At 46.0% G+C, this 144,179-nt stretch overlaps 2 protein-coding genes across 7 annotated transcripts; one reads left to right on the top strand and one right to left on the bottom strand.

Annotated features, from left to right (window-relative positions):
- Positions 1-48,397: 48,397 nt before the first annotated feature.
- LOC141783050 (uncharacterized) lies at positions 48,398-82,190 on the bottom strand. Of its 3 annotated transcripts, none has more exons than XM_074659979.1 (3): positions 80,496-82,190; positions 79,581-80,336; positions 48,398-50,506 (listed from the first exon to the last, which is right to left on the bottom strand). In XM_074659979.1, exon 3 carries the CDS (start codon positions 50,215-50,217, stop codon positions 49,330-49,332), a length of 888 nt encoding a protein of 295 aa, XP_074516080.1. In that variant the 5' UTR covers positions 50,218-50,506; positions 79,581-80,336; positions 80,496-82,190; the 3' UTR covers positions 48,398-49,329. The 3 variants fall into 3 exon arrangements, with proteins under 3 accessions (XP_074516080.1, XP_074516081.1, XP_074516079.1); XM_074659980.1 differs by having other exon boundaries at positions 79,581-80,791; positions 80,951-82,190; XM_074659978.1 differs by having other exon boundaries at positions 79,581-82,190.
- Positions 82,191-86,075: 3,885 nt separating this feature from the next.
- Positions 86,076-143,730, top strand: rragd (ras-related GTP binding D). 4 transcript variants are annotated; one of them, XM_074659971.1, is made up of 7 exons: positions 86,076-87,343; positions 92,692-92,987; positions 95,366-95,565; positions 96,976-97,090; positions 98,862-99,004; positions 128,570-128,718; positions 141,537-143,730. In XM_074659971.1, exons 1-7 carry the CDS (start codon positions 87,214-87,216, stop codon positions 141,686-141,688), a joined length of 1,185 nt encoding a protein of 394 aa, XP_074516072.1. In that variant the 5' UTR covers positions 86,076-87,213; the 3' UTR covers positions 141,689-143,730. The 4 variants fall into 4 exon arrangements, with proteins under 4 accessions (XP_074516072.1, XP_074516075.1, XP_074516073.1 ...); XM_074659974.1 differs by lacking the exon at positions 141,537-143,730 and adding an exon at positions 136,579-136,875; XM_074659972.1 differs by lacking the exon at positions 141,537-143,730 and adding an exon at positions 136,576-136,875.
- The last annotated feature ends 449 nt before the right edge of the window (positions 143,731-144,179 follow it).

Below are 144,179 nucleotides of genomic sequence, written 5' to 3'. Positions count from 1 at the left end.
TCGCTCCTCCATATCGCTCCTCCATGTCGCTCCTCCATGTCAAACCTCCATGTCAATCCTCCATGTCACTACTCCATGTCACTCCTTCATGTCGATCCTCCATGTCACTCCTAAATGTCACTCCTCCATGTCACTCCTCCATGAAGCACTCCATGTCACTCCTCTATGTCACTCTTCCTTGATCATCAATGTCACTCCTCCATGTCACTCCTCTATGTCACTCCTCCATGTCACTCCTCCTCTATGTCACTCCTCCTTGTCGCTCCTCCACATCACTCCTCTATGTCACTCCTCCATGTCGATCCTCCTTCATGTCACTCCTCCGGGTCACTCCTCCATTTCGCTCCTCCATATCGCTCCTCCATGTCGCTCCTCCACATCACTCCTCTATGTATCTCCTCCATGTCACTCCTCCTTCATGTCACTCCTCCATGAAGGTCCTCCATGTCACTCCTCCATGTCACTCTTCCTTGCTCCTCAATGTAACTCCTACATGTCACTCCTCCATTTCACTCCTCCATGAAGCTCCTACATTTCACTCCTCCATGTCACTCTTCCTTGCTCCTCAATGTCACTCCTCCATGTCACTCCTCTATGTCACTCCTCCATGTCACTCCTCCATGTCACTCCTCCTTCTCACTCCTCCATATTACTACTCAATGTCACTCCTCCATGTCGATCCTCCATGTCACTTCTAAATGTCACTCCTCCATGTCACTCCTCCATGAAGCTCCTACATGTCACTCCTCTATGTCACTCTTCCTTGCTCCTCAATGTCGATCCTCAATGTCACTCCGCCATGTCACTCCTCTATGTCACTCCTCCATATCACTCCTCCATGTCACTCCTCCATGAAGCTCCTCCATGTCACTCCTCCATGTCACTCCTCCATGAAGTTCCTCAATGTCACTCCTCCATGTCACTCCTCCTTGTCGCTCCTCCATGTCACTCTTCCTTGCTCCTCAATGTCACTCCTCCATGTCACTCCTCCTTGTAACTCCTCCATGTCGCTCCTCCACATCAATCCTCTATGTCACTCCTCCATGTCACTCCTCCTTCATGTCACTCCTCCATGTCACTCCTCCATTTCGCTCCTCCATATCGCTCCTCCATGTCACACCTTCATGTCACTCCTCTATGTCGATCATCCATGTCACTCCTCTATGTCGATCCTCTATATCACTCCTACAAGTCACTCCTCCATGTCACTCCTCCATGAAGCTCCTCCACGTCACTACTCCATGTCACTCTTCCTTGCTCCTCAATGTCACTCCTCCATTTCACTCCTCTATGTCACTCCTCCATATCACTCCTCCATGTCTATCCTACATGTCGATCCTCCATATCGCTCCTCCATGTCGCTCCTCCATGTCACTCCTCCATGTCAATCCTCCATGTCACACTACTCCATGTCACTCCTCCATGTCGATCCTCCATGTCATTCCTAAATGTCACTCCTCCATGTCACTCCTCTATGTCACTCTTCCTTGCTCATCAATGTCACTCCTCCATGTCACTCCTCTATGTCACTCCTCCTTGTCGCTCCTCCACATCACTCCTCTATGTCACTCCTCCATGTCGCTCCTCCTTCATGTCACTCCTCCGGGTCACTCCTCCATTTCGCTCCTCCATATCGCTCCTCCATGTCGCTCCTCCACATCACTCCTCTATGTATCTCCTCCATGTCACTCCTCCTTCATGTCACTCCTCCATGAAGGTCCTCCATGTCGCTCCTCCATGTCACTCCTCCATGTCAATCCTCCATGTCACACTACTCCATGTCACTCCTCCATGTCGATCCTCCATGTCATTCCTAAATGTCACTCCTCCATGTCACTCCTCTATGTTACTCTTCCTTGCTCATCAATGTCACTCCTCCATGTCACTCCTCTATGTCACACTACTCCATGTCACTCCTCCATGTCGATCCTCCATGTCACTCCTAAATGTCAATCCTCCATGTCACTCCTATGTCACTCCTCAATGTCACTCCTCTATCTTACTCCTCCATGTCGCTCCTCCATGTCACTCCTCCATGTCGCTCCTCCACATCACTCCTCTATGTCACTCCTCCATGTCGCTCCTCCTTCATGTCACTCCTCCGGGTCACTCCTCCATTTCGCTCCTCCATATCGCTCCTCCATGTCGCTCCTCCACATCACTCCTCTATGTATCTCCTCCATGTCACTCCTCCTTCATGTCACTCCTCCATGAAGGTCCTCCATGTCACTCCTACATGTCACTCTTCCTTGCTCCTCAATGTCACTCCTCCATGTCACTCCTCTATGTCACTCCTCCATGTCACTCCTCCATGTCACTCCTCCTTCTCACTCCTCCATATTACTACTCAATGTCACTCCTCCATGTCGATCCTCCATGTCACTTCTAAATGTCACTCCTCCATGTCACTCCTCCATGAAGCTCCTACATGTCACTCCTCTATGTCACTCTTCCTTGCTCCTCAATGTCACTCCTCAATGTCACTCTTCTATGTCACTCCTCCTTGTCGCTCCTCCATGTCACTCCTCTATGTCGATCTTCCATGTCACTACTCCATGTCATTCCTACATGGCACTCATCCATGTCACTCCTCCATGAAACTCCTCCATGTCACTCCTCCATGTCACTCCTCTATGTCAATTCTCCATGTTACAACTCCATATCACTCCAACTTCTCACTCCTCCATGTCACCCCTCCATGTCACTCCTCAATGAAACTCCTCCATGTCACTCCTCCATGTCGCTCCTACTCGTCAATTCTCGATTTCGCTCCTCCACATCACTCCTCTATATGTCACTCCTACATATCACTCCAACATGTCACTCCTCCATGTCAATCCTCCATGTTACTCTTCCTTGCTCCTCAATGTCACTCCTCCATGTCACTCCTCTATGTCACTCTTCCATGTCGCTCCTCCATGTCACTCCATGTCGCTCCTCCACATCACTCCTCTATGTCACTCCTCCATGTTAAGCCTCCATGTCGCACTTCAATGATACTCCTCCATGTCACTCCTCCATGAACGTCCTCCATGTCACTCCTCCATGTCACTCTTCCTTGCTCCTCAATGTCACTCCTCCATGTCACTCCTCCTTCTCACTCCTCCATATTAGTACTACATGTCACTCCTCCATGTCGATCCTCCATGTCACTCCTAAATGTCACTCCTCCATGTCACTCCTCCATGAAGCTCCTCCATGTCACTCCTCTATGTCACTCTTCCTTGCTCCTCAATGTCACTCCTCCATGTCACTCCTCTATGTCACTCCTCCATATCGCTCCTCCATGTCGCTCCTCCATGTCACTCCTCCATGTCAATCCTCCATGTCACACTACTCCATGTCACTCCTCCATGTCGATCCTCCATGTCATTCCTAAATGTCACTCCTCCATGTCACTCCTCTATGTCACTCTTCCTTGCTCATCAATGTCACTCCTCCATGTCACTCCTCTATGTCACTCCTCCTTGTCGCTCCTCCACATCACTCCTCTATGTCACTCCTCCATGTCGCTCCTCCTTCATGTCACTCCTCCGGGTCACTCCTCCATTTCGCTCCTCCATATCGCTCCTCCATGTCGCTCCTCCACATCACTCCTCTATGTATCTCCTCCATGTCACTCCTCCTTCATGTCACTCCTCCATGAAGGTCCTCCATGTCGCTCCTCCATGTCACTCCTCCATGTCAATCCTCCATGTCACACTACTCCATGTCACTCCTCCATGTCGATCCTCCATGTCATTCCTAAATGTCACTCCTCCATGTCACTCCTCTATGTTACTCTTCCTTGCTCATCAATGTCACTCCTCCATGTCACTCCTCTATGTCACACTACTCCATGTCACTCCTCCATGTCGATCCTCCATGTCACTCCTAAATGTCAATCCTCCATGTCACTCCTATGTCACTCCTCAATGTCACTCCTCTATCTTACTCCTCCATGTCGCTCCTCCATGTCACTCCTCCATGTCGCTCCTCCACATCACTCCTCTATGTCACTCCTCCATGTCGCTCCTCCTTCATGTCACTCCTCCGGGTCACTCCTCCATTTCGCTCCTCCATATCGCTCCTCCATGTCGCTCCTCCACATCACTCCTCTATGTATCTCCTCCATGTCACTCCTCCTTCATGTCACTCCTCCATGAAGGTCCTCCATGTCACTCCTCCATGTCACTCTTCCTTGCTCCTCAATGTCACTCCTCCATGTCACTCCTCTATGTCACTCCTCCATGTCACTCCTCCATGTCACTCCTCCTTCTCACTCCTCCATATTACTACTCAATGTCACTCCTCCATGTCGATCCTCCATGTCACTTCTAAATGTCACTCCTCCATGTCACTCCTCCATGAAGCTCCTACATGTCACTCCTCTATGTCACTCTTCCTTGCTCCTCAATGTCACTCCTCAATGTCACTCTTCTATGTCACTCCTCCTTGTCGCTCCTCCATGTCACTCCTCTATGTCGATCTTCCATGTCACTACTCCATGTCATTCCTACATGGCACTCATCCATGTCACTCCTCCATGAAACTCCTCCATGTCACTCCTCCATGTCACTCCTCTATGTCAATTCTCCATGTTACAACTCCATATCACTCCAACTTCTCACTCCTCCATGTCACCCCTCCATGTCACTCCTCAATGAAACTCCTCCATGTCACTCCTCCATGTCGCTCCTACTCGTCAATTCTCGATTTCGCTCCTCCACATCACTCCTCTATATGTCACTCCTACATATCACTCCAACATGTCACTCCTCCATGTCAATCCTCCATGTTACTCTTCCTTGCTCCTCAATGTCACTCCTCCATGTCACTCCTCTATGTCACTCTTCCATGTCGCTCCTCCATGTCACTCCATGTCGCTCCTCCACATCACTCCTCTATGTCACTCCTCCATGTTAAGCCTCCATGTCGCACTTCAATGATACTCCTCCATGTCACTCCTCCATGAACGTCCTCCATGTCACTCCTCCATGTCACTCTTCCTTGCTCCTCAATGTCACTCCTCCATGTCACTCCTCCTTCTCACTCCTCCATATTAGTACTACATGTCACTCCTCCATGTCGATCCTCCATGTCACTCCTAAATGTCACTCCTCCATGTCACTCCTCCATGAAGCTCCTCCATGTCACTCCTCTATGTCACTCTTCCTTGCTCCTCAATGTCACTCCTCCATGTCACTCCTCTATGTCACTCCTCCTTGTCGCTCCTCCATGTCACTCCTCTATGTCGATCCTCCATGTCACTAATCCATGTCATTCCTACATGTCACTCCTACATGTCACTCCTCCATATCACTACTCCATGTCACTCCTCCATGTCACTCCTCCATGTCACTCTTCATTGCTCCTCAATGTCACTCCACCATGTCACTCCTCTATGTCACTCCTACATGTCACTCCTCCTTCTCACTCCTCCATATCACTACTCCATGTCACTCCTCCATGTCGATCCTCCATGTCACTCCTAAATGTCAATCCTCCATGTCACTCCTATGTCACTCCTCAATGTCACTCCTCTATCTTACTCCTCCATGTCGCTCCTCCATGTCGCTCCTCCATGTCACTCCTCCATGTCGCTCCTCCACATCACTCCTCAATGTCACTCCTCTATCTTACTCCTCCATTTCGCTCCTCCATATCGCTCCTCCATGTCACACCTTCATGTCACTCCTCCATGTCGATCATCCATGTCACTCCTCTATGTCAATCCTCTATATCACTCCTACAAGTAACTCTTCCATGTCACTACTCCATGAAGCTCCTCCATGTCACTACTCCATGTCACTCTTCCTTGCTCCTCAATGTCACTCCTCCATGTCACTCCTCTATGTCACTCCTCCATGTCACTCCTCCATGTCTATCCTCCATGTCGATCCTCAATGTCACTCCGCCATGTCACTCCTCTATGTCACTCCTCCATATCACTCCTCCATGTCACTCCTCCATGAAGCTCCTCCATGTCACTCCTCCATGTCACTCCTCCATGAAGTTCCTCAATGTCACTCCTCCATGTCACTCCTCCTTGTCGCTCCTCCATGTCACTCCTCCATGTCGCTCCTCCACATCAATCCTCTATGTCACTCCTCCATGTCACTCCTCCTTCATGTCACTCCTCCATGTCACTCCTCCATTTCGCTCCTCCATAGCGCTCCTCCATGTCACACCTTCATGTCACTCCTCTATGTCGATCATCCATGTCACTCCTCTATGTCGATCCTCTATATCACTCCTACAAGTCACTCCTCCATGTCACTCCTCCATGAAGCTCCTCCACGTCACTACTCCATGTCACTCTTCCTTGCTCCTCAATGTCACTCCTCCATTTCACTCCTCTATGTCACTCCTCCATATCACTCCTCCATGTCTATCCTACATGTCGATCCTCCATATCGCTCCTCCATGTCGCTCCTCCATGTCACTCCTCCATGTCAATCCTCCATGTCACACTACGCCATGTCACTCCTCCATGTCGATCCTCCATGTCATTCCTAAATGTCACTCCTCCATGTCACTCCTCTATGTCACTCTTCCTTGCTCATCAATGTCACTCCTCCATGTCACTCCTCTATGTCACTCCTCCTTGTCGCTCCTCCACATCACTCCTCTATGTCACTCCTCCATGTCGCTCCTCCTTCATGTCACTCCTCCGGGTCACTCCTCCATTTCGCTCCTCCATATCGCTCCTCCATGTCGCTCCTCCACATCACTCCTCTATGTATCTCCTCCATGTCACTCCTCCTTCATGTCACTCCTCCATGAAGGTCCTCCATGTCACTCCTCCATGTCACTCTTCCTTGCTCCTCAATGTAACTCCTACATGTCACTCCTCCATTTCACTCCTCCATGAAGCTCCTACATTTCACTCCTCCATGTCACTCTTCCTTGCTCCTCAATGTCACTCCTCCATGTCACTCCTCTATGTCACTCCTCCATGTCACTCCTCCATGTCACTCCTCCTTCTCACTCCTCCATATTACTACTCAATGTCACTCCTCCATGTCGATCCTCCATGTCACTTCTAAATGTCACTCCTCCATGTCACTCCTCCATGAAGCTCCTACATGTCACTCCTCTATGTCACTCTTCCTTGCTCCTCAATGTCACTCCTCAATGTCACTCCTCTATGTCACTCCTCCTTGTCGCTCCTCCATGTCACTCCTCTATGTCGATCTTCCATGTCACTACTCCATGTCATTCCTACATGGCACTCATCCATGTCACTCCTCCATGAAACTCCTCCATGTCACTCCTCCATGTCACTCCTCTATGTCAATTCTCCATGTTACAACTCCATATCACTCCAACTTCTCACTCCTCCATGTCACCCCTCCATGTCACTCCTCAATGAAACTCCTCCATGTCACTCCTCCATGTCGCTCCTACTCGTCAATTCTCGATTTCGCTCCTCCACATCACTCCTCTATATGTCACTCCTACATATCACTCCAACATGTCACTCCTCAATGTCAATCCTCCATGTTACTCTTCCTTGCTCCTCAATGTCACTCCTCCATGTGACTCCTCTATGTCACTCTTCCATGTCGCTCCTCCATGTCACTCCATGTCGCTCCTCCACATCACTCCTCTATGTCACTCCTCCATGTTAAGCCTCCATGTCGCACTTCAATGATACTCCTCCATGTCAATCCTCCATGTCGCTCCTCCATGTCGCTACTCCACATCACTCCTCAATGTCACTCCTCCATGTCGCACTTCAATGATACTCCTCCATGTCACTCCTCCATGTCGCTCCTCCATGTCACTCCTCCATGTCGCTACTCCACATCATTCCTCTATGTCACTCCTCCATGTCACTCCTCCTTCATGTCACTCCTCCATGTCACTCCTCCATGAACGTCCTCCATGTCACTCCTCCATGTCACTCTTCCTTGCTCCTCAATGTCACTCCTCCATGTCACTCCTCCTTCTCACTCCTCCATATTAGTACTACATGTCACTCCTCCATGTCGATCCTCCATGTCACTCCTAAATGTCACTCCTCCATGTCACTCCTCCATGAAGCTCCTCCATGTCACTCCTCTATGTCACTCTTCCTTGCTCCTCAATGTCACTCCTCCATGTCACTCCTCTATGTCACTCCTCCTTGTCGCTCCTCCATGTCACTCCTCTATGTCGATCCTCCATGTCACTAATCCATGTCATTCCTACATGTCACTCCTCCATGTCACTCCTCTATGTCAATCCTCCATGTTGAGCCTCCATGTCGCCCTTCAATATCACTCCACAATATCACTCCTATATGTTGAGCCTCCGTGTTGCTTCTCCATGTCAATCCTCCATGTCACTCCTCTATGTCAATCCTCCATGTTACAACTCCATATCACTCCAACTTCTCACTCCTCCATGTCACCCCTCCATGTCACTCCTCAATGAAACTCCTCCATGTCACTCCTCCATGTCGCTCCTCCTCGTCAATTCTCGATTTCGCTCCTCCACATCACTCCTCTATGTCACTCCGCCATGTCAATCCTCCATGTCACTCCTCCATGTCAATTCTCCATGTCACTCCTACATATCACTCCAACATGTCACTCCTCCATGTCACTCCATTTCGATCGTCCATGTCGCTCATCCTTACTCCTCCATGTTACTCTTCCATATCGCTCCTCCATGTCACACCAGAATGTAACTCCAGAATGTCACTCCTCCATCTCGCTTCACAATGTCGCTCCTCCATGTCGATCCTCCATGTCGCTCATCCTTGCTCCTCCATGTCACTCCTCCATGTTGAGCCTCCATGTCGCACTTCAATGATACACCACCATGTCACTCCTCCATGTCACTCCTCTATGTCACTCCTCCATGTTGAGCCTGCATGTCGCCCTTCAATGTCACTCCTCCATGTCACTCCTCTGTGTAACTCCTCCATATCACTCCTCCATGTCTATCCTCCATGTCGATCCTCCATGTCACTCCTACATGTTACTCCTCCATGTCACTTCTCCATGAAGGTCCTACATGTCACTTCTCTATGTCACTCTTCCTTCCTCCTCAATGTCACTCCTCCATGTCACTCCTCTATGTCACTCCTCCATGTCACTCCTCCATGTCATTACTCCTTCTCACTCCTCCATATCAATACTCCATGTCACTCCTCCATGTCGATCCTCCATGTCACTCCTAAATGTCACTCCTCCATGTCACTCCTCTATGTCACTCCTCCTTGTCGCTCCTCCATGTCACTCCTCCATGTCGCTCCTCCACATCACTCCTCTATGTCACTCCTCCATGTCACTCCTCCTTCATGTCACTCCTCCATGTCACTCCTCCATTTCGCTCCTCCATATAGCTCCTCCATGTCGCTACTCCATATCACTCCTCCATGTCAATCCTCCATGTCACACCACTCCATGTCACTCCTCCATGTCGATCCTCCATGTAACTCCTAAATGTCACTCCTCCATGTCACTCCTCCATGAAGCTCCTCCATGTCACTCCTCTATTTCACTCTTCCTTGCTCATCAATGTCACTCCTCCATTTCACTCCTCTATGTCACTCCTCCTTGTTGATCCTCCATGTCACTCCTCCATGTCACTCCTCCATGTCACTCCTCCATTTCGCTCCTCCATATCGCTCCTCCATGTCGCTCCTCCATGTCAAACCTCCATGTCAATCCTCCATGTCACTACTCCATGTCACTCCTTCATGTCGATCCACCATGTCACTCCTAAATGTCACTCCTCCATGTCACTCCTCCATGAAGCTCCTCCATGTCACTCCTCTATGTCACTCTTCCATGATCATCAATGTCACTCCTCCATGTCACTCCTCCATGTCACTCCTCCTTCATGTCACTCCTCCATGTCACTCCTCCATGTCGCTCCTCCTCGTCACTCCTCCATGTCACTCCTCCACATCACTCCTCTATGTCACTCCTCCATGTCACTCCTCATTCATGTCACTCCTCCATGTCACTCCTCCATTTCGCTCCTCCATATCACTCCTCCATGTCGCTCCTCCTCGTCACTCCTCCATGTCACTCCTCCACATCACTCCTCTATGTCACTCCTAAATGTCACTCCTCCATGTCACTCCTCCATGAAGCTCCTCCATGTCACTCCTATGTCACTCTTCCTTGCTCATCAATGTCACTCCTCCATTTCACTCCTCTATGTCACTCCTCCTTGTTGCTCCTCCATGTCACTCCTCTATGTCATTCCTCCATGTCACTCCTAAATGTCACTCCTCCATGTCACTCCTCCATGTCACTCCTCCATTTCGCTCCTCCATATCGCTCCTCCATGTCGCTCCTCCATGTCAAACCTCCATGTCAATCCTCCATGTCACTACTCCATGTCACTCCTTCATGTCGATCCTCCATGTCACTCCTAAATGTCACTCCTCCATGTCACTCCTCCATGAAGCTCCTCCATGTCACTCCTCTATGTCACTCTTCCTTGATCATCAATGTCACTTCTCCATGTCACTCCTCTATGTCACTCCTCCATGTCAGTCCTCCTTCATGTCACTCCTCCATGTCACTCCTCCATGTCGCTCCTCCTCGTCACTCCTCCATGTCACTCCTCCACATCAATCCTCTATGTCACTCCTCCATGTCACTCCTCATTCATGTCACTCCTCCATGTCACTCCTCCATTTCGCTCCTCCATTTCGCTCCTCCATGTCGCTCCTCCTCGTCACTCCTCCATGTCACTCCTCCACATCACTCCTCTATGTCACTCCTCCATGTCGATCCTCCATGTCACTCCTCCATGTCAATCCTGCATGTCACTCCTACATATCACTCCGACATGTCACTCATCCATGTCACTCCTCCATGTCACTCTTCCTTGCTCCTCAATGTCACTCCTCCATGTCACTCCTCTATGTCACTCCTCCATGTCGCTCCTCCATGTCAATCCTCCATGTCGCTCCTCCACATCACTCCTCTATGTCACTCCTCCATGTTGAGCCTCCATGTCGCCCTTCAATGATAGTCCACCATGTCACTCCTCCATGTCACTCCTCAATATAAGTCCTATATGTTGAGCCTCCGTGTTGCTTCTCCATGTATCTCCTCCATGACGATCCTTAAATTCACTCCTCCATGTCCGTCTTCCATGTCACTCCTCCATGTCACTCCTCCATGTCGATCCTCTATGTCACTCCTACAAGTCACTCCTCCATGTCACTCCTCCATGAAGCTCATCCACGTCACTCCTCCATATCACTCCTCCATGTCTATCCTCCATGTCGATCCTCAATGTCACTCCTCCATGTCACTCCTCTATGTCACTCCTCCATATCACTCCTCCATGTCACTCCTCCATGAAGCTCCTCCATGTCACTCCTCCATGTCACTCCTCCATGAAGTTCCTCAATGTCACTCCTCCATGTCACTCCTCCTTGTCGCTCCTCCATGTCACTCCTCCATGTCGCTCCTCCACATCAATCCTCTATGTCACTCCGCCATGTCACTCCTCCTTCATGTCACTCCTCCATGTCACTCCTCCATGTCGCTCCTCCTCGTCACTCCTCCATGTCACTCCTCCACATCACTCCTCTATGTCACTCCTCCATGTCACTCCTCATTCATGTCACTCCTCCATGTCACTCCTCCATTTTGCTCCTCCATATCGCTCCTCCATGTCGCTCCTCCTCGTCACTCCTCCATGTCACTCCTCCACATCACTCCTCAATGTCACTCCTCCATGTCGATCCTCCATGTCACTCCTCCATGTCAATCCTGCATGTCACTCCTACATATCACTCCGACATGTCACTCATCCATGTCACTCCTCCATGTCAGTCTTCCTTGATCCTCAATGTCACTCCTCCATGTCACTCCTCTATGTCACTCCTCCATGTCGCTCCTCCATGTCAATCCTCTATGTCGCTCCTCCACATCACTCCTCTATGTCACTCCTCCATGTTGAGCCTCCATGTCGCCCTTCAATGATAGTCCTCCATGTCACTCTTCCATGTCACTCCTCTATGTCACTCCTCCATGTTGAGCCTCCATGTCGCCCTTCAATGTCATTCCTCAATATAACTCCTATATGTTGAGCCTCCGTGTTGCTTCTCCATGTATCTCCTCCATGACGATCCTTAAATTCACTCCTCCATGTCCGTCTTCCATGTCGCAACTCCTTGTCACTCCTCCATGTCACTCCTCCATGTCGATCCTCTATGTCACTCCTACAAGTCACTCCTCCATGTCACTCCTCCATGAAGCTCATCCATGTCACTCCTCCATATCACTCCTCCTTGTCTATCCTCCATGTCGATCCTCAATGTCACTCCTCCATGTCACTCCTCTATGTCACTCCTCCATATCACTCCTCCATGTCACTCCTCCATGAAGCTCCTCCATGTCACTCCTCCATGTCACTCCTCCATGAAGTTCCTCAATGTCACTCCTCCATGTCACTCCTCCTCGTCGCTCCTCCATGTCACTCCTCCATGTCGCTCCTCCACATCAATCCTCTATGTCACTCCTCCATGTTACTCCTCCTTCATGTCACTCCTCTATGTCACTCCTCCATTTCGCTCCTCCATATCGCTCCTACATGTCACACCTTCATGTCACTCCTCTATGTCGATCATCCATGTCACTCCTCTATGTCGATCCTCTATATCACTCCTACAAGTCACTCCTCCATGTCACTCCTCCATGAAGCTCCTCCACGTCACTACTCCATGTCACTCTTCCTTGCTCCTCAATGTCACTCCTCCATTTCACTCCTCTATGTAACTCCACCATATCACTCCTCCATGTCTATCCTACATGTCGATCCTCCATGTCACTCCTACATGTCACTCCTCCATATCACTACTCCATGTCACTCCTCCATGTCACTCCTCCATGTCACTCTTCATTGCTCCTCAATGTCACTCCTCCATGTCACTCCTCTATGTCACTCCTACATGTCACTCCTCCTTCTCACTCCTCCATATCACTACTCCATGTCACTCCTCCATGTCGATCCTCCATGTCACTCCTAAATGTCAATCCTCCATGTCACTCCTATGTCACTCCTCAATGTCACTCCTCTATCTTACTCCTCCATGTCGCTCCTCCATGTCACTCCTCCATGTCGCTCCTCCACATCACTCCTCTATGTCACTCCTCCATGTCACTCCTCCTTCATGTCACTCCTCCATGTCAGTCCTCCTTCTCACTCCTCCATATCACTACTCCATGTCACTCCTCCATGTCGATCCTCCATGTCACTCCTAAATGTCACTCCTCCATGTCACTCCTCTATGTCACTCCTCCTTGTCGCTCCTCCATGTCACTCCTCCATGTCGCTCCTCCACATCACTCCTCTATGTCACTCCTCCATGTCACTCCTCCTTCATGTCACTCCTCCATGTCACTCCTCCATTTCGCTCCTCCATATAGCTCCTCCATGTCGCTACTCCATATCACTCCTCCATGTCAATCCTCCATGTCACACCACTCCATGTCACTCCTCCATGTCGATCCTCCATGTAACTCCTAAATGTCACTCCTCCATGTCACTCCTCCATGAAGCTCCTCCATGTCACTCCTCTATTTCACTCTTCCTTGCTCATCAATGTCACTCCTCCATTTCACTCCTCTATGTCACTCCTCCTTGTTGCTCCTCCATGTCACTCCTCCATGTCACTCCTCCATTTCGCTCCTCCATATCGCTCCTCCATGTCGCTCCTCCATGTCAAACCTCCATGTCAATCCTCCATGTCACTACTCCATGTCACTCCTTCATGTCGATCCTCCATGTCACTCCTAAATGTCACTCCTCCATGTCACTCCTCCATGAAGCACTCCATGTCACTCCTCTATGTCACTCTTCCTTGATCATCAATGTCACTCCTCCATGTCACTCCTCTATGTCACTCCGCCATGTCACTCCTCCTTCATGTCACTCCTCCATGTCACTCCTCCATGTCGCTCCTCCTCGTCACTCCTCCATGTCACTCCTCCACATCACTCCTCTATGTCACTCCTCCATGTCACTCCTCATTCATGTCACTCCTCCATGTCACTCCTCCATTTCGCTCCTCCATATCACTCCTCCATGTCGCTCCTCCTCGTCACTCCTCCATGTCACTCCTCCACATCACTCCTCTATGTCACTCCTAAATTTCACTCCTCCATGTCACTCCTCCATGAAGCTCCTCCATGTCACTCCTCTATGTCACTCTTCCTTGCTCATCAATGTCACTCCTCCATTTCACTCCTCTATGTCACTCCTCCTTGTTGCTCCTCCATGTCACTCCTCTATGTCACTCCTCCATGTCACTCCTCCATGAAGCTCCTCCATGTCACTCCTCTATGTCACTCTTCCTTGATCATCAATATCACTCCTCCATGTCAATCCTCTATGTCACTCCTCCATGTCACTCCTCCATGTCACTCCTCCATTTCGCTCCTCCATATCGCTCCTCCATATCGCTCCTCCATGTCAAACCTCCATGTCAATCCTCCATGTCACTACTCCATGTCACTCCTTCATGTCGATCCTCCATGTCACTCCTAAATGTCACTCCTCCATGTCACTCCTCCATGAAGCTCCTCCATGTCACTCCTCTATGTCACTCTTCCTTGATCATCAATGTCACTTCTCCATGTCACTCCTCTATGTCACTCCTCCATGTCAGTCCTCCTTCATGTCACTCCTCCATGTCACTCCTCCATGTCGCTCCTCCTCGTCACTCCTCCATGTCACTCCTCCACATCACTCCTCTATGTCACTCCGCCATGTCACTCCTCATTCATGTCACTCCTCCATGTTACTCCTCCATTTCGCTCCTCCATTTCGCTCCTCCATGTCGCTCCTCCTCGTCACTCCTCCATGTCACTCCTCCACATCACTCCTCTATGTCACTCCTCCATGTCGATCCTCCATGTCACTCCTCCATGTCAATCCTGCATGTCACTCCTACATATCACTCCGACATGTCACTCATCCATGTCACTCCTCCATGTCACTCTTCCTTGCTCCTCAATGTCACTCCTCCATGTCACTCCTCTATGTCACTCCTCCATGTTGCTCCTCCATGTCAATCCTCCATGTCGCTCCTCCACATCACTCCTCTATGTCACTCCTCCATGTTGAGCCTCCATGTCGCCCTTCAATGATAGTCCACCATGTCACTCCTCCATGTCACTCCTCAATATAACTCCTATATGTTGAGCCTCCGTGTTGCTTCTCCATGTATCTCCTCCATGACGATCCTTAAATTCACTCCTCCATGTCCGTCTTCCATGTCACTCCTCCATGTCACTCCTCCATGTCGATCCTCTATGTCACTCCTACAAGGCACTCCTCCATGTCACTCCTCCATGAAGCTCATCCATGTCACTCCTCCATATCACTCCTCCTTGTCTATCCTCCATGTCGATCCTCAATGTCACTCCTCCATGTCACTCCTCTATGTCACTCCTCCATATCACTCCTCCATGTCACTCCTCCATGAAGCTCCTCCATGTCACTCCTCCATGTCACTCCTCATTCATGTCACTCCTCCATGTCACTCCTCCATTTCGCTCCTCCATATCACTCCTCCATGTCGCTCCTCCTCGTCACTCCTCCATGTCACTCCTCCACATCACTCCTCTATGTCACTCCTAAATTTCACTCCTCCATGTCACTCCTCCATGAAGCTCCTCCATGTCACTCCTCTATGTCACTCTTCCTTGCTCATCAATGTCACTCCTCCATTTCACTCCTCTATGTCACTCCTCCTTGTTGCTCCTCCATGTCACTCCTCTATGTCACTCCTCCATGTCACTCCTCCATGAAGCTCCTCCATGTCACTCCTCTATGTCACTCTTCCTTGATCATCAATATCACTCCTCCATGTCAATCCTCTATGTCACTCCTCCATGTCACTCCTCCATGTCACTCCTCCATTTCGCTCCTCCATATCGCTCCTCCATATCGCTCCTCCATGTCAAACCTCCATGTCAATCCTCCATGTCACTACTCCATGTCACTCCTTCATGTCGATCCTCCATGTCACTCCTAAATGTCACTCCTCCATGTCACTCCTCCATGAAGCTCCTCCATGTCACTCCTCTATGTCACTCTTCCTTGATCATCAATGTCACTTCTCCATGTCACTCCTCTATGTCACTCCTCCATGTCAGTCCTCCTTCATGTCACTCCTCCATGTCACTCCTCCATGTCGCTCCTCCTCGTCACTCCTCCATGTCACTCCTCCACATCACTCCTCTATGTCACTCCGCCATGTCACTCCTCATTCATGTCACTCCTCCATGTTACTCCTCCATTTCGCTCCTCCATTTCGCTCCTCCATGTCGCTCCTCCTCGTCACTCCTCCATGTCACTCCTCCACATCACTCCTCTATGTCACTCCTCCATGTCGATCCTCCATGTCACTCCTCCATGTCAATCCTGCATGTCACTCCTACATATCACTCCGACATGTCACTCATCCATGTCACTCCTCCATGTCACTCTTCCTTGCTCCTCAATGTCACTCCTCCATGTCACTCCTCTATGTCACTCCTCCATGTTGCTCCTCCATGTCAATCCTCCATGTCGCTCCTCCACATCACTCCTCTATGTCACTCCTCCATGTTGAGCCTCCATGTCGCCCTTCAATGATAGTCCACCATGTCACTCCTCCATGTCACTCCTCAATATAACTCCTATATGTTGAGCCTCCGTGTTGCTTCTCCATGTATCTCCTCCATGACGATCCTTAAATTCACTCCTCCATGTCCGTCTTCCATGTCACTCCTCCATGTCACTCCTCCATGTCGATCCTCTATGTCACTCCTACAAGGCACTCCTCCATGTCACTCCTCCATGAAGCTCATCCATGTCACTCCTCCATATCACTCCTCCTTGTCTATCCTCCATGTCGATCCTCAATGTCACTCCTCCATGTCACTCCTCTATGTCACTCCTCCATATCACTCCTCCATGTCACTCCTCCATGAAGCTCCTCCATGTCACTCCTCCATGTCACTCCTCCATGAAGTTCCTCAATGTCACTCCTCCATGTCACTCTTCCTTGTCGCTCCTCCATGTCACTCCTCCATGTCGCTCCTCCACATCAATCCTCTATGTCACTCCTCCATGTCACTCCTCCTTCATGTCACTCCTACATGTCACTCCTCCATGTCGCTCCTCCTCGTCACTCCTCCATGTCACTCCTCCACATCACTCCTCTATGTCACTCCTCCATGTCACTCCTCATTCATGTCACTCCTCCATGTCACTCCTCCATTTCGCTCCTCCATATCGCTCCTCCATGTCGCTCCTCCTCGTCACTCCTCCATGTCACTCCTCCACATCACTCCTCAATGTCACTCCTCCATGTCGATCCTCCATGACACTCCTCCATGTCAATCCTGCATGTCACTCCTACATATCACTCCGACATGTCACTCATCCATGTCACTCCTCCATGTCACTCTTCCTTGATCCTCAATGTCACTCCTCCATGTCACTCCTCTATGTCAATCCTCCATGTTACAACTCCATATCACTCCAACTTCTCACTCCTCCATGTCACCCCTCCATGTCACTCCTCAATGAAACTCCTCCATGTCACTCCTCCATGTCACTCCTCCTCGTCAATTCTCGATTTCGCTCCTCCACATCACTCCTCTATGTCACTCCGCCATGTCAATCCTCCATGTGACTCCTCCATGTCAATCCTCCATGTCACTCCTACATATCACTCCAACATGTCACTCCTCCATGTCACTCCTCCATGTTACTCTTCCTTGCTCCTCAATGTCACTCCTCCATGTCACTCCTCTGTGTCACTCCTTCATGTCGCTCCTCCATGTCACTCCATGTCGCTCCTCCACATCACTCCTCTATGTCACTCCTCCATGTTGAGCCTCCATGTCCCACTTCAATGATACTCCTCCATGTCAATCCTCCATGTCGCTCCTCCATTTCACTCCTCCATGTCGCTACTCCACATCACTCCTCTATGTCGATCCTCTATATCACTCCTACAAGTCACTCCTCCATGTCACTCCTCCATGAAGGTCATCCTCGTCACTACGCCATGTCACTCTTCCTTGCTCCTCAATGTCACTCCTCCATTTCACTCCTCTATGTCACTCCTCCATATAACTCCTCCATGTCTATCCTACATGTCGATCCTCCATGTCACTCCTACATGTCACTCCTCCATATCACTACTCCATGTCACTCCTCCATGTCACTCCTCCATGTCACTCTTCATTGCTCCTCAATGTCACTCCTCCATGTCACTCCTCTATATCACTCCTACATGTCACTCCTCCTTCTCACTCCTCCATATCACTACTCCATGTCACTCCTCCATGTCGATCCTCCATGTCACTCCTAAATGTCAATCCTCCATGTCACTCCTATGTCACTCCTCAATGTCACTCCTCTATCTTACTCCTCCATGTCGCTCCTCCATGTCACTCCTCCATGTCGCTCCTCCACATCACTCCTCTATGTCACTCCTCCATGTCACTCCTCCTTCATGTCACTCCTCCATGTCACTCCTCCTTCTCACTCCTCCATATCACTACTCCATGTCACTCCTCCATGTCGATCCTCCATGTCACTCCTAAATGTCAATCCTCCATGTCACTCCTATGTCACTCCTCAATGTCACTCCTCTATCTTACTCCTCCATCTCGCTCCTCCATGTCACTCCTCCATGTCGCTCCTCCACATCACTCCTCTATGTCACTCCTCCATGTCACTCCTCCTTCATGTCACTCCTCCATGTCACTCCTCCATGAAGCTCCTCCATGTCACTCCTCTATGTCACTCTTCCTTGCTCCTCAATGTCACTCCTCCATGTCACTCCTCCTTGTAGCTCCACCATGTCACTCCTCCATGTCGCTCCTCCACATCAATCCTCTATGTCACTCCTCCATGTCACTCCTCCTTCATGTCACTCCCCCATGCCACTCCTCCATTTCGCTCCTCCATATCACTCCTCCATGTCACACCTTCATGTCACTCCTCCATGTCGATCATCCATGTCACTCCTCTATGTCGATCCTCTATATCACTCCTACAAGTCACTCTTCCATGTCACTCCTCCATGAAGCTCCTCCATGTCACTACTCCATGTCACTCTTCCTTGCTCCTCAATGTCACTCCTCCATGTCACTCCTCTATGTCACTCCTCCATGTCACTCCTCCATGTCGATCCTCCATGTTACTCCTAAATGTCACTCCCCCATGTCACTCCTATGTCACTCCTCCATGTCACTCCTCTATGTCACTCCTCCATGTCGCTCCTCCATGTCACTCCTCCATGTCGCTCCTCCACATCACTCCTCTATGTCACTCCTCCATGTTGAGCCTCCATGTCGCACTTCAATGATACTCCTCCATGTCACTCCTCCATGTCGCTCCTCTATGTCACTCCTCCATGTCACTCCTCCTTCATGTCACTCCTCCATGTCACTCCTCCATTTCGCTCCTCCATATCGCTCCTCCATGTCGCTCCTACATGTCACTCCTCCATGTCAATCCTCCATGTCACACTACTCCATGTCACTCATCCATGTCACTCCTCTATGTCACTCTTCCTTGCTCCTCAATGTCACTCCTCCATGTCGCTCCTCCATGTCACTCCATGTCGCTCCTTCATATCACTCCTCCATGTCTATCCTCCATGTCGATCCTCAATGTCACTCCGCCATGTCACTCCTCTATGTCACTCCTCCATATCACTCCTCCATGTCACTCCTCCATGAAGCTCCTCCATGTCACTCCTCCATGTCACTCCTCCATGAAGTTCCTCAATGTCACTCCTCCATGTCACTCCTCCTTGTCGCTCCTCCATGTCACTCCTCCATGTCGCTCCTCCACATCAATCCTCTATGTCACTCCTCCATGTCACTCCTCCTTCATGTCACTCCTCCATGTCACTCCTCCATTTCGCTCCTCCATATCGCTCCTCCATGTCACACCTTCATGTCACTCCTCTATGTCGATCATCCATGTCACTCCTCTATGTCGATCCTCTATATCACTCCTACAAGTCACTCCTCCATGTCACTCCTCCATGAAGCTCCTCCACGTCACTACTCCATGTCACTCTTCCTTGCTCCTCAATGTCACTCCTCCATTTCACTCCTCTATGTCACTCCTCCATATCACTCCTCCATGTCTATCCTACATGTCGATCCTCCATATCGCTCCTCCATGTCGCTCCTCCATGTCACTCCTCCATGTCAATCCTCCATGTCACACTACTCCATGTCACTCCTCCATGTCGATCCTCCATGTCATTCCTAAATGTCACTCCTCCATGTCACTCCTCTATGTCACTCTTCCTTGCTCATCAATGTCACTCCTCCATGTCACTCCTCTATGTCACTCCTCCTTGTCGCTCCTCCACATCACTCCTCTATGTCACTCCTCCATGTCGCTCCTCCTTCATGTCACTCCTCCGGGTCACTCCTCCATTTCGCTCCTCCATATCGCTCCTCCATGTCGCTCCTCCACATCACTCCTCTATGTATCTCCTCCATGTCACTCCTCCTTCATGTCACTCCTCCATGAAGGTCCTCCATGTCACTCCTCCATGTCACTCTTCCTTGCTCCTCAATGTCACTCCTACATGTCACTCCTCCATTTCACTCCTCCATGAAGCTCCTACATTTCACTCCTCCATGTCACTCTTCCTTGCTCCTCAATGTCACTCCTCCATGTCACTCCTCTATGTCACTCCTCCATGTCACTCCTCCATGTCACTCCTCCTTCTCACTCCTCCATATTACTACTCAATGTCACTCCTCCATGTCGATCCTCCATGTCACTTCTAAATGTCACTCCTCCATGTCACTCCTCCATGAAGCTCCTACATGTCACTCCTCTATGTCACTCTTCCTTGCTCCTCAATGTCACTCCTCAATGTCACTCCTCTATGTCACTCCTCCTTGTCGCTCCTCCATGTCACTCCTCTATGTCGATCTTCCATGTCACTGCTCCATGTCATTCCTACATGGCACTCATCCATGTCACTCCTCCATGAAACTCCTCCATGTCACTCCTCCATGTCACTCCTCTATGTCAATTCTCCATGTTACAACTCCATATCACTCCAACTTCTCACTCCTCCATGTCACCCCTCCATGTCACTCCTCAATGAAACTCCTCCATGTCACTCCTCCATGTCGCTCCTACTCGTCAATTCTCGATTTCGCTCCTCCACATCACTCCTCTATATGTCACTCCTACATATCACTCCAACATGTCACTCCTCCATGTCAATCCTCCATGTTACTCTTCCTTGCTCCTCAATGTCACTCCTCCATGTCACTCCTCTATGTCACTCTTCCATGTCGCTCCTCCATGTCACTCCATGTCGCTCCTCCACATCACTCCTCTATGTCACTCCTCCATGTTAAGCCTCCATGTCGCACTTCAATGATACTCCTCCATGTCAATCCTCCATGTCGCTCCTCCATGTCGCTACTCCACATCACTCCTCAATGTCACTCCTCCATGTCGCACTTCAATGATACTCCTCCATGTCACTCCTCCATGTCGCTCCTCCATGTCACTCCTCCATGTCGCTACTCCACATCATTCCTCTATGTCACTCCTCCATGTCACTCCTCCTTCATGTCACTCCTCCATGTCACTCCTCCATGAACGTCCTCCATGTCACTCCTCCATGTCACTCCTCCTTCATGTCACTCCTCCATGTCACTCCTCCATGAACGTCCTCCATGTCACTCCTCCATGTCACTCTTCCTTGCTCCTCAATGTCACTCCTCCATGTCACTCCTCCTTCTCACTCCTCCATATTAGTACTACATGTCACTCCTCCATGTCGATCCTCCATGTCACTCCTAAATGTCACTCCTCCATGTCACTCCTCCATGAAGCTCCTCCATGTCACTCCTCTATGTCGCTCTTCCTTGCTCCTCAATGTCACTCCTCCATGTCACTCCTCTATGTCACTCCTCCTTGTCGCTCCTCCATGTCACTCCTCTATGTCGATCCTCCATGTCACTAATCCATGTCATTCCTACATGTCACTCCTCCATGTCACTCCTCTATGTCAATCCTCCATGTTGATCCTCCATGTCGCCCTTCAATGTCACTCCACAATATCACTCCTATATGTTGAGCCTCCGTGTTGCTTCTCCATGTCAATCCTCCATGTTACAACTCCATATCACTCCAACTTCTCACTCCTCCATGTCACCCCTCCATGTCACTCCTCAATGAAACTCCTCCATGTCACTCCTCCATGTCGCTCCTCCTCGTCAATTCTCGATTTCGCTCCTCCACATCACTCCTCTATGTCACTCCGCCATGTCAATCCTCCATGTCACTCCTCCATGTCAAACCTCCATGTCACTCCTACATATCACTCCAACATGTCACTCCTCCATGTCACTCCATTTCGATCGTCCATGTCGCTCATCCTTACTCCTCCATGTTACTCTTCCATATCGCTCCTCCATGTCACACCAGAATGTAACTCCAGAATGTCACTCCTCCATCTCGCTTCACAATGTCGCTCCTCCATGTCGATCCTCCATGTCGCTCATCCTTGCTCCTCCATGTCACTCCTCCATGTTGAGCCTCCATGTCGCACTTCAATGATACACCACCATGTCACTCCTCCATGTCACTCCTCTATGTCACTCCTCCATGTTGAGCCTGCATGTCGCCCTTCAATGTCACTCCTCCATGTCACTCCTCTATGTAACTCCTCCATATCACTCCTCCATGTCTATCCTCCATGTCGATCCTCCATGTCACTCCTACATGTCACTCCTCCATGTCACTTCTCCATGAAGGTCCTACATGTCACTTCACTATGTCACTCTTCCTTCCTCCTCAATGTCACTCCTCCATGTCACTCCTCTATGTCACTCCTCCATGTCACTCCTCCATGTCATTACTCCTTCTCACTCCTCCATATCAATACTCCATGTCACTCCTCCATGTCGATCATCCATGTCACTCCTAAATGTCACTCCTCCATGTCACTCCTCTATGTCACTCCTCCTTGTCGCTCCTCCATGTCACTCCTCCATGTCGCTCCTCCACATCACTCCTCTATGTCACTCCTCCATGTCACTCCTCCTTCATGTCACTCCTCCATGTAACTCCTCCATTTCACTCCTCCATATAGCTCCTCCATGTCGCTACTCCATATCACTCCTCCATGTCAATCCTCCATGTCACACCACTCCATGTCACTCCTCCATGTCGATCCTCCATGTAACTCCTAAATGTAACTCCTCCATGTCACTCCTCCATGAAGCTCCTCCATGTCACTCCTCTATTTCACTCTTCCTTGCTCATCAATGTCACTCCTCCATTTCACTCCTCTATGTCACTCCTCCTTGTTGCTCCTCCATGTCACTCCTCCATGTCACTCCTCCATGTCACTCCTCCATGTCACTCCTCCATGTCACTCCTCCATGTCGCTCCTCCTCGTCACTCCTCCATGTCACTCCTCCACATCACTCCTCTATGTCACTCCTCCATGTCACTCCTCATTCATGTCACTCCTCCATGTCACTCCTCCATTTCGCTCCTCCATATCACTCCTCCATGTCGCTCCTCCTCGTCACTCCTCCATGTCACTCCTCCACATCACTCCTCTATGTCACTCCTAAATGTCACTACTCCATGTCACTCCTCCATGAAGCTCCTCCATGTCACTCCTCTATGTCACTCTTCCTTGCTCATCAATGTCACTCCTCCATTTCACTCCTCTATGTCACTCCTCCTTGTTGCTCCTCAATGTCACTCCTCCATGTCACTCCTCTATGTCACTCCTCCTTGTCGCTCCTCCATGTCACTCCTCTATGTCGATCCTCCATGTCACTAATCCATGTCATTCCTACATGTCACTCCTCCATGTCACTCCTCTATGTCAATCCTCCATGTTGATCCTCCATGTCGCCCTTCAATGTCACTCCACAATATCACTCCTATATGTTGAGCCTCCGTGTTGCTTCTCCATGTCAATCCTCCATGTTACAACTCCATATCACTCCAACTTCTCACTCCTCCATGTCACCCCTCCATGTCACTCCTCAATGAAACTCCTCCATGTCACTCCTCCATGTCGCTCCTCCTCGTCAATTCTCGATTTCGCTCCTCCACATCACTCCTCTATGTCACTCCGCCATGTCAATCCTCCATGTCACTCCTCCATGTCAAACCTCCATGTCACTCCTACATATCACTCCAACATGTCACTCCTCCATGTCACTCCATTTCGATCGTCCATGTCGCTCATCCTTACTCCTCCATGTTACTCTTCCATATCGCTCCTCCATGTCACACCAGAATGTAACTCCAGAATGTCACTCCTCCATCTCGCTTCACAATGTCGCTCCTCCATGTCGATCCTCCATGTCGCTCATCCTTGCTCCTCCATGTCACTCCTCCATGTTGAGCCTCCATGTCGCACTTCAATGATACACCACCATGTCACTCCTCCATGTCACTCCTCTATGTCACTCCTCCATGTTGAGCCTGCATGTCGCCCTTCAATGTCACTCCTCCATGTCACTCCTCTATGTAACTCCTCCATATCACTCCTCCATGTCTATCCTCCATGTCGATCCTCCATGTCACTCCTACATGTCACTCCTCCATGTCACTTCTCCATGAAGGTCCTACATGTCACTTCACTATGTCACTCTTCCTTCCTCCTCAATGTCACTCCTCCATGTCACTCCTCTATGTCACTCCTCCATGTCACTCCTCCATGTCATTACTCCTTCTCACTCCTCCATATCAATACTCCATGTCACTCCTCCATGTCGATCATCCATGTCACTCCTAAATGTCACTCCTCCATGTCACTCCTCTATGTCACTCCTCCTTGTCGCTCCTCCATGTCACTCCTCCATGTCGCTCCTCCACATCACTCCTCTATGTCACTCCTCCATGTCACTCCTCCTTCATGTCACTCCTCCATGTAACTCCTCCATTTCACTCCTCCATATAGCTCCTCCATGTCGCTACTCCATATCACTCCTCCATGTCAATCCTCCATGTCACACCACTCCATGTCACTCCTCCATGTCGATCCTCCATGTAACTCCTAAATGTAACTCCTCCATGTCACTCCTCCATGAAGCTCCTCCATGTCACTCCTCTATTTCACTCTTCCTTGCTCATCAATGTCACTCCTCCATTTCACTCCTCTATGTCACTCCTCCTTGTTGCTCCTCCATGTCACTCCTCCATGTCACTCCTCCATGTCACTCCTCCATGTCACTCCTCCATGTCACTCCTCCATGTCGCTCCTCCTCGTCACTCCTCCATGTCACTCCTCCACATCACTCCTCTATGTCACTCCTCCATGTCACTCCTCATTCATGTCACTCCTCCATGTCACTCCTCCATTTCGCTCCTCCATATCACTCCTCCATGTCGCTCCTCCTCGTCACTCCTCCATGTCACTCCTCCACATCACTCCTCTATGTCACTCCTAAATGTCACTACTCCATGTCACTCCTCCATGAAGCTCCTCCATGTCACTCCTCTATGTCACTCTTCCTTGCTCATCAATGTCACTCCTCCATTTCACTCCTCTATGTCACTCCTCCTTGTTGCTCCTCCATGTCACTCCTAAATGTCACTCCACCATGTCACTCCTCCATGAAGCTCCTCCATGTCACTCCTCTATGTCACTCTTCCTTGATCATCAATATCACTCCTCCATGTCAATCCTCTATGTCACTCCTCCATGTCACTCCTCCATGTCACTCCTCCATTTCGCTCCTCCATATCGCTCCTCCATGTCGCTCCTCCATGTCAAACCTCCATGTCAATCCTCCATGTCACTACTCCATGTCACTCCTTCATGTCGATCCTCCATGTCACTCCTAAATGTCACTCCTCCATGTCACTCCTCCATGAAGCTCCTCCATGTCACTCCTCTATGTCACTCTTCCTTGATCATCAATGTCACTTCTCCATGTCACTCCTCTATGTCACTCCTCCATGTCAGTCCTCCTTCATGTCACTACCCCATGTCACTCCTCCATGTCGCTCCTCCTCGTCACTCCTCCATGTTACTCCTCCACATCACTCCTCTATGTCACTCCTCCATGTCACTCCTCATTCATGTCACTCCTCCATGTCACTCCTCCATTTCGCTCCTCCATTTCGCTCCTCCATGTCGCTCCTCCTCGTCACTCCTCCATGTCACTCCTCCACATCACTCCTCTATGTCACTCCTCCATGTCGATCCTCCATGTCACTCCTCCATGTCAATCCTGCATGTCACTCCAACATATCACTCCGACATGTCACTCATCCATGTCACTCCTCCATGTCACTCTTCCTTGCTCCTCAATGTCACTCCTCCATGTCACTCCTCTATGTCACTCCTCCATGTCGCTCCTCCATGTCAATCCTCCATGTCGCTCCTCCACATCACTCCTCTATGTCACTCCTCCATGTTGAGCCTCCATGTCGCCTTTCAATGATAGTCCACCATGTCACTCCTCCATGTCACTCCTCAATATAACTCCTATATGTTGAGCCTCCGTGTTGCTTCTCCATGTATCTCCTCCATGACGATCCTTAAATTCACTCCTCCATGTCCGTCTTCCATGTCACTCCTCCATGTCACTCCTCCATGTCGATCCTCTATGTCACTCCTACAAGTCACTCCTCCATGTCACTCCTCCATGAAGCTCATCCATGTCACTCCTCCATATCACTCCTCCATGTCTATCCTCCATGTCGATCCTCAATGTCACTCCTCCATGTCACTCCTCTATGTCACTCCTCCATATCACTCCTCCATGTCACTCCTCCATGAAGCTCCTCCATGTCACTCCTCCATGAAGTTCCTCAATGTCACTCCTCCATGTCACTCCTCCTTGTCGCTCCTCCATGTCACTCCTCCATGTCGCTCCTCCACATCAATCCTCTATGTCACTCCTCCATGTCACTCCTCCTTCATGTCACTCCTCCATGTCACTCCTCCATGTCGCTCCTCCTCGTCACTCCTCCATGTCACTCCTCCACATCACTCCTCTATGTCACTCCTCCATGTCACTCCTCATTCATGTCACTCCTCCATGTCACTCCTCCATTTCGCTCCTCCATATCGCTCCTCCATGTCGCTCCTCCTCGTCACTCCTCCATGTCACTCCTCCACATCACTCCTCAATGTCACTCCTCCATGTCGATCCTCCATGTCACTCCAGCATGTCAATCCTGCATGTCACTCCTACATATCACTCCGACATGTCACTCATCCATGTCACTACTCCATGTCACTCTTCCTTGCTCCTCAATGTCACTCCTCCATTTCACTCCTCTATGTCACTCCTCCATATCACTCCTCCATGTCTATCCTACATGTCGATCCTCCATGTCACTCCTACATGTCACTCCTCCATATCACTACTCCATGTCACTCCTCCATGTCACTCCTCCATGTCACTCTTCATTGCTCCTCAATGTCACTCCTCCATGTCACTCCTCTATGTCACTCCTACATGTCACTCCTCCTTCTCACTCCTCCATATCACTACTCCATGTCACTCCTCCATGTCGATTCTCCATGTCACTCCTAAATGTCAATCCTCCATGTCACTCCTATGTCACTCCTCAATGTCACTCCTCTATCTTACTCCTCCATGTCGCTCCTCCATGTCACTCCTCCATGTCGCTCCTCCACATCACTCCTCTATGTCACTCCTCCATGTCACTCCTCCTTCATGTCACTCCTCCATGTCACTCCTCCTTCTCACTCCTCCATATCACTACTCCATGTCACTCCTCCATGTCGATCCTCCATGTCACTCCTAAATGTCAATCCTCCATGTCACTCCTATGTCACTCCTCAATGTCACTCCTCTATCTTACTCCTCCATGTCGCTCCTCCATGTCACTCCTCCATGTCGCTCCTCCACATCACTCCTCTATGTCACTCCTCCATGTCACTCCTCCTTCATGTCACTCCTCCATGTCACTCCTCCATGAAGCTCCTCCATGTCACTCCTCTATGTCACTCTTCCTTGCTCCTCAATGTCACTCCTCCATGTCACTCCTCCTTGTAGCTCCACCATGTCACTCCTCCATGTCGCTCCTCCACATCAATCCTCTATGTCACTCCTCCATGTCACTCCTCCTTCATGTCACTCCCCCATGCCACTCCCCCATTTCGCTCCTCCATATCGCTCCTCCATGTCACACCTTCATGTCACTCCTCCATGTCGATCATCCATGTCACTCCTCTATGTCGATCCTCTATATCACTCCTACAAGTAACTCTTCCATGTCACTCCTCCATGAAGCTCCTCCATGTCACTACTCCATGTCACTCTTCCTTGCTCCTCAATGTCACTCCTCCATGTCACTCCTCTATGTCACTCCTCCATGTCACTCCTCCATGTCTATCCTCCATGTCGATCCTCAATGTCACTCCGCCATGTCACTCCTCTATGTCACTCCTCCATATCACTCCTCCATGTCACTCCTCCATGAAGCTCCTCCATGTCACTCCTCCATGTCACTCCTCCATGAAGTTCCTCAATGTCACTCCTCCATGTCACTCCTCCTTGTCGCTCCTCCATGTCACTCCTCCATGTCGCTCCTCCACATCAATCCTCTATGTCACTCCTCCATGTCACTCCTCCTTCATGTCACTCCTCCATGTCACTCCTCCATTTCGCTCCTCCATATCGCTCCTCCATGTCACACCTTCATGTCACTCCTCTATGTCGATCATCCATGTCACTCCTCTATGTCGATCCTCTATATCACTCCTACAAGTCACTCCTCCATGTCACTCCTCCATGAAGCTCCTCCACGTCACTACTCCATGTCACTCTTCCTTGCTCCTCAATGTCACTCCTCCATTTCACTCCTCTATGTCACTCCTCCATATCACTCCTCCATGTCTATCCTACATGTCGATCCTCCATATCGCTCCTCCATGTCGCTCCTCCATATCACTCCTCCATGTCAATCCTCCATGTCACACTACTCCATGTCACTCCTCCATGTCGATCCTCCATGTCATTCCTAAATGTCACTCCTCCATGTCACTCCTCTATGTCACTCTTCCTTGCTCATCAATGTCACTCCTCCATGTCACTCCTCTATGTCACTCCTCCTTGTCGCTCCTCCACATCACTCCTCTATGTCACTCCTCCATGTCTCTCCTCCTTCATGTCACTCCTCCGGGTCACTCCTCCATTTCGCTCCTCCATATCGCTCCTCCATGTCGCTCCTCCACATCACTCCTCTATGTATCTCCTCCATGTCACTCCTCCTTCATGTCACTCCTCCATGAAGGTCCTCCATGTCACTCCTCCATGTCACTCTTCCTTGCTCCTCAATGTCACTCCTACATGTCACTCCTCCATGAAGCTCCTACATTTCACTCCTCCATGTCACTCTTCCTTGCTCCTCAATGTCACTCCTCCATGTCACTCCTCTATGTCACTCCTCCATGTCACTCCTCCATGTCACTCCTCCATGTCACTCCTCCTTCTCACTCCTCCATATTACTACTCAATGTCACTCCTCCATGTCGATCCTCCATGTCACTTCTAAATGTCACTCCTCCATGTCACTCCTCCATGAAGCTCCTACATGTCACTCCTCTATGTCACTCTTCCTTGCTCCTCAATGTCACTCCTCAATGTCACTCCTCTATGTCACTCCTCCATGTCACTCCTCCACATCACTCCTCTATGTCACTCCTAAATGTCACTCCTCCATGTCACTCCTCCATGAAGCTCCTCCATGTCACTCCTCTATGTCACTCTTCCTTGCTCATCAATGTCACTCCTCCATTTCACTCCTCTATGTCACTCCTCCTTGTTGCTCCTCCATGTCACTCCTCTATGTCATTCCTCCATGTCACTCCTAAATGTCACTCCTCCATGTCACTCCTCCATGAAGCTCCTCCATGTCACTCCTCTATGTCACTCTTCCTTGATCATCAATATCACTCCTCCATGTCAATCCTCTATGTCACTCCTCCATGTCACTCCTCCATGTCACTCCTCCATTTCGCTCCTCCATATCGCTCCTCCATGTCGCTCCTCCATGTCAAACCTCCATGTCAATCCTCCATGTCACTACTCCATGTCACTCCTTCATGTCGATCCTCCATGTCACTCCTAAATGTCACTCCTCCATGTCACTCCTCCATGAAGCTCCTCCATGTCACTCCTCTATGTCACTCTTCCTTGATCATCAATGTCACTTCTCCATGTCACTCCTCTATGTCACTCCTCCATGTCAGTCCTCCTTCATGTCACTCCGCCATGTCACTCCTCCATGTCGCTCCTCCTCGTCACTCCTCCATGTCACTCCTCCACATCACTCCTCTATGTCACTCCTCCATGTCACTCCTCATTCATGTCACTCCTCCATGTCACTCCTCCATTTCGCTCCTCCATTTCGCTCCTCCATGTCGCTCCTCCTCGTCACTTCTCCATGTCACTCCTCCACATCACTCCTCTATGTCACTCCTCCATGTCGATCCTCCATGTCACTCCTCCATGTCAATCCTGCATGTCACTCCTACATATCACTCCTCCATGTCACTCATCCATGTCACTCCTCCATGTCACTCTTCCTTGCTCCTCAATGTCACTCCTCCATGTCACTCCTCTATGTCACTCCTCCATGTCGCTCCTCCATGTCAATCCTCCATGTCGCTCCTCCACATCACTCCTCTATGTCACTCCTCCATGTTGAGCCTCCATGTCGCCTTTCAATGATAGTCCACCATGTCACTCCTCCATGTCACTCCTCAATATAACTCCTATATGTTGAGCCTCCGTGTTGCTTCTCCATGTATCTCCTCCATGACGATCCTTAAATTCACTCCTCCATGTCCGTCTTCCATGTCACTCCTCCATGTCACTCCTCCATGTCGATCCTCTATGTCACTCCTACAAGTCACTCCTCCATGTCACTCCTCCATGAAGCTCATCCATGTCACTCCTCCATATCACTCCTCCATGTCTATCCTCCATGTCGATCCTCAATGTCACTCCTCCATGTCACTCCTCTATGTCACTCCTCCATATAACTCCTCCATGTCACTCCTCCATGAAGCTCCTCCATGTCACTCCTCCATGTCACTCCTCCATGAAGTTCCTCAATGTCACTCCTCCATGTCACTCCTCCTTGTCGATCCTCCATGTCACTCCTCCATGTCGCTCCTCCACATCAATCCTCTATGTCACTCCTCCATGTCACTCCTCCTTCATGTCACTCCTCCATGTCACTCCTCCATGTCGCTCCTCCTCGTCACTCCTCCATGTCACTCCTCATTCATGTCACTCCTCCATGTCACTCCTCCATTTCGCTCCTCCATATCGCTCCTCCATGTCACTCCTCCTCGTCACTCCTCCATGTCACTCCTCCACATCACTCCTCAATGTCACTCCTCCATGTCGATCCTCCATGTCACTCCTCCATGTCAATCCTGCATGTCACTCCTACATATCACTCCGACATGTCACTCATCCATGTCACTCCTCCATGTCACTCTTCCTTGATCCTCAATGTCACTCCTCCATGTCACTCCTCTATGTCACTCCTCCATGTCGCTCCTCCATGTCAATCCTCCATGTCGCTCCTCCACATCACTCCTCTATGTCACTCCTCCATGTTGAGCCTCCATGTCGCCCTTCAATGATAGTCCTCCATGTCACTCCTCCATGTCACTCCTCTATGTCACTCCTCCATGTCACTCCTCAATATAACTCCTATATGTTGAGCCTCCGTGTTGCTTCTCCATGTATCTCCTCCATGACGATCCTTAAATTCACTCCTCCATGTCCGTCTTCCATGTCGCTACTCCTTGTCACTCCTCCATGTCACTCCTCCATGTCGATCCTCCATATCACTCCTCCTTGTCTATCCTCCATGTCGATCCTCAATGTCACTCCTCCATGTCACTCCTCTATGTCACTCCTCCATATCACTCCTCCATGTCACTCCTCCATGAAGCTACTCCATGTCACTCCTCCATGTCACTCCTCCATGAAGTTCCTCAATGTCACTCCTCCATGTCACTCCTCCTTGTCGCTCCTCCATGTCACTCCTCCATGTCGCTCCTCCACATCAATCCTCTATGTCACTCCTCCATGTTATTCCTCCTTCATGTCACTCCTCTATGTCACTCCTCCATTTCGCTCCTCCATATCGCTCCTACATGTCACACCTTCATGTCACTCCTCTATGTCGATCATCCATGTCACTCCTCTATGTCGATCCTCTATATCACTCCTACAAGTCACTCCTCCATGTCACTCCTCCATGAAGCTCCTCCACGTCACTACTCCATGTCACTCTTCCTTGCTCCTCAATGTCACTCCTCCATTTCACTCCTCTATGTCACTCCTCCATATCACTCCTCCATGTCTATCCTACATGTCGATCCTCCATGTCACTCCTACATGTCACTCCTCCATATCACTACTCCATGTCACTCCTCCATGTCACTCCTCCATGTCACTCTTCATTGCTCCTCAATGTCACTCCTCCATGTCACTCCTCTATGTCACTCCTACATGTCACTCCTCCTTCTCACTCCTCCATATCACTACTCAATGTCACTCCTCCATGTCGATCCTCCATGTAACTCCTAAATGTCAATCCTCCATGTCACTCCTATGTCACTCCTCAATGTCACTCCTCTATCTTACTCCTCCATGTCGCTCCTCCATGTCACTCCTCCATGTCGCTCCTCCACATCACTCCTCTATGTCACTCCTCCATGTCACTCCTCCTTCATGTCACTCCTCCATGTCACTCCTCCTTCTCACTCCTCCATATCACTACTCCATGTCACTCCTCCATGTCGATCCTCCATGTCACTCCTAAATGTCAATCCTCCATGTCACTCCTATGTCACTCCTCAATGTCACTCCTCTATCTTACTCCTCCATGTCGCTCCTCCATGTCACTCCTCCATGTCGCTCCTCCACATCACTCCTCTATGTCACTCCTCCATGTCACTCCTCCTTCATGTCACTCCTCCATGTCACTCCTCCATGAAGCTCCTCCATGTCACTCCTCTATGTCACTCTTCCTTGCTCCTCAATGTCACTCCTCCATGTCACTCCTCCTTGTAGCTCCACCATGTCACTCCTCCATGTCGCTCCTCCACATCAATCCTCTATGTCACTCCTCCATGTCACTCCTCCTTCATGTCACTCCCCCATGCCACTCCTCCATTTCGCTCCTCCATATCGCTCCTCCATGTCACACCTTCATGTCACTCCTCCATGTCGATCATCCATGTCACTCCTCTATGTCGATCCTCTATATCACTCCTACAAGTAACTCTTCCATGTCACTCCTCCATGAAGCTCCTCCATGTCACTACACCATGTCACTCTTCCTTGCTCCTCAATGTCACTCCTCCATGTCACTCCTCTATGTCACTCCTCCATGTCACTCCTCCATGTCTATCCTCCATGTCGATCCTCAATGTCACTCCGCCATGTCACTCCTCTATGTCACTCCTCCATATCACTCCTCCATGTCACTCCTCCATGAAGCTCCTCCATGTCACTCCTCCATGTCACTCCTCCATGAAGTTCCTCAATGTCACTCCTCCATGTCACTCCTCCTTGTCGCTCCTCCATGTCACTCTTCCTTGTTCCTCAATGTCACTCCTCCATGTCACTCCTCCTTGTAGCTCAACCATGTCACTCCTCCATGTCGCTCCTCCACATCAATCCTCTATGTCACTCCTCCATGTCACTCCTCCTTCATGTCACTCCTCCATGTCACTCCTCCATTTCGCTCCTCCATATCGCTCCTCCATGTCACACCTTCATGTCACTCCTCTATGTCGATCATCCATGTCACTCCTCTATGTCGATCCTCTATATCACTCCTACAAGTCACTCCTCCATGTCACTCCTCCATGAAGCTCCTCCACGTCACTACTCCATGTCACTCTTCCTTGCTCCTCAATGTCACTCCTCCATTTCACTCCTCTATGTCACTCCTCCATATCACTCCTCCATGTCTATCCTACATGTCGATCCTCCATATCGCTCCTCCATGTCGCTCCTCCATGTCACTCCTCCATGTCGATCCTCCATGTCATTCCTAAATGTCACTCCTCCATGTCACTCCTCTATGTCACTCTTCCTTGCTCATCAATGTCACTCATCCATGTCACTCCTCTATGTCACTCCTCCTTGTCGCTCCTCCACATCACTCCTCTATGTCACTCCTCCATGTCGCTCCTCCTTCATGTCACTCCTCCGGGTCACTCCTCCATTTCGCTCCTCCATATCGCTCCTCCATGTCGCTCCTCCACATCACTCCTCTATGTATCTCCTCCATGTCACTCCTCCTTCATGTCACTCCTCCATGAAGGTCCTCCATGTCGCTCCTCCATGTCACTCCTCCATGTCAATCCTCCATGTCACACTACTCCATGTCACTCCTCCATGTCGATCCTCCATGTCATTCCTAAATGTCACTCCTCCATGTCACTCCTCTATGTTACTCTTCCTTGCTCATCAATGTCACTCCTCCATGTCACTCCTCTATGTCACTCCTCCTTGTCGCTCCTCCACATCACTCCTCTATGTCACTCCTCCATGTCGCTCCTCCTTCATGTCACTCCTCCGGGTCACTCCTCCATTTCGCTCCTCCATATCGCTCCTCCATGTCGCTCCTCCACATCACTCCTCTATGTATCTCCTCCATGTCACTCCTCCTTCATGTCACTCCTCCATGAAGGTCCTCCAAGTCACTCCTCCATGTCACTCTTCCTTGCTCCTCAATGTCACTCCTCCATGTCACTCCTCTATGTCACTCCTCCATGTCACTCCTCCATGTCACTCCTCCTTCTCACTCCTCCATATTACTACTCAATGTCACTCCTCCATGTCGATCCTCCATGTCACTTCTAAATGTCACTCCTCCATGTCACTCCTCCATGAAGCTCCTACATGTCACTCCTCTATGTCACTCTTCCTTGCTCCTCAATGTCACTCCTCAATGTCACTCTTCTATGTCACTCCTCCTTGTCGCTCCTCCATGTCACTCCTCTATGTCGATCTTCCATGTCACTACTCCATGTCATTCCTACATGGCACTCATCCATGTCACTCCTCCATGAAACTCCTCCATGTCACTCCTCCATGTCACTCCTCTATGTCAATTCTCCATGTTACAACTCCATATCACTCCAACTTCTCACTCCTCCATGTCACCCCTCCATGTCACTCCTCAATGAAACTCCTCCATGTCACTCCTCCATGTCGCTCCTACTCGTCAATTCTCGATTTCGCTCCTCCACATCACTCCTCTATATGTCACTCCTACATATCACTCCAACATGTCACTCCTCCATGTCAATCCTCCATGTTACTCTTCCTTGCTCCTCAATGTCACTCCTCCATGTCACTCCTCTATGTCACTCTTCCATGTCGCTCCTCCATGTCACTCCATGTCGCTCCTCCACATCACTCCTCTATGTCACTCCTCCATGTTAAGCCTCCATGTCGCACTTCAATGATACTCCTCCATGTCACTCCTCCATGAACGTCCTCCATGTCACTCCTCCATGTCACTCTTCCTTGCTCCTCAATGTCACTCCTCCATGTCACTCCTCCTTCTCACTCCTCCATATTAGTACTACATGTCACTCCTCCATGTCGATCCTCCATGTCACTCCTAAATGTCACTCCTCCATGTCACTCCTCCATGTAGCTCCTCCATGTCACTCCTCTATGTCACTCTTCCTTGCTCCTCAATGTCACTCCTCCATGTCACTCCTCTATGTCACTCCTCCTTGTCGCTCCTCCATGTCACTCCTCTATGTCGATCCTCCATGTCACTAATCCATGTCATTCCTACATGTCACTCCTACATGTCACTCCTCCATATCACTACTCCATGTCACTCCTCCATGTCACTCCTCCATGTCACTCTTCATTGCTCCTCAATGTCACTCCTCCATGTCACTCCTCTATGTCACTCCTACATGTCACTCCTCCTTCTCACTCCTCCATATCACTACTCCATGTCACTCCTCCATGTCGATCCTCCATGTCACTCCTAAATGTCAATCCTCCATGTCACTCCTATGTCACTCCTCAATGTCACTCCTCTATCTTACTCCTCCATGTCGCTCCTCCATGTCACTCCTCCATGTCGCTCCTCCACATCACTCCTCTATGTCACTCCTCCATGTCACTCCTCCTTCATGTCACTCCTCCATGTCACTCCTCCATGAAGCTCCTCCATGTCACTCCTCTATGTCACTCTTCCTTGCTCCTCAATGTCACTCCTCCATGTCACTCCTCCTTGTAGCTCCACCATGTCACTCCTCCATGTCGCTCCTCCACATCAATCCTCTATGTCACTCCTCCATGTCACTCCTCCTTCAAGTCACTCCCCCATGCCACTCCTCCATTTCGCTCCTCCATATCGCTCCTCCATGTCACACCTTCATGTCACTCCTCCATGTCGATCATCCATGTCACTCCTCTATGTCAATCCTCTATATCACTCCTACAAGTAACTCTTCCATGTCACTCCTCCATGAAGCTCCTCCATGTCACTACTCCATGTCACTCTTCCTTGCTCCTCAATGTCACTCCTCCATGTCACTCCTCTATGTCACTCCTCCATGTCACTCCTCCATGTCTATCCTCCATGTCGATCCTCAATGTCACTCCGCCATGTCACTCCTCTATGTCACTCCTCCATATCACTCCTCCATGTCACTCCTCCATGAAGCTCCTCCATGTCACTCCTCCATGTCACTCCTCCATGAAGTTCCTCAATGTCACTCCTCCATGTCACTCCTCCTTGTCGCTCCTCCATGTCACTCCTCCATGTCGCTCCTCCACATCTATCCTCTATGTCACTCCTCCATGTCACTCCTCCTTCATGTCACTCCTCCATGTCACTCCTCCATTTCGCTCCTCCATAGCGCTCCTCCATGTCACACCTTCATGTCACTCCTCTATGTCGATCATCCATGTCACTCCTCTATGTCGATCCTCTATATCACTCCTACAAGTCACTCCTCCATGTCACTCCTCCATGAAGCTCCTCCACGTCACTACTCCATGTCACTCTTCCTTGCTCCTCAATGTCACTCCTCCATTTCACTCCTCTATGTCACTCCTCCATATCACTCCTCCATGTCTATCCTACATGTCGATCCTCCATATCGCTCCTACATGTCGATCCCCCATATCGCTCCTCCATGTCGCTCCTCCATGTCACTCCTCCATGTCAATCCTCCATGTCACACTACGCCATGTCACTCCTCCATGTCGATCCTCCATGTCATTCCTAAATGTCACTCCTCCATGTCACTCCTCTATGTCACTCTTCCTTGCTCATCAATGTCACTCCTCCATGTCACTCCTCTATGTCACTCCTCCTTGTCGCTCCTCCACATCACTCCTCTATGTCACTCCTCCATGTCGCTCCTCCTTCATGTCACTCCTCCGGGTCACTCCTCCATTTCGCTCCTCCATATCGCTCCTCCATGTCGCTCCTCCACATCACTCCTCTATGTATCTCCTCCATGTCACTCCTCCTTCATGTCACTCCTCCATGAAGGTCCTCCATGTCACTCCTCCATGTCACTCTTCCTTGCTCCTCAATGTCACTCCTACATGTCACTCCTCCATTTCACTCCTCCATGAAGCTCCTACATTTCACTCCTCCATGTCACTCTTCCTTGCTCCTCAATGTCACTCCTCCATGTCACTCCTCTATGTCACTCCTCCATGTCACTCCTCCATGTCACTCCTCCTTCTCACTCCTCCATATTACTACTCAATGTCACTCCTCCATGTCGATCCTCCATGTCACTTCTAAATGTAACTCCTCCATGTCACTCCTCCATGAAGCTCCTACATGTCACTCCTCTATGTCACTCTTCCTTGCTCCTCAATGTCACTCCTCAATGTCACTCCTCTATGTCACTCCTCCTTGTCGCTCCTCCATGTCACTCCTCTATGTCGATCTTCCATGTCACTACTCCATGTCATTCCTACATGGCACTCATCCATGTCACTCCTCCATGAAACTCCTCCATGTCACTCCTCCATGTCACTCCTCTATGTCAATTCTCCATGTTACAACTCCATATCACTCCAACTTCTCACTCCTCCATGTCACCCCTCCATGTCACTCCTCAATGAAACTCCTCCATGTCACTCCTCCATGTCGCTCCTACTCGTCAATTCTCGATTTCGCTCCTCCACATCACTCCTCTATATGTCACTCCTACATATCACTCCAACATGTCACTCCTCCATGTCAATCCTCCATGTTACTCTTCCTTGCTCCTCAATGTCACTCCTCCATGTGACTCCTCTATGTCACTCTTCCATGTCGCTCCTCCATGTCACTCCATGTCGCTCCTCCACATCACTCCTCTATGTCACTCCTCCATGTTAAGCCTCCATGTCGCACTTCAATGATACTCCTCCATGTCAATCCTCCATGTCGCTCCTCCATGTCGCTACTCCACATCACTCCTCAATGTCACTCCTCCATGTCGCACTTCAATGATACTCCTCCATGTCACTCCTCCATGTCGCTCATCCATGTCACTCCTCCATGTCGCTACTCCACATCATTCCTCTATGTCACTCCTCCATGTCACTCCTCCTTCATGTCACTCCTCCATGTCACTCCTCCATGAACGTCCTCCATATCACTCCTCCATGTCACTCTTCCTTGCTCCTCAATGTCACTCCTCCATGTCACTCCTCCTTCTCACTCCTCCATATTAGTACTACATGTCACTCCTCCATGTCGATCCTCCATGTCACTCCTAAATGTCACTCCTCCATGTCACTCCTCCATGAAGCTCCTCCATGTCACTCCTCTATGTCACTCTTCCTTGCTCCTCAATGTCACTCCTCCATGTCACTCCTCTATGTCACTCCTCCTTGTCGCTCCTCCATGTCACTCCTCTATGTCGATCCTCCATGTCACTAATCCATGTCATTCCTACATGTCACTCCTCCATGTCACTCCTCTATGTCAATCCTCCATGTTGAGCCTCCATGTCGCCCTTCAATATCACTCCACAATATCACTCCTATATGTTGAGCCTCCGTGTTGCTTCTCCATGTCAATCCTCCATGTCACTCCTCTATGTCAATCCTCCATGTTACAACTCCATATCACTCCAACTTCTCACTCCTCCATGTCACCCCTCCATGTCACTCCTCAATGAAACTCCTCCATGTCACTCCTCCATGTCGCTCCTCCTCGTCAATTCTCGATTTCGCTCCTCCACATCACTCCTCTATGTCACTCCGCCATGTCAATCCTCCATGTCACTCCTCCATGTCAATTCTCCATGTCACTCCTACATATCACTCCAACATGTCACTCCTCCATGTCACTCCATTTCGATCGTCCATGTCGCTCATCCTTACTCCTCCATGTTACTCTTCCATATCGCTCCTCCATGTCACACCAGAATGTAACTCCAGAATGTCACTCCTCCATCTCGCTTCACAATGTCGCTCCTCCATGTCGATCCTCCATGTCGCTCATCCTTGCTCCTCCATGTCACTCCTCCATGTTGAGCCTCCATGTCGCACTTCAATGATACACCACCATGTCACTCCTCCATGTCACTCCTCTATGTCACTCCTCCATGTTGAGCCTGCATGTCGCCCTTCAATGTCACTCCTCCATGTCACTCCTCTGTGTAACTCCTCCATATCACTCCTCCATGTCTATCCTCCATGTCGATCCTCCATGTCACTCCTACATGTTACTCCTCCATGTCACTTCTCCATGAAGGTCCTACATGTCACTTCTCTATGTCACTCTTCCTTCCTCCTCAATGTCACTCCTCCATGTCACTCCTCTATGTCACTCCTCCATGTCACTCCTCCATATCAATACTCCATGTCACTCCTCCCTGTCGATCCTCCATGTCACTCCTAAATGTCACTCCTCCATGTCACTCCTCTATGTCACTCCTCCTTGTCGCTCCTCCATGTCACTCCTCCATGTCGCTCCTCCACATCACTCCTCTATGTCACTCCTCCATGTCACTCCTCCTTCATGTCACTCCTCCATGTCACTCCTCCATGTCACTCCTCCATTTCCCTCCTCCATATAGCTCCTCCATGTCGCTACTCCATATCACTCCTCCATGTCAATCCTCCATGTCACACCACTCCATGTCACTCCTCCATGTCGATCCTCCATGTAACTCCTAAATGTCACTCCTCCATGTCACTCCTCCATGAAGCTCCTCCATGTCACTCCTCTATTTCACTCTTCCTTGCTCATCAATGTCACTCCTCCATTTCACTCCTCTATGTCACTCCTCCTTGTTGATCCTCCATGTCACTCCTCCATGTCACTCCTCCATGTCACTCCTCCATTTCGCTCCTCCATATCGCTCCTCCATGTCGCTCCTCCATGTCAAACCTCCATGTCAATCCTCCATGTCACTACTCCATGTCACTCCTTCATGTCGATCCACCATGTCACTCCTAAATGTCACTCCTCCATGTCACTCCTCCATGAAGCTCCTCCATGTCACTCCTCTATGTCACTCTTCCATGATCATCAATGTCACTCCTCCATGTCACTCCTCTATGTCACTCCTCCATGTCACTCCTCCTTCATGTCACTCCTCCATGTCACTCCTCCATGTCGCTCCTCCTCGTCACTCCTCCATGTCACTCCTCCACATCACTCCTCTATGTCACTCCTCCATGTCACTCCTCATTCATGTCACTCCTCCATGTCACTCCTCCATTTCGCTACTCCATATCACTCCTCCATGTCGCTCCTCCTCGTCACTCCTCCATGTCACTCCTCCACATCACTCCTCTATGTCACTCCTAAATGTCACTCCTCCATGTCACTCCTCCATGAAGCTCCTCCATGTCACTCCTATGTCACTCTTCCTTGCTCATCAATGTCACTCCTCCATTTCACTCCTCTATGTCACTCCTCCTTGTTGCTCCTCCATGTCACTCCTCTATGTCATTCCTCCATGTCACTCCTAAATGTCACTCCTCCATGTCACTCCTCCATGAAGCTCCTCCATGTCACTCCTCTATGTCACTCTTCCTTGATCATCAATATCACTCCTCCATGTCAATCCTCTATGTCACTCCTCCATGTCACTCCTCCATGTCACTCCTCCATGTCACTCCTCCATTTCGCTCCTCCATATCGCTCCTCCATGTCGCTCCTCCATGTCAAACCTCCATGTCAATCCTCCATGTCACTACTCCATGTCACTCCTTCATGTCGATCCTCCATGTCACTCCTAAATGTCACTCCTCCATGTCACTCCTCCATGAAGCTCCTCCATGTCACTCCTCTATGTCACTCTTCCTTGATCATCAATGTCACTTCTCCATGTCACTCCTCTATGTCACTCCTCCATGTCAGTCCTCCTTCATGTCACTCCTCCATGTCACTCCTCCATGTCGCTCCTCCTCGTCACTCCTCCATGTCACTCCTCCACATCACTCCTCTATGTCACTCCTCCATGAACTCCTCATTCATGTCACTCCTCCATGTCACTCCTCCATTTCGCTCCTCCATTTCGCTCCTCCATGTCGCTCCGCCTCGTCACTCCTCCATGTCACTCCTCCACATCACTCCTCTATGTCACTCCTCCATGTCGATCCTCCATGTCACTCCTCCATGTCAATCCTGCATGTCACTCCTACATATCACTCCGACATGTCACTCATCCATGTCACTCCTCCATGTCACTCTTCCTTGCTCCTCAATGTCACTCCTCCATGTCACTCCTCTATGTCACTCCTCCATGTCGCTCCTCCATGTCAATCCTCCATGTCGCTCCTCCACATCACTCCTCTATGTCACTCCTCCATGTTGAGCCTCCATGTCGCCCTTCAATGATAGTCCACCATGTCACTCCTCCATGTCACTCCTCAATATAAGTCCTATATGTTGAGCCTCCGTGTTGCTTCTCCATGTATCTCCTCCATGACGATCCTTAAATTCACTCCTCCATGTCCGTCTTCCATGTCACTCCTCCATGTCACTCCTCCATGTCGATCCTCTATGTCACTCCTACAAGTCACTCCTCCATGTCACTCCTCCATGAAGCTCATCCATGTCACTCCTCCATATCACTCCTCCATGTCTATCCTCCATGTCGATCCTCAATGTCACTCCTCCATGTCACTCCTCTATGTCACTCCTCCATATCACTCCTCCATGTCACTCCTCCATGAAGCTCCTCCATGTCACTCCTCCATGTCACTCCTCCATGAAGTTCCTCAATGTCACTCCTCCATGTCACTCCTCCTTGTCGCTCCTCCATGTCACTCCTCCATGTCGCTCCTCCACATCAATCCTCTATGTCACTCCGCCATGTCACTCCTCCTTCATGTCACTCCTCCATGTCACTCCTCCATGTCGCTCCTCCTCGTCACTCCTCCATGTCACTCCTCCACATCACTCCTCTATGTCACTCCTCCATGTCACTCCTCATTCATGTCACTCCTCCATGTCACTCCTCCATTTCGCTCCTCCATATCGCTCCTCCATGTCGCTCCTCCTCGTCACTCCTCCATGTCACTCCTCCACATCACTCCTCAATGTCACTCCTCCATGTCGATCCTCCATGTCACTCCTCCATGTCAATCCTGCATGTCACTCCTACATATCACTCCGACATGTCACTCATCCATGTCACTCCTCCATGTCACTCTTCCTTGATCCTCAATGTCACTCCTCCATGTCACTCCTCTATGTCACTCCTCCATGTCGCTCCTCCATGTCAATCCTCCATGTCGCTCCTCCACATCACTCCTCTATGTCACTCCTCCATGTTGAGCCTCCATGTCGCCCTTCAATGATAGTCCTCCATGTCACTCCTCCATGTCACTCCTCTATGTCACTCCTCCATGTTGAGCCTCCATGTCGCCCTTCAATGTCACTCCTCAATATAACTCCTATATGTTGAGCCTCCGTGTTGCTTCTCCATGTATCTCCTCCATGACGATCCTTAAATTCACTCCTCCATGTCCGTCTTCCATGTCGCTACTCCTTGTCACTCCTCCATGTCACTCCTCCATGTCGATCCTCTATGTCACTCCTACAAGTCACTCCTCCATGTCACTCCTCCATGAAGCTCATCCATGTCACTCCTCCATATCACTCCTCCTTGTCTATCCTCCATGTCGATCCTCAATGTCACTCCTCCATGTCACTCCTCTATGTCACTCCTCCATATCACTCCTCCATGTCACTCCTCCATGAAGCTCCTCCATGTCACTCCTCCATGTCACTCTTCCATGAAGTTCCTCAATGTCACTCCTCCATGTCACTCCTCCTTGTCGCTCCTCCATGTCACTCCTCCATGTCGCTCCTCCACATCAATCCTCTATGTCACTCCTCCATGTTACTCCTCCTTCATGTCACTCCTCTATGTCACTCCTCCATTTCGCTCCTCCATATCGCTCCTACATGTCACACCTTCATGTCACTCCTCTATGTCGATCATCCATGTCACTCCTCTATGTCGATCCTCTATATCACTCCTACAAGTCACTCCTCCATGTCACTCCTCCATGAAGCTCCTCCACGTCACTACTCCATGTCACTCTTCCTTGCTCCTCAATGTCACTCCTCCATTTCACTCCTCTATGTCACTCCTCCATATCACTCCTCCATGTCTATCCTACATGTCGATCCTCCATGTCACTCCTACATGTCACTCCTCCATATCACTACTCCATGTCACTCCTCCATGTCACTCCTCCATGTCACTCTTCATTGCTCCTCAATGTCACTCCTCCATGTCACTCCTCTATGTCACTCCTACATGTCACTCCTCCTTCTCACTCCTCCATATCACTACTCCATGTCACTCCTCCATGTCGATCCTCCATGTCACTCCTAAATGTCAATCCTCCATGTCACTCCTATGTCACTCCTCAATGTCACTCCTCTATCTTACTCCTCCATGTCGCTCCTCCATGTCACTCCTCCATGTCGCTCCTCCACATCACTCCTCTAAGTCACTCCTCCATGTCACTCCTCCTTCATGTCACTCCTCCATGTCACTCCTCCTTCTCACTCCTCCATATCACTACTCCATGTCACTCCTCCATGTCGATCCTCCATGTCACTCCTAAATGTCAATCCTCCATGTCACTCCTATGTCACTCCTCAATGTCACTCCTCTATCTTACTCCTCCATGTCGCTCCTCCATGTCACTCCTCCATGTCGCTCCTCCACATCACTCCTCTAAGTCACTCCTCCATGTCACTCCTCCTTCATGTCACTCCTCCATGTCACTCCTCCTTCTCACTCCTCCATATCACTACTCCATGTCACTCCTCCATGTCGATCCTCCATGTCACTCCTAAATGTCAATCCTCCATGTCACTCCTATGTCACTCCTCAATGTCACTCCTCTATCTTACTCCTCCATGTCGCTCCTCCATGTCACTCCTCCATGTCGCTCCTCCACATCACTCCTCTATGTCACTCCTCCATGTCACTCCTCCTTCATGTCACTCCTCCTTCATGTCACTCCTCCATGTCACTCTTCCATGAAGCTCCTCCATGTCACTCCTCTATGTCACTCTTCCTTGCTCCTCAATGTCACTCCTCCATGTCACTCCTCCTTGTAGCTCCACCATGTCACTCCTCCATGTCGCTCCTCCACATCAATCCTCTATGTCACTCCTCCATGTCACTCCTCCTTCATGTCACTCCCCCATGCCACTCCTCCATTTCGCTCCTCCATATCGCTCCTCCATGTCACACCTTCATGTCACTCCTCCATGTCGATCATCCATCTCACTCCTCTATGTCGATCCTCTATATCACTCCTACAAGTAACTCTTCCATGTCACTCCTCCATGAAGCTCCTCCATGTCACTACTCCATGTCACTCTTCCTTGCTCCTCAATGTCACTCCTCCATGTCACTCCTCTATGTCACTCCTCCATGTCACTCCTCCATGTCGATCCTCCATGTCACTCCTAAATGTCACTCCTCCATGTCACTCCTATGTCACTCCTCCATGTCACTCCTCTATGTCACTCCTCCATGTCGCTCCTCCATGTCACTCCTCCATGTTGCTCCTCCACATCACTCCTCTATGTCACTCCTCCATGTTGAGCCTCCATGTCGCACTTCAATGATACTCCTCCATGTCACTCCTCCATGTCGCTCCTCTATGTCACTCCTCCATGTCACTCCTCCTCCATGTCGCTCCTCCATGTCACTCCTCCATGTCAATCCTCCATGTCACACTACTCCATGTCACTCCTCCATGTCACTCCTCTATGTCAATTTCAATTTATCAATTTATTTTTGTATAGCGTCAAATCACAACAGAAATTATCTCAAGACGCTTTATATGTAGAGCAGGTCTATGACCGTACACCATAGTTTTGAGACCCAACAGGATCCACCAAGCGCACTGTGGCCAGGAAAAACTCCCCGATTACTGGGAAGAAACCTGGAGCAGAACCGGGCGCAGGGCGGGCGGCCATCTGCCGAGACCGGCTGGGGGGATAGATAGATAGAGTGAGAGAGAGAGAGAGATAGAGAGAGAGAGATATAGAAGCAGCCACAATAGCAGTCTAGCAGCTGTAATAACTAATACAAGTAGGGCTGATAACACAAAACCAATAGTGGTGGATGGAAAGAGTGATAATACAACTATCGGAAAGCCAGCACTGTCCAGCATCTCTCCTCAGTACGTCCATGTGTATTGGTGTGGGACGTCCCTGCGATCAATGCCCGTGCATTGGTTCCTGCAGCATCAGCATGCTTGCTGGGAGCTCTTGATGTCTTTGGCAGTGATTGAGAAGTGTTATTCTCCAGGCTGCCACATTGTCATTAGGTGTTGGAAATCCCTCGTTAGCATTGGTAGTCCCTCGTACAGACGTAGTTAATTAGGTATGGTAGCAGTTGGTGTCAAGCAGGCACCGACGCGGCAGCAGATGCAGCCACAATACCGGAGACCACCAAGATCCAGGTGAAACCCTGCTCCAAGTGTACCCATGCTCCAGGTATAACCTCGCTCCCTGGTGTGATCCCGCTCCAGGTATGACCTCACTCCAGGTGTGACCCCGCTCCACGGTTAGCTGCGAGACAAGGAGGCACAAGGACTCCCGGGAAGGAATGAAGTTAGTAACAACATGGACATGGGACATGAGTATATACAGAAGGAGAGGGGAGCTCAGTGTGTCATAGGAAGTTCCTTATGACAGTGTGTCATAGGAAGTCCCCCGGCAGTCTATGCCTATAGCAGCTTAAGTATAAGCGTTATCAAAGAGGAAAGTCTTTAGCCTACTCTTAAATGTAGAGACGGTGTCTGCCTCCCGGACTGAAACTGGGAGCTGGTTCCAGAGAAGAGGAGCTTGATAGCTGAAGGCTCTTGCTCCCATTCTACGTTTGGAGACTCTAGGAACCTCAAGTAACCCTGCATTCTGTGAGCGCAGTGCTCTAGTGGGGTAGTAGGGTACTATGAGCTCTTTAAGATATGATGGGGCCTGACCGTTTAGCGCTTTGTAGGTGAGGAGGACGATTTTAAAATCTATTCTAGATTTTACAGGCAGCCAGTGTAGAGAAGCTAATACAGGCGTAATATGATCTCTTTTTCTAGTTCTAGTCAGTACACGTGCTGCAGCATTCTGGATCAACTGGAGAGTCTTAAGAGACTTATTGGAGCAGCCTGATAATAAGGAATTGCAGTAATCGAGTCTAGAGGTAACAAATGCATGGACTAATTTTTCTGCATCATTTTGACACAGGATGTGCCTGATCTTCGCAATGTTACGTAGATGAAATAAGGCAGTCCGTGAGGTTTGTTTTATGTGAGAGTTAAAGGACATATCCTGGTCGAAGACAACTCCCAGATTCCTTACGGTGGTGCTGGAGGCCAGGGCAATGCCATCTAAAGTAACTATATCATTAGATAATTTGTTTCGGAGGTGCTCAGGGCCTAGTACAATAACTTCAGTTTTGTCTGAGTTTAACATCAGGAAATTGCAGGTCATCCAGGTTTTTATGTCCTTAAGGCATGCTTGAAGTTTAGTTAACTGGTTTGTTTCGTCTGGCTTGATTGATAGATATAATTGAGTATCATCTGCATAACAATGAAAGTTTATGGAGTGTTTTCTAATAACATTGCCTAAGGGAAGCATATATAAGGTAAATAGAATTGGTCCAAGTACAGAACCCTGTGGAACTCCGTGACTAACTTTGGCGTACATGGAGGACTCATAGTTGACATGTACAAACTGAGATCGATCTGATAAATAGGACTTAAACCAACTTAGTGCAGTTCCTTTAATGCCAATTAAATGTTCCAGTCTTTGTAATAGGATGTCATGGTCAATGGTGTCGAAAGCAGCACTGAGATCTAGCAAGACAAGTACAGAGACAAGTCCTTTGTCCGATGCCATTAGAAGGTCATTTGTAATTTTCACTAGTGCTGTCTCTGTGCTATGGTGCACTCTAAATCCTGACTGATAATCTTCGAATAAATGATTGTTCTGTAGAAAGTCACACAGCTGACTGGCAACTACTTTCTCGAGTATTTTGGAGGTAAAGGGAAGGTTAGATATAGGTCTATAGTTGGCTAGGACCTCTGGATCAAGAGTGGGTTTTTTAAGAAGAGGTTTAATTACAGCTACTTTAAAGGACTGTGGTACATAGCCTGTTAGTAAAGACACATTGATCATATCCAGTAAAGAGGTGCTAACTAGAGGTAAAACTTCTTTAAGCAGTTTAGTTGGGATGGGGTCTAGGAGACAGGTAGATGATTTAGATGAGGAGATCAGTGAGGTTAATTTGTGGAGATCGATAGGAGAAAAGCAGTCTAAATATATATCAGGTTGTACAGCTGTTTCTAAGGTTCCTAAGTTTGAGGATAAATTGGTACCAGTTGACGGTAGGAGGTGATTAATTTTGTCTCTAATAGTTATGATTTTATCATTAAAGAAACTCATGAAGTCACTACTACTGAGGGTTGTAGGAATACATGGCTCAATAGAGCTGTGACTTTCTGTCAGCCTGGCTACAGTGCTGAATAGAAACCTGGGGTTGTTCTTATTTTTCTCTATTAATGATGAGTAATGGGCTGCTCTGGCATCACAGAGAGCCTTCCTATATGTTTTAAGACTATCTTGCCAGACTAAATGAGATTCTTCCTGTTTGGTGGAACGCCATATCCTTTCCAGTTTCCTCGATGCTTGCTTTAATTTGCGTGTTTGAGGGTTATACCATGGAGCTGACTTCCTTTGTTTTACTAACTTCTTTTTTAGAGGGGCAACAGAATCAAGTGTGATTCGCAGTGAGTCTGTAGCACTATCTACAAGATGATCAATTTGGGTAGGGCTAAAGTTAGCATACGAGTCCTCTGTTATATTGAGACATGGTATTGAATTTAATGCTGATGGAATCACTTCCTTAAATTTAGCTACAACACTATTGGATAGACATCTAGTGTACACACTTTTATCTGATGGTGTATAGTCTAGTAATAAGAATTCAAAAGTGATTAAATAATGGTCTGATAAAAGAGAGTTCTGTGGAAAAACAATTAAATGTTCAATTTCAACGCCATATGACATAACAAGGTCGAGGGTGTGGTTAAAGCGGTGAGTGGGTTTATGCACGTTCTGCGAGAAACCAATTGAATCTAATAAAGAGATAAACGCAGTACTAAGGCTATCATTATCAACGTCCACATGAATATTAAAATCACCTACTATAATGACTTTATCTGTTTTCAGGACTAAGCTTGATAGAAACTCTGAGAATTCAGATAGAAATTCAGAATATGGGCCTGGAGCGCGGTACACTATAACAAATAAAATTGGCTGTAGTGCTTTCCAGGTTGGGTGTGAAAGACTAAGAACAAGGCTTTCAAATGAGTTATAATTTAGTTTAGTTTTAGGGTTTATTAATAGGCTTGAGTCGAAGATGGCTGCAACTCCACCTCCTCGGCCGGTGTCTCGAGGAATGTGAGTATTAATATGACTCGGGGGAGTGGATTCGTTTAGGCTGACATATTCTTCCTGACACAGCCAGGTTTCAGTAAGACAAAATAAATCAATGTGATTATCTGATATTAAATCATTTACTAGTAGAGCTTTAGATGACAGAGATCTGATATTTAAGAGTCCACATTTAATTCTCCTGTTTTGTTGCTTTATTGCAGTGCTAGTGTTAGATTTTATTAGATTATTATGTTTAACTCCTCTTCTGTTTACTTTTGATTTAATTAATTTAGGTGGGGCAGACACAGTCTCAGTTAGGTTTGGGTTTAAGCTATGGGTGGGTAACTGCTCTAATGGAAGCGCAGAGAAGTGTGTAAGACTACAGCTCTGCGTCCTGGAATGACCTCTGGTTTGTCATGGATTTGTTCCACCAACAATCTTGGTCAGATTTCTGGATAAGAGAGCCGCACCATCCAAAGTAGGATGAATGCCGTCTCTCCTAATCAGACCAGGAATTCCCCAGAAAGGGTTCCAATTGTCAATGAAGCCCACATCGTTTGCTGGACACCACCACGACAGCCAGCTGTGGAATGACTTCATGCGGCTATACATGTCGTCACTGGTCAAATTGGGGAGGGGACCAGAGAAAACTACGGAGTCCGACATTGTTTTTGCATATGCACACACCGATTGGACATTAACTTTAGTGACCTCCGATCGACGTAACCGGGTGTCATTACCGCCGACGTGAATAACAATCTTACTGTATTTACGTTTATCCTTAGCCAGCAGTTTCAAAACAGATTCAATGTCGCCCGCTCTGGCCCCCGGGATGCAATTAACTATGGCAGCTGGCTTCGCTAACTTCACGTTCCGCAAAATGGAGCTGCCGATAACCAGAGTTGGTTTCTCAGCGGGTGTGTCGCTGAGTGAGGAATATCTGTTAGAAACGTGAAGTGGTTGGTGGTTAACCGTGGGCTTCAGGGTATGACTATGCTTCCTTCGGACAGTCACCCAGCCTCCCGGCTGCTCGGGGGTTGCCGGGGGACGGCTAGCAGAAGCTAAGCTTGGCCGGTCTGCACCGGCTAGGGGCTGGCTAACTACAGAAGAAGCTGAAGCTAAAGTGCAGAACCGGGCTTCTAACTCACTAACCCTCGCCTCCAATGCAGCGAATGCACTACACCTAATACATGTACCACTAGCTCTAAAGGAGGCAGAGGAATAACTAAACATAAGACACACAGAGCAGGGGAGAGCAGGAGAAGGAGAGAGAACAGGAGAGCAGGGGAGAGGAGAAGCCATCGCTAACGGCTAAGCTACTGCTAAGCTACTGTTATGCTAAGATACGATAGCCCAGCTAGCGTTAGCCGAGCTGAATATGTGTGGTTAAGTCTCTAAAGAGGAGTGAGGTGTGAGTGCTTAAGCAGAACTAGTGTAGATATAAATGTAGCGGGTAATTATCCGCTGTAATGAAGATGAATATAACTATATTGCCCTGGATGTGCTAGAGCAGCTACAGAACACAGCAGCACACAGAAAGACAGGCAACCGGAAATGAGGCAATACGCTTACCGTAAGCACGTCCATGTCACTCTTCCTTGCTCATCAATGTCACTCCTCCATGTCACTCCTCTATGTCACTACTCCTTGTCGCTCCTCCACATCACTCCTCTATGTCACTCCTCCATGTCACTCCTCCTTCATGTCACTCCTCCGGGTCACTCCTCCATTTCGCTCCTCCATATCGCTCCTCCATGTCGCTCCTCCACATCACTCCTCTATGTATCTCCTCCATGTCACTCCTCCTTCATGTCACTCCTCCATGAAGGTCCTCCATGTCACTCCTCCATGTCACTCTTCCTTGCTCCTCAATGTCACTCCTCCATTTCACTCCTCTATGTCACTCCTCCATATCACTCCTCCATGTCTATCCTACATGTCGATCCTCCATGTCACTCCTACATGTCACTCCTCCATATCACTACTCCATGTCACTCCTCCATGTCACTCCTCCATGTCACTCTTCATTGCTCCTCAATGTCACTCCTCCATGTCACTCCTCTATGTCACTCCTACATGTCACTCCTCCTTCTCACTCCTCCATATCACTAATTCCATGTCACTCCTCCATGTCGATCCTCCATGTCACTCCTAAATGTCAATCCTCCATGTCACTCCTATGTCACTCCTCAATGTCACTCCTCTATCTTACTCCTCCATGTCGCTCCTCCATGTCACTCCTCCATGTCGCTCCTCCACATCACTCCTCTATGTCACTCCTCCATGTCACTCCTCCTTCATGTCACTCCTCCATGTCACTCCTCTATGTCACTCTTCCTTGCTCCTCAATGTCACTCCTCCATGTCACTCCTCCTTGTAGCTCCACCATGTCACTCCTCCATGTCGCTCCTCCACATCAATCCTCTATGTCACTCCTCCATGTCACTCCTCCTTCATGTCACTCCTCCATGTCACTCCTCCATTTCGCTCCTCCATATCGCTCCTCCATGTCACACCTTCATGTCACTCCTCCATGTCGATCATCCATGTCACTCCTCTATGTCGATCCTCTATATCACTCCTACAAGTCACTCTTCCATGTCACTCCTCCATGAAGCTCCTCCATGTCACTACTCCATGTCACTCTTCCTTGCTCCTCAATGTCACTCCTCCATGTCACTCCTCTATGTCACTCCTCCATATCACTCCTCCATGTCTATCCTACATGTTGATCCTCCATGTCACTCCTACATGTCACTCCTCCATGTCACTCTTCATTGCTCCTCAATGTCACTCCACTATGTCACTCCTCCATGTTGCTCCTCCACATCACTCATCTATGTCACTCCTCCATGTTGAGCCTCCATGTCGCACTTCAATGATACGCCTCCATGTCACTCCTCCATGTCGCTCCTCCATGTCACTCCTCCATGTCGATCCTCTATGTCACTCCTACAAGTCACTCCTCCATGTCACTCCTCCATGAAGCTCCTCCATGTCACTACTCCATGTCACTCCTCCATGTCGATCCTCCATGTCACTCCTAAATGTCACTCCTCCATTTCACTCCTATGTCACTCCTCCATGTCACTCCTCTATGTCACTCCTCCATGTCGCTCCTCCATGTCACTCCTCCATGTCGCTCTTCCACATCACTCCTCTATGTCACTCCTCCATGTTGAGCCTCCATGTCGCACTTCAATGATACTCCTCCATGTCACTCCTCCATGTCGCTCCTCTATGTCACTCCTCCATGTCACTCCTCCTTCATGTCACTCCTCCATGTCACTCCTCCATTTCGCTCCTCCATATCGCTCCTCCATGTCGCTCCTCCATGTCACTCCTCCATGTCAATCCTCCATGTCACACTACTCCATGTCATTCCTCCATGTCGATCCTCCATGTCATTCCTAAATGTCACTCCTCCATGTCACTCCTCTATGTCACTCTTCCTTGCTCATCAATGTCACTCCTCCATGTCACTCCTCTATGTCACTCCTCCTTGTTGCTCCTCCACATCACTCCTCCATGTCGATCCTCCATGTCATTCCTAAATGTCACTCCTCCATGTCACTCCTCTATGTCACTCTTCCTTGCTCATCAATGTCACTCCTCCATGTCACTCCTCTATGTCACTCCTCCATTTCGCTCCTCCATATCGCTCCTCCATGTCGCTCCTCCACATCACTCCTCTATGTATCTCTTCCATGTCACTCCTCCTTCATGTCACTCCTCCATGAAGGTCCTCCATGTCACTCCTCCATGTCACTCTTCCTTGCTCCTCAATGTCACTCCTCCATGTCACTCCTACATGTCACTCCTCCATTTCACTCCTCCATGAAGCTCCTACATTTCACTCCTCCATGTCACTCTTCCTTGCTCCTCAATGTCACTCCTCCATGTCACTCCTCTATGTCACTCCTCCATGTCACTCCTCCATGTCACTCCTCCTTCTCACTCCTCCATATTACTACTCAATGTCACTCCTCCATGTCGATCCTCCATGTCACTTCTAAATGTCACTCCTCCATGTCACTCCTCCATGAAGCTCCTACATGTCACTCCTCTATGTCACTCTTCCTTGCTCCTCAATGTCACTCCTCAATGTCACTCCTCTATGTCACTCCTCCTTGTCGCTCCTCCATGTCACTCCTCTATGTCGATCTTCCATGTCACTACTCCATGTCATTCCTCCATGGCACATCTCCACGTCACTCCTCCATGAAACTCCTCCATGTCGCTCCTACTCGTCAATTCTCGATTTCTCTCCTCCACATCACTCCTCTATATGTCACTCCTACATATCACTCCAACATGTCACTCCTCCATGTCAATCCTCCATGTTACTCTTCCTTGCTCCTCAATGTCACTCCTCCATGTCACTCCTCTATGTCACTCTTCCATGTCGCTCCTCCATGTCACTCCATGTCGCTCCTTCATATCACTCCTCCATGTCTATCCTCCATGTCGATCCTCAATGTCACTCCGCCATGTCACTCCTCTATGTCACTCCTCCATATCACTCCTCCATGTCACTCCTCCATGAAGCTCCTCCATGTCACTCCTCCATGTCACTCCTCCATGAAGTTCCTCAATGTCACTCCTCCATGTCAGTCCTCCTTGTCGCTCCTCCATGTCACTCCTCCATGTCGCTCCTCCACATCAATCCTCTATGTCACTCCTCCATGTCACTCCTCCTTCATGTCACTCCTCCATGTCACTCCTCCATTTCGCTCCTCCATATCGCTCCTCCATGTCACACCTTCATGTCACTCCTCTATGTCGATCATCCATGTCACTCCTCTATGTCGATCCTCTATATCACTCCTACAAGTCACTCCTCCATGTCACTCCTCCATGAAGCTCCTCCACGTCACTCCTCCATTTCACTCCTCTATGTCACTCCTCCATATCACTCCTCCATGTCTATCCTACATGTCGATCCTCCATGTCACTCCTACATGTCACTCCTCCATATCACTACTCCATGTCACTCCTCCATGTCACTCCTCCATGTCACTCTTCATTGCTCCTCAATGTCACTCCTCCATGTCACTCCTCTATGTCACTCCTACATGTCACTCCTCCTTCTCACTCCTCCATATCACTAATTCCATGTCACTCCTCCATGTCTATCCTCCATGTCACTCCTAAATGTCAATCCTCCATGTCACTCCTATGTCACTCCTCAATGTCACTCCTCTATCTTACTCCTCCATGTCGCTCCTCCATGTCACTCCTCCATGTCGCTCCTCCACATCACTCCTCTATGTCACTCCTCCATGTCACTCCTCCTTCATGTCACTCCTCCATGTCACTCCTCTATGTCACTCTTCCTTGCTCCTCAATGTCACTCCTCCATGTCACTCCTCCTTGTAGCTCCACCATGTCACTCCTCCATGTCGCTCCTCCACATCAATCCTCTATGTCACTCCTCCATGTCACTCCTCCTTCATGTCACTCCTCCATGTCACTCCTCCATTTCGCTCCTCCATATCGCTCCTCCATGTCACTCCTCCATGTCGATCATCCATGTCACTCCTCTATGTCGATCCTCTATATCACTCCTACAAGTCACTCTTCCATGTCACTCCTCCATGAAGCTCCTCCATGTCACTACTCCATGTCACTCTTCCTTGCTCCTCAATGTCACTCATCCATGTCACTCCTCTATGTCACTCCTCCATATCACTCCTCCATGTCTATCCTACATGTTGATCCTCCATGTCACTCTTACATGTCACTCCTCCATGTCACTCTTCATTGCTCCTCAATGTCACTCCTCTATGTCACTCCTCCATGTTGCTCCTCCACATCACTCATCTATGTCACTCCTCCATGTTGAGCCTCCATGTCGCACTTCAATGATACGCCTCCATGTCACTCCTCCATGTCGCTCCTCCATGTCACTCCTCCATGTCACTCCTCCATGTCGATCCTCTATGTCACTCCTACAAGTCACTCCTCCATGTCACTCCTCCATGAAGCTCCTCCATGTCACTACTCCATGTCACTCCTCCATGTCGATCCTCCATGTCACTCCTAAATGTCACTCCTCCATGTCACTCCTATGTCACTCCTCCATGTCACTCCTCTATGTCACTCCTCCATGTCGCTCCTCCATGTCACTCCTCCATGTCGCTCCTCCACATCACTCCTCTATGTCACTCCTCCATGTTGAGCCTCCATGTCGCACTTCAATGATACTCCTCCATGTCACTCCTCCATGTCGCTCCTCTATGTCACTCCTCCATGTCACTCCTCCTTCATGTCACTCCTCCATGTCACTCCTCCATTTCGCTCCTCCATATCGCTCCTCCATTTCGCTCCTCCATGTCACTCCTCCATGTCAATCCTCCATGTCACACTACTCCATGTCACTCCTCCATGTCGATCCTCCATGTCATTCCTAAATGTCACTCCTCCATGTCACTCCTCTATGTCACTCTTCCTTGCTCATCAATGTCACTCCTCCATGTCACTCCTCTGTGTCACTCCTCCATTTCGCTCCTCCATATCGCTCCTCCATGTCGCTCCTCCACATCACTCCTCTATGTATCTCCTCCATGTCACTCCTCCTTCATGTCACTCCTCCATGAAGGTCCTCCATGTCACTCCTCCATGTCACTCTTCCTTGCTCCTCAATGTCACTCCTCCATGTCACTCCTCTATGTCACTCCTCCATGTCACTCCTCCATGTCACTCCTCCTTCTCACTCCTCCATATTACTACTCAATGTCACTCCTCCATGTCGATCCTCCATGTCACTTCTAAATGTCACTCCTCCATGTCACTCCTCCATGAAGCTCCTACATGTCACTCCTCTATGTCACTCTTCCTTGCTCCTCAATGTCACTCCTCAATGTCACTCCTCTATGTCACTCCTCCTTGTCGCTCCTCCATGTCACTCCTCTATGTCGATCTTCCATGTCACTACTCCATGTCATTCCTACATGGCACTCCTATGTCAATTCTCCATGTTACAACTCCATATCACTCCAACTTCTCACTCCTCCATGTCACCCCTCCATGTCACTCCTCAATGAAACTCCTCCATGTCACTCCTCCATGTCGCTCCTACTCGTCAATTCTCGATTTCGCTCCTCCACATCACTCCTCTATATGTCACTCCTACATATCACTCCAACATGTCACTCCTCCATATCAATCCTCCATGTTACTCTTCCTTGCTCCTCAATGTCACTCCTCCATGTCACTCCTCTATGTCACTCCTCCATGTCGCTCCTCCACATCACTCCTCTATGTCACTCCTCCATATTGAGCCTCCATGTCGCACTTCAATGATACTCCTCCATGTCAATCCTCCATGTCGCTCCTCCATGTCACTCCTCCATGTCGCTACTCCACATCACTCCTCTATGTCACTCCTCCATGTCGCACTTCAATGATACTCCTCCATGTCACTCCTCCATGTCGCTCCTCCATGTCACTCCTCCATGTCGCTACTCCACATCACTCCTCTATGTCACTCCTCCATGTCACTCCTCCTTCATGTCACTCCTCCATGTCACTCCTCCATGAAGGTCCTCCATGTCACTCCTCCATGTCACTCTTCCTTGCTCCTCAATATCACTCCTCCATGTCACTCCTCCTTCTCACTCCTCCATATTAGTACTACATGTCACTCCTCCATGTCGATCCACCATGTCACTCCTAAATGTCACTCCTCCATGTCACTCCTCCATGTCACTCCTCCTTCATGTCACTCCTCCATGTCACTCCTCCATGAAGGTCCTCCATGTCACTCCTCCATGTCACTCTTCCTTGCTCCTCAATATCACTCCTCCATGTCACTCCTCCTTCTCACTCCTCCATATTAGTACTACATGTCACTCCTCCATGTCGATCCACCATGTCACTCCTAAATGTCACTCCTCCATGTCACTCCTCCATGAAGCTCCTCCATGTCACTCCTCCATGTCACTCCTCTATGTCACTCCTCCTTGTCGCTCCTCCATGTCACTCCTCTATGTCGATCCTCCATGTCACTACTCCATGTCATTCCTACATGTCACTCCTCCATGTCACTCCTCTATGTCAATCCTCCATGTTGAGCCTCCATGTCGCCCTTCAATGTCACTCCACAATATCACTCCTATATGTTGAGCCTCCGTGTTGCTTCTCCATGTCAATCCTCCATGTCACTCCTCTATGTCAATCCTCCATGTTACAACTCCATATCACTCCAACTTCTCACTCCTCCATGTCACCCCTCCATGTCACTCCTCAATGAAACTCCTCCATGTCACTCCTCCATGTCGCTCCTCCTCGTCAATTCTCGATTTCGCTCCTCCACATCACTCCTCTATGTCACTCCGCCATGTCAATCCTCCATGTCACTCCTCCATGTCAATCCTCCATGTCACTCCTACATATCACTCCTCCATGTCACTCCTCCATGTCGCTACTCCACATCACTCCTCTATGTCACTCCTCCATGTCACTCCTCCTTCATGTCACTCCTCCTTGTCGCTCCTCCATGTCACTCTATGTCGATCCTCCATGTCACTCCTCCATGTCACTCCTCCACGTCTTACTTCAATGATACTCCTCCATGTCACTCCTCCATGTCACTCCTCCATGAAGCTCCTCCATGTCACTCCTCTATGTCACTCTTCCTTGTTCCTCATTGTCACTCCTCCATGTCACTCCTCTATGTCACTCCTCCTTGTCGCTCCTCCATGTCACTCTATGTCGATCCTATATGTCACTACTCAATGTCATTCCTACATGGCACTCCTCCATGTCACTCCTCCATGAAACTTCTCCATGTCACTCCTCCATGACGATCCTTAAATTCACTCCTCCATGTCACTCTTCCTTGCTCCTCAATGTCACTCCTCCATGTTACTCCTCTATGTCACTCCTCCATATCACTCCTCCATGTCTATCCTACATGTTGATCCTCCATGTCACTCCTCCATGTCACTCTTCATTGCTCCTCAATGTCACTCCTCCATGTCACTCCTCCATGTCGCTACTCCACATCACTCCTCCATGTCACTCTTCATTGCTCCTCAATGTCACTCCTCCATGTCGCTCCTCAATGTCACTACTCCATGTCGCTACTCCACATCACTCCTCTATGTCACTCCTCCATGTCACTCCTCCTTCATGTCACTCCTCCTTGTCGCTCCTCCATGTCACTCTATGTCGATCCTCCATGTCACTCCTCCTTCTCACTCCTCCATATCACTACTCCATGTCACTCCTCCACATCACTCCTCTATGTCACTCCTCCATGTCACTCCTCCTTCATGTCACTCCTCCATGTCACTCCTACAAGTCACTCCTCCATTTCGCTCCTCCATTTCGCTCCTCCATGTCGCTCCTCCATGTCACTCCTCCATGTCAATCCTCCATGTCTCACTACTCCATGTCACTCATCCATGTCGATCCTCCATGTCACTCCAGAATGTCGCTCCTCCATGTCACTCCAGAATGTCACTCCAGAATTTAACTCCAGATTGTTACTCCTCCATGTACCTCTTCCATGTCGATCCTCTATTGCGCTCTTCCGTGTCATTCCTCCCTGTCTTCCACGTCACTCCTCCATGTAACTCCTCCATGTCAATCCTACATGTCACTCCTCCATGTCACTCCACCATGTCGCTTCTCCATGTCGATCCTCCATGTCACTCCTACATGTCACACTTCCATGTCACTCCTCCATGTCACTGCTCCATGTTGAAACTCCATTTCGATCCTCCATGTTGCTCCACCATGTCACTACTCCATGTCATCTATGTCACTCCACCATGTCACTCCTCCATGTAGCTCCTCCATGCAGATCCTTCATGTTACACCTCTATGTTGCTCCTCCATGTCACTCCTCCGTGTCGCTCCTTCTTGTCACTCCTCCATGTCATGGAGACAGGGAGTCTTCCATATCACTCCTCCATGTCACTCCTCCATGTCAGTCCTCCATGTCGCTCCGCGATGTCGCTCCTCAATGTAGCTCCTCCATGTCGCTCCTCCATGTCATGTCTCCATGTTGCTCCTCAATGTTGCTCCTCCTTGTCGATCCTCCATATCGCTCTTCCATGTCAATCCTCCATGTCACTCCACCATTTAGATCGTACATGTTACTCCTCCATGTCGATCTTCCATGTCACTCCAGACTGTCGCTACACCCTGTCCCTCCAGAATGTACCTCCTCGTTGTCAGACCCCCATGTCGCTCCGTGATGTCGCTCCTCCATGTCATGTCTCCATGTTGCTCCTCAATGTTGCTCCTCCTTGTCGATCCTCCATATCGCTCTTCCATTTCAATCCTCCATGTCACTCCTCCATTTAGATCGTACATGTTACTCCTCTATGTCGATCTTCCATGTCACTCCAGAATGTCGCTACACCCTTTCCCTCCAGAATGTACCTCCTCGTTGTCAGACCTCCATGTCGCTCCGTGATGTCGCTCCTCCATGTAACTCCTCCATGTCGCTCTTCCATGTCGCTCCTCCATGTCACTCCTCCATGTCGATCCTCCATGTCTCTCCTCCATATCACTCCTCCATGTCACTCCTCCTTGTTGATCCTCCATGTCAGTCCTCCATGTCGCTCCTCAATGTCGCTCCTCATTGTCGATCCTCAATGTCGCTCCTCCATGTTGATCCTCCATGTCACAACTCCATGTCGATCTTCCATATCGCAACTCCATGTCACTCCAGAATGTCGCTCCTCCATGTCACTCCTCCATATCGATCCTACATGTCGCTCCTCCATTTCACTCCGCCATGTCACTCCAGAATTTCGCTCCTCCATGTCACTCCTCCATGTTGATCCTCCAAGTCACTCCTCCATGTCGATCCTCCATGTCACTCCTCCCTGTCTTCCATATCAGTCCTCCATGTCACTCCTCCATGTCGATCCTCCATGTCGCTCCTCCATTTCACTCCTCCATGTCACTCCAGAATGTCGCTCCTCCATGTCGATCCTCCATGTTACTCCTCCGTGTTGCTCCTCCATGTGACTATTCCATGTCGATTCCTCTGTCTCTCGTCCCTCCTCCTCCATGTCACCCCAGAATGCCGCTCCTCCATGTCACTCCAGAATGTCCCTCCAGAAAGTCACTCCAGAATGTCACTCCTCCATATCCTCCATGTCGCTCCTCCTTGTTACTCCTCCACATCGATTCTCCATGTCACTCCTCCATGTCTTCCATGTCGATACATGTTGATACTCCATGTCGCTGCTCCTTGCTCATCCATATCGCTCCTCCATGTCACTCCAGAATGTCGCTCCTCCATATCACTCCTCCATGTCAATCCTCCATGTCGCTCCTCCATTTCACTCCTCCATGTCACTACAGAATGTCGCTCCTCCAAGTCACTCCTCCATGTTGATCCTCCATGTCAATACACCATGTTGCTCCTCTATGTCACTCCTCCATATCTTCCATTTCACTCCACCGTGTCGCTCCTCCATGTCACTTATTCATGTCGATCCTCCATGTCGCTCCTCCATGCTCCTCCATATCACTCCTGCATGTCATTCCTCCATGTCACTCCAGAATGTCGTTCCTCCATGTCACTCCAGAATGTCACTCCAGGATTTAACTCCAGATTGTTATTCCTCCATGTCCCTCCTCCATGTCACTGCTCCATGTCGATCCTTTATTGTGCTCCTCCATGTCATTCCTCCCTGTCTTCCACGTCATTCCTCCATTTCACTCCTCCATGTCAATACTCAATGTCGATACCTCCATGTCACTCCATAATGTCCCTCCTGAAAGTCCCTCCAGAATGTCACTCCTCCATATTCCTCCTCCATGTCAGTCCTCCATGTCGCTCCGCGATGTCGCTCCTCCTTGTAGCTCCTCCTAGTCGCTCTATCATGTTGCTCCTCCATGTCAGTCCTCCATGTTGCTCCTCAATGTTGCTCCTCCTTGTCGATCCTCCATATCGCTCTTCCATGTCACTCCTCCATGTCACTCCTCCATTTAGATCCTACATATTACTCCTCCATGTCGATCTTCAATGTCACTCCAGAATGTCACTCCTCCATGTCACTCCAGAATGTCGCTCCACCCTGTCCCTCCAGAATGTACCTCCTTGTTGTCAGACCTCCATGTCGCTCCGTAATGTCGCTCCTCCATTTTGCTCTTCCATGATGCTCCTCCATCTCACTCCTCCATGTCGATCCTCCATGTCTCTCCTCCATGTCACTACTCCATGTCACTCCTCCTTGTTTATCCTCCATGTCAGTCCTCCAGGTCGATCCTCAATGTCGCTCCTCATTGTCGATCCTCAATGTCGCTCCTCCATGTCGATCCTCAATGTCACTCCACCATGTGTTCCATGTTACTCCTCCGTGTTGCTCCTCCATGTGACTATTCCATGTCGATCCTCTATGTCTCTCGTCCCTCCTCCTCCATGTCACCCCAGAATGCCGCTCCTCCATGTCACTCCAGAATGTCCCTCCAGAAAGTCACTCCAGAATGTCACTCCTCCATATCCTCCATGTCGATCCTCTTTTTCACACCTCCATGTCGCCCCTCCATGTCACTCCTCCCTGTCTTCCATGTCAATCCTGCATGTAACATGTCAATCCTCCATGTCGCTCCTCCATGTCACTCCTCCATGTCGATCCTCCATGTCTTCCATGTCGACACATGTCGATCCTCCATGTGGCTCCTCCTTGCTCAACCATATCACTCCACCATGTCGCTAATCCATGTCACTCCAGAATGTCGCTCCTCCATGTCACTCCAGAATATCACTCCAGATTTAACTCCAGAATGTCAAACCTCCATGTCACTGCTTGATGTCGCTCCTCCATGTCGCTCCTCCATGTCGCTCCTCCTTGCTCATCCATATCGCTCCTTCATGTCACTCCAGAATGTCGCTCCTCCATGTCAATCCAGATTTAACTCCAGATTGTTATTCCTCCATGTCCCTCCTCCATGTCACTGCTCCATGTCGATCTTCTATTGCGCTCTTCCATGTCATTCCTCCCTGTCTTCCACGTCACTCCTCCATGTAACTCCTCCATGTCAATCCTACATGTCACTCCTCCATGTCACTCCACCATGTCGCTCCTCCATTTCACTCCACCATGTCGCTCCTCCATGTCACTCCTCCATGTCGATCCTCCATGTCTATCCTCCACTTACATCCTAAATGTTACTCCTCCATGTCGATCTTCCATATCGCTCCTCCATGTATTTCCAGAATGTCGCTCCTCAATGTCACTCCAGAATGTCGCTCCACCATGTTCCTCCAGAATGTACCTACTCGTTGTCAGTCTTCCATGTCTCTCCGTGATGTCGCTCCTCCATGTAGATCAACCATGTCGCTCTTCCATTTCGCTTCTCCATGTCACTCTTCCATGTCGATCCTCCATGTCACTCCTCCATGTCAATCCTCCATGTCGCTCCTCCATTCCACTCCTCCATTTCACTCCTCCCTGTCACTCCAGAATGTCGTTCCTCCAAGTCACACCTCCATGTTGTTCCTCCATGTCGATACTCCATGTTTCTCCTCCATGTCACTCCTCCATATCTTCCATGTCACTCCACCATGTCGCTCCTCCATGTCACTTATTCATGTCACACTTCCATGTCACTCCTCCATGTCACTGCTCCATGTCGATCCTCCATTTCGAACCTCCATGTTGCTCCACCATGTCACTCCAGAATGTCGCTCCTACATGTCACTCCAGAATGTCACTCCAGAATTTAACTCCAGATTGTTACTCCTCCATGTCCCTCCTCCATGTCGATCCTCTATTGCGCTCTTCCATGTCATTCCTCCCATTCTTCCACGTCACTCCTCCATGTAACTCCTCCATGTCAATCCTACATGTCGATCCTCCATGTCACTCCTCCATGTCATACTTCCATGTCACTCCTCCATGTCACTGCTCCATGTCGATCCTCCATTTCGATCCTCCATGTTGCTCCACCATGTCACTACTCCATGTCATAAATGTCACTCCACCATGTCACTCCTCCATGTAGCTCCTCCATGCAGATCCTTCATGTTACACCTCTATGTTGCTCCTCCATTTCACTCCTCCGTGTCACTCCTCCATGTCACGACTCAATGTCGATACCTCCATGTCACTCCAGAATATCCCTCCTGAAAGTCACTCTAGAATGTCACTCCTCCATATTCCTCCTCCATGTCACTCCTACATATCGACCCTCCATATCAATCCTCCCTGTCTTCCATATCACTCCTCCACGTCACTCCTCCATGTCAGTCCTCCATGTCTCTCCGCGATGTCGCTCCTCCATGTAGCTCCTCCTAGTCGCTCCTCCATGTCATGTCTCCATGTTGCTCCTCAATGTTGCTCCTCCTTGTCGATCCTCCATATCGCTCTTCCATGTCAATCGCCCATGTCACTCCTCCATTTAGATCGTACATGTTACTCCTCCATGTCTATCTTCCATGTCACTCCAGAATGTCGCTCCACCCTGTCCCTCCAGAATTTACCTCCTCGTTGTCAGACCTCCATGTCGCTCCGTGATGTCGCTCCTCCATGTAACTCCTCCATGTCGCTCTTCCATGTCGCTCCTCCATGTCACTCCTCCATGTCGATCCTCCATGTCTCTCCTCCATGTCACTCCTCCATGTCACTCCTCCATGTCGATCCTCTATTTCGCTCCTCCATGTCTCTCCTCCATGTCACTCCTCCATCTCACTCCTCCATGTTGATCCTCAATGTCACTCCTCCATGTCACAATTCCATGTCACTGCTCAATGTCGCTCCTCCATGTCGCTCCTCCATGTCACTCCTCCATGTCGCTCCTCCATGTCGATCCTCCATGTCGCTCCTCCATGTCGCTCCTCCATGTCACTCCAGAATGCCGCTCCTCCATGTCAATCCAGAATGTCACTCCTCCATTTCCCTCCTCCATGTCGCTCCTCCATGTCACTCCTCCATGTCCCTCCTCCATGTCACTCCTCCATGTTAATCCTCTATTTCGCTCCTCCATGTCACTCCTCCCTATCTTCCATGTCAATCCTCCATGTTACTCCTCCATGTCACTCCGCCATGTCGCTCCTCCATGTCACTCCGCCATGTCGCTCCTCCATGTCACTCCTCCATGTCATTCCTCCATGTCACTGTTTCATGTCGATCCTCCATTTCAATCCTCAATGTCGATCCTCAATGTCACTCCACCATGTGTTCCATGTCACTCCTCCGTGTTGTTCCTTCATGTGACTATTCCATGTCGATCCTTTATCTCTCTCGTCCTTGCTCCTCCATATCACTCCTCCATGTATCTCCTCCATGTCACTCCAGAATGCCGCTCCTCCATGTAACTCCAGAATGTCTCTCCAGAATTTAACTCCAGAACGTCACTCCCCCATGTCCCTCCTCCATGTCAATCCTCTATGTTGATCCTCCATATCACTCCTCCTTGTCACTCCTCCATGTCGATACCTCCATGTCACTCCAGAATGTTCCTCCAGAAAGTCACTCCAGAATGTTAGTCCTCCATAGACCTCCTCCATGTCGATCCTCTATTTCACACCTCCATGTCGCCCCTCCATGTCACTCCTCCCTGTATTCCATGTCAGTCCTGCATGTAACTCCGCCATGTCGATCCTCCATTTCGATCCTCCATGTTGCTACACCATGTCACTCCTCCATGTCACTACTCCATGTCACTCCAGAATGTCGCTCCTCCATGTCACTCCAGAATTTCACTTCAGATTTAACTCCAGAATGTCACTCCTCCATGTCACTGCTTGATGTCGCTACATATGTCGATCCTCCATGTCGCTCCTCCTTGTTACTCCTCCAAATCGATCCTCCATGTCACTCCTCCATGTCTTCCATGTCGATACATGTTGATCCTCCATGTCGCTCCTCCTTGCTCATCCATATCGCTCCTCCATGTCACTCCAGAATGTCGCTCCTCCATGTCAATCCAGATTTAACTCCAGAATGTAACTCCTCCATGTCGATCTTCCATGTCTCTCCTCCATGTCACTCCTCCATCTCTACCATGTCACTCCTCCATGTCACTTCTCCATGTCGATCAACCTTGATACTCCTCCATGTCGATCCTCTATGTCGCTCCTTTTTGTCACTCCTCCATGTCACGACTCAATGTCGATACCTACATGTCACTCCAGAATATCCCTCCTGAAAGTCACTCTAGAATGTCACTCCTCCATATTCCTCCTCCATGTCACTCCTACATATCGACCCTCCATGTCAATCCTCCCTGTCTTCCATATCACTCCTCCATGTCACTCCTCCATGTCAGTCCTCCATGTCTCTCCGCGATGTCGCTCCTCCATGTAGCTCCTCCTAGTCGCTCCTCCATGTCATGTCTCCATGTTGCTCCTCAATGTTGCTCCTCCTTGTCGATCCTCCATATCGCTCTTCCATGTCAATCGTCCATGTCACTCCTCCATTTAGATCGTACATGTTACTCCTCCATGTCTATCTTCCATGTCACTCCAGAATGTCGCTCCACCCTGTCCCTCCAGAATTTACCTCTTCGTTGTCAGACCTCCATGTCGCTCCGTGATGTCGCTCCTCCATGTAACTCCTCCATGTCGCTCTTCCATTTCGCTCCTCCATGTCACTCCTCCATGTCGATCCTCCATGTCTCTCCTCCATGTCACTCCTCCATGTCACTCCTCCATGTCGATCCTCTATTTCGCTCCTCCATGTCTCTCCTCCATGTCACTCCTCCATGTCACTCCTCCATGTTGATCCTCAATGTCACTCCTCCATGTCACAATTCCATGTCACTGCTCGATGTCGCTCCTCCATGTCGCTCCTCCATGTCACTCCTCCATGTCGCTCCTCCATGTCACTCCTCCATGTCCCTCCTCCATGTCACTCCTCCATGTTAATCCTCTATTTCGCTCCTCCATGTCACTCCTCCCTGTCTTCCATGTCAATCGTCCATGTTACTCCTCCATGTCACTCCGCCATGTCGCTCCTCCATGTCACTCCGCCATGTCGCTCCTCCATGTCACTCCTCCATGTCATTCCTCCATGTCACTGTTTCATGTCGATCCTCCATTTCAATCCTCAATGTCGATCCTCAATGTCACTCCACCATGTGTTCCATGTCACTCCTCCGTGTTGTTCCTCCATGTGACTATTCCATGTCGATCCTCTATCTCTCTCGTCCTTGCTCCTCCATATCACTCCTCCATGTATCTCCTCCATGTCACTCCAGAATGCCGCTCCTCCATGTAACTCCAGAATGTCTCTCCAGAATTTAACTCCAGAACGTCACTCCTCCATGTCCCTCCTCCATGTCAATCCTCTATGTTGATCCTCCATATCACTCCTCCTTGTCACTCCTCCATGTCGATACCTCCATGTCACTCCAGAATGTTCCTCCAGAAAGTCACTCCAGAATGTTACTCCTCCATAGACCTCCTCCATGTCGATCCTCTATTTCACACCTCCATGTCGCCCCTCCATGTCACTCCTCCCTGTATTCCATGTCAGTCCTGCATGTAACTCCGCCATGTCGATCCTCCATTTCGATCCTCCATGTTGCTACACCATGTCACTCCTCCATGTCACTCCAGAATGTCGCTCCTCCATGTCACTCCAGAATTTCACTTCAGATTTAACTCCAGAATGTCACTCCTCCATGTCACTGCTTGATGTCGCTCCATATGTCGATCCTCCATGTCGCTCCTCCTTGTTACTCCTCCAAATCGATCCTCCATGTCACTCCTCCATGTCTTCCATGTCGATACATGTTGATCCTCCATGTCGCTCCTCCTTGCTCATCCATATCGCTCCTCCATGTCACTCCAGAATGTCGCTCCTCCATGTCAATCCAGATTTAACTCCAGAATGTTACTCCTCCATGTCGATCTTCCATGTCTCTCCTCCATGTCACTCCTCCATCTCTACCATGTCACTCCTCCATGTCACTTCTCCATGTCGATCAACCTTGATACTCCTCCATGTCGATCCTCTATGTCGCTCCTTTTTGTCACTCCTCCATGTCACTACTCAATGTCGATACCTACATGTCACTCCAGAATTTCAACCCAGAATTTAACTGTAGGATGTCACTCCTCCATGTCAGTCCTCCTTGTCACTCAAGAATGTCGCTCCACCATGTTCCTCCAGAATGTACCTCCTCGTTGTCAGTTTTCCATGTCGCTCCGTGATGTCGCTCCTCCATGTCATGCCTCCATGTCACTTCTCCATGTCACGCCTCCATGTCACTGCTCAATGTCACTCCTCCATGTCGCTCCTCTATGTCACTCCAGAATTTCGCTCCTCCATGTCACTCCTCCTTGTCACTTCTCCATGTCACGCCTCCATGTCACTGCTCAATGTCGCTCCTCCATGTCACTCTTCCATGTCGATCTTCCATATCGCTCCTCCATGTCACTCCAGAATGTCGCTCCTCCATGTCACTCAAGAATGTCGCTCCACCATGTTCCTCCAGAATGTACCTCCTCGTTGTCAGTCTTCCATGTCGCTCCAGAATGTCGCTCCTCCAAGTCAAACCTCCATGTTGATCCTCCATTTCGCTCCTCTATTTCACTCCTCCATGTCACTCCAGAATGTTGCTCCTGCTAGTCACTCCTCCATGTTTATCCTCCATGTCGCTCCTCCTTGCTCCTCCATTTAGCTCCTACATTTTATTCTTCTATGTCACTCCAGAATGTCGCTCCTCCATGTCACTCCTTAATGTCTCTCCTCAATGTCACTCCTCCATGTCGATTCTCCATGTCGATCCTCTATGACGCTGCTCCATGTAGCTTTTCCATTTCAGTCCTCCATGTCGATCAACAATGTCACTCCTCCATGTCAATCCTCCATGTCGCTCATCCTTGCTCCTCCATGTCACTCCTCCATGTCGCTCCTCCATGTCCCTCCTTCCTGTGACTCCTCAATGTAACTCCTCCATGTCACTACTCCATGTCTTCCATGTCACTCCTCCATGTCGATCCTCCATGTCACTAATCCTTGCTCTTCCATGTCACTCCTCCATGTTGCTCCTCCTTGTTACTCCAAAAATGTCCCTCCTCCATGTCCCTCCACCAAGTCACTGCTCAATGTCACTACTTAATATGACTCCTCAATGTCACTCCTCCATGTTGCTTCTCCATGTCGATCCTCCATGTCACTCCTCCAAGTTGCTACTCCATGTCACTTCTCCATGTCGACCCACCTTGTCGCTCATCCTTGCTCCTCCATGTCACTCCAGACTTACACTCCTTCATGTCACTCCAGAATGTCAAACCAGAATGTAGCTCCTACATGTCCCTCCTTCATGTCACTCCTCAAAGTTGCTACTACATGTCTCTCCTCCATGTTGATCCACCATGTCGCTCATCCTTGCTCATCCTTCCTCCTCCATGTCACTCCTCCATGTCACTTCTCCATGTCACGCCTCCATGTCACTGCTCAATGTCACTCCTCCATGTCGCTACTCTGTCACACCAGAATGTCGCTCCTCCATGTCACTACAGAATGTCAACCCAGAATGTCACTCCTCCATGTCCCTCCTTCCTGTGACTCCTCAATGTAACTCCTCCACGTCACTGCTCCATGTCTTCCATGACACTCCTCCATGTCACTCCTCCATGTCACTTCTCCATGTCAGTCCTCAATGTCACTCCTCAATGTCACTCCTCCATGTCGATTCTCCATGTCGATCCTCTATGTCGCTTCTCCATGTAGCTTTTCCATTTCAGTCCTCCATGTCGATCAACAATGTCACTCCTCCATGTCAATCCTCCATGTTGCTGCTCCATGTAGATCCTAGATGTCGCTCCTCCATGTCGCTTCTCCATGTCGATCCTCCATGTCACTCCTCGTTGCTACACCATGTCGATCCACCATGTCGCTCATCCTTGCTCCTCCATGTCACTCATCCATGTCACTCCAGAATGTCGCTCCTCCGTGTCCCTCCTTCCTGTGACTCCTCAATGTAACTCCTCCATGTCACTACTCCATGTCTTCCATAACACTCCTCTATGTCACTACTCCATGTCACTCCTCCATGTCACTTCTCCATGTCACGCCTCCATGTCACTGCTCAATGTCACTCCTCCATGTCGCTCCTCTATGTCACACCAGAATGTCGCTCCACCATGTCACTCCAGAATGTCACTCCAGAATGTCAACCCAGAATGTCACTCCTCCATGTCCCTCCTTCCTGTGACTCCACAATGTAACTCCTCCACGTCACTGCTCCATGTCTTCCATGACACTCCTCCATGTCACTCCTCCATGTCACTTCTCCATGTCAGTCCTCAATGTCACTCCTCCATGTTAATCCTCCATGTCGATCGTCCTTGTCACTCATCCTCACTCCTCCATGTTGCTCCTCCATGTCTAACCTCCATGTCGCTCCTCCATGTCACTACTCCATGTCACTCCTTCATATCACTGTTCCATGTCGATCCTCCATGTCACTTCTCCATGTCAGTCCTCATTGTCACTCCTCCATGTCACTCCTCCATGTCGATCGTCCTTGTCGCTCAACCTTACTCCTCCATGTTACTCTTCCATATTGCTCCTCCATGTCACACCAGAATGTCACTCCAGAATGTCACTCCTCCATGTCACTCCTCTATATCAATCCTCCTTGTCGCTCCTCCATGTCACTCCTCCATGTCACTCCTCCATGTTGCTCCTCCATATCAATCCTCCATGTCGCTCCTCCATGTCGATCATCCATGTCATTCCTCCATGTCGATCATCCATGTCACTCCTCCATGTCGCTCCTCAATGTCACTCCTCCATGTTGAACCTCCATGTCACTCCTCCCTGTCACTCCTCCATGTTGACCCTCAATGTAACTCCTCCATGTCAATCCTCGGTGTCTCTACTCAATTTAGCTCCTCCATGTCAGTCCCCTATGTCAATCCTCCAAGTCACTCTCCTTCTCACTCCTCCATGTCACTCCTCCATGTCACTCGTCTTTGTCACTCCTCCATGTCACTCCTCCATGTTTCTCCACCAACTCAATCCTCCATGTTACTCCTTCATGACACACCTCCAAGTCACTCCTCCATGTCACTACTCCATATCACTCCTCCATATCACCTCTACATGTCTTCCATGTCACTCCTCCTTGTCGCTCCTACATGTCACTCGTCCATGTCACTTCTACATGTCTTCCATGTCACTCCTCCTTTGTCGCTCCGCCATGTCACTCGTCCATGTCACTCCTTCATTTCACTCCTCCATGTAGCTCCTCCATGTTGCTCCTCCATGTCACTCCTTTATGTCTCTCCTCGATGTTGCTCCTCCATGTCACTCATATCTGTCGATCCTACAAATCAGTCATCCATGTCTCTCCTCTATGTCACTCTTCCTTGCTCCGCCTTGTCACTCCTCTATGTCACTCCTCCATGTAGCTCCTCCATTTCAATCATTATTGTTGCTCCACATCGCTCCTCCATGTCACTACTCCTTGTCACTCATCTATATCACTACTCCATGTCACTCTTCCATGTCACTCCTCCATGTCACTCATTCTTGCTCCTCCACGTCGCTCCTCCATGTCACTCCTCTATGTCACTCCTCGATGTTGCTCCTCCATGTCATTCCTATATGTCTCTCCACCATGTCGCTCCTCCATGTCACTCATACCTGTTGATCTTACAAATCAGTCCTCCATGTCACTCCTCCATGTCACTCTTCCTTGCTCCTCCATGTCACTCCTATATGTTACCCCTCCATGCCACTCCTCAATGTAACGCCTCCATGTTGATCATTCAATTCACTCCTTCATGTCAATTTTCCAATTCACTCCTCCACGTCACTCCTCCATGTCTCTACTCTATGTCACTCCTCCATGTCGAATCCTTCAATTCACTCCTCAATGTCACTCGTCCATGTCGAGCATCCATGTCACTCCTCTGTGTAACTCCTCCATGTTACTGCTCCACGTCGTTCCTCCATGTCATTCCTCCATGTCACTCATTCATGTCATTCCTCCATTTCACTCCACCCACTCACTACTCCATGTCACTCCTCCATGTCACTCTGTCCATGTCACTCTTCCATGTCGCTCCTCCATGTCACCCCTACATGTCACTCCTCCATGTCACTCCTCAACGTCACTCCTCTATGTCACTCCTCCATATCACTCCTCCATGTCACTTCTACATGTCTTCAAAATCAGTCCTCCATGTCGCTCCTCCATATCACTCCTCCATGTCACTCCTCAATATCACTCATCCAATTCACTCCACCAGGTTACTCCCCTATGTCGATCCTCCTTGTCGCTCCTCCATGTCACTCCTCAATATCACTCCTCCAATTCACTCCACCATGTTACTCCCCAATGTCGATCCTCCTTGTCGCTCCTCCATGTCACTCCTCCATGTAGATCCTACCTGTCGATGCTACAAATCAGTCCTCCATGTGGCTCCTCAATGTCACTCATCCTTGCTGCTCCACGTCGCTCCTCAATGTCACCCCTCCATGTCACTCCTCCATGTCACTCCTCCACATCACTCCTCCATGTTGATCGTTCAATTCACTCCTCCATGTCAATTTTCCAATTCACTCCTCCACATCACTCCTCCATGTCGCTTCTCTATGTCACTCCTCCATGTCGAATCCTTCAATTCACTCCTCAATGTCACTCGTCCACGTCGAGCGTCCATGTCACTCCTCTGTGTAACTCCTCCATGTTGCAGCTCCACGTCGCTCCTCCATGTCATTCCTCCACGTCACTCATTCATGTCATTCCTAAATGTCACTCCTCCATGTCATCCTCCATGTCTCTCTTCCATGTCGCTACTACATGTTGCTCCATCAACTGACTCCTCCATGTCACTCAACCATATCAATTCTACGTGTCACTCCTCCAAGTCATTCCTCTATGTTACTCCTCCATGTCGCTACTCCATATCACTCCTCCATGTAACTTCTATATGTCTTCCATGTCACTCCTCCATGTCACTCCTCCATGTCGCTCCTCCATGTCAATCCTCAATATCACTCCTCTGTCATTCCCCCATGTCGATCTTGCATGTCGCTCGTCCATGTCACAATTCAATGTCGCTCCTCCATGTCAATCCTCAATATCATTCCTCTGTCATTCCCCCATGTCGATCTTGCATGTCGCTCGTCCATGTCACAATTCAATGTCACTCCTCCATGTCAAGCCTCCATATCACACCTCTGTGTAACTCCTACATGTCACTCCTCCATGTCACTCCTCCATGTCCCCTCCGCAATTTCACTCCTACATGTCAATCCTCCATGTTGATCTGCCCTGTCACTCCTCCATGTCACTCGTCCATGTCACTCCTCCATGTTGATTTGCCCTGTCACTCCTCCATGTCCCTCGTCCATGTCACTCCTTCATGTCACTCCTCCATGTAGCTCCTCCATGTCAATTATTCTTGTTGCTCCACATCGCTCCTCCATGTCACTAGTCTTTGTCACTCCTCCATGTCGCTCCTCCTCGTCACTCATCTATATAACTCCTCCATATCGCTCTTCCATGTCACTCCTCCATGTCACTCATTCTTGCTCCTCCAAGTTTATCCTCCATGTCACTCCTCTATGTCACTCCTCGATGTTGCTCCTCCATGTCACTCCTCCATGTTGCTCCTCCATGTCATTCCTATATGTCTCTCCACCATGTCGCTCCTCCATGTCACTCATACCTGTCGATCTTACAAATCAGTTCTCCATGTCGCTCCTCCATGTCACTCTTCCTTTTGCTCCTCCATGTCACTCCTATATGTTACCCCTCCATGTCACTCCTCAATGTCACTCCTCAATGTTGATCGTTCAATTCACTCCTCCATGTCAATTTTCCAATTCACTCCTCCACGTCGCTTCTCTATGTCACTCCTCCATGTCATTCCTCCATTCACTCCTCCATGTCACTCCTCCACGTCACTCCTCTATGTCACTCCTCCATGTCACTCCTCAATATCACTCCTCCAATTCACTCCTCCATGTCACTCCTCCATGTGACTCTTCCATGTCGCTCCCAAATGTCACTCCTCCATGTCACTCCTCCACGTCACTCCTCTATGTCACTCCTCCATGTCACTCCTCAATATCACTCCTCCAATTCACTCCTCCATGTCACTCCTCCATGTGACTCTTCCATGTCGCTCCCAAATGTCACTCCTCCATGTCACTCCTCCTTGCTGCTCCACGTCGCTCCTCCATGTCACCCCTCCATGTCACTCCTCCATGTCACTCCTCCACATCACTCCTCTATGTCACTCCTCCATATCACTCGTCCATGTCACTTCTACGTGTCTTTCGAAGTCACTCCTCCATGTCACTCCTCCATGTCACTCCTCAATATCACTCCTCCAATTCACTCCACCATGTTACTCCCCAATGTCGATCCTCCTTGTCGCTCCTCCATGTCCCTCCTCCATGTAGATCCTACCTGTCGATGCTACAAATCAGTCCTCCATGTGGCTCCTTCATGTCATTCTTCCTTGCTCCTCCATTTCACTCCTCTATTTCAACCCTTCATGTCACTCCTCAATGTCACTCCTCCATGTTGAACCTCCATGTCACTCCTCCCTGTAAATCCTCCATTTTGAACCTCCATGTAACTCCTCCATGTCAATCCTCGGTGTCTCTACTCAATTTAGCTCCTCCATGTCACTCCTCCATGTCACTCCTCCAAGTCACTCTCCTTCTCACTCCTCCATGTCGCTCATCCATGTCACTCCTCCTTGCTTCTCCACGTCGCTCCTCCATGTCATAACTCTATGTCTCTCCTCGTCGCTCCTCCATTTCACTCATCGATGTCATTCCTCCATTTCACTCCTCTTTGTCACTCCTCCATGTCACTCCTCCATGTCGCTCCACCAACTCAATCCTCCATGTTACTCCTTCATGACACACCTCCAAGTCACTCCTCCATGTCACTCCTCCACGTCACCCCTCTATGTCATTCCTCCATGTCACTACTCCATATCACTCCTCCATATCACCTCTACATGTCTTCCATGTCACTCCTCCTTGTCGCTCCTACATGTCACTCGTCCATGTCACTTCTACATGTCTTCCATGTCACTCCTCCTTGTCGCTCCTCCATGTCACTCGTCCATGTCACTCCTTCATGTCACTCCTCCATGTAGCTCCTCCATGTCACTCCTCAATGTCAATCATTCTTGTTGCTCCACGTCGCTCCTCCATGTCACTACTCTTTGTCACTTATCCATGTCGCTCCTCCTCGTCAATCCTCTATATCACTCCTTCATGTGGCTCTTCCATGTCACTCCTCCATGTCACTCCTCCATGTCGCTTCTCTATGTCACTCCTCCATGTCGAATCCTTCAATTCACTCGTCCATGTCGAGCGTCCATGTCACTCCTCTGTGTAACTCCACCATGTTGCTGCTCCACGTCGCTCCTCCATGTCATTCCTCCACGTCACTCATTCATGTCATTCCTAAATGTCACTCCTCCATGTCATCCTCCATGTCACTCTTCCATGTCGCTACTACATGTTGCTCCATCAACTCACTCCTCCTTGTCACTCCTCCATGTCACGACGCAATATCACTACTCCATGTCACTTCTATATGTCTTCCATGTCACTCCTCCATGTCACTCCTCCATGTTGCTCCTCCATGTCAATCCTCAATATCACTCCTCTATGTCATTCCCCCATGTCGATCTTCCATGTCGCTCGTCCATGTCACTCCTCCATGTCCCTTCCGCCATTTCACTCCTCCATGTCGCATCTCCATGTCTCTCCACCATGTCGCTCCTCCATGTCAAGCCTCCATATCACACCTCTGTGTAACTACTCCATGTTGCTCCTCCATGTCACTCCTCCATGTCGATCCTCCATGTCACTCCTCCATGTCGGTCCTCCATGTCACTCCTCCATGTCGATCCTCCATGTCACTCCTCCATGTCCCTTCCGCCATTTCACTGCTCCATGTCGCATCTCCATGTCTCTCCACCATGTCGCTCCTCCATGTCACTCATACCTGTCGATCTTACAAATCAGTCCTCCATGTCACTCCTCCATGTCACTCCTCCAAGTCACTGCTCCATGTCGCATCTCCATGTCTCTCCACCATGTCGCTCCTCCATGTCACTCATACCTGTCGATCTTACAAATCAGTCCTCCATGTCGCTCATCCATGTCACTCCTCCTTGCATCTCCACGTCGCTCCTCCATGTCATAACTCTATGTCTCTCCTCGTCGCTCCTCCATTTCACTCATCCATGTCATTCCTCCATTTCACTCCTCTTTGTCACTCCTCCATGTCGCTCCACCAACTCAATCCTCCATGTTACTCCTTCATGACACACCTCCAAGTCACTCCTCCATGTCACTCCTCCACGTCACTCCTCCATATCACCTCTACATGTCTTCCATGTCACTCCTCCTTGTCGCTCCTACATGTCACTCGTCCATGTCACTTCTACATGTCTTCCATGTCACTCCTCCTTGTCGCTCCTCCATGTCACTCGTCCATGTCACTCCTTCATGTCACTCCTCCATGTAGCTCCTCCATGTCACTCCTCAATGTCAATCATTCTTGTTGCTCCACGTCGCTCCTCCATGTCACTACTCTTTGTCACTTCTCCATGTCGCTCCTCCTCGTCAATCCTCTATATCACTCCTCCATGTGGCTCTTCCATGTCACTCCTCCATGTCACTCCTCCATGTCGCTTCTCTATGTCACTCCTCCATGTCGAATCCTTCAATTCACTCCTCAATGTCACTCGTCCATGTCGAGCGTCCATGTCACTCCTCTGTGTAACTCCACCATGTTGCTGCTCCACGTCGCTCCTCCATGTCATTCCTCCACGTCACTCATTCATGTCATTCCTAAATGTCACTCCTCCATGTCATCCTCCATGTCACTCTTCCATGTCGCTACTACATGTTGCTCCATCAACTCACTCCTCCTTGTCACTCCTCCATGTCACGACGCAATATCACTACTCCATGTCACTTCTATATGTCTTCCATGTCACTCCTCCATGTCACTCCTCCATGTCGCTCCTCCATGTCAATCCTCAATATCACTCCTCTATGTCATTCCCCCATGTCGATCTTCCATGTCGCTCGTCCATGTCACTCCTCCATGTCCCTTCCGCCATTTCACTCCTCCATGTCGCATCTCCATGTCTCTCCACCATGTCGCTCCTCCATGTCAAGCCTCCATATCACACCTCTGTGTAACTCCTCCATGTTGCTCCTCCATGTCACTCCTCCATGTCGAACCTCCATGTCACTCCTCCATGTCGGTCCTCCATGTCACTCCTCCATGTCGATCCTCCATGTCACTCCTCCATGTCCCTTCCGCCATTTCACTGCTCCATGTCGCATCTCCATGTCTCTCCACCATGTCGCTCCTCCATGTCACTCATACCTGTCGATCTTACAAATCAGTCCTCCATGTCACTCCTCCATGTCACTCCTCCATGTCGATCCTCCATGTCACTCCTCCATTTCACTCCTCTATGTTACTCCTCCATGTCGGTCCTTAATTTCTCTCCTCCATGTCGATTTTCCAATTCACTCCACCATGTTACTCCCATATGTCGATCCTCCATGTAGCTCCTCCATGTTACTCCTCCATGTCACTCTTCCTTGCTTCTCCATGTCACTCCTCAATGTATCTCCTACATGTCGCTCCTCCATGTATCTCCTACCTGTCGATCCTACAATTCAGTCCTCAATGTGTCTCCTCCATGTCGCTCCTCCATGTAGCTCCTACCTGTCGATCCTACAAATCAGTCCTCCATGTGGGTCCTCCATGTCACTCTTCCTTGCTCTTCAATGTCACTCCTCTATATCTACCCTTCATGTCACTCCTCCATGTCGAGCCTCCATGTTACTCCTCCCTATCACTCCTCGGTGACTCTCCTCAATTTAGCTCCACCATATCACTCCCTTATGTCAATCCTCCGTACCACTCCTCCTTCTCACTCCTCCATGTCACTCCTCCATGTCGGTCCTCCATGTCACTCCTCCTTGGTTCTCCACGTCGCCCCTCTTTGTCATTCCTCTATGTAACTCCTCCATGTCGCTCCTCCATTTCACTCATCCAGATTAATACTATCAATATTCTTGAAAAAAAGCACTATTTTGAAGAAAAAAAAATGTATGTTACAAATATCCAACTGAGTAGAGATGTCAATTGTGAGTATATTGTAGCAGCACGCCTCAAGTGTTTACCCAAACTAGCCTAATGTTCCAAAATGTGTGACAACATCAATGGGCGATAACATCACATCAAAGTACAATGACATCACATAAAAGGACGATGACACCACATCAAAGGACGATGATATCACAATAATACATAAAAATATATGTATGAATATTCGAAATGATGTATGGAAAACTAAATTTAAATGTCCAGAAAAGTGGCAGTGTTGCTGCGCAGCAGTGTCTGGTGACCGTTGTGAAGCTGTGTGTTGAGCAATGCGAGTTGCATCCAACTCATATTTACATGGCATGGGAGATACAATGATCAAGTATTTTATGACAATAACTTCTTTTTAAAGTTAAAAACCAATACAGATTAATACCATCCATATTCTTGAAAAGAAGCATTATTTTGAAGAAAAAAATATGTATGTTACAAATATCCAACTGAGTAGAGATTGTCAACTGTGAGTGTATTTTAGCAGCATGCTTCAAATGTCTACCCAAACTAGCCTAATGTTCCAGAATGTGTGAAAACATCTAAGGACAATGTCATCACATCAAAGGACGATGACATGTCATCAAAGGAGGATGACATCACATCAAAGGTCGATGACATCACTGTAATACATAAAAGGATATGTATGAATATTCAAAATGACGTATGGAAAACTAATTTTAAATGTCCAGAAAAGTGGCAGTGTTGCTGTGCAGCAGTGTCTGGTGTACGTTTTGAAGCTGTGTGTTGAGCAATGCGAGTTGCATCCAATTCATATTTACTTGGCATGGGAGATACAATGATCAAGTATGTTATGATGATAATCTTTTTTAAAGTTATGAAAAAATACAGATCAATAACAGCCATATTCTTGAAAAGAAGCATTATTTTGAAGAAAAAAATATGTAGTTACAAATATCCAAATGAGTAGAGATTGTCAACTGTGAGTGTATTGTGACAGCACGCTTCAATGTGTCTATACAAATTAGCCTAATGTTCCAGAATGTGTGAAAACATCAAAGGACGATGTCATCACATCAAAGGACGAAGACATCACATCAAAAGACGATGACATCTCTGTAATACATAAAAGGACATGTATGAATATTCAAAATGACGTATGGAAAACTAAATTTAAATGTCCAGAAAAGTGGCAGTGTTGCTGTGCAGCAGTGTCTGGTGACCGTTGTGAAGCTGTGTGTTGAGCAATGCGAGTTGCATCCAACTCATATTTACCTGGCATGGGAGATACAATGATCAAGTATGTTATGACAATAATTTTTTTTAAAGTTATAAAGAAATACACATCAATAACAGCCATATTCTTGAAAAGAAGCATTATTTTGAAGAAAAAAATATGTATGTTACAAATATCCAACTGAGTAGAGAAGTCAACTGTGAGTGTATTGTGGCAGCACGCTTCAATGTGTCTACCCAAACTAGCCTAATGTTCCAGAATGTGTGAAAACATCAAAGGACGATGACATCACATCAAAGGACGATGACATCACTGTAATACATAAAAGGATATGTATGAATATTCAAAAAAACATATGGAAAACTAAATTTAAATGTCCAGAAAAGTTGGCAGTGTTGCTGTGCAGCAGTGTCTGATTTACGTTGTGAAGCTGTGTGTTGAGCAATGCGAGTTGCATCCAACTTATATTTACCTGGCATTGGAGATACAATGATCAAGTATTTTATGACAATAACTTCTTTTTAAAGTTAAAAACCAATACAGATTAATACCATCCATATTCTTGAAAAGAAGCATTATTTTGAAGAAAAAAATATGTATGTTACAAATATCCAACTGAGTAGAGATGTATACTGTGAGTGTATTGTGGCAGCACGCTTCAATGTGTCTATCCAAACTAGCCTAATGTTCCAGAATGTGTGAAAACATCAAAGGACGATGTCATCACATCAAAAGACGATGACATCACTGTAATACATAAAAGGACATGTATGAATATTCAAAATGACGTTTGGAAAACTAAATTTAAATGTCCAGAAAAGTGGCAGTGTTGCTGTGCAGCAGTGTCTGGTGACCGTTGTGAAGCTGTGTGTTGAGCAATGCGAGTTGCATCCAACTCATATTTACCTGGCTTTGGAGATACAATGATCAAGTATTTTATGACAAAAAAAAAATTTTAAATTAAAAACCAATACAGATTAATACCATCCATATTCTTGAAAAGAAGCATTATTTTGAAGAAAAAAATATGTATGTTACAAATATCCAACTGAGTAGAGAAGTCAACTGGTATTGTGGCAGCACGCTTCAATGTGTCTATCCAAACTAGCCTAATGTTCCAGAATGTGTGAAAACATCAAAGGACGATGGCATCACATCAAAGGACGATGACATCACTGTAATACATAAAAGGATATGTATGAATATTCAAAATGACGTATGGAAAACTACATTTAAATGTCCAGAAAAGTTGGCAGTGTTGCTGTGCAGCAGTGTCTGATGTACGTTGTGAAGCTGTGTGTTGAGCAATGCGAGTTGCATCCAACTCATATTTACCTGGCATGGGAGATACAATGATCAAGTATGTTATGACAATCATTTTTTTTTTAAAGTTATAAAGAAATACAGATCAATACCAGCCATATTCTTGAAAAGAAGCAATATTTTGAAGAAAAAAATATGTATGTTACAAATATCCAATTGAGTAGAGATTGTCAACTGTGAGTGTATTTTAGCAGCATGCTTCAAATGTCTACCCAAACTAGCCTAATGTTCCAGAATGTGTGAAAACATCTAAGGACAATGTCATCACATCAAAGGACGATGACATCTCATCAAAGGAGGATGACATCACATCAAAGGTCGATGACATCACTGTAATACAGAAAAGACATGTATGAATATTCAAAATGACGTATGGAAAACTAAATTTAAATGTCCAGAAAAGTGGCAGTGTTGCTGTGCAGCAGTGTCTGGTGACCGTTGTGAAGCTGTGTGTTGAGCAATGCGAGTTGCATCCAACTCATATTTACCTGGCATGGGAGATACAATGATCAAGTATGTTATGACAATCATTTTTTTTTAAAGTTATAAAGAAATACTGATCAATACCAGCCATATTCTTGAAAAGAAGCATTATTTTGAAGAAAAAAATATGTATGTTACAAATATCCAACTGAGTAGAGATTGTCAACTGTGAGTGTATTTTAGCAGCATGCTTCAAATGTCTACCCAAACTAGCCTAATGTTCCAGAATGTGTGAAAACATCTAAGGACAATGTCATCACATCAAAGGACGATGACAACTCATCAAAGGACGATGACATCACATCAAAGGATGATGACATCACTGTAATACTTAAAAGGATATGTATGAATATTCGAAATGACGTATGGAAAACTAAATTTAAATGTCCAGAAAAGTGGCAGTGTTGCTGTGCAGCAGTGTCTGGTGTACGTTGTGAAGCTATGTGTTGAGCAATTCGAGTTGCATCCAACTCATATTTACCTGGCATGGAAGATACAATGATCAAGTATTTCATGACAATAATTTGTTTTTAAAGTTAAAAACAAATACAGATTAATACCAGCCATATTCTTGAAAAGAAGCATTATTTTGAAGAAAAAAATATGTATGTTACAAATATCCAACTGAGTAGAGATGTCAACTGTGAGTGTATTGTGGCAGCACGCTTCAATGTGTCTATCCATACTAGCCTAATTTTCCAGAATGTGTGAAAACATCAAAGGACGATGTCATCATATCAAAGGACGATGACATCTCATCAAAGGACGATGACATCACTGTAATAAATGAAAAGATGTGTATGAATATTCAAAATGACGTATGGAAAACTAAATTTAAATGTCCAGAAAAGTGGCAGTGTTGCTGTGCAGCAGTGTCTGGTGACCGTTGTGAAGCTGTGTGTTGAGCAATGCGAGTTGCATCCAACTCATATTTACCTGGCATGGGAGATACAATGATCAAGTATGTTATGACAATAATTTTTTTTTAAAGTTATAAAGAAATACAGATCAATACCAGCCATATTCTTGAAAAGAAGCATTATTTTGAAGAAAAAAATATGTATGTTACAAATATCCAACTGAGTAGAGATTGTCAACTGTGAGTGTATTGTGGCAGCACGCTTCAATGTGTCTATCCAAACTAGCCTAATGTTCCAGAATGTGTGAAAACATCAAAGGACGATGACATCTCATCAAAGGACGATGACATCACTGTAATAAATGAAAAGACATGTATGAATATTCAAAATGACGTATGGAAAACTAAATTTAAATGTCCAGAAAAGTGGCAGTGTTGCTGTGCAACAGTGTCTGATGTACGTTGTGAAGCTGTGTGTTGACCAATGCGAGTCGCATCAAACTCATATTTACCTGGCATTGGAGATACAATGATCAAGTATTTTATGACAATAATTTTTTTTTTTTTTCAAGTTAAAAACAAATACAGATTAATACCATCCATATTCTTTAAAGGAAGCATTATTTTGAAGAAAAAAATATGTATGTTACAAATATCCAACTGAGTAGAGAAGTCAACTGTGAGTGTATTGTAGCAGCACGATTCAAGTGTCTACCCAAACTAGCCTAATGTTCCAGAATGTGTGAAAACATCAAAGGACGATGACATCACATCAAAGGACGAACATCACTGTAATTCATAAAAGGATATGTATGAATATTCAAAATGATGTATGGAAAACTAAATTTAAATGTCCAGAAAAGTTGGCAGTGTTGCTGTGCAGCAGTGTCTGATGTACGTTGTGAAGCTGTGTGTTGACCAATGCGAGTCGTATCAAAATCATATTTACCTGGCATTGGAGATACAATGATCAAGTATTTTATGACAATAATTTTTTTTAAAGTTAAAAACAAATACAGATTAATACCAGCCATATTCTTGAAAAGATGCATTATTTTGAAGAAAAAAACATGTATGTTACAAATATCCAACTGAGTAGAGATTGTCAACTGTGAGTGTATTGTGGCAGCACGCTTCAATGTGTCTACCCAAACTAGCCTAATGTTCCAGAATGTGTGAAAACATCAAAGGACGAAGACATCACATCAAAAGACGATGACATCACTGTAATACATAAAAGGATATGTATGAATATTCAAAATGACGTATGGAAAACTAAATTTAAATGTCCAGAAAAGTGGCAGTGTTGCTGTGCAGCAGTGTCTGATGTACGTTGTGAAGCTTTGTATTTAATGATTTTTCACATGCCGCAGCATGACTTTTTATTTGTAAAAAAAACTCTGTTTCCAATTCCTCATGAAAATAGTGTTTTTTGCCTTTTCTTGGCCTGGCTATTTTCCGCGGCCATTGTCAAATCTGGTGTGTGCTTGCTAGCCTGCTAACATCTCCTAATTGTGATGGAATAATTGATACACAAGTTATCTTTGGAAGGAAGAGGTCCGGAGCTGATGATGTCTTACAAAAGAAGGTTTATTGAAGCTTGATCAAGGAGAATTGTCAGGTCTCCACAATAGATGCTCTCTGCATGAAGGCCTCACAACTCTGTCCTTCCTCCCTGGTGCTCAGTGTCTTACCCCTTATCATGTTTTGACTTACTCCGTTCCTCTGGCATCTCTGACACTGGTTGCCCTAGCGACTGGCTCTACGGTCTCCACTACAGGCACAGCTGTACAGATAACGGTGGCTCCTCTAGACAGGACTCCAACCCAAGAATGTCAACAGAGGGACACTCTGACAAACACTCTGACCTTTCTACCAATAAGAGAGGAATTGATGGAAAATTCCATCACACTAATGTTACGGCGTCACTGATGTAACCAAACTTGGCAGCAGCGTAAGTCGTTTAATTGCCAATGGCAAATAATCAGTTTGGCTGTATTCGAAACCGCCTACTACATACTACTGACGAACGTAGTACGCAGTATGCAGTACATACTGTATACTCCGTTCATCAGTAGTATACAGTATGTACTGTACACTGCGTTCCTCAGTAATATGCAGTATGTGACAGTTAAAGCGATGTATTTTGCAGTATGCTAGACCAGGCTTTAGCCTTTAAACCAACTCTTAAAGCACTGGATAAAAAAACGAACTCGTTATTATTATCGAACAATACAACTTTGACTTTGTTGTTTATGTTGTTAGTTTACTTTATAAGATACTGCAGGTTTAAACTATTTATTCTAACAGCTCATAGTGAAGTGAGACAAACAGGATCATCAACGAGGGGAGACGGGAAATATCAAATATTCATCCACAACATTTACGTTACTCAAACTGCTTTTTCAGTTCCAGCTACTAAACAGAAGACTGATCTCCCTCCAGATATTAGTCATATTAAAAAGGGTAATGTTGTCTCAGCAGGAATCTCTCTGCCCTGTCAGAGGCTGCTCTTTCCCTCTCCTCTTCCCTCTCCTCTCCTCTTCTCCTTCCTATTCCCTCTCCTCTTCCCTCTCCTCTCCCCTCTCCTCTTCTCTCTCCTCTTCCCTCTCCTCTTCTCTCTCCTCTTCTCTCTCCTCTTCCCCGGCAGGCGCTAGCTAGCTGTCACGGCATTTTGTGGAGCTTCTAAACTCCGACAATGGTGGAGCAAATGTTCGATTCGCCATCTAACTTCGTAAAACTGCCGATATTAAAAATCTACACAGTTGATTTCTCGCCTCACACACTTTTAGAAGTGAATTTCGTGATGAAATAGCTACGAAAACTGTAAAAAACAAGCAGCTTTTGGCTGCTGTTGTTGAAACGTAGCTTGTAGCGGTCCAGCGCTTTGCATTGTGGGATAGAGTAGGCGAAGTAGACTGGTCTGCTTTGGAGATTTTTTCCAAAGCAGTACGATATCCAGGTATTTTTGGCATACTGTAGATTTTGCTTTTGTTCGCATACTACATACTACATACTACATACTACATACTACATACTACATTTTGGCCAAATCAGTACGTTTGGCGAGCGACTCAGAAACGGGCTACTGGTGGCGAGCTACTGGTGGCAAGCTACTGGTCGCTCACGAGCGACATGTTGGAGACCCCTGGTGTAGAATTTGTGTGTATGTGGGAAGTGAGTGGTGAAGCAAGAGAGACAGAGTGGCATGGAATGTGTGCAGCCGTGCAGAAGAGTTAGTTCAGCTCTAAGAATATCAGTGAATGTTCAGTGGAAGTTGCAGTTTGTGCAGAAATCAATGCTGCAGCTCCTCAAGACCAACAGAGGTTCCCCTTGTCTGGTTTCCCGAGCGAATAACGTTATCGAATATTGCCCAAGCAGGAACAGTTAACACAGTGGTTTGTCCATTCTGGGCTATTGTAGAAACATGGCTCTGTAAAGAGGACCCGCTCCCTATGTAGATATAAACAGCTCATTCTGAGGTAACGAAAACACAATTCTTATTTTAAGGGGATTATACACTAAATAAAACATACTAATAAATATTTACATTACATTTAACGGTAATTACATTTATGCCAATAGATCCCCCTAAATGCTACACACTGGACCTGTAACTTTAAAGATTAGATGACGCTGGCTGTGTTCAGGTCCTACGTGTGTTTTGAATATTCTTCACATTTCAGCAACAAGGCAATTCAAAGTGACTTACATTATAAAAGTACATTAAAATACAATTAAAAACAGTCATTAAAGCTTCAGTAGGCAGTATATTTTTGGCATCATTGGGCAAAAATTCCATAATTACCTTTCAGCATATTGTAATTTAAGTGTTCTGAGAGAAAACTAGACTTCTGCTCCTCCTCATGGCTCTGTTTTCAGGCTTTAAAAAAATCTAGCCTGTGACGGGAGACTTTGACCAATCACAGGTCATTTCAGAGAGAGAGGCTGTGCTCCGGTCATGTGACCGGAACTTGGCGTTCCTGATTTTACAATGGCTGCCGGGTCACAAACTTTCTCATTTTACAGCTAAACCGTGCACTACAAAATTATTCTGAGAACATCTGAGGAGAGAAATAGACATTACAGTAACATAATATTGATTCATATTTGATCAGCGCTGCCTAGTTTGACCGTTTGGTCGGAGTTCGTGAGTGATTGACAGCCGGTTCTCATAGACAGCAGCTGGACAGCAGACCTCAGATCAGCTCTTACTACTTGTTTTCCTCCGGTCTGTGAAATCTTGCAGATGCCGTTAGGAGCACCGGAGGACACAGAGGAACATGATTTTACTGTCATGATTTTTTTTATAAAAATAACTTTTTTAATCATATTTGCTCCAATCTCGCCTACTGCTGCTTTAAATATCCAATAGCACTGGCAGTCATTGATCTGAGGACAAGTCCGTTTAATTAAAATCTCGTGCAAAACATGGTCAAATAATTTACTGCAAAAAATGTGGAAACAATTTAATCAAGTTTAAGCACCACTTCAGGCAATGTTATCATCTTTTATCAGCTATGATACAATTTATAAACTAATTATTTCATAATACACAAACTAAAGATAAAATAACAGCAATTATAGGATTAGAATTAGTAAAAAAAAAATGTATTATCATTTCATTTAATTGTTTTGTTGGTTAAAAGTAAAATAACTATTAACTAAGTTTAACTAACTATCAATTTACCATTTATAAATGATGGTTATTATTAAGTGTTACCATTTTTTTTTAAGGTTGAAAAATATGTTTGTCGTAGTAACATTTAGTTTAGTGTGAAACTGCTCATTGAACTACATCTCTTGTCTGAGACAATATACGTCACCAACAGCTAGCTAGCTAACGTAGCTATGACCAGGAACAGATGAACGTTATCTGACCTGATGTGTTTTATCAGTGACTCCTGGTCTTTTTATCAGTCAGGAAGAGAAAGAAGGAGACCCGCTGCTGGTGTGGGTTCATCCCAGCAGGAAACACACAGACATCGTAGCTTCAGAGAGAGAGATGTCACTACCACACTTTAGGATGTGTCGTCTTTCTAATCACGTATTTATGATACTTCAACAGTTTTACTACAAATTGAGACTTTCCTGACTTGTAAAAATATCTTTTAAATTGATAAACATCATACAGTATGTGTGACTCGTGGAGCAACTCAAACTGGATAAAAAAATATTTAACGGCGGTACTACACTATACTTTTTCCCATAGACGTACATTGGGAAAGAGACGTCTGTAACTTAACCAATAATTTATTTTGAGGTGAATCAACTCCCCAGTATGAACACTCTAATAGTCCTTATTTAAATCATCAGGTCCTAAAAGTTGTAAAACTCACTAATCAAGTTCCTCCGTTCATGTGAATGAGACCCAGACCGAGGCTGGAGCGCCAAGCCGTGATGACGGCGTGACGTTGGGAGCCCGTGATGGAGTCATGTGAACGAGCGGGCGCTACTGCGCATGTGCCCAAGATCCGAGTACTTTTCCAGGCGGAAGTGGAGCCATTTAGGCTTCTTGCTCCACTGAGCAACTTTCATAGGAATGAACGGGGCCTCCGCCTGCCTGCCTTCACTCACACACCGTGCTCATTCTCACTCGCTCTCTTGCTCCACCTCTCACGTGCATGCGTGCACACTACACACTGCAGAAGACGGGAGTCTGATGCAGGACAACACAGTATCAGCATTGATTCATGGAGAGACCTTCGTCTGGTCAGCTAACATTACTGCCAAGCAGCTGAAATATAGAGTGATATTGTGCTTTTAGCTGACGTGTGTCGCCTCACTGTTTTGACCGATGCTCGTTCATGTCTATGTAGAGCGAGCACAAGCGCGCGCACGAGCAACAGGACGCTGACTTTTGTTGAGTTAACGGCCACAGGTGTCACTGTTAACAAAACATTTCTGATTCTTACAAACAGTCCCTATAATACATCCATCGGCTTGTACCCTGTGACAAGTTGCCCCTCTCTCCCCTATTTTCATTCAGAGTGTTATTGAACTATCTCTTATATCATTATTTTTGGTAACCTAGCAAACTGTTTAAAAGCCTGTCTGGTTCTCTTGTATTTATTTGAATATAAATCTATTAATTTGAGACCTATTTTCTCATTACATGTTGCCATGGCAGGCCACTTGCTTTTATCTCATCCATAAAGCCAACAGAAATAGCCGGAGCCCTCAGTGCTACTGCAGTGAGCCGGACTGGAGGCAGTGGGGGGCAAAGTTCACAAGCATGGCTCTCAAGTATCAGGTGACAATGTGGGAAAGTTGGACATCACAAGCTGCTTAAATCCAAACCCCCAAACAAGACGACAGACGAGGAGGAGAAGAAGTCAGCATGACGAGTGAGAGGGTTTCAGCGCCGAGCGAGGAGGAGGAGGAGGAGGAGGACGCGGCATTGGGATATTACGACGACGAAGATGACCTGGAGGCGTTTTCAGACACCGAGCTGGGCTGTGAGGACGGAGGTAGGCGGATATTTAGCGTTAGCTTTAGGAAGGTCAAAGACAGGCAGGGAGCCGGGGGGGAGAGCAGGGGGGAGAGCAGGGGGGAGACCTCAGCTCTGCTCAGTGTAACCTTACTGCTCCTAACTTGAGCTAGCCCGGTCCTGGGTTAGCTCACTGAAGCTACTTTCTCTACTCTGTAAAATAACATTTCCCTCTTCGTCATTTTGTAACTTAACTGTTAGTGGGCGTCATTTCAGAGATGACAGCTGCAACATTAGGTAGTTGGGATTCTTGCAGAGTTATGGTTCCTGCTTATTGAGTTGAAGCTAGCTGTGTGTCAACTCTCTCTAAGCTACAGGCTGTTGGATATGTGGTACATAAAAGCCTGTGTTGTACTTATGGATTTTGATATCCAAACTATATGGTTAGAGCTATTTTATTTCTGTGGGGTAAAACACTGTAAGCTAACGAATAGTAATTCACATGTTGGGAGCAATTATTTCTCATGTCCAAGGTTATAACAGCAGCAGTTTAAAGGGGACAAATGCTCATTTTCAAGTTAATACTGTTATTTTGGGTTTTGACTAGAACATGTTTACATGCTTTAATGTTTAAAAAACACATTGGTTGCGTCCGAAATTCCACACTAACATGCTATTTTAGTACGCTGAAACAGTATGTGAGATATTTTAACATGTCTGAAACCTTAGTATGAAACCAATAGCACGCGGAATGCATTCTATTTCTGGAGAAATATTACAGTATGCAACGCTGGACACTACGGTGGCATAAATATCCCAGAACGCAATGCAGTAGTGATGACTACGTTCATATCGGACATGGACGGACAGCTCTGCAACTTAAATAACGCTTCAATTTAACTGTAAGTAAAAGATTTCTCTTTGCTCGGCGTAATATATATTTTAAATTAATTCAGACTTCAATTCTCACAAACAGTCGTTTTGGTCACATGAGGTTGGCACAGGTTACCATGGTTACACATCTTCAACCGACGAGGAGGCTCTCAGGAAGTGACGACGTAAATTGCTGCTCAGTTTGTCCAAAAGGACACAATACTACTGTTTATTCACACAAAAGTATGTTGAACAATAGTCCACATATTGAGTATATAGTGCATAATATGCGATTTTGGACTAAGCCATTGTTTTTCTCATCCTGTCTGTCTGAATATCCCTGTATTCACCCTCTGTCTGAAACGCTCCGTTTTAGCGCCTGTCTCTTTAAGACCCCCTCCTGAAAAGGCCTAGTCTGCTCTTATTGGCTTGCGAGAAAAATATGGTGCACCTTTGCAAAGGTAGTTCTCAAGCTGTGGGCGGTATATATCAAAGAATGTATATTGTTAAGAAGTGAAAGTCAGGTGTTCAATCCATTGCAACATCAGCGCCCAGCAGCAGAGCTACGCTTCCGCCATTTTGAACTGAAAGTGACTACCGGACGCCAGTAAAACGTCCTCCTACAAAGTGCCGTACAAAAGTAAAATTAAATAATTTCTATTGTATTGTCATAATGTTAATGTCTCTACCGAAATGTCCAGTGTTGAACAATAAAATATGATAAATATAATAGGCATTTTCAGTCCAAAATGGCAGCAGCAGGAGTTTCGTCTCTTTGCTTCTGTACTCTTTGATTCAACTGACAAAATGAGAGTTGACTCTGGGATTTCAAATCATGTTTTGCGGGGGGCAGCCCTAAACTTAAGACACATGATAACCTTGGGCTGTATATGGAGGGAGATGGTAATCCCTGATTTGGTGAAGTGAAGTGAAGATACTGGTATCATATGAAACTAGAAAACCTAAGGAATCCATTGGTATTGGTATATGTCATACTAGCTTGCCGCGAACGAGGCTAAATAGTAGGGATGCACCGATCCGACTTTTTCAGCCCCGATAGCGATACCTGGGCTTTGGGTATCGACTGATACCGAGTACCGATCTGATACCAGTGTTTAATTAATCAGCTGTATGCCTCACTGTGTGGAAGTGACTGGATCATTCTTTTATGTGTAAGGCAACATCAGGCTCGACTTAAACATTACTTTCCTAACTTTGCAGAACAAAATGTAACAAATAAATACATAGATATGTAGGGATTTGGTGTAGGGAACAGGTTTGGTTATTAGCTAATTAATAAATAATATTCATAGAATTATTATTATTAATAAGAATTATCAATAAACATTAATAATGAACGGGGCACCACCCTGGAATCAGGGACCAATAACCAAAACGTTAATTCAGTCTCAAAAGGTTGTTCACTCCAAATGCCAGTATTTAAACACTACTTTACATTTAGGAGATGAACGGTGAAGGGTGAATCCGAGCACTAACTCTCACAACCAGCTGTTACCACAATACAAATGCACAATAAACACAGACAACTGCTATTTAAAGTAAGACCATTTATTTAAATATAGTAATATCAATCAACAATAAACAACACTAACAACATCAATCTAAATCAATAGTTATTAAACAGTAGTAATTAACGATTAACAACACTTTCAATAAACAAATGGATATTCTACAAAGCAGCTCTAAGCACTAAACTAGAATCAAGCAAAACACAAAAGCAAGAGAATGTGTGTGTGTGTGTGTGTGTGTGTGTGTGTGTGTGTGAATGAATGTGTTTATGGGTGTGTGTCTAGGTGTGAATGGGAGTGTCTGTGTGTGGAGGAGGAGCAAGAGGAAGCCACGTAAGTGGTTACGTCACGTAAGGGGGTTGCTCTAATGTTACAGACCACGCACAAACGGGACGTGAGTCCCACGTGTCGGTAAAATAGGAATGTGTGTGAGCCTATATGTGAGTAGGAGTGTCTGTCTACAGATATAAATTTACTGAAGTTATTTATTATTAAAATAATAAATTGTACACCAGCAACTGTAAGCCTTTTTGATTCAGCAACAATTTGGTCAAAACTTAAACAGGAACTCAAATTTCAGTTTTGAAAATTGAGAAAGCAAGCATATTTGCACACTCCCATGTTGATAAGAGTATTCAATAATTGACAAATCTCCTTTTAAGGTACATTTTGAACAGATAAAAAATGTGCAATTTATTTCCAATTAATCGCGATTAACTATGGACAATCATGCGATTAATTGTGATTAACTATTCGAATGGACTGACAGCCCTTTCAGATGACTATTGGTGCATCTGTATCTTTTTGAGCAGGGTGAACAATTTTCCAGTAAGTCATTGGGACTGTGTACAGAAGCTGGTGCTGGCTTGGCTTTCTGTGAGACAGAGTATCAGCAGTGGTGGCCCGAAGGTTAGAGAAGTGGGTTGCCGGTTTGGTGCCACCACTGAGCAGGGCCCTTAACCCCCAGTAGCTTCAGTTGGGGTGTTAGTGGCAGGTCAGACTGTGATTTTACTGGACCAATTCCAGATGTGACTGAATGTTAGGTTGACATGTTGTCGGAACATGGCGGTAATCAAGAGTGCTTATAGCAGTTGTTCTCGATTTTTGAGGCCAGGGACAACCTTAGAGGGGAGAACATTTTCCAAGGACCCCCTCATACATGTAATCGTAACACAGATTAAGCATATGCTTACAACCATTAGTACTCTTAATGCCAGTGGGAACAATTTGTATTCTAAAACTTTCAACCTAGATACCTCAGACCTGTTTGATAGTGATAAACAGAAACACACGCTCGTTGCACCCTGAGTGAAGTGACTGATTCATGACAGATTGACCTGATGTGTCACAATCATATCAGAGTTTCTATTGGCCCAAAGCTAACATGGGTGGGAGTAATGGACACAATATGCTTATTTTATTGGCGCAAATGGTCCCCGGACCCCACTTTGAGTCACTGGTTAATAGTATCAAACAGCCACACTCAAAGGTGAGGTGATAGACCTACTTTAAATGAGAGGGGTAAAACGTGATATTGTTTAAATATGGGCATAACACTGCATATTGTCAGACAGTCTTTACAGTCAAAGTGTTGCACTCATTTAAACATACTAAAAGTGACAGAAAAAAGTGTGTCAAGAATGAAAAAAGGGGGCTTAAGCAGAAAGTTCAAATCCTGCTTACTTGTTCACGTCCTCTCATGAGACACATCGCTGCATAAAGTGTGAATGTTGGATTGTTGGTGTCGGAAAGTTACAGACATTTTCTGTCACAGCCATAGACTTCCCCCTAGGTTGACTGCTTCAGAGGTGCAGATGGGCGCGCCCAAAGCAGTCAACCTGACTTCCAGTCAGGAAGTGGCAGAGAGGGGTGCATTGACATGAGTGGCTTTTTATCATATGTGTATTTAAATAGCTGTAAACTCAAGGGCCTTCAAATCTGCAGTTCTTTATGTCCACACTGGAATACAATGAGAATAGTGTACTTGTATTGAGAGGGAGTCAGCTGGAGTTGAGACACAATGGGAGCTATTGTTTTACCAAACACTGAGTTATTGACTTGTTCACTGTACGTTGACTGAAGGTTCATCATTTGATGGCTTACAGAGTATGTGAGTGACCTCCTCAGTCTTTTACAGCAGAAAGTCTTTTTGTTAGAATGGACTTGACATTCCTCAACATGGAGCATTCAAGGACACCGTGTCAAAGCAAGAATGTGACACACACACACACACACACACACACACATTTGTCTTACTGTAGTACTAGTACATCTGCTTGGGGGATAGGAAACTCCAATGCACTCCATCCATGTTCATTTGTAGGGGGAAGAGTATTTTGGTACACTAGTTTTTAGTACTACTGTATATGTGGAATATCAACACAGTCTCACGACAGTTTGTGAACTAGTCAAAGAATTTAATCAATTTGATTCGTGTTCATAGAATTTCCCTTTTTTTCGTGACACTCAGAACGACTTACAACAACGTACTTTTTGTTTGTTTTCCTATGAATGTCCAGCAACATGTGATGCACCCCGACCTCCTCCCTGCGCAGCGTTCCCTGCACATCATACTTCCGGGTTCACAATTACGTGGATTTCATACAAACTGGTCAAAAATGTCGTGCTGATCATCAGGGGAAGAAAAGGGAAATTTCTGTCTGTATACACAAATCAATACATTCAATTTTGTGACTATTTCTGAAACTGCTCTGCGACTGTGCTGGGAATATTTAGAGCTACATGATGTAGATATTTTTTTAGCAAAAGTGTTGAATATTAAACTTCATCTTTAAATATTTGCTTGGATGCTCTTTTTTTAGCAACCCCCTGCTCCACAGTCACACAAACTCAAACCTAAAAGCTGCCCAGCACAACAATACCCATCTGTTGGCTATCAATTTAAGTTAGTTTTTAAACATGTGTTGTTGTTATGGGTGGTTGCCTAATTTAGACCTAACGTAGTGCCTCTGCTCTTTTTGTGTAGTGTTGGGCTTCAGTGATTCTCTGAATGGAGAGGTCAAACCTCGTATCCTGTTGATGGGCCTGAGGAGGAGTGGGAAGTCCTCCATCCAGAAGGTGGTTTTCCATAAAATGTCACCTAATGAGACCCTGTTCCTGGAGAGCACCAATAAGATCTGCAGAGAGGACGTCTCCAGCAGCTCCTTCGTCAGCTTCCAGATCTGGGACTTCCCCGGCCAGATCGACTTCTTCGACCCCACCTTTGACTACGAAATGATCTTCCGAGGCACCGGAGCGCTAATCTTTGTCATCGACTCACAGGTCAGTCCACAAATCCATAAGAAAAAAAAATAGTCCTTTATAATGTTGACCCTATTCAAGTGACATTGTTATCACAAAAGTAATAAATCAGCAGTGTATACAGTGAGGTGAACCGGGTGACAACCAGAGATCGATGCTCATGTTAGCATCCATGGCAGGTGGAAGACCAGGAGGGGGGAGCTGACAGATGAGTAGGGATTAGGGCTGCACGATTATGGCCAAAATGATAATCACCATTATTTGGATCCATATTGAGATTATGATTATTTATCATGATTATTCATCGATTTCTGGGACAAAATATTTGTATTACACTTTCAAATTTAAATAAACAGTTTTCACTTCCATGTTGTGCTACATTCTACTTAATGTAGCAAAATAAGACTGGTCCTTATTCACAGTGCATCTCCTAGAAGCAAAATATAAAAATAAATTGTACCTAAACTTTTTACCTCAAATTAAATCAACAGAGCACTGCTTTCACTTTGTGCTACATTCCTGCTACATAACAAATCTTTGTATCAAAATAAGACTTAAAACTAGAAGTGCAATCGGAGAGCGCAGACCTCCGCCAAGGCAAGTTTCATCAGTTACACTGTGCATGTCTTAAAGCCTGTGGTGTTAATGCACAGGCTGAGTGAAGTTATTAAAAAAAATCCCAAAGCCAGATCATGATCCGGATCGCCACACCCCACCCCTCCAAAAAATGTCATTCAAATCCAACGCAGACTTTTGGAGTATTCCTCCAAACGGACAAACCAACAAACAAACACACAAACAAATCAACGGCGGTGAAAACATAACTTCCTTCCTAGGCCTTCAGCCTTAGTGGTGGTAATAAGGTTCTTCTTCACCAAAATTCAGTGCGAGTTTACTCTGTGGACTGCAGCCGCAACATTCAGTAAAGTTTATCCGAGGCTGCCGCTATAGGGCGCACATGCAGCGGCATGACAGCTCCTTAAAAGTGAAGTCAAAACATCTGGATCACCCCTCCTGAGTTTTCTATTCTCCTGCAGCAGGCGGTGCTGCTGTTAGCATTTGAACCTTATTCATCACTTCCTAGAGTAGGAATACTCAACTTGTATTGCCCCACTTTTATAAAATGACACCAGGCTAGGGGATGCGGGGGATCCTCCCCAGTCACCTTTTTTTGTTAAACAATCTCTATTAGTCTATTTTGATGTTTTTTATGCACTCTGGTACCTTATTTACATTAAAAGTACAAAAAAATGTGAATCAGTTTATTTTCATCGTAAATTAGAAAATGGTCACTGTATCGGGCCGTAAGTTGAGTATCATTGTTGTAGAGTCTTTTCTGGTACAGTGACCAGGACATAGACTCCAGGAAATGGTCTGGCACATAGCCCCCGATAAAATCCAACCGTGTTATTTTTACCCTTCTTTTTGTATGGATTAAACTAATGAAAAATATAATTTAGTGAGCTTTAGAGGTGCTGGATGTCGGGTGAGGTTGGTTTCTTTTTGGATATTTATTTGTTTTTCTACGCATTGCTTTTTCCTGGCTTATATTTTTGCATTTTGAAGGGAGGACTTTGAACCATTTTTATTGGTTGGATTACTTTACATTAAAGAAGAATATGGAGGACCACAACGGTCACAGAAATAGTAATAATGCATTTAATTAATAATAACTAATTGTACAATAAAAATAGGCATTAATAAATGTGTTTACAAATTAATTTATAAATCTATGAATAAATGGACTCAATTACAAAGTATTTGACATTTTAATGGGCAATGAAAAGAAGTATTATAAAAAGTATTTTGTCACGGAAAGGCTAAATGTAGAAGCAAAATGACTTAGCAAATCTAATACGTGTAGGAAAAGCAGCAGTTGGTACCGATGGATTCATCAGATTTTCTTGTTTCATATGATATCAGTATCTTCACTCTAGCTTTAAAACTGAGCCCGCTACAACCTAAAAATCACAAGTTGCGTTAATGCATTTAAGAAACTAGTGGCGTTAAAACAAATTTGCACTAACACGTTGTTATCAGGGTAACTTTGACAGCCATTCTTAATACCCATCCCTACAGATGAGGATGCCCTTCACAGAAACAACCATGTCAAGGACCAATGGCATTCTTGTTGCTTAGACTAAAAGATGGAGGTGGTCTTGCTACCAAGCTCTCAAGCAGTGCACAAAAATTTCCATGTTAACTTGAATTCCAAAGTGTCACTGTTTCTAAATGACCTTAAACATATCTTCAACATGTCTGTATTGACATGTCTTGTTCCTTATCAGCTGGGACTGAAGAACCCAGGAAAACGTTTGTAGTTTCAAACCAATAACTTAACAGCATGTGGTATTAAGTAGGTAAGGTAAGCTGTGAATCATTCCTCTTCATCATGATAGGATGACTATGTGGAGGCTCTGAGTAGACTGCATCTCACAGTGACCAGGGCCTACAAAGTCAACCCGGAAATCAACTTCGAGGTGTTCATTCACAAAGTGGACGGCCTGTCAGACGACCACAAGATCGAGAAGCAGAGGGACATTCACAAACGAGCCAACGATGACCTCGCAGATGCAGGCCTGGAACAAATACACCTGAGGTGGGCTTTACCTTTACCTTTACCTGTTTTTGGTTTCACAGTTTGTATGGATTGAATAGATACTGTAATACAAGCAGAGTGCTCATTAATATCCTCTGCTGCTGTTTCAACAAGTACGTGGTTTAGCCCCTCCACACACACGGAGCGGAGCAGAAGACACACAGGTGAAGTGAAGATAACGTCAACGGTACCAGTTACCGATGCGTTGCGATGCGATGCGATGCGTTGCGATGCGATGTGTTGCGATGCGATGCGTTGCGATGCGATACGTTGCGATGCGATACGTTGCGATACGTTACAATACGTTACGTTAAGTTGCTCTGATTAATTTGGCATGAAGTTAACAAACTAAGGTTGGGTGACATGTTAAAATTTTCCAACCGGCCACCTATATATTTACCAACTGTGGTTTTGTCAAAATAAACCCTTAATTCATAGAGTTAGATGTGAAAATATGACGGCTCTACACGCTGTTTCCCCCCCCGCTGTCTCTCTTTATCTCCACACTTCATTTAAGCGCTGTACCAGCTGTCTGCTATGCAGCAGCTCTCACTTGTTCTTCGGAGGCAGACCATTAAATTAGCAAAATAAAATGAAAAAAATTGCCCGAAAAAAGCATTGCCGATAGTCGATATATTCGTCCAATCGCCCACCAGTCATAATTTAGCTTGAATGAAAACTCAACTCCTGGCTTTTGCCTCTAGTGTTCTTCACCACTGTTATGGATGAAGGAAATAATGGGAGTAACTGGCGAACCAGCTTTAAAAGTGACGTATTTTCTTTTTAAATAGGTTCTGTGAGGTGGATCTAATTCATGCCAATGTGAAGAGTGGTTCATGGGGATTTCAAAAAGTGACTATTTGGAAAAGTATCTGATACATATTCAAAGAAACTTTAAATTGTTAAATTTGAGGATGGTATTTGGTATGGTTGTAGGTGGTAGAATGAGTGTTTAATTGGGTTAGCCTAAGTCTTTAGACAAAGTTCTTGACCAGCTGCTTGTGCTTAGAGAGACGGTATTTAACATTTGAGATTTTTTTTTTAAAACATCAATGTAGAAAAATATGTCTATATTCCTCAAAGTAAGGTTTCACGAAAAGTATTGTGTTGGTATCAGTACTGAAAGTTTGGTATGATATCTGAACTAGTACCGAACATTTTCAAATGATATCCAGCAGAAAACAGGATGATTTCTGTCCGACTATATCTACTCAATATGCTTCTCCTTACATTTTCTACAGGAATTGTAATGTTGGAACTGTAATATGATCTAGAACTGTGTGTGAAATGCTAAATCTTTTAATTGGTGACTGTTCTGTTGTTTTCTGTCCAAATCTGTACAAAGCTATTGTGAAGTATTTTGTTAGTGAAATGTATTGTGACTCCAGTTTTTCTCCCTGATATCTGCAGCTTCTATTTAACCAGTATATACCATCACTCCATATTCGAGGCTTTCAGTAAAGTGGTCCAGAAGCTTATTCCACAGCTGCCCACGCTGGAGAACCTGCTCAACATCTTCATATCTGTGAGTAATCCAACCGATGAACTGAATCTATCTGAAAACAAAGAAATCATTTATTCAAATCTACTGGAAACCTCACACCAGTACGCTGCTGTATTTCCCCCCACATTTTAATAACGAAGTTCTTCTATACAATCCACTCACTTGGTGGCAGCGATACACAACAGATATACTGGTTGCATTGCATCCAATGCCACCACTGATTTTCATGTGCATGCTGCAAAAAAGCATTCATAAATGAGAAAACCAAAGCATATAAACTAGATGTGCCCTCTGACATCACTGACTAGTACATGCCTTTGGCCACCACACCACCAAGATGCCCTCTGTACTGTGGGTCTGTTGTTCTGAGTTTTGCAAAATCTCACTGATTCCAACTCATAGCTGAATTGTCAAAGAGAGACACCTTTATATTATGCATGTCATACTGAATACAATATATACAAACCTCTGCTGATGCCATTCATTCAAAAACAGACTATACATTTTATAGAGGATGTATTTATGTAGGGCTGTCAAAGTTAACGTGATAATAATGCGTTAACGCAAATTTGTTTTATTGCCATTCATTTCTTCTTCTGGCGGATTAGCTTGTGAGTCTCTTTTTTTGTCATTTAAATGTTTTATTCAACTTTTCATATTAATTATGCAGAAATGTGGATGATACATATGTGATACAAGAGGATTCATATCAATTTAGGCAGAAAGCAAAACAATAACAGTAAAGAAAAAAAAAACCTGTGAGATATTCCCACAGGAGACTGATCTTAGTTTCCTTAAACTGTAGGTTCAACCAAGTGGGCTTGGTCACAGGTTAGAGATCAAACAAATATCAGCTCCCTTGCTCAGATATGAAGGTCGTTGCAAAAATAAAACATTGTCGTATGAACCTGAAGCGCCTCCCCAAACTAAACAGTTGTCATGTGACCTGTGACTAGAAGTTACCGGTAATCCCGAACTTTATCCAGCAATATCTCTGTCAAATTGTACTGCTAATGACAAGAGAAACGCACCGATGGAAAGCTGAAGATCTTGCCGTTCTAACGGTGTATTGTTTGTTATTCTATCATGAAGATAAGGGGGTGAACTTTGACCCTGAAGTGATCATGCTCCTTTCATTTGGTTTTCATGTTTTCTCAGGTTAAAAGCTTTAAAAAGCACCCTTAAAAAATAAAGAGGGAAAAAAACATGTCTGTGATCTTCTGACATCTGATCTAATCAGCTTGAACACACCTTGGAAATCACGAAGACTCATAAAATCTGATTTCTGCAACATTTTGGAATATTAAACGCCTATTTATAATAATAATAATAATAGCTTGGATTTATATAGCGCCTTTCATGAAACCCAAGGACGCTTAACAAAGACATAAATAAACACAACAACTGTAACAGAAGCTAGAGGCCATAGGCCTTGGTGAAGAGGTGGGTATTTGGCTGCCACGGTCCTCAGGCCCCAAATTAGCAGCGCCCCGATATCTACTGTATATCTTTTCATAACATAAAAACCTACATCTGTGTCCTATGTGTTGCTTTTATCACAAAATGCACAGTTGTTATGAATATTTCAGCTTAGCTGCACCACTATAAATGTGTGTATCAAAGAGCAGTCTGTGAAGTTGGTGAAACTGATTGTAAAGCACATGGTTTGTGTGAGGATAGTACACTCCCTGCATGTAATCTTAGTTACTTGAAGCTCTTAATGGTCACTAGAGCTCAGTTGTGTTAATATGAATGAGTAGTGGTGCTCTTCTTTCTCTCTGCCTGTTTTCAGAACTCCGGTATTGAGAAGGCCTTCCTATTCGATGTGGTCAGTAAGATTTACATCGCCACAGACAGCAGTCCAGTGGATATGCAGACATATGAACTGTGTTGTGACATGATCGATGTGGTCATTGACATCTCCTGCATCTATGGGTAAGCCAGTTGACGCTCTCGACAAACATTAACGCGTTCTATAAGTCACAAAACATAAAACATTGTTGCAGCTCCATCAGAACTAGCTGGCTTCCTAAATGTCAAAAGAATGGAATTTGTGGATGGAAAGTCATTCAAGATGTGATTAGTATAACATTTAATGTTGGTCATAAAGACATTCTGTTAGAAACAACACACACAAGTGTACCAACTAAAGGTTCTACAGCTGTGGTGGAGGCTTCTACATGGTATTACAAAAAACAGGACTCTGCTATACTTATTGATGGCCATTCATTATATTGGACACATGTTGTGTTTCAGAGATAAAAAGAGGTTATATGTAGGAAAATGAGCTGCCCTTGAGGTTTCTCAAGCAGTTTTCTGAGCTGTGGTTATCTGATGTGACCCCCCCCCCATGGCAGCATTTATTAATCTTCAAAGTAAACAAAGTTTCATATTTTCAGCTTTGCATTACGTTACATTTCTAAAAGGCCATGGTACATAGTTAAGCATTTTTTTCTGAGGAGGTGGTGGAGTTGAAAACATTGGACTTCCATTCACCAGGTGGACACAAACACCACTTCAAATGAATAATAATGTTGCTCCATAACTGCGTGTTGTGTTTGTTTAATGTTTAAATAAGAAACTGTTTGCTAACAAGCTCACCATATACAAATACAAGTACAATTCAAGATACTTCATCACAGTGATTCAAAACTTACATAAAAATCCCACTCTACAAAGGCCTTCTCCAGAGATGTTCTGAGGTAGCGCCAGCAGAGCAGAGTCCTACATCCAGTCCAAATCCTTTCTTGCTTAAAGGACCAGTGTGTAACAGATCGGGAGATCTAATGGCAGAAATTGAACATAATATCAATAAGTATTTTTCCTTTAGTGTATAATCACCTGATAATAAGAATCATTGTTTTCGTTACCTTAGAATGACACTTTTATATCTCCATAGGGAGCGGGTCTTCTTCACAGAGTCCGCCATGTTGCACTGCCATGTTTCTACAGTAGCCCAGAATGGACAAACCAAACTCTGTTAACTTTTCCTGCTTGGGCCGGAGTCGATAACGTTACTCGCTGCTGCCGTTGCCACCGCTCTCACTCTCTCATGCTTCACCACTCACTTCCCACGTGCACACACACTCTACGCACTGGCTCTGCTCCAACTGGTTCTAGAGAGGGCCATTTGTGTTCTCGCGTCGGCCACCGTAGCTCTCCAACACGCTTGAGGAGAGAGAGGCTTCAGTTGGTTGCAGTCTCCTCACCTCACTGATAGATACCACCAGAACACACTGGACCTTTAACTTTCCTTCAGGGCTAATACAACAAGCTAACTGTAGCGTTGGCTAACACAAGTAGCTGATGCTCGATAAAAAAACAGGAAACGTAAATCTGAAAAAAGAGAATTTGGACTGATGAAAATCCCTAAATAAAATTAAATTTTTTTAGTGTTTGAAACATTATGTCATCTATCGCTTTACAGCCAGTTCCTCACACATGTACTTACAGTGAGAGAGAACTGAAGATGACATTTTGAATACATCATTGGACCAACACAATGTCCATATTGTATTCTGATTGTTGATTGGTAACAAGCCAAGTGAGGATGTCCTCCCTTGGACCATCATTTTAAGTGTTTTGGCCAAAATTAAATACATTAAAGAGGTCCCGCCCCTAAAGGTTCTGACACATCAAGGCGAAGGTCGGTCTTCGGACAGTTTTGGGCCGTCGGTGAGCGTCTGCCGACCTAGTTTTTACGGTGTGTCCCGCACCGTCGGCTCTAGTCTGCCGGTGTTGGAGGCCGATTCAGCATGTTGAATCAGCGGTGGAGCTTGTCGATGAGAGAAATCACTCTGATTGGCTGTTCAGCTTTAACCATTCAGTGCACGAGAAGAGAAACGGAAATGAGGAAAGCAAGCGAACGAGTAAAGTTGAGAGAACACATACAGAAGTCTCTCCTCATGTTTCATCTTCATCTCATCTGATCATTCCAACACACGGATATTTTCACAGCGACATGAACATCTGGAATGAAGCAAAGTGGTGAGTGAGAGTTGTGTGAAAATGGTCGGCAGACGCCGCTTTGTTTCATGTACGTATCATAATAACGGCTTGTATATCCGCCGTCCTCGGTCTTCCTGTTTCCCTTTTTGAATGATGAATACAGACCGCAGCCTGCTTGTGTGGAGAGTTATTTCCTCTCACGCAGGCGCAGAATGTTCGTGCTAACTGGCCGTCGGCTGTAGTCTTTGCGGTGTGTTCAAGTAAACCTTGTCGACCAAGACAAAGGCAGTGTGAGGTGACAGCTGGACCCCGTCCTCCTCTGCAGGTGTTGCTGTTGAAGCATTTAAATCAGAAATTCAATAATGGATTTTTTCCATGTGAAAATATGTTATTAATGATATTTTTAAGACTCTTTTTTTTAAAATATTTTCATCTCCCACTTGCCTCTCAAAAATAAAGGAGGAGCAGCCTTCTCTGCCTCTATGGACCAGCCTCTTCTGACTGCAGACCCGTTGCCTCTCTGCCCCTTTGTATAGATTCACATTGCACTTAAAGAGTAACTCAGATTCTGCTAGAACCCTCCCAGCATATTGAAAGACTTCAACAGAGGAGCAGGGGAGCTGTAGGAGGTGTGGCCTCGGGGCTATGTACTGTCTGATGCGGAGGGACTCGGGGGAGACTGACTGACCACCGTTCGGTGTAGCATGGACAGCGACGTAGAGCTGGTAGTCAGAGCTAACCAGCTGTGAGAAGCTTCTGTCAGACTCTCCTCTCCTCTTCTCTGCTGGAGAGAGAGGGAGTCTGGTGGAGCCTCACTACAAGAGGCTCTCTTGTCTGCGGGGGAGTGTCAGTACATAGCCGGAGCCCTGCTGCTTGTCACGTTAACGTTACTGTCTGTCAGCCCTAAATATCTGGTGAAGCTCCGAATATAACACAGGATTTGGCGGGCCCATGTGTTGTGTTTACTGCCACTGAAGAAGAATAAATCTCAATAATGTACAATGTTGTTTTACGATGGTATTTATCAGGCTTGCTAATGTTAACGCTACTAGCAGCTTTGTGTGAGAGGCCCAAACAGGGGTTACAGTCAGACAGTGTTCTGCTTTTTGTACTTTGTCACGGTTAGGGAGGGGTCACATCGGCTGAACTGAACTTTCAAATCCACATACAAGCTAATTTTGAGCAGAAAAGCGGTGTTCCGAGTAACCTATTTATAACTTACAGAAACATTGCGTGTAATAATCCATCTTGCACCATCTCTTCCCCTCACTCTGTCACTCACTCTTACTCAAACACACACACAGCGGGCGCCTGGGTTAGCTCAGTTGGTAGAGCGGGCGCCCATGTAACAAGGCTTGGTCCTGACCGCGGCAGCCCGGGTTCAAATCCGGCCTGTGGCCCTTTCCGCATCCACTCTCTCTCTCCCCCCTTTCCAAGACTCTATCCACTGTCCTCTCAATAAAATGGAAAATGCCCCCAAAAAAATAACTTTAAAAAAAAAAAAAAACACACACACAGCGAGCGCTGCAGTGCTCAGTCCTTAGTCTGCACCTAACTTTACATGTATTTATGTTGACGAAACTGCAGAGTTCATTAAAGAAAGTTGAGTTAATAAAAAAAGACTAATGCCAGATACACACAATCAGCTTGATTGTGTGTATCTGGCATTAGTCCGGCTCCGCGGCCGGCTGGTTGACGGATACGGAACGGATATGAGGTCATGATACTCAAACTACAATAATAAAAAAGGTAACTTCCTTCTACCTCCTGAGAGACTCAAATGAAGCAAATATATAGATTCTGGCATTAAAACAATGAATAATAAAAAAAACACACATCGCGATACATAGGTGAATCAATTTTGTGTCCCGTTTTGTGTTTACATCTAGGATCAGGTTCTGTGCCAATAAGTCACTTTTGTTAAAACCGTTTGCACGCCATCCTCCTGTAAGTGACCCTATTTAGTGTTAGTTCTCAGTCGTTTCTTGTCATTCATTCCCAAATTAATTAATTATTAATTTATATTAAATTCAATACAATTTATTAAGTTGTCTCGAGACGCTTTATATAGAGAGCAGGTCTTAGACCGTACCCTATAGTATATATGTACTGTATATATACTGGAAAAACAAAGTTCGGAAACTTGTGTTTGGTCGATTATTTCTCTGTTGTTACAATGCTAATGGTCATTGTATTTTACATCGTTGGAAAGCCTGTTTATTTACCTTCACAATGATGTCCAACTTGTAAGGATCATGCATTTGTGGGATGAGCAACACAGCTGATTATGTGGGTAGCGCCCAAGAAAAATGTTCCAAAATGCTCTGCCAATGGTAAACAGTGTATTCTCATAAGGCTACCAGGAAGCCTGCAATGACTGCCCTTCACCGTCAGGCCCGTTTGCGCTGGTGTCGACAACACAGACAATGGAACCTGAACATGTGGGGGAATGTCATGTTCAGTGATGAGTCCAGGTTCTGTCTGCGAAAGTTGGATGGCAGGGTCAAAGTATGGAGACGACGTGGAGAACGCTATGCTGATTGTTGAACCGATGGAGTAACAGCTTTTGGTGGGTCAGTGTCATGGTGTGGGGCAGCATCTCCCTCACTGGCAAAACAAGGCTTGTCATCATTGAAGGCCATCTCAATGCAGGGAGATATCGGGATGAGATTCTGCAGCCAGTGGCGATCCCATATCTCCACAATCTGGCACCTAACTTCATCCTCCAAGAAACAACGCTCACCCCCACAAAGCCAGGGTTATCACAGACTACCTCCACAATGTGGGAGTAGAGAGAATGGAACGGCCTGCCAAGAGTCCAGACCTCAACCCAATTCAACATTTGTAGGATCAGCTTGGGCGTGCTGTACGTGTTAGAGTGACCGACACAACCTCGTTGGCTGACCTGCAACGAATCCTGGTTGAGGAATGGAACGCCATCCCACAGCAACGTGTGACCAGGTTGGTGACCAGCATGAGGAGGAGGTGCCAGGCTGTTGTGACTACGTATGGATCTTCCACCGCTACTGAGGCTCCTGACGGTGTATTAAATGAATAAAGTGTACAATAGCCAATATGTCTTGTTTGTTCCTTGTTACTGATAGAGAGTTCAATCATCCAATCCACCAAACAACTCAAAACAAGAGTCAACACCAACAGGAGAATACACTGTTTACCATTGACGGAGCATTTTGGCAAATTTTTCTTGGGCACTCCCCACATAATCAGCTGTGCTGCTCATCCCACAAATCCATGATCCTTACAAGTTGGACATCATTGCGAAGGTAAATACACAGGCTTTCCAACGATGTAAAATACAATGCCCATTAGCATTCTAACAACAGAGAAATAATCGACCAAACACAAGTTTCCAAACTTTGTTTTTTCCAGTTTATATATACATGTATATATAAATAATGTATTATTATTATTATTTTTATTAATAATAATAATAATTAGAATTTATTCGTCTCAACTGAACTTTCATTCTGGAATAATAGATGTGATCTGTTTGAGGACTGTTGGAGGTTTCTCCACTTGATTAACCTTGACTTCTGTCTTTTATACTCTCCTTCCTTTACAGTAACAGCCAGTAGTTTCTATAGAAACCAGATATGATTGGCCTAAAGCCTTGGGAGAGATGCACTCTAACAACTTTACAGTGGCAGGAGTGGCAGGAGCTAAAGACGTAACACTGAGGCCAGACCTGACACGATACAACTTCATTAATCTCCACAGACGAACTGCAGCAACAAAATAATGTTCGATAAAAGAATAAAAAAAATACTGATTAAAACATGCAAACATAGAAAATCACTGATTTGAACAAGACAATCCAGAGATGAAAAAAGAAAAGCTTGTATTTTCCAGCATGTCAGGAACCAACAAAGACATTTTTGAGATGATACTGTAAGCAGCGAAAGGATTTTGTGAGCGTAGAACGCTGGATCATTTTCTAAACTCGTATAGGAGCCTGTAATCCATCACTTTATCTGAAACTGTACAAATGAGTTGACTTGGTGAGATGTGTGTGTGGATAAATTATAGCCTCGCAGGCATGAACATAAACACTAAAAAAGAAATGTTCAGTCTGAAATAAGTTACACAATAACAATGTGTTTAGTCTGCAATGTTTATACAGTATATATATATATATATATATATATATATATATATATATATATTTAACAGGCAAGGCAAGTTATAGCACATTTCAACAGCAAGGCAATTCAAACCGCTTTACATAAAGCATAATAAAACATTAAATAGAACCTTAAATAGAGCTGAATGTGAAGTAAAGCCCAAAGCACACTCTCTATACTCCTGATCCCTCTGCAGATCCTCTCCAATCTGCTCTATATTCTCACTTCAATTATCACTCCAGTAGGGAGTATAATTAGGTCCTAATCTAGATCTGTGTACAGCTTTCATCAAGGTGGTGTAAAGACAAAAACAATTCTGCTATGTGTGAATCCTGTGTAATACGGGTCGTATGACACCCTCATCACACATCATGGTGCAGCACAAAAACAGGCCACACAAGAAATGAATTTGGAGGCCTGCCTTGGAGTCTTTTGTGTGTTACTTCACATGTTCCTCAGCTGACGAGGTGATCTCTGTAGCTGTGGCTCACCAGGGAACGTCTTATTAATATATATATATATCTATAAAGCCAGGGCTGTGGGTCATAGAAGTCCTCTATAATAAGTTTCCCTTTGTCCACTGCAACGTTGCGACAACAGAACAATGTGTCATCATGAGACCAGAGAGACAGTCAGGGTGCTGTAGAGGGATGTGCAAGTTGTGGGATTCTGACAGATATGCTGCTTTTCTGGAGCGTCAACTGATGTTGGACTTTAGAAAATGGAACAGAGGGGTTTACATAAAACAATAATTGGGCCAGCCGTTATGACAGGTGTCATATGGTTCTTGTATATCAACAACACATGTAAATATTTTACACCAAAACCATGACAAAACCAGAATTTTAGGACAGAAGTGTAGGACTAATTACGTGATCCCCCACCCCTTCTTTTTGTGACTCTGTCATAGGGAAATAAGGTGATGTGACTGGAATGGGTTTTTCTTTAAGTTGGAGATAGAGAAGGGGTTGGCAAAGGAAGAAGAGTTGCGGTAGAGGAAGAGGAGTACACGGGTTAAATTGGGTCTCAGCCCCAGCACATTGGCCTACGCTCTTCTATCTCAGCGTCGCCAGGGGTCTCATTTATAACCGTTGCGTACGCACAAAACGGGGCCTGAAATGTGCGTACGCCACTTCCCGCGCAACAGTTGTGATCTATAAAAACAAGCTTGACGGGAGAATTTGCGCACCGGTACGGAAACTTTGACCCGTGCGTACGCACATTATGGAGGCACCGAGGTAGGGGGAACTGGAAACGCAGATGGTGAGGTGGTGAATTGAAGTCAGACTGTAGACATTAAATGTCATTATACCTATAATGATGTCTCTTACACATTTAATTTCACTTCATACTTATATCTACTTTATCATAAACATTTAAAACAGCAGTGTTATTTGTGCTAGTGAGCCATAACTATTCCATAAGCACCTTACAAATGTAGATATCAGCCAACTCAAATTTCGCTCAATATCTCATAAGCGCTGTCTCACCATCACGGTCCCTCCACCACCGGAGCTCAGAGGAGAGGGCCGGACTACTGACACTCGCAGTCAGCTGTGGAGCAGCTGTTGAAATCATCATCATCTGTTGTAGAAATCCAAGATTATATCAAATAGCATTAAAGAATGGCAGAACAGAGCGCCAATAGTTTTAATAAGATCTTCTAATAGTGTGCAGATATCACAGTACCATATTCGTTTTCTTAAAGTTGTTGTCTGATAAATCGCTGCAGTGAACATGACATGACTTCTTAATTTATTTATGGTTTATTTGATAGGGACAGATAAAGTATACATATAGACAAAATGATAACAGCTATCAGATGCAACTGTCAGACTGTCTCCAGTGCGCCACCACGGTGCGCCACACACTCTGCTTCACCAGTCACCTCCACCCGGCACATCTTCACCAGTCGCCTCCACCCGGCACATCTTCACCAGTCGCCTCCACCCGGCACATCTTCACCAGTCGCCTCCACCCGGCACATCTTCACCAGTCGCCCGGCACATCTTCACCAGTCACCTCCACCCGGCACATCTTCACCAGTCGCCTCCACCCGGCACATCTTCACCAGTCGCCTCCACCCGGCACATCTTCACCAGTCGCCTGGCACATCTTCACCAGTCACCTCCACCCGGCACATCTTCACCAGTCACCTCCACCCGGCACATCTTCACCAGTCGCCTCCACCCGGCACATCTTCACCAGTCGCCTCCACCCGGCACATCTTCACCAGTCGCCCGGCACATCTTCACCAGTCACCTCCACCTGGCACATCTTCACCAGTCGCCTCCACCCGGCACATCTTCACCAGTCGCCTCCACCCGGCACATCTTCACCAGTCGCCCGGCACATCTTCACCAGTCACCTCCACCCGGCACATCTTCACCAGTCCCCTCCACCCGGCACATCTTCACCAGTCGCCTCCACCCGGCACATCTTCACCAGTCGCCTCCACCCGGCACATCTTCACCAGTCGCCCGGCACATCTTCACCAGTCACCTCCACCCGGCACATCTTCACCAGTCACCTCCACCCGGCACATCTTCACCAGTCGCCTCCACCCGGCACATCTTCACCAGTCGCCCGGCACATCTTCACCAGTCACCTCCACCCGGCACATCTTCACCAGTCGCCTCCACCCGGCACATCTTCACCAGTCGCCTCCACCCGGCACATCTTCACTAGTCGCCCGGCACATCTTCACCAGTCACCTCCACCCGGCACATCTTCACCAGTCGCCTCCACTCTGCACATCTTCACCAGTCGCCTCCACCCGGCACATCTTCACCAGTCGCCTCCACCCGGCACATCTTCACCAGTCGCCTCCACCCGGCACATCTTCACCAGTCGCCTCCACCCGGCACATCTTCATCAGTCGCCCGGCACATCTTCACCAGTCACCTCCACCCGGCACATCTTCACCAGTCACCTCCACCCGGCACATCTTCACCAGTCGCCTCCACCCGGCACATCTTCACCAGTCGCCTCCACCCGGCACATCTTCACCAGTCGCCCGGCACATCTTCACCAGTCACCTCCACCCGGCACATCTTCACCAGTCACCTCCACCCGGCACATCTTCACCAGTCGCCTCCACCCGGCACATCTTCACCAGTCGCCCGGCACATCTTCACCAGTCACCTCCACCCGGCACATCTTCACCAGTCACCTCCACCCGGCACATCTTCACCAGTCGCCTCCACCCGGCACATCTTCACCAGTCACCTCCACCCGGCACATCTTCACCAGTCGCCTCCACTCCGCACATCTTCACCAGTCGCCTCCACCCGGCACATCTTCACCAGTCGCCTCCACCCGGCACATCTTCAACAGTCGCCTCCACCCGGCACATCTTCACCAGTCGCCCGGCACATCTTCACCAGTCACCTCCACCCGGCACATCTTCACCAGTCGCCTCCACCCGGCACATCTTCACCAGTCGCCTCCACCCGGCACATCTTCACCAGTCGCCCGGCACATCTTCACCAGTCACCTCCACCCGGCACATCTTCACCAGTCACCTCCACCCGGCACATCTTCACCAGTCGCCTCCACCCGGCACATCTTCACCAGTCGCCCGGCACATCTTCACCAGTCACCTCCACCCGGCACATCTTCACCAGTCACCTCCAACCGGCACATCTTCACCAGTCACCTCCACCCAGCACATCTTCACCAGTCACCTCCACCCGGCACATCTTCACCAGTCACCTCCACCCGGCACATCTTCAGCAGTCACCTCCACCCAGCACATCTTCACCAGTCACCTCCACCCGGCACATCTTCAGCAGTCACCTCCACCCAGCACATCTTCACCAGTCACCTCCACCCGGCACATCTTCAACAGTATGGATTGTGTAAATTAACAAATTGAGGAAATAAAGCCAGTGACAGCTCTCACACAATCGTGTATTCCAATCGTGCACCGGGCCAGGTGATCCTTGTTTGACCCTCGTTTGTTGTCGAGATAATAGGGGGGGGCCCGTGTGTGTGATTCACCTTAGGCATCACAGCTGGGGGTTTTAACTGAACTAGGCCACATTTGGCCTGAAGAGAGTGAATATTTAACCCATCACAGCTGTGTTGGGGAATGTGTAGCCGAGGGCTCTAACAGGACTGTTCGTGTTGCCGTGGATAGAGGTGGATGCCAGATGTCTTTGGATTATGTTCTCTTTGTAAACACACACCGTTTAGTTAACTGTAACTCTCTGCTTAATAATGTATGCACTCACCTGTGTCCTGGAATTGTTCAGCGTTAACAAGTGTGGAAGTGTTGTAGGTACCAGTCGGACCTGCTCACATAAATCAGCAGATTGTTGTACAGACGGCTGCCATCATTATCATGACAAAACAGCTGGGATGTTATCCTTAATTAGAGGCTTTAGTGAATGGAGTCTTTTTTCACCTCATTTAATTAATGAACTCCTCTGTTGTGAGAAACCTGGCATGCTGCACTTGGAAAGCTCAAGTGACTAAAATATTCCTTGGCCAACTCTTTTGTCAGTGAAATGCAATTATTTCTTTTTATCTCCGACAACAATGATGGATTCACATCTCACTAAACGCACATTAGCCGTGCATGTTTCTCTTCTTTGGCTGTCTCTAATCTGTGGAGCACTGCAACTATTCCTAGCCCACATATGTCATCATGTTTAGGCCAATGGCCATGAAAACATGAGCTTAAGTACGAGAGCATTTTATCTGTTGTGATAATTATATTTAATCCTGCATCTGCTGCATAGAGATGCTTTTTTTTTAATCATATTTCTACTGTGTGATGCTTTTGTTGCCAGCAGTGCCTCAGGTACAGATATGAGTGATTCAAAATGAAAAGAAGTTCAGCTTGGTTCTGTCTGTTTGCCTTTATTAAGATTGCTGCCTGGTGTATATAAATAATTCCCTGTGAAACTGTTATAGTTCTTCACAGCTACTTAGAGACAGTTAGTGAAATGTATTCCATTTCCACAAACTGTTGTCACAAGGGGCCCTATCTTACACCCGTCGCAAAGTGGCGCACAGCGCTACTGTCATTGCTAGTGTCAGACTGACGCGGTTGTCATTTTCACACCCACGTTGTGTAAGTTGCAAATGTATTTGTGCCCATCTGTGCACCCATGGGCACAGATGGTTGGTCTTAAAATGAGGTATGGTCAGGTGCTTTGCTGGTGCATTGCTATCTAGAGGCAGCAGAAAGCGATTGAGCCATTGACCAACAGAAACTTGGTCTTAAGTCTGGTGCAGTATTTTCCTGCTATTTAAAGGGCGCATTGGCAGCTGTGGCTCAGAGATAGAGTGGTTCGCCCACTATCCGCAGGTCGGCTGTTCGATCCCCGGCTCCACATGTCAAAGTGTCCTTAAGCAAGATGTTTAACCCCAAATTGCTCCCAAAGGCTGTGCCATCGGTATGTGAATGAGTACATATCTCCTGATTTGATACTATCACGATACTTGGGTGCCGATATGTATTGTGTTTTTTTAAATGTGTGAAACCCAAAGTGTTTCCATACTTTACTGGATGTGTAGTGTTTACCACTTTGGATTCAAAATGGGAAGATGTAGGTCGTATCCACGTGGACCCTCCACCGTTTTCTACTTTCTCGTTTCAGCCCGCTGTGGTTTGTTTATGTTGGTGAGGAAAAACTGGCATGGCCATTTTCAAATGGGTCCCTTGACCTCTGACCCCCAGATATGTGAATGAAAATGGGTTCTATGATTACCCACTAGTCTACCCTTTACAGACATGCCCACTTCATGATAATCACATGCAGTTTGGGGCAAGTCATAGTCAGGTCAAGCTGTTGTTTGCCTGTTGGGCAGCAGTTTGCCATGTTATGATTTGAGCAAATTTGTTTATGCTAAATGCAGTACCTGTGAGGGTTTGTGTTGTTTATTGATTTCCAATAATAAATATATACATACATTTTGTTGGGATAAACTTTCAGCTTGTTTTTATAAAAGTATAACCTAAGACAAATATATATCGTGTATTTACACAAAATGTTCATATACTAGGATATTTTTGGTTAAAGTATAAATCAAATGTATCAGCTATTCCTTCACACAAGCTAATGTTAATTGTCATAAAATGATGTGTGTCTAATGCAGAATGAGGGAAAGCCCACTAGAGAGGAGTGAAGCATGGCAGGGGATTTCCAGCATGGAGGAACAGGACAACGAGCTGTGATGAGGACGAGACTGTTGAGGCTTTACAGACGAGGCTGAGAGTGTGCACAAAGTGTTTTGGCGTCAACGGTGGGTTTGCCTCCAGGCTCAAGATGGGGAAGGTCAGAAATCTGTCAGAAGTAGGACCAAAATAAGTCGTAATCGCTGAGTTTGCAAGAAAATAATGAGTTTTGGGCATTTTGCCCACCGAGGGTAACAAACATGAAAGAGAATTGTGATGAAGCTCTACCAATTTTTTTAACCTGATTTTTGAGAACTCCAATAGTTTTAATTATTATAATGGTGAAAGTGCTGAAGGAGGACGCCCTGTCTTTTGCTGGCCCAGGGTCGGGGCATTTTTTCTTCAACATTTAATGGCGATTCAGCCAGAAGGAGTGAAAAGACCTTGAGGATGAAAAGCCTGGAGGGACGACCCTGTGTCTGGGAATGAGAAGTCTGTCCAGGTAGATTGGAACTGATTTGAATTTGGAAAAATTGATAATGCATGTGAATTTGGAAAAATTGATAACCAAAAGAACCTAGATTGAAATTGATTTGAATTTGGAAAAATTGATAATGCATGAGAATTGAATAAAGGTAAAGCATGTAGGGAAGTATATGACACACAGATGAAAATAGTGTGGACATTTAAGCATAAGTGTAGAGAGGACGTATACAGTACAAAGATAATGGTGTTTAGCTGTTATGTTTGTGAAAGTTGTCGTTGTTTCTATTTAAGCTAGTACCCTCTGCAGATACAGCTCTACCTAGTCACGGTAGGGGTCTGAACGGGCAGGGAGCTGACCCTCTGTGGATACCGCCCCGAGTCTCAGAAGTGTCTCAGTAGAGATAGTGGGGTACTTGTACTTCCGTGAAGTGGGGGTCTGAACGGGCAGGGAACTGATGGGCCAAAATAACTCAGGGCCTCTGTGGATGGCCCTGAGTCTCAGAAGTGTCAGAAGATGCTGGGGTACTTCCGTGAAGTGGGGGTCTGAAAGGGCAGAGAGCTGATTTCTCACGTGCAGTTGACAGGCTAATAGGAACGTTGACAGGGAAGCGCGTGGTCACTGTGACCCAGTGGGACAGTGAACTGGCCATAATAGTGTAAATAGTGCTGTATAAAACCGCTTTTTATGTAAAACAAATAAACTGTAAATAATAATTACAATCTGACAACTGCCTGTTGTTAAAATAATTCAATGCCTTAAAACTAATTTATCACAGAACAGTTCTTAAGCCAGTGTATATAACAGATGGGGAATGAGAAAACAGCCAATAGAGGAGAATATATGAGAGGACAAAAGCATGTTTTCCTTGTAAGAATTTCCCTGATAATTACCATGAGCCTGGAAGGTTGGCCAGATTTGAACTTGTCTCTAGAAAATTAAAGGAATCAAAGGCCAAGACCTTATCAGGACGTTTTTGTACAAAAGCACCCTGTCCAGTAATAATATTCTCCTAATAAAGCTACACATATTGCTAATTATAAATAGTGAGGATAATTGAGTCGAATTAGATTGAATTAGCTTGTTCTTAAACCCCATATTTGTTTCATTTAGGAGTTAGTAAAATAAAATAAAAGAGGGAGCATTGCGCGCGACCGCATTCTAAAGTCAGAGGAAAAAAAGGTGGGGGCTGAGTGAGCGCAAGTGACCAACAGTGGAGCTGTGTGTGTGCGTGTGACTGTGTGTGACTGTGTGTGTCTGTGTGTGTCTGTGAGTGGAGACAGAAGGGGAACGCATGATTTCAAAGTTAAATCACAATATCACTCCGTTTCACATGCTTGGCAGTAATGAGTGTTTGCGCTTTATGGTACGTGTCCACAGGCTCCGTCCTTTCCATGCTTCCCATTCATTGTCTATGTAAGCAGCCGTGCAATGCATTCTGGTACCGTGGCGGCGCGATTCGAGAAACGGAGCGTTAAGACGCCCGCTCCTTATTTGCATAAAGTTGAGGGCTAGTCTACTTTATGCAAATCACGGGCGTCCGACACAACTCGCCGCCTCTCGAAACTCACGAGAATCTTTTAAAATAAACGTCGATCCAAAATAAAGACAGATTCAGCAACTGCACGGCTTATTTCTCGCCTTACATGTTCTCAGAAACATATTTCGGTGAACTATTTTCGTGAAACAAGAAGAATGTTTCCAAACGAGCCTCCATACTGTTTCCGTTTTGAAAGCTGGGAACAGCAGCCCACAGAGGGAAAGCGTTCGTCCAATCAGGAGCCTAGTGCCTTGTTTCTAGTGATAGCCCACCAAGCGTCCAATGCTGGGAAGCGGGGCGTCCCCTCGCGATAAAAAACGCCCTTGTGGACACGAGTTTCTGGTGTCGCTGCCAGCATTTCGGCGGTACACACACATTGTGGTTTAACTGGCGGCGTCAGCCTCACGGGTGCTTGTATAAAACAGGCGTTTTTACGCAGAACTTCGCAGTCATTGGTGTCTTTGCGCGGTCTGCACTAGAAACTGTGTTGTTCTGGTGGACAATCGTTTGTTGAAGTTAACCAGAACCTACTATTCCGCTAAGTTGAAAAAGAAATCTACAAACACTCGTGACGTTGCATCTGCTGAAACGCTGGTTTAAGCCTTTCAAAATAAGAGTAGCCTGTACGGAGAGTCGTCAAAATTACAATTCTGTACGTGTAAAAGACCACTTATAAAACAGCGGGTGATATTTACCAGTGCAACAGACTGTTTTGGTGGTGTGATTCTGTCTGGTGGTGAGTGCAATGTAGTAATGAGCTTTTAGTGTGAAGAGAAAGTGGAAGTGGAATGTGTGTATGTGTGCTGCTGTGACTAAGTACTATAGGAGAGGTGATGGAAATGAGTAAAGGTATCGCCAACACGTTCAAGTCCCCGCCTCACTGTGTCCTTATTTTGTCATAAAAGTATAGAAGCACATAAAGGACCGTTCGGATGTACTAGTATTGGTGGAAAGCTCGGTTGTAGGGGACAGCTTAAAGATCTTATTTCATCTGCTAAAGTGCTCTCACGGACCATCAGGATTGTTGCAGCCAGTGGCCATATTATCGTCATCATAGTTGTACGACTATTGTCACCCAGGTCAGCCATTAGGAATTATGGGCAGGGGGACAGACTTTTCAAATTGGGCCCCTCATCCCCCCCGATTCCAGGTCGCCCAGTTTCATATGATACCAATATTTTCACTCCAACTTTAAAAATGAGCCCGCTAGCGGGTCTTATTTGCTAGTCTGCCTTGCTCCTCATCTTTGTATGTTCAGCTTCGCCTGTCATACCTGCTGCTTCTCCAGAAATGTGGTCATTGCCTCTCTGATCCTTTAATTCTTATGATCTCTCTGTACCCTGGCTTTTATTTTGTTGAGCCCCCGATCAGGACTTTCCAAAAGGATATTGCGTAACCAGCGAGTGGGAAACAGTAGCCAGCTAAGGGTGTCCGGGGGCATGCCATCCCGGAGAATATTTTTTATAAAAGCCCAAAATTTGGTGACCTGTGGCACATTGTAATGCTACTATTACATAATATACACTGATCTTAATTATTGTGTATTTCAATGAGTTTGCCTGCCTGATTGTAAACATGTAGTGAATTATAGTAAAGGCGAATCAGGCTTCTAGTGCGTTTTAGCCCACAGTCTGTAATAGTTATTAATATTTAAAACCACGTCTATTCCTTACTGATCGGAACTTTTCTAATTTAGAGTCATAGACCTTATTTATTTATTGACACCTTCACTGTGGTTTATCAAGACATGCCACAATGATGGTTAATGTATAAATGCTCTCTTATTCAATGGAAATAAACAGGGTTACTTTAAGGGTCCCAGGTCTTATCCAGCCCGTGTATTGATTTTACATTAAACTATTGATAAAATAAACCTATGGCAAAAAGAACTCTGAAATAACAAAACACGTCAATCACTTTTGTGGCAGCTGCCAATTCTCTGGTGTTTGCTGTTGTTTCCCTTTTCCCTGGTGTTTTTTTGGTTGAGTTGCTGAGTGATTAGAGGGTTATTCAGTTCACCTGTTGCGCAGGGTGTGGGGACTGGCTCTTAAATGATAGTTGAGAGCAGCTTGGTGCATTCCCCTCTTGGCCAATCAGGGGGTAACGACGCCCTTTCTGTAGGGCTTAAAAGAGGAGGGAAATTGCACACCCAGTGTCATTCTGATCTCTCCTTCACTCCATGCAACATGTATTATCAGCTTTACCAGAAACTCTGGTCTGTTTTGGGCCCTTTTGGGATTCTGTGATCTTTGTGTTTTGTTTGTTGAGAGTGTTGACTCCTAGTTGGGGAAACAAGTTAAGTGCCAACCAATTGGGTTACCTGCACTGGGACGATTAGGTGCTATTTGTGCAACAGCTGGCTTGCCTTACAATAGCCTAACGCCTGCAGGCTGTATTTTTGTATCCTATTCATTTGTTGATTTTCAATGAAACCCTTTATACCCATTTCTTTTAGTGTATTTTATTTGGGAAAACTTTAAAGGAGGGTGAAGGGAAAACCACAAACCAATATTTCAGTTTCCTTAATTGTTTGTTGATATAGAGGCATTTGTTCATTAGCGAAGAGGCATTTGTTCATTATTATTATTAAGAAGGCATTTTATTTTATATTATTATGTGGATGGGAACTGTTTTTCAGTCTTCTGACTGAACAACTAAAGTCTGGGGAACTCAGTACCGCCACATAATTGGCAACCACGAAGGGACCGTAACACAAAGCATAATCTTTCAATAAAGAGATTTAGTTTTGTGTCCCATCTTCTGATATCTATTTAGCAAGTGTATTTGAGTGTATATTTCTGAAATGTGTATGTGGAGTGTAGCTTGACTATTAGTCCAAATAATTACTAGTGACTATCCATCATGTCTTGGGAAGATCCAGACATTACAATGACCGCATTTGAACCGTCGCTTGCGGAATTGGAATCCGAGCTTTCTCTAAATGTTAGCTTGGATATGCCTGTAGTTGGGCAGGAGGTGCACGTGCTGGATGATGATGATGAAAAGGGATGGGTAGATGCTCCAGTAGAACCACAATTGTCTGTGGACACTCATCCTCTTGTGGCTTTAGAGGGCTTATTACTTCCGCCTTCATCCCCAGTTCCTGTAACTCCTCCCACCCAGGAACACTCAGATTCGGATTTAGTCATTTTTGCTAATGCTGTAGAGTCGATGAAACTTGTGTTTGAAAATACAGTGGATTGGCAGCGTGAGTGGCTGTCAAACATTTCAAAGGGCATACCCATCGATAAAGCTCTAAAAATGTGTACTACTCTCATAACAAATGTGGTGGAGAAAGCAAGTAACCATTTGCTCGCAGAAGTAAGGGATTTTGGTTCAAAGTGCATAAATGCCATTCAGTGGAATGCACAACAAACACAATCTGAGTTCCAAGAGTCCCTGATTACTGACCGTCAAAACTTGATGACCTCCATTACATCCGCGGTCACTGAAAACAAGGATGTAAAGAGATCTGAAATGGTTTTGTGTTGGCGTTGCCATGGTGAGCATGCACCAGGGTTCTGCCCTCAGTTTCATGTCTTCCCAGGTAGCTTAAAATACAGTGGACAGCAAAAGTCAGAGTCAAAACAGACTTCAGAGTCCAGTAAAAAAGGTTCCATGGCTACTGTTGCTAGTCAGCCTGCAGCCAAGAACCGCCAGAAGCAAAAGTCTACTAGTGTGGTGGGATCTCCATCTCACCCGCCCACTAGTCTAAAACAGTTGGTTGTGCCCATCACGGTACGTCAGCGTCATGGGAAAGCGCTTGTGGACACAGGTGCTACTTACACTTTATTGCATGTGAGTCTGTGGAATAAGATCAAAGGCCCCAATGAGTCCCTTGTATCATGGCAGGGTGGACCAATGTATCTTGCGAATGGCCAGCAAGCAAATCCTATTGGATGTAAAATACTGGAGTTCAGCATGCATGGTAACAGTTGGTTCGTACCTACCGCAGTACTGGATGCAGATGTGTTGGTGTATCCATTAGTTCTTGGTTTAGATTTTATGAGCATGAGTGGGCTCCAGGTCAACGTCCGGGACAAGGTATACTCTTTTGCTGGTGATGACACCACCAGGGTTTTCCCTTTCCAGCCTGTCCTGTGCCCTAGTGATTGTTGGGGTGTTCTGAGTGTGAGCAGTGTTGCTTTGTATACTACCTTACCACCTACATTACCGCTCTTGCCTGCCGTTAGTGATGACTGGTGTAACCTAGCTTGTATTCCTAAAGGTGATGACTTACCCAGTCTGCTCCATACTGCTGTTGCAGACAGTGGTTTAACAGGGAGGGAGGCTGAGAAATTGTACCAACTCTTGCTAAACAACCCGCGGGTCTGCACCACCACTTTAGGCCGTACCTCTGTGCTGAAACATAAAATCAAATTAAACAGTGATGTTGTGGTTACCCAGCGCCCCTATCGATTACCCCTACAAAAGCGGAAGATGGTTAAGGAGCAGATCGAAGAGATGCTTCAACAGGGTATCATTGTACCTTCCCATTCACCCTGGGCATCCCCGATTGTAGTGGTGCCTAGAAAAGATGGAACACCCTGATTTTGTGTTGATCTCCGCCGTGTTAATGAACGCAGCGAGGGAGATGCCTATCCTCTACCAACGATTTCTGAGATACTTGAATCTCTGGCAGGTTCAGCTGTGTTCACCACCTTAGATCTCAACAGTGGTTATTGGCAGGTAGAAATGGACCCGGAAAGCCAGCACCTCACGGCATTCGTCACATGTTTTGGATTATTCCATTTTCGGGTTATGCCTTTCGGCTTGAAGGGAGCTCCAACTACCTTCCAAAGGCTAATGACTCAAGTGCTGAGGAGCTGCCTAGGAGAGTGCTGTATGGTGTACTTGGATGACATCATAATCTATTCCAAAGACGTCCAGAATCACTTTCATGACGTCCAGCGAGTGTTTGATTGCCTCCAGGAGGCTGGCCTTACACTCTTAAGAACACTCTTACTCACTTAAGAAATGCCACTTCTGTTGTCCCGAGCTTAAATTCCTGGGTCATGTAGTGAGCAAGGAGGGAGTGCGAGCAGATCCAGCAAAGACAGAAGCACTTTGTGACTACCCTGTGCCTAGAAACCTCAAGGAAGTTCAAAGGTTTTTGGGTCTGGCTGGATGGTACCACCGTTATGTCCCTAACTTTTCAATGATTGCGGAGCCCCTGAATGCGCTGAAAAAGAGGAGTCGTGTTTAAGTGGTCAGGAGTGTCAGAAGGCATTTCAATGTCTTAAAGACCATCTGACCTCTCCTCCTGTCCTTGGTCACCCTGATATGTGTAACACATTTGTCGTCTACACCGATGCAAGTTCTACAGGTCTAGGAGCAGTTTTGGCTCAGATCGAACACTTCCTCTAGAGAAGAGGTTATCGCTTATGGCAGCCGCTCTCTAACAAGGTCAGAGCAAAATTACTCCACGACAGAACGGGAATGTCTGGCTGTGGTGTGGAGTCTGGAGAAATGGAGACACTATCTGGAAGGGAAACCTTTCGTTGTTGTCACTGACCACTCTTCGTTGTTGTGGGTCTTTAACACCAATAAAGCTAGCTCCAGGCTTATACGCTGGGCACTGCGTCTGCAGGAATTTTCTTTTACGATTGAATATCGTAAGGGTAGGTTGAACAATGCACCGGATGCTCTGTCGCAGGCCACTGGTCCGGCCTCCCTTGCATTGTACACTCGTTCCCTGACACGGGATGAGAAGTTTGTACCTTTTCCTCTGACTGATGAGGATGTCTGGAAAGCCCAGAGGAGTGATCCAGACATCCAGAAAATATATCAGGCACTGCTCACTGATGACAAACCTAGCGGTGAAGCAGACTCCGGTTTTGTCATTTTGGAGGATACGGTTTACAGGAAAACCAAACATCTTGACCGTGGTGACCTATACCAGGTATATGTTCCACAGTCACTTCGTCCAGTCGTCTTGCATGCATACCACGATAACCCTGTGAGTGGTCATTTTGGACGATATAAGACCCAGCAAAGGATTCGTGAAGTTGCATACTGGCCGAAAATATGGACAGATGTCGCAGAATATGTAAGATCTTGTACTATTTGTCAGAAATATAAACCTGAGTCCAGGAAGCCTGCTGGCTTGCTCCAGCAGACAAAGGTAACGGAGCCATGGGAAATGCTTGGTTTGGACCTCATGGGCCCTCTGCCTCGTAGTTCCCTGGGAAACACCCAATTACTTGTTGTAGATTATTATAGTCGTTGAGTTGTTTCCTTTACGTAATGCTACTGCTTCCACAATCAGCAAATATCTGCGGAAGGACATCTTTACACGTCGGGGTGTCCCAAAACATGTCTTATCAGATCGGGGACCTCAGTTCACATCAGAGGTTTTCAAAGAGTTGTGTGATAGCTGGGGGGTTGTCCATAAACTCACAACTGCCTATCATCCACAGACTAACATGACTGAGCGTATTAACCGCTCACTAAAAAGCATGATAGCTTCGTATGTTGGAGAGAAGCATAAGAGTTGGGATTGTTTCATACCGGAGTTGCGTTTTGCCCTGAACTCCGCAGTCAATGAAGCCACCGGCTTTTCCCCAGCTGAGTTGCTGCTTAGAGGATCTTTGAAGGGACCTTTTGCCAGAGCTTTTGAGCCCTCTTCTCAGGTCCCACGTGCGCTGAAAAATGTCCAAGCTCTGGTAGAGTCCAATCTGGCACAAGCAAAAAGGAAACAGGCTCATACCTACAACAAAAACAGGCGACATGTCACATATGAAATGAAGGATAGGGTCTGGATGAAAGCCCATCCCGTCTCCAAGGCTTCCAAAAATTACACAGCTAAACTGGCCCCGCGATGGATTGGTCCGTACCGCATTGTTGAGCAGGTAGGCCCTGTGAATTACAGGATTGTGCGTGAGGACACCGGAAAGGCTCTAAGGGTGGTTAATGTGTGTGATTTGAAGGAGTGTCGCCCAACCTCTGTTGAAGTGGAGGCTCAGGAGAGAGAGGCGGTCATGCGCATTTTTCTGGACAGTGACACTAGTGATGAGGATGAATTTGTTTTTTTTGTGATATTGTATTAAAGGTAAATAACTGTCTAAAGGATGTGTGTAAAACACCTTGGAGGCGGTGTTTATTATATGGGGGAGGGAGTGTGGCAGCTGCCAATTCTATGGTGTTTGCTGTTGTTTCCCTTTTCCCTGGTGTTTTTTTGGTTGAGTTGCTGAGTGATTAGAGGGTTATTCAGTTCACCTGTTGCGCAGGGTGTGGGGACTGGCTCTAAGTTAAGTTAAGTTGAAAGTTAAGTGCCAACCAATTGGGTTACCTGCACTGGGACGATTAGGTGCTATTTGTGCAACAGCTGGCTTGCCTTACAATAGCCTAACGCCTGCAGGCTGTATTTTTGTATCCTATTCATTTGTTGATTTTCAATGAAACCCTTTATACCCATTTCTTTTTAGTGTATTTTATTTGGGAAAACTTTAAAGGAGGGTGAAGGGAAAACCACAAACCAATATTTCAGTTTCCTTAATTGTTTGTTGATATAGAGGCATTTGTTCATTAGCGAAGAGGCATTTGTTCATTATTATTATTATTAAGAAGGCATTTTATATTATTATGTGGATGGGAACTGTTTTTCAGTCTTCTGACTGAACAACTAAAGTCTGGGGAACTCAGTACTGCCACACTTTCACAAATAATAATACTTTATTCGTGAACACTAACAGCGTACTTTATAAACAACATCACATTACTTGTGTAAACAATAATCAATTGCTTTGTAAAACTGTAGGTTAACCAATTATTAAATAACAACTAATTACTTTGTAAACAATAAAAATATCTAATAATAATCTCTTACCGCATTGAATAAAATACTTTTGGTTGAACCTTTCTCACAGGAAGTTGTGAAACAGAAACAAGACAAACAACTTGTCAAGTCACAAAGATTGTGAATTTAAATCGAGTACAAAAACAATTTTCAGAAATACAGTGGGGGGAAACAATACAAGGGTTTTTGTCTTCATTTACATTTGAACCCAGTGCTTGAACAGCCTATGTAAGAACCTGGTGCAGCCACTACGCGTCCTCTGAGTCCAATATTTTGAAATACCGGAAGGATATGAGCAACAAGGACAAAACCGAGTGACACTGAATCCTCTGCTGTGCTTCCGTTGTCCCTAAGAAGAGTCAAGGGGGAAACAGGCAAATTTAAAATCCCTCAAGACACGGGACAGAGAAGTTAACATTTGACTCCACAAGAAGAAAAGAAATACAAGCCTGATACTACTGCGGGCAAAATATTTGTGTTAATAACAAAAAGATAAACAAGGAGCAAGATCATTCTCAAATCAACTTGGGGCAATCAGACAAACAAACATGGGATCCACAGTAACAAATGACGATGCGTCATCAACACCGATGGAATTGATAATAGAACAATTCCCAGATCACAAAAAGCAGATTCAACAGTGCATGAAGAGGTGGCATAAAAGAACATCAGAAAAACAACAGTGGCCAAAAGAAGGCACCTTAGAAGAAACCTGTTGTGATGAAGTAGAAACTAACATAAAATACTACAAAGCTAAAGACACGACTGATAAGCGGGAAGTTAAACAAGCCAAGGAAAGGGAAATATTAGGGTGGTTCAGACAAGAAGGGTGCAGGCACACACAGGCATATGTAATGAAGAAACAGACAAAAGAAAAGAAGGAGCTGAAAGACGAGGCTGGGAAAGGAAAGCCCGTAAAAGAACTACAGCCCACAGCCCCACCATGGCCGGCTAGGCCACCACCACCATATTCCCAGCCAAAGAGGTCGACAAACGCAGGGCAGTTCGTGGTGAAAAACATGGAAGACAAAGAACTAGAAGTAAAAGGTCACCTATGAGGAAAATTCAAGATAAAACATGTACCAACAAAGGATAAGGAAAAGAGTAAAAGCCGTAAAATTGAAAGAAAAGAAGTTGAATACAGAGTCAGACTCCAGGACAAGTGACCCACCTACATCCCAAGATGAAAGCTTGACATCCAAGGAAGAGAATACAGACACAGAGGAACGTTGTCAAATAGCCGACAAGTTACGACAAAAAGAATAACCAGCAACATAAAAAACAAAATGAACCCAAGCAAAGAATCAACTACCAAAACTAAGAAAAAGGTGAAAAACAAGTCAAGGTCACAAGGAAGGTCGGATGATGATTCAGTTGCCAGAAATCACAAGGACAAGTATCGGCAACAAGCAGAAAAAGATGACCAATCCAGTGACGAAGACAGGTGGGATTACCAATCGCTGAACAGGACTACATTACCCACATGTAATAGTCACCTGAAAGAAAGACAGAGCCTGTCGGATAATGCCCCAAGGACAGCTCGGGGTACACCGATGGAAGGCTCACCAATTAGCAATTAGCCCTCCAGGTGGATCCACATCACTTGAACATCTGCTCACGAGCATAAGAGAGGAGGAGAGAAATATAAAGCTGAATGGAAAGCACACCTGGAATCAATGAACAGCCTGTTGAAAATGAAGTTGCAAATGAATGGCATTATAATACCAGAATAACCTACAATTGAAGGAAAACGGCGCCAACTAGAGAGCGTCAAAACAGGGTTGTAAGCAATAAAAGAAATCCATCAGCAAAAAAGAAGAATGAAGCCAACTGATGTACAGCAAGAAACTGCCGGTGTGCTAAGAAGTGGGAGGTGTTTCAGGGAACAAAGTCCTGAAAGCTTATGGCAGGATAAGGAAGAGATAGAAGAAGAACAGGAAACTCGAGAGGCTACTTCCCCCATATCAGGTGACTACTCAGTGCCCTATTGTGACCATGGCGCAAGGACAAATACAGTATGTGCCATGGTCCTTCATGGACATGGTAGGACTGGCAAGCAGGCGACCAGACCTCCATGAAGGAGCAAATAAGTGGATCACAGCGCTAGAAGAAAGTACAGCAGGAATGCAATTGGCGCTAGGTGATATTAAAGCTTTGCTCATGCATATAGCTGGGAAACACATATATGAAGAAATTTTCCATGCTGCAAGACTACTACCACTGGTAGTGTCTGAAAACAGAGTAAATGATGTGGGTTTTGGCGGACATCGCACTCAAGTATAGGCAGAGGTGAGAAAACAGTATCCAGAGAAGATGGACCCCTCCAAGCTGGATGGAGAGACACTAAAAGACAACGAAAACCCATCAAAGTTTTTACATTCATTTCAGCGGAAATGGAGAGACGAAACAGGAAGTGCCTGGAACGCTAACAGCACCACAGAAAGTCTGTTCAAAGTGATGGTAAAGAAAGCTATGCCACAGGAAGTACAGAAACGACTGGACAATGTCCTGGGGCTTATGAAGATGGAGTGGTCTCTGTTTTCAGAGCACATTGTGCTCCATGTGGAAAACCACAGAAAGAAAAAACAAAAAGAAGAAGAGGGTAATAAACATTTGGTCAACAAACTGACGCAACTACAACTGAAGGAATTGACCAAGCCTAAGAAGGACAAAACTAAGGCCCAAGCCCCTTTGGTAACCTTTGACCAGGCTCAGCCAGCCACAATGATGGCACCTCAGGTTCCAACCATTCCCCAGGCAGTAGCTCACCCTCAGATCCAACAGGTTCCACAACAAGCAAGGCCAGCCAACTATGCGGCTCCATCACTACCACCAATTCATGTGCACATCAGCCCTGTCACACCAGGCGGCATTTCTCACCTCAGGGGACGACCAGGACAAAGGGGAGGACCAGTCCGTTATGGACGAAGAAGAGAGCGATACAGGCGCTCCCAATCCAACCCTCACCTGGATCAAGCTCAGGGGGGAAATGAAACCTGTGGGGGATGTGACAAAGTAGGTCACCGTCGGAGAGACTGTTCAACGAATCCATGGACAGAACTGGCAGCGAACTGGCAATAGGGAGGCCCGGAGGGGCCTGAGAGGAAGTTAATGGCACCGGTTGTCTCATCACAACCACGAGATGAACCCACTATAGCGTGACATGCATGTTTGCTCATGCATTGGAAAGACCGGCTTAGAACTCCCCTTCTACAACTCATCAGTCAAGATAGTAAGCCTCTCAGGGAAACTTCAGGTTCTACCCCTAACACAGCCGGTCGATGAAAATTGCTACATTGGACCACAAGGAGCAGCAGTGGTGGTAACATTCCTCACTGAACTACAAGACTGGTTTCTAGTTCAAAGCTCTTCCCCTTATGTCACATTGTTAATGGCAAAAGGACATGAATCCCACGAACTCGGCCCGGTGGTGCATGCAGCGTCGAAATTGCAGGAATTGAAGCCCTCTAATAATATATACATTCAGGCAATTCATTAGAATATCGATGCAAGCATGTGATGAAACAATAATAGAGAAAGTGATAGTGCATGAAAGAGCACCCACACAAATGCTAGTAACATCAGAACACAAAAAATATGCTAAATGAGGTCCGACAGGAAGTATGGTTAAAACATAAGACAGATGTGAGACTAGTTAAATCAGCACAACACCTACGAGTAAAACTTCAACCACACGCTAGGCTGCCATACCGAAAACAATATCCACTGAAGACGAATTAGACCCACTATTTGAGGGTCTGTTAAAAGCAGGAGGTATTAATAAAAACAAAGAGCCCCTGCAATATTCAAATTTTTCCAATCAAAAAGCCCTACTCTAATGATTATTGCTTAGTGCATGATCCAAGAGCCATCGACTCCAAGGTGATGTTGAAATGCCCATCGTCCCAGATCCTCACACATTACTTACTAATGTTTCACCTAATGCACTTGGTACACGGTAATAGATTTGTGATTTGTGTGCCATTACATCCAAACTCATAATATTTATTTGCTTCCACTTATTAAGGGCTACACGATAGCTCAAGTTTTATCGAAAGTTTATCAATCTTAAATAGGGTGTTGGATCAAGATTTACAACACCTAGATGTTCCAAGTACTGTAAGTAAGTACGTTGAGGATCTTTTAATCTATAGTCCAACAAAGCATCAGTGTGAGAAAGACTCAATTGCAGTGCTGACAGCGCTAGCAAAATGAGGACACAAAGTCAGTAGAGAGAAATTACAACACTGTCAAGCAGAAGTTGAATATTTGGGGAGAAAACTATGTGGAGATAAAAGCCTAATTGCCCTGTCACAAATAGAAGCCGATACAAACGCTCCCAAACTGCAAAAGGTGGGACAAATGTTCTTTTCTGGGAACGGTGGGATACAGTCGCTGTAGATTTGTGATTATGCTGTGAAAACAACACCTTTGCGAGCCCTCGTACGGGCTGCAGGACAAACACACAGCTCTGCGCAATTGCAGTAGACAGAGAAGGCTGAAGGGCCTTTCAAGCACTAAAGGGGGACATGCAGACTGCCCCAGCACTTGGGAACCCAGACTACTCCAATTCTTTTTCATGTATGTCGCAGAGCGATTAGGATATGCGAACGCAATGTTAATGCAAGATACGCCAACATATAGACAACCACTATGATATTATAGCACTAAACTAGACAACATTGAGACAGGCCTACTACCTTGTTATCAACGGTTAGCTGCCGCTACCTTTGCTTTCCGAAGATGACCTGTACAACTAGCTAATAACGGCAGACCTTACGTTTTTTGTAGATGATTCCTGTTTCAGAGATGCTACTGGGAATCAGGCATGATATGCCATTGTTCAATTGAATGAGGGCAATACCTATATAACCATGCAGGCAACTAAAGGTTCCTCAACCATGCTCTGCACAATTAGCAGAAATCAAAGCTTTGACTGCCACGTGTAAACTATAACAGTAAAAAAGTTTAAAAGTGTATACCAATTTGGCGTACGCATATGGTGTGTGTGTCATGGGCACGATAGCATTTGGAAGCAAAGGGGTTTTCATAGGGTTGATGGCACCCCAACAGTACATGGGGAGGCAGTCTCTCTCTACTGAAAGTCATGCATCTCCCAGTGGAGGTTGCAATTATTAAGTGTCCAATCCACTAAAAGAAAAGACTCTTTAATAGTTACAGGAAAATAACTTAGCAGACAAAGCTTCTAAACAAGCAACCATAGGTACTAACATGGCCCCGTCGTTATCTGGCATCTGCAGTTGCCAACATGGCAAGACGAGATTTTCAACGTCTATTTACTGACCCGGCACAAGAGACCGCCCGGGCATTACGTCTCGATAGACGCAGGGTGATTCAACGACGCTGCAGGGAGCGTGCCAGACATAGGAGAAGTGTTCAGTTGCAACAGCTCGAGGAGAAGGTTGCAAAACTGACACAGTCTTTGAGGGTCTGTCAGAATTGACATTCGCAACACCCCTCATCTGTTCTGACTCATACCTTCCGTAACAAAAAGAAGAATCCAACCCAGTGTCTGGGTGAGAAAGAAAAAGGACTCGGACACTGTGCCTTATTGTCAGGTTTCTTAACACCTGACAAGTCTTTACCAAGTCATATTTCTGTTAGAAGTGCTGTGTATATAAACATAATTTCTTCAACAATTTGCATAAAGCAGCATATTTGTCCACTCCCATGTTGATAAAAGTATTAAATACTTGACAAATCTCCCTTTAAGGTACAATTTGGGTTTAATATTTTAATTGATTGACAGCCCTAGTATCGATATTTTCTTACATCGTAATGTCAAATAAATGTAAAGTAATCTATTCACATTCCCAGGATGTGACAACATGTATGCAGATGGAATGGTAGTACCCACTTCTTCACTCTACGCTGTAGTGTGCTGGGGCAGCAGGGTGAACCCAGCCGACGCTAATAGACTCAATAAGCTCATCAGGAAAGCAGATTCTGTCCTGGGAGTTGAACTGGAGTCTTTGGTGGAGGTGTCGGAGAGGAGGATGCTGAGGACACTACTTACCATTAGGGACAACGCCTCTCATCCCCTGCACGCCACACTGGAGTCATACCAGAGCACCTTCAGCCGTAGACTGAGACCACCGAGGTGCACCACAGAACGCCACAGGAGGTCTTTCCTACCAGTGGCCATCAGACTATATAACTCCTCCCCCTTCTGCAGGAAGGACAGCTGAAAACACCGGACACTGACAACAACAATAATATCAATATCATGTGCAACACTACTTTTTCCATTCTCATGTGCAATATCACTGTTCATTGTGTGCAATATTAATGTCCAACATGTGCAATATTACTTCTTTTCTCATCACATGCAATATCACTTATTTTTCAGTTTTTTTTAGCTTACTTTACCTTTTTTTATTTTACTAAATGTATCTTACTTAATTGTTATTCTTTCAGGCACTGGTGCTAGAAATAGTACTTTTTATTTTATACACTTGTATTTTATACACTTGAACTTGTTGTAATTTTGTTGTATTTTTGAGCAATCTCTGGCACAAGAATTTCCTTCGGGATTAATAAAGTTCTATCTTATCTTATTTTATCTTATCTTATTGAATGAGATTTCAGTTTTTCAGGTTATGTCTAGGCGTTGTGATTGCTGATTGAAGTTGTGTTGCTACATGTAAAGAGGAAAAGTGGATTCAGAATGAATACGAGGTTAGAATGTAAACAGTGCCGATGATATCAGGCCCTGTTTGCTCTGCTTTCTCCACAGCACAAAACACAACTTCACACTTGCAAATGAGGTTGTCTTATCAGAGTACTGACCCAGTTTTAGACGTTCTGTTAATCTGTTCTGTGGGAGTTTTCCTTGTCCTGAGCTGACGGTCTGATGCCTAGTTTTCACATATAGTTTCAATCATTTAACCAGCTGTGATGAAAGGGCCATACTAATAAACTTGGCCATTTATTTGTCTGTTTGGGGTTCTGTGTTAACAGGAGTTGATGCTGCAGTGTGCCTGCGTATGTATACCGAATAGAGAAAAGACCCATGTGGCTGGAAAAGAGAAGGAAACACAAATATATACACCAGCAAGACAAAATGTATATTCATCAGATGGAAGGAAGAAAACAAACAATGTTTTCTTTTGTTTGTTGGAAAACAGAATAAATTACAAGAGAAAAGTAAGAAAGAACAACATGTCCTCTCTCTGCCCACAGTGTTCAGTTTCTCTCCTGCTCTGCTTGTTTAAATTCTCAGACTCCTGTCTGCCTTCAAACAGCTCCCATCACTGCTTCCGTTTCCCTCTCTGTCTCTTCCCGTTCCACCTTGAATACTAAAATCAGAGGTTGTTGTTTCCTGAAATCGAATAGAAGTCCCCCCTGTGTTTGAAACAGTATTGTATGTCAGATGATGCATTATTTTTTCCTCACTGGAGCTCAGTGAAATGTGTTTTTTTTCTGTCTCCTCTCCTTCAGTCTTACAGACAGTGAAGCTGGTTTACCCTATGACAAGGAGTCTATGGCCATTATCCACCTGAACAACACTACAGTCATGTACCTGAAGGAGGTCACCAAGTTCCTCGCCATGGTCTGCTTCGTCCGCAAGGAAAGCTTTGAGAGGAAAGGTCAGTACACCTACAGTCAGCACATTTACGTGCACGTTAGAAACTAGCAGCGGGTGTCAACAGCCATTCAACATGCACTCCTTTACCTGAGCTCAGCACTTGATGTAGAGTTGGCGTACTTCTATGGCTTGCATCTCCCATTTCAATCATCAGTACAAAACATTAAGAGCTCTGCTAGAAAATATCTGGTTCTTTGATAAAAGTCGAAGGTACAAGCTTGTGTATATAAAAACTTAACTGCGACTCCAAGGTGCATTTCAGCAAGAAACATCCAAAGATTAAAATTCTGTTAAGTGAGCAGCTAACAGCGGGCGGAAGCTAAAGATGACAGTGTTAAATGGACAAGTTTTGCTTTAACTTATCATTTTGAAGTAAATGTTGATTGCACTATGTAATCGCTGTCGAATAATGGCACCTCGCTTTCACTATGCAATTCCGACTTCCACCGGGTGTTATGTGTAGTTTCACTCTGCCTTTATCATAGCACTGAGATATGGGTTTCTAGTTCGAATTGGGATTCTTATGGTTGTTTTTTTGTTTTTGGGTTAGTAACCAGGCTGCTAGCAGTAGCCAGTCTGCTAGTGGTAGCCATGTTGTTAACGCTTGTGTAGCACCTGAGAGATATATCATTTTTTATATCTATTCCTAGTTCCATTTATCTAATATGTCATTCAGTAATATGCTGTGATATTCAGTCTTTTGTTTAAATATGTATAATTACACCCGCCAGCAGGGGACAGGGTGAAACTCTCTGTCGTAAATGACTACCAGCGAAGAAGAAGAAGTTTCTGTTGTTAGACGGAGCCCTTGTTCTGTGAAGTGTGTGTGCCCGGTGCTGCTCGACAGCCAGTTTTGTTTTGCCAGTTCTGCCGGTGAATTAATAAAAGTTGAACTCTCTCTTCTACACCAAACCGTGTGTGTGAGTGGTGTAACAATTTGGAGGTCCTACCAAGATGAGTATGGATATTATTTCACGGCGAAGGACTTTTTAACTCTGGAAGAACACGGTAACGTTGGACACGCGTGTGAGAGCAGCAGAGCAACTAAGTGAGCTAATGTTAGCTACAGAGAACAGTTGAAGTTTAGCTAGCACGACGCCGTCTCGTTTTATTGTTTTCCAAGTGTTGACGAGTCAAAAGCGCTTTAAACAAGATGTCGGAGCACCGAGAAGAGTTTCTGTCAGAAATAGAAACCAAATTGTTTGGACTGACTGTGAAAGAACTGCACAGAGTTTGTGAGTACTGCAACATTGCTGGCGAAGACTCTGAGGACATTAAAAACAAAACCCACCGTGCAATGGTGAAGCACATTGTGGAGTTTTGTGAACGTGAGTACTTTCTGGAGAGGGAAGACGAAGGCATGTCCGTGCTTTTGGAACTGAATGATGTACTGGAAGCTCTGCGAGAGGACCCGGCGGAGACCGACGTCGCGGGAGCAGCGCTACTCTTCTCTTCACCTGCGGCCGACGAGGAGGAGGAGGAGGAGGCGGCTCGCTCCGCACAGCCTGCGTCGGGACGCCGGCAGGGAGACCGCGCACCGCTCATACCGGCGCCGAAGCAGCGGGTCGCCCGGGAGACAGCGCGGGACGAGGGGACGCAAAGCAGAGGCAGAGACTCCATCAGCAACAGCTTTCTGGTTTCCAATGGATTCAGAAAGGACTTCAGGATAAACGGACATGTTGGTGAGTCAACATCAAGAGACACTTTGAGCTTTAGCAGCCTTGAACACCAGATTGAAAGTGGTCTAAGGAAGGGCTTTCCAGAAGAGGAAATTATGGAGGCTGTCATACGTGCTGTGAATCCTGGCTTGAAACTGAGGAGCTATTTAGAGGGGAAAATGGATCTCACCCTAGCCACTCTCAGACAAATATTAGGAACACACTATGCAGAAAAGGATGCAACAGTACTGTACCAACAACTGACAAAAGCTGTACAGGGACCTGGTGAAACTGCACTTGATTTTCTGGTCCGAGTACTTGACCTGCAGCAAAAGGTCCTGTTTGCATCTGAACGTTCCCAGTCTGGCCTGAAATATAACAAAGAGCTAGTTCATAGCCAATGTTCTCAGTCCATCATGACAGGCTTGTCAAATGATAACATAAGAGCAGAAATGAGGATTTATCTGCAGGATGAGAACAGTAGTGATGAGCTGCTCCTTCAAAAAATGCAGATAGCACAGTTGTATGAAAATGAGAGCCCAAAAGAATAAAGCTACAATTAAAGCCACTCATAAAGCAAGTCTGAGAACAGTAGAGAGGAGTGAGGATGAAAATGACCCTTTGACAACCACAGTCTCAGCTAAAGCTAACAAACCAATTAAAGAGAACCCCCTAATTACAAAGATGGAGGAGAGCAACACAGCAATAAGGGAGCTCACAGGTCAAGTAGCATTCCTTGTGCAAACCGTCCAGCGGGGAAGAAATACTGTTGATGATGGCCAAACCAAAGCTCCAGCTGATGCTTTTAAGAGGCCAAGGAGACAATGTGTAGCATGTCAGCAGGACAAAAAGGACTGCAATCATTGTTTTAAGTGCGGCAGTGACACACATTGGGCAAGAGGGTGCAGAGTAGGGGAAAGACAGAAGCCGTCGGGAAACTACCAGAGGTTGTGATGGAGGGACGTGCCATGACCTCGGAATTAAAGTCCCAAAATCACCCAAAGCGGAACCCTCAAACAGAGCCTGTAACCCTGTGTGCAGTGAAGGGGAAAAGAAAAAAACTACCCTCTCGTCACCCATCAGCACCTTTAAAGTCAAATGTGAAACTTAAAGGAGACCAACCCTCTCACTCACACAACCCTTGTACAAAACGCAAGCAAGTAGCACAACTGGTAGGCAAAAAGTGTCTTGTATGGTGCAGAATGAACAGTGTCAAGACTCAAGCCCTGTGGGACACAGGAACACAAGTGTCCATCATGAGTGAGACATGGAAGTCACAAAACTTACCTGATGCAAGAATCCGTCCCATCAGTGACCTGCTAAGTGATGATGAACTGCTGGAGTTAAGGGCTGCAAATGGCACAGAAATCCCCTTTCAGGGATGGGTCCCAGTTAGTTTCAGTCTGTGTGATCCTAAAGCTAAAGCAGCAAGATCTGATGAGATACTAGTTCCAGTACTAGTGAGCAGGGACATAGTGCAGAGGCCCATAATAGGATTTAATGCCATTGAGGAGATGTTGATAAACAGAGAGGACCAGGTTCAGTCTAGTGAAAGAGTAGCTTTGCTCAGAAATTCACTCAGACTAGGGTCAGTAAAGGCAGAAACATTGCTTAACCTCATTCAGGGAGCTACAAATGAGACTTACTTACCCTGTCCTCACAGGACGCACATCTGTTGTAGTTCCAAGGGGGGAAATAAAGTGTATTACCTGTCCTGTCAAAACCAATCTCAAAGTGAAAACTGAAATGCTCTTTGAACCTGAGGAGAACTTGTCATTGGATGAAGGCCTCAAAATCACCTGTCAACTGATAAATGTTTCCTGTTCCTCACGTAAAGTGAACATTTATGTGAGAAATACCACGCAACATGACATCACAATGCCAAGTAAAGCTGTGATAGGAAGCATGCAGAGAATAACAGACTGTTACCCAGTGTACTCAGAAGAACACCAGGTTAATTCTGTAGTTGTTGAAAATTCTCAGGTTCCACCATGCTCCACCACAGAATCATCTCAAGATGATCCCCAGGACAAACTGCTGGATCCACCTGTCAAGGTAGACCACTTGACCAGTGAACAACAAGCGGTGGTCAAACAAATGCTCAGGGAGGAATCAGGAGCATTTGCCAGACACAAAGATGATGTAGGTTACATTAAAAACTTAAAAATGGACATTAAGCTAACTGATGAGATCCCAGTAGCCAGAACATATAATGCCATACCTCGCCCATTGTATGAGGAGGTAAAGAACCACATCCAGGACTTGTTAAGCAAAGGCTTCATCCGCAAATCCACCTCCCCATATGCTGCTTCAGTGGTCTGCGTGAGGAAAAAAGATGGGAGCCTAAGGCTTTGTTTGGAAGGTCTCAGAGACAAAATATGTATTCCATACTTGGATGATGTCTTAGTTTACAGTAAAACATTCACACAGCATGTTGAGGATGTGAGGTCTGTCCTCAAACAACAGCAAGCTTGGGGAATTAAGCTGAGGCCAGACAAATGTGACCTATTCAAAAATGAGGTACGCTATGTTGGAAGAGTGAGTTCAGCTGAAGGCTACAAGATGGACAGTAAAGAAATCGCAGCTGTGCAAGCGCTTAAGACAAAAAACCCTACAAACATTAAAGAGTTGCGCAAACTTCTGGGTTTCCTGGGGTACTATAGAAGCTATGTGCAGGATTTCTCTCGTCATGCAAAATGCCTGTATGAACTACTCTCAACAGATGTAACCCCAAGTCCTAAGTCAAAGCCCACCTTTCGGTCAGCAGGGGCAGGACAGCTCCCCCCACATCAGAAAATAGTGTGGAGTGACACTCACCAGAAAGCCTTGAACTATCTAGTTGATGTCCTGACTAACCCACCTGTAATAGCTTATCCAAGGTTTGAAGATCCCTTCATTCTCCATGTTGATGCTTCAGAACAAGGACTGGGAGGAGTCTTGTACCAGAGGCAGGAAGGCAAACTCAGAGTTATTGGGTACGGCTCACGAACATTGACACCAGCAGAAAAAAACTACCACTTACATTCAGGGAAGCTTGAGTTTTTAGCGCTCAAGTGGGCTGTTACAGACAGGTTTAGGGATTATTTGTTTTATGCCCCCTCTGTAACAGTATACAGTGATAACAACCCTGTTACTTATGTTTTGAGCACAGCTAAACTGAATGCGACCGGACATCGCTGGGTGTGTGAGCTTGCCGACTTCAACATAACACTGAAGTACCGTCCAGGAAAAACAAATACAGATGCAAATTTCCTGTCCCGCACACCTGTGAGTATGGACTCTTATATGAGCGAGTGCACAGAGCAGTGCTCCCCTGAAGTTTTAAGTGTGATATTCAATGCAACACAAAAACAACACGAAGTGGACTGGGTTTCAGCCATTACATGCAGCCCACATGTTCAGGAGTTAGCTGCAGATAATCAGCCAGACATAAAAGTAACACAGCAAGAGTTACTACAGGCACAGTTGCAAGACCCTGTCATATCCCATGTACTCCAGTCGAAAAGGTCTGGGGAAAAACCAGACAAGAGGATCATGTATATGGAAGCAGCAAAAACTAAGCAACTGCTACATGAATGGAAAAGACTGTATGTTTCTGAAGAGGGTCTGTTGAAGCGCAAAACGGCAACCTGTAATCAAATTGTGCTTCCAGAAAAGTACAAAGAGCTTGTGTACAAGTACCTTCACTGTGAAATGGGACACTTGGGGGTAGAACGTGTCTTACACCTTGCTAGGCAGAGGTTTTATTGGCCTGGGATGCAAAAAGACATTGAGTTTTTTATCACCCAAGTTTGTAAGTGCAACATCCAGAAAAAACCTGCCGTGCATAGCAGAGCCCCTATGTGTCATGTACCTGCAACAGCACCGTTCGAAATGGTTTCTATAGACTATCTTCACCTTGAAAAAAGCAGGGGAGGGTATGAGTATATTTTAGTGATTATTGACAACTTCACTAAGTTTGCACAAGCCTACCCAACCCGTAACAAATCAGGCAAAACAGCAGCCGAAAAGATCTTCAATGATTTTTCTCTCAAATTCGGTTTTCCTGCTAAAATACATCACGATCAAGGCAAAGAATTTGAGAACCACCTATTCAGACGGCTGCAAAAATACTCTGGCATGACCAACTCAAAAACAACTCCCTATCATCCACAAGGAAACCCAGCTGAAAGATTTAATCGCACCTTGTTGTCAATGCTGCGGACCTTGGATGAGGAGAAAAAGGGGAATTGGAGTGACTATGTGAGTAAAGTCGTACATGCTTACAACTGCACAACCAGTGAAGCAACTGGATATTCTCCTTTCTACTTGCTTTTTGGCAGAAATCCCTGTTTGCCTATTGACTTGATCTTTGGAATAAATGATGAGGAAGGATGTAATTCACACCAGGAATATGCTCAAAAATGGCAGCAGCAGATGAAAGAAGCATATGACATTGCATCAAAAACCATCCAAAAGACTACAGCAAGAGGAAAAGCGTATTATGACCAAAAGAGACAAAGTTCAGTGCTTTCTCCAGGAGACAGGGTCCTTGTGAGAAATATGTCAGAGCGTGGCGGACCAGGAAAACTGCGCTCATATTGGGAGGATCAAATACACATTGTGGTCTCTCAAAAGGGGAAAGACAGCCCAGTCTATGAGGTAAAATCTGAACGTGGCACAGGGAGAGGCAGAATCCTCCATCGCAACATGTTAATGCCATGTAATGCTTTGCCACTTCAGGAACCAGCTCAAAGCACTGTGGGAGGACAAAATTCTCATACTCGACAAAGAAAGCGACACAAAGAGAATACACCAAATGAGACATCAGAGGACTCAGAGAGTTCAGATGAGGAGGAATATTACTGGGCTCATAGACTGAGGCACCATCACCATCAGCCTGCAGAGCAAAATGTTGCACCTCCCATTACTCCTGAAACAGTACCTCAGCCTGAACTTGACGCTGAAGCGGAGGAGTTCAGAATGGATGCTCCAGCGCAAATGCTTGTGGACAATGACTTTACCGGAGATGTCACAGCTGGACATGACACTCAAGAGGTCGCAGAAACTGTTCAGTCTGAAGACCTGCCCAGCGAACAGGAGTCAGAGCCTTCTGACACACAGCCACGCAGGTCACAGAGGGAAAGACGACCGAAAGAGACATTGACCTATGAATCATTAGGTCAGCCTACTCGTCGTGTGGTGGGGCTTCACACTAACCCGCTGTATGTAAATGCACTGGTACCAGTATATGGACAATACAGTGTGCCCTGGCTACCTCCACAGATGTTTGGAACACAACTGGTTTATCCTGCTCTTGTTCCCGCAGGATATTACTGAAAGACTGCTAATGGGTTCATTATGGACTGTTGCAGATTATTCTGGAAGAACAGATACAGTAACATGGACTGTTTGTGAACTGAGTAGTTACTGTCCAGTATGGATGTCATGGGACAATGAGGACTGAGATAAATAAAGTATACAGAAGAAAAGAGTCTGAAAGTAATGTGAAGTTATCTACTGTGATTTAATTGTTGTTTAAACTTACCTGGTTTAAACAAAAAGAGAAAAAAAGATGCATTTAGTAAATTGCTTATATTTTCAAAACGTTACTCATATGGGATATGCAACTGAAAAGAAGTTTAGTCACAAACTATATAGTTTGGATTAAGATATGGCATATTTAAGTAATGCATATGGAATGTTTTTGGTACATGTGTGTATGATGTGAAGTGTATAGCGAAGTGACAGAAATGTTTTTGTTTCAAAGTATCAATTTAGTACTGTATATTGTTACAACTGCTCAGAGTTAAGACTATTCTTAAGTTTAAACACTGTGGTGTTATTTAAGAGCAGAGTGTGATGAGATCACATGGTATACAATAGTAATGTACACTTAAGGTAAAATCTGTTCAAATGCACTGAAGAACATTTACGTCTTGCTAACTTTCAGTGAAAGCCATTGCCATTATATGACATGTTAAATGTAAAGTGTTGTCTTAATGACGTAGTTGTATTGGTATTACATCCTATAGTCAGAGTTGCACTGAAATTGAATGCTAATGTTGAGGACAACATTCATTTGGCAGGGGAGGATTGTAGCACCTGAGAGATATATAATTTTTTATATCTATTCCTAGTTACATTTATCTAATATGTCATTCAGTAATATGCTGTGATATTCAGTCTTTTGTTTAAATATGTATAATTACACCCACCAGCAGGGGGCAGGGTGAAACTCTCTGTCGTAAATGACTACCAGCGAAGAAGAAGAAGTTTCTGTTGTTAGACGGAGCCCTTGTTCTGTGAAGTGTGTGTGCCCGGTGCTGCTCGACAGCTAGTTTTGTTTTGCCAGTTCTGCCGGTGAATTAATAAAAGTTGAACTCTCTCTTCTACACCAAACCGTGTGTGTGAGTGGTGTAACACTTGCAGCCAGAAAACGAACCAGTACCTACAAGGAAGCCAGGACCAGTCAGAAAGAAACATCTTTATTTTGCTTCTGGAATAGGGTGACCATATTTTCAAACCCCCAAACCGGGACACTTAAGTGTACCGCACGTTGATGCACTTGCGTTCACACGCACATGGGCATGCGCTAATATGCACGCACCGTAGGCGTTTTCATCAGGATGGTTAACTTGGCGCACCTGTGGCACACTTGGGCACGGAGTGGAATCAGAGAGAAGGCATTTTCGTAGGGGGGTGGGGGGCATTAAAGGCTGTGACAATCATTTATCACATTCACTACTTTCACCCCTTTTAATCACAGGACTATCCCCGTGATGACAGATTGGGAGTCCTGTAGAGAGTTTCTCTAAGAGGAAACGTATTGTTGTCTGGGCCTACGTACATTATTTTTCAACTTGTTTTGTCTCAGGATATTATAACTATAATTGTGGAGCTCAGACGAAATTTTGGTCAGGATGGAGAAACCGGGTCAAAGACGGAACGGCCGGTCCTGAGGGAGTTATAAGCTGAGCGAAATGCCTGTTGATACGCAGAAGGAACTGTGTAGAATAATTAATCAAAATGACACGTTTGATGTGCACATAAGCACGGAGGGTTCTGTGGTTCAAAACTACACTAAATGTAAGCAGCGGACATCTGTTGTGTCCGTGCGTAATGTTGGCTTGACAGCGCGCAACATCACTCTCTATAGAGACTGCAGCTGTGCGCTGTGCTGGCTCTCTATACTTATCTCATGCACACAAATTAATTAGTGGAACATGATCAACATCTAAGTAAGTATGATATTATTATTTTAATTGTGGTGAAAACTGGGACAATTTGTCAGTGACTGATGAAAACCGGGACATTTGAGTGTTTTACAGATATGTGTCGGGACTGGGAACACGTCAGCTTGAAACAGGGACAGTCCCGGACAAACAGGGACAGTCCCGGACAAACAGGAACGTCTGGTCACTGTATTCTGTAACAAGAGAAGCAAACATCTAAGTTAGCGTCAGCGTTATCTAGCGTTAGTAATATGGCTAACACCAGCAATGCAAGCTGACTGCCACCGGGTGTTATGTCTAGTTTTACTCTGCCTTTATTCAACCACATATTTTAGCATAAAGGCTGAAAAGCATCCACAATATTGATCCTGCATCCTCTCGCCTCTTTTATTTGTTTTATATACAAATGAGGGCCAAACTCAACACTCGAAGCGACATGTTCTGAAGTTTGCTGATGATTCGGTGATCGTGTCTCTCCTCAGTAATGACGACCCTGATCATGGCCCGGTAGTGTCAGAATTCACTGACTGGTGTAGGACGTCCTTTTTAAATATAAATGTGTCCAAAACAAAGGAGACGATAGTAGATTTCCGGAAGAATCCTACGGTCTTCTGTCCTGTAAGGCTTAATGATCGAGCTGTTGAGGTGGTTCAGCAGTACAAATACTTTGGCACGGTACTGGATGACAGGCTAACCTTTGAGACTCAGGTGGACGCTGTATGTAAAAAAGCTCATCAGCGGATGTATTTTTACCATAAACTTTGTAGTTTTAAGGTGGACAACACTTTTATGAAAATGTTTTATTCTTGTTTTATCGAGTCTGTGTTGACGTTCTCCTTTATCAGCTGGTATGGGTTGCTTACCCTCAAAAACAGGAATAGGTTGCAGGGTATAGTCAAAGTGTGCAGCAAAATTGCAGGCACCACCCTGAATGACTTGTCTCCTCTGTTCCAAAGTAGGACCTTGAAGAAGGCTCAGTCGGTCCTAGCTGGTCCTAGCTGATCCTAGCCATCCCCTGTCCATTGAGTTCAGGTTGCTCCCGTCAGGCCGCAGAGAGTCTGCCTAAATGGACTCAGACTGCCATTGGTTTCCTAAACAATGCCCTGTAATGTTGTATATTGTAAGCTTTTGTATTTATACAGATACAGAGAGCTTTATTTATCCCCGAAGGGCAATTCAGTTTCTGCAGTCCACCGAGACATATACACACATTCATACTGCACAATCATCATTGACAGAGGGAACACAGTAGGTGGCATATGGGGAGGTGCAGATCAATAAAAGTACGAGATTAAAAATATTCGCAATAAAAACAATGAATACAAGAATAAAAACAAGACGAGATAAAAGAATAAAGGAATGAATAAATAAATAAATAAATAAATAGAATAGAATAAAGTGCCAAGAGTATTTGCACATAGCAAATTGCATTCCAAGAATGTACCTAATGCAAACACAGACAACCGTTATGTGGTTAGTGCAAAATAACTGTACATTCAAAGTAAATAAAACATTTTTGTTGTCGTTCATTCGTGATAGTTACTCTGCGTTCAGCAGTTTAATGGCGGAAGGAATGAATGACTTGGAGTAGCGGTTTGTCTTTGTGTGAGGCGGCAGATAGCGCCGTCCTGAAGGCAGTAGTGTGAACTCACTGGACAGGATTTGGTCGTGATTAATAATGTTTCTGGCCTTCTGGAGAACACGTTTCTCCCAGAGAGAGTTTAAGTTGCTCTGCTGGGCTCCGATGATTTTGGAGCAGACTTTCACAATGTTATTTAGGCAATTCCTGTCCTTCATAGACAAACCGTTAAACCAGCAAATAAATGAAAAGGTTAAAAGGCTCTCAATATATGACAAGTAGACAGTACACAGGATAGATCTACTCACACCAAAGGAGTTGATTTTCCGCAGCAAATGAATTCTCTGTTGGCTTCGTTTAACAATGGACTCAGTGTTTACATCGTACTTGAGATGAGAGTCAAACACTGTGCCCAGGTACTTATAAGAGTCCACGATGTCAACATCCTCGCCATGAATTGTACTCTGAGTGGGATTAATCTTGTTTTTGAGTGGGATTAATTTATTGCCTTTAATAGGCTATTTATTGTGTTTATTGTTGTTGTTTGATGACTGTGTGGTACTGCTGACTGTACAACAAATTGCCCCTAGGGAATAATAACGTTTTTTCCTGACCTTGACCTTGACCTTTATCATAGCACTGAGCTATGGGTTTCAAGTTCAAATTGGGATTCTTACGTTTTTTTGTTTTTTTTTGGGTTAGTAGCCAGGCTACTAGCGGTAACCAGGCTGCTAGCGGTAGCCATGTTGCTAACGCTTGAGGCCAGAAAACTAGTAGCTACAAGGAGGACAGGACCAGTCAGAAAGAAACATCTATAGGCTATTTTGTATCTGGAACAAAAGAAGCAAACGTCTAAGTTAGCGTTAGCTAGCGTTAGCAATATGGCTAACACTAGCAAACGCAAGCTGACTGCCACCGGGTGTTATGTGCAGTTTCACTCTGCCTTTATCATAGCACTGAGATATGGGTTTCTAGTTCAAATTGGGATTCTTAGAATTGATTTTTGTTTTGGGTTAGTAGCCAGGCTGCTAGCGGTAGCCAGGCAGCTACAGTAGCAGTAGCCAGGCTGCTAGCGGTAGCCAGGCAGCTACAGTAGCAGTAGCCAGGCAGCTACAGTAGCAGTAGCCAGGCTGCTAGCGGTAGCCAGGCAGCTACAGTAGCAGTAGCCAGGCTGCTAGCGGTAGCCAGGCTGCTAGCGGTAGCCAGGCAGCTACAGTAGCTGTAGCCAGGCTGCTAACGCTTGCAGCCGATCTGAACTTAAATCAATTCACTTTTAAATTGCGGGTGAATTGATCAACTGTGGTGCTGTGTTTTGTTCTCAACTGTAACAACTAAGCCGTTTTGAACTGTAAATTGTCTGTGATTCTACAAATAAATGTGTCACCGTATCTTAACTGGCCTAAGTCGACAGACAAACTGAATAACATCGATATATATTATATAGACTATTTTGTCTATAGAAAACAGACGAAGGAGGCACAATTCAGTGGGTTTGTGTGTATTTTCTGCTGCTGTTACACAGAGTGCTTTCTAATGATGGAGCAGGAAGGTGAGCTGCCGGGAGCTGCCCTGGAGCAGCAGGGGGCTCACTGCCCCACTGAAGGGTCCTCATCCACTGGCTGCTGATGGAACCAGTGCTTGTCCACTCCCCACCTTTTCATACAGGCTTCAGGGATCCAAATCTGTAATTCTCTGGTCCCAGGTTGACTCTAACCTCTACAGCAGTGGTTCACACAGTCACTGACAATATCTGCATGGAGCTATCTTTTAGAACAGAATATCAGATTCAGTGATTTGTTTGTAGCTGCTGAATGTCCACAGTGCATAGGGACCAACATTAGGACCACCTTTCAACAGATAAACACCTATCAAACATGTCTGTGGTCTTGTGTCTCACTGTCACCCAAATGAGTTTGAGCTGCTCACTAGGTGTGAAAGTGTGCTCCGGCTGGTGGGCGGTGCTTGGTATTTCCTCAACTGATCTCACATGGCTGCCGTGTCACAAACTTTCTCATTTTACAGCTAAATAGTACACTAGAAGATGATTCTGAGCACATCTGAGGAGAGAAATAGGCATTACAGTAACCGAATATTGATTCATATTTGATCAGCGCTGCCTAGTTTGACCGTTTGATCGGAGTTGGCGAGTGATTGACAGCTGCTCAGAGACGGCAAGGCTCAACTACGTTATACGGGTGTATAAAAAGAGTGTCTATGAAAATAACAATTCATCTGTCTTATAATTCTGGATAATCCAACCTTTGCAGCTCTTACTTTTTTTTATTATTGCTATGTATATATATATTTTTTTCGTCTTTCCCTCTCTAGCCTGTAATGGACTTGACTGTCTTCTCTCTGTCCCTCACAGGACTGATTGACTACAATTTCCACTGCTTCAAGAAAGCCATCCAGGAGGTTTTTGATGTTCGAGTGAAGGTTCAACAGAATCGTAAACTTCTCAGTCAGAGGAGGTGGAGCAAACTGACTATGACCAATGGAGTGCTCAGCAACCCCCACTGATGACATCACAACAGACAGCCAAATGTACCCGAGCTGCACCCTGACCAATCCAGGAGACTCAACCCGACTCCACACCGTCTCATTGGACAGACATTAGACCCGGGGGACTGGCGGCCATCGTGAATTTGACTTCTCACGGTCCCCAGAGGTCAAATCAGACTTCCGTCCACATCTGAAAATAAACATTATGGTATGCACTATCTCTGTTGTCTATAATATGAGAGTTTGATATTTAATTATTTATTATTATTTAATATAATTGATAATTTGTTAATTGTTAATTTAACTTAAGTTAATAGTTATTTTACTGTTAACAAAACATTAAATGATAATTAATAATGTTAATTAATTATTAGTAATGCTATAATTTATGTTATTTTAACAGTTTATTGTGGCATGTTATACAATTTATATACAAAATTATAGTATTTGTTAATGATCACTAAATTATTTTAAACCTTTAAGAAACTGTTTGTGAAACATCTATAAATATTACATAAAGATATTTGTAACGATTTATTAATTGTTAATATCTGGTATGTAAACCATCTATAAACATTATTTGGATATAGTTATTATAAAGTTGTAACTGATGATTATAACACCTTGTTAAATGCTTGATAAATACTTTGTAAAGCATCTATAATTATTAATAATTTAGATAGTTAATAGTTTGTGGTTAATAAGGTTTCCTGTCCAGCTATCTATGTAATATTTATAGATGTTTTACAAACAATTTCTTAAAAATTTACAAATCATTTGGTAATCACTAACAAATACTTAATATATAAAATGTTATCTGTGCAACAATAAACGGATAATAAATAGTTTACTAATGTAATCAGTCTGTAATTGTTATCGTTTATCAACTATGATACAATAGATAATTTATAAAATAATTCATTATTAAATAAAAATATGTAATATTACATAAACTAATGAGAAAATAAAAAATTATAGCATTACTAATAATTTGTAAACATTTATCATTTAAGTTTTGAACATTAAAATAACTACTAACCAAAGTTTAATTAACTATCAATGTACCATTTATATATGATGGTTATTATAATGTGTTATTACACGGCTGTGTTGAATACTCGATTCTGATTGGTCAATCACAGCGTTCTCCGGTCTGTTATTGTTTAAAGCAGATTGTTGCTATGGTTGCAGCTCTGATGTCGTTTTTGTGTCAAATTATTGATTTCTTAAGTAAGTAGCTGTGCAACAATGTACAGCTAGCGGGTCATTGTCGTGAAATAAACCCCTTCAGGGCGATGAGAGACCCCTCCGCTTCGCACGGCACGGCATCGCCCTGTCTGGGTTTCTTTCACAACAATGACCGGCTCGCTGTACATTATCCCTTACTTACCGTGATCACAACGTAAAGTTTCACTTTCACTTTAGAAACTTAGTAATTTTAACCCAAACCAGGATGTTTCCCTAAACCTAAACAAGTGTTTTTGGTTGAATTCACAACGTTAACCCCGTGTTTACTGCGACCGTAGGGGTCCTGTGACGCCGAGGGGTCCTGACTGTCAGTATGTGACGATCTGGGATGAGAATGTGTTGGTCTACCAGGCAGCACATAAAAATGACCACGTTTTCAGTGATGTATATCCGAAATGTTCTGGTTTGTAAAAAATCTGTAAAAAACAACGCAGAACGTAGAAACCTAAACCTTCCAGGTTCCTTCAGGTTCAGGTTCAGGGTCGTTGAGTTCCTGTAGGGGAAAAGTCTGAGTCATGTGCTTATTCACGCGTGTTTTCATTGCTGTTTATCACATCATTTATTTACATTTTATATTTACAGTTCACATAAAATGTATGAGGAAATGTGATTTTTCCATTATATTAACATTTTATTTAATAAAAAAAACAGCTCTTTCATGTAATATAACACCGCTGCTCAGGGTTCCAGTTCTATGTCGAACCCATTTCAAAGAAATCTCTCTCATATCCTCTCTCTTTTAAGCCCTTATGTAAATTTGACAGTAACTGTTTGTATTTGATGTACAGTAGCTAATAAAGGCTTTAGCGGTGGTTATCACTCTAATTGTAATGCAGCCACAGTCAGTTTGGTCTGTTTCACACAGATGTAGCCTGTTGGAGGCCTCTGCATGTGCTCATAGAACTACTTTTACAATGTGTAACCAGGATACGTGATACAATGACAGGTGCAGTGACAATATTATTTGTACGTCTGTATCACTCAATACAAGATCGGATCAGTCATGATGTAGCCATAACTGTACAAAAGAATGTAAACAAAATCTGCAAGAGTTTTCTGACCTTGGGGTCCTTAAGAACAGGATCACAGGCCAGAAAAAACTTCAATTATCCTGATAAAAAGTGTCAGAATATGTGTAGCGTATGTGCTTTAGAGTTTCAGTAAGTTTGTATCGTTAAAAAGTATGTTGAATGATTACTCGTGTCATCTGCAAAGACGTTTGCACTGTAAAACTACAGTGTGCTGATGTGTTTTTTATTGG

The sequence above is a fragment of the Sebastes fasciatus genome, chromosome 15, assembly GCF_043250625.1.
Source record: "Sebastes fasciatus isolate fSebFas1 chromosome 15, fSebFas1.pri, whole genome shotgun sequence".
Taxonomy (NCBI): domain Eukaryota; kingdom Metazoa; phylum Chordata; class Actinopteri; order Perciformes; family Sebastidae; genus Sebastes; species Sebastes fasciatus.
The sequence above is the reverse complement of the archived record's forward strand: the minus strand, read 5'-3'. Positions and strand labels throughout refer to the sequence as shown.

Excerpts from the sequence above, each read along its gene's own strand:
- LOC141783050 (XM_074659978.1), bottom strand. The coding sequence starts at position 50,217 with ATGGCTTCTCCTCTCCCCTGCTCTCCTGTTCTCTCTCCTTCTCCTGCT.
- rragd (XM_074659971.1), top strand. The coding sequence starts at position 87,214 with ATGACGAGTGAGAGGGTTTCAGCGCCGAGCGAGGAGGAGGAGGAGGAG. Across the intron at positions 87,344-92,691 it reads GCTGGGCTGTGAGGACGGAG|TGTTGGGCTTCAGTGATTCT; the intron begins GTAGGCGGATAT and ends CTTTTTGTGTAG. Across the intron at positions 99,005-128,569 it reads GACATCTCCTGCATCTATGG|TCTTACAGACAGTGAAGCTG; the intron begins GTAAGCCAGTTG and ends CCTCTCCTTCAG.